This window comes from Alexandromys fortis, unplaced genomic scaffold (genome assembly GCF_014885135.2).
Source record: "Alexandromys fortis isolate MF-2015 unplaced genomic scaffold, M_Fortis_MF-2015_v1.1 scaffold_28, whole genome shotgun sequence".
In the NCBI taxonomy this organism is placed as follows: Eukaryota; Metazoa; Chordata; class Mammalia; order Rodentia; family Cricetidae; genus Alexandromys; species Alexandromys fortis.
The window spans coordinates 4,124,690-4,268,868 of NW_026067901.1; the positions used below are offsets into that span (position 1 = coordinate 4,124,690).

The 144,179-nt window shown below is 40.8% G+C and overlaps 1 protein-coding gene across 1 annotated transcript; it reads left to right on the forward strand.

Moving 5' to 3' along the window:
- The first annotated feature begins 6,776 nt into the window (after positions 1-6,776).
- Adamts20 (ADAM metallopeptidase with thrombospondin type 1 motif 20) lies at positions 6,777-114,478 on the forward strand. Its single transcript, XM_050130883.1, has 39 exons — positions 6,777-6,867; positions 7,339-7,700; positions 16,608-16,770; positions 29,393-29,631; positions 37,572-37,655; positions 38,710-38,834; positions 39,962-40,002; positions 42,490-42,595; positions 44,233-44,379; positions 46,445-46,586; positions 48,736-48,840; positions 50,011-50,156; positions 51,503-51,684; positions 51,782-51,918; positions 54,196-54,313; positions 57,049-57,144; positions 58,682-58,848; positions 58,994-59,123; positions 63,905-64,031; positions 64,731-64,941; positions 65,064-65,228; positions 65,905-66,069; positions 67,045-67,164; positions 67,665-67,772; positions 68,498-68,662; positions 68,763-69,053; positions 69,910-70,071; positions 71,360-71,533; positions 90,837-91,004; positions 96,067-96,240; positions 96,623-96,793; positions 98,210-98,410; positions 99,177-99,306; positions 99,504-99,598; positions 99,684-99,775; positions 100,725-100,858; positions 105,447-105,538; positions 112,479-112,583; positions 114,389-114,478. Exons 1-39 carry the CDS (start codon positions 6,777-6,779, stop codon positions 114,476-114,478), a joined length of 5,721 nt encoding a protein of 1,906 aa, XP_049986840.1.
- The last annotated feature ends 29,701 nt before the right edge of the window (positions 114,479-144,179 follow it).

Sequence of the window (144,179 nt, forward strand, 5' to 3'; positions counted from 1 at the left end):
ATCGTACTTTTATCTGCGCTGCTAGATGGTCCGTGGCCTTGAGAAAAACTTCCCACAGTTTTTCAAAACTCATTTTTTCTATCTATCTTATCACACAAAATCACGTTGAAAGTCTATTTTGGTTGTCTGTCTTTAACTTAGCGGAGATTATTTCCCCCCAATGTAATCTGAATCTAAATCTTTGGTAGATAAATGTGCTACAAATAATTTCTCTTATACACTGTCTTCTCTGAATAGTATATTTTTCTGAAGTTAATTTTACTGTGACCCCCCCACATGTATTAGTCAGAGTTCTCTAAAGGAACAGAAGTGATAGTGTGAAGACATATGTTCATATATGTGGAGGATTTAGGAGATTAGCTCATTGGATGTTCGTTCTAATTCTGAGCATCAGTGTTACATGCTGACTTCTAATGTTGACTTTGATTTTACTATCCCTGGAGCAAACTTGCTATAGTCATTTAAACACATTACCTTTAGCATGCAATTGTGCATATTCTGCTTATTATTCCTGCATTCTGGTTTCCTGCATTTGCACCAAAGTTGAGTTATTCATAGAATTAATTTTCATTGCTTCTTCAAAAGATTGACTGTTTTCATATGTCCATCTTCCCTGGGTCTCTAGCCCATACACATTGTTGTGTGGTTTGCTCCTGATGCTGCTTTTCTTGGCATTTTCCTTTTGTATTATTTATTTTATTCAAGAGTTATTCAAAACTGTCTCTGAAAGAACCTTTTATTTTTGTTATTTTAAGATCTAGTAAATTGTCTTCAGAGTCGGTTATCTGAACTAGCTCTACATTTGGTGATTTATGAACACTCTGTTGAGAAGATGCATTTCCAAGACACAATTACTTTTATTAGTTTTGTTATTTTGGGGACAGATAATTTCACTTACATTTTTTGGTCCCATTTCTCTGTTATCAATGGACAGCTATGAACTAAAAATGCCTATGAGCGATTCATCCTTCTGTGATCCCCTTATACTTCTGAGACCTGCAATAGGGAGGTGGAACTCACACTGTGTAGCTATTTATAACTTCAGTGTATCTTTCCTGATTTTTCATTGAGTTGAATGTTTGTATTCAACTCTGTCATTAAAGATTGGCTTTAACCTTAGCTCTAAGTTAGAAAAACATCTCCAAACCATCCCTCACTTTGCTATTTATCTATTGCTTAGCTGCAGTTTAACCTCTAAAGAAATGTTTTCTGAGTTTTAGTATAATTGAAATTGCTTTTTAATGGACTGTACTTAATGGATAGCATAGATGGATAAAATCCAAGAGTTTTTTGTTGAAGTAAAAGACTAAACACATCATGCTGTACAAACACACTGAGTACAAAGGAACTGAAAAAATAGTGAGCATGAAGACATTTTGAATCATGTTCAGGAACATTAGGATCCTTTTTTGTGGGTTTTCAAGATGGGGTTTTTCTGTGCAACAGCCTTGGCTGTCCTGGGACTCACTCTGTAGACCAGGCTGGCCTTGAACTCACAGAGATCTACCTGCCTCTGTCTCCCAAGTGTTGGGATTGAAGGTGTGCCCACCACCACCTGGCCTTTAAAGTATACTTTTATGTAGCTAGTTAAGAATGTTATTTGTGAGGAAAATAGAAATAAGGTTTATCATATTTATATGTATGTATACATATATAGTACACATGTATTATTTTCATATCTACACTGTGTATAATACATAGTATACACATATATAGTATATATATACACACACAACAGCATTCAATAACAGAAGATATTAAAATAAGAACAGTGTAATATACTTATTCGATGAGAGAAATATGACCCAAAGATTTTATCCAATGTGATTATCCCTCATTTTATCTAAATTTCTTACTGGTGATTTCATAATTTTAAAATATATTACATGTTTTAAATTTTACTTTGTTACAGTACTTACTTCCCTTCTAATCCTCTTATGAATTCTTTAAAATTATGCTTCAGCTCTCTTATTTTCCTTCTTTATCTTCTTTGAATTGTTATATTTCTGCATTGAACATTCTAAAGTTATGAGCTGATATTTGGGTATAATGTTTGTATACATAAACTGCTCCATAGTAACAATTTTCTACTTGAATTCTTCATCCATAGGTTCTATCACAAATGTTAAAGAAATACAAGACAGAAATAACTGTTTAAGTCCAATATTTAAATACAAACACTACAACATGAGATATATAGCATGCAAGGTTACATGTTTGGGAAGGTGTAAATCACATTAGTATACAGTTGAAAGTAGAGAGGTACATGTTAGAGATGTAAGCACAAATCCTAAAGCAACCACTTAAATCACAAAGCAAAGAGTTCAGCTAAGGCAAACTCTGTGGGTAAAGTACTTGCTCCCAAGCCTGGTGTTCTGAGTTTGAGCCCTGGGGTGTACAGAGTGAGAGGAGAGAACCAACTCAGAGGCACACACATATACATGAAATAAATAAATATAGTTAAAACATTTTCAAAGAGTTTGGCTAGCAGGAGAGACGAAATAGATATTCATTTAGTTCAAAAGAAGACAAACAAGAGGAAAAAGAAAGAATAATGGTATAAATAGAAAGCAAACAGTGAAATTATTGACTTGAATGTAACCTTTCAACAATTACACTAAATGTGAATGGCATAAATGTTCCAAATAAAACCAAAATGATGTTAGACTGACTGTTCTGTGTTTGCTTACCCTTAATATAAATGACTGTCAATATTAGAATTTATGTAGTTACTCAACAGTTTAGTTATTGCCTTCTATGGGGAAACACATCTTTACTGCTAAGGAAACTGCCTCAAAAATGTGTGAAGAATAACTTCTCACATGACTGTAATTGTGCTGAACACAGATAAATAAAAGAACAGCTAGAACAGAGTATAATGTAATATATACTAGGGCACAGAAACTTGATTAAAAAATCAAGAGAAATCTCTGTATACTTAAAAACAATGATAATGTCTTAAAATTATTAACAAAATGAAGGGATGGAAAGTAGTTCAACATGACAGTGCTTACTAGCATGTGAGAAACCCGGTGTTAGATTCCTTGTCACTGAAAAGAAAAAAAGAAAGAAGAAAATAAAGATCACAACTTCAACAATTATACTAAATATGACACGGTAATATATTCTAAAAAATTGTAATAAAATTATTTCTTTTGGTATCTTATTTAACTTTACAAAAGTAAAGCTTTCAAAATAAGTACATTTTACAAATAATATATGGTGTAAATATGACTTTCATTTTCTGAGTCACTGCTGGTTTCAATTGTATATAAGATTTAAGCTGGTATAAAGAGTTCAGTTTTCTTCTAACTCCTTATATTTGAAACCAAAGAAACCTGAATCTAATTTTGTGGATAATCCAAAGCGAGTTTCCTAATTTTGGTGTCCCTTATGACATGGCAATGAGTAAATTAAATAAGGTTACTTTTCTAAAGTTTGTTAGGCCTGCCTGGGATGTCAGGGGGATTCCATAAGCGGTACCTATAACCATCAATGTGAGAAAAAAAGCTAGATTAAATTGCGATTGAGAACAGCTCATTTGTGAGATATTTTCCAGTCAGGAAAGGTGACAAACATAAAGAGACAAATATAATAAAAATCACTTGAATTCAAAAAGATATTTATAGTAACTATATACTATATGAAAACAAACACTTATTTTCTTTAAAACGAAGAAAGTAATGCTGTTTATTGCCAATAATTTTGCCAAGTTTTGAACCCTATGAAGGGCAATAATTGATATGGCAAGCTATGCACATGGGTTCCTATGTTATGAAGGAAACAAACCATCTTCTGATGAGATTTGAGAGGAAATGCATGCTTAGTACTGCACATCTGGTCCCAAACACAGGCTCACAGATGCTAGGGGTGAGTCTATTACTATGATTCTGGTCAATGAACACAGTCAACTGTCCTCTAAACTTTTAGCTCTATACTGCTGGACTGGTGCACACCTCCAATTTTACAAAGAGAAGCTTTTCTCTATAGTGGGTAGTGGTTAATGCAGAAACTGGTCCAAGTGTCGTGAATAAATGTTTGTGGTATTCTCAGCTACAAATGGGAAATTATATCGCCTCACTCCTAAGGCTCAGGGCCATTGTGGAAAAGGGTGTGTGGTGGCTTGAATGGGGAATAGGCATGGCCCCCACAGACTCACCTGTTTGAAAGCTTGGCCCATAGGGAGAGGCACTGTTAGAAGATGTGGCCTTGTTGGAGGAAGTATATCACTATGGGGCTGAGCTTTGAGGTCTCATATGCTGAAGCTATACCCTGTGTGTTTCATGGCTCACTTCCTGCTGTCTCTGGGATCAAGATGCACAGCTCTCAGCTCTTTCTCCAGCCCCATGTCTGCCTGCGTGCCACCATGTTGCAACATGATGACACTGGACTAAACCTCTGAAACTGTAGGCCAGCTCCAATTGAATGTTTTCCTTTATGAGTTGCAGGGTGTCTCTTCCCAGCAATAGAAATGCTCACTTAGACAGGGTGGGAAGAAAGATAAGAAGATCCAGGCAGGAGTCCCCAAGGAAAATTGTCTCTTAGACATGGCAGCGTGGACACACTCAGACACACAACAGCTCTGGTGACCTGCACAGCTGCCATGTTTTCCTGCATAAAACCTGTCTTAAGATCAAGCCAGCTGACAGTCTAGCCTGGAGTGGGAAGGGGTTCGTGCGCACACGCCAGCTGTGCACAGATGATGTTTTCTGGGGGAAGAGGAGTCACATTTCTATAAGGGTGAGTTTCACTATAGGTTAGCCACACTCCTTTGGGTGGTCCCATACCCATGAGTAGATAGTCCACGCAATTTGGACTCCTTAGGATGTTATTAAAATAATAGAGAACAAAGTTGTGAGAGCATGGACAAGTTGGGGTGGATCTGAAGTCAGAGGGAGGAGCGGGGTGGTACATTGTATGTCATTCTCAAAGAACTAATTGAAACATGTTTAAACATAGTGACACAGGACACACATCCCCCATACCTTCCCATTAGCGCATTATTTCCAAAATGTTAGATATGTTGAAAACAAAACACTTCATTACAATAGTGCTTTGAACATTCAGGGATTAAAATGAGGTGTCTCTCAGCAGTCAAGTAGCAATTAAAGCTACCTGACTTTCTGGTTCTGGTTTAGGTTCTTTGTAGGCAGAAAGGCCTGGGCTCCAGCTGCCAAGATGCGTTCAGAGCTGCATGCTTATTAAAGTGCCCAAACTGTACGACGGGAAAGGTAAGGGTTAAATTCACAGGTGTGGGTAAAGTCCATTATTATTCTCCTTAAGAACACCACATTCGGACTTTGGGGGAAACCTACCAGGACTCTGTAATTCTCTGGTAGATGAAATGGCACTTGTGAGGAAGGGGAAGAAAAGAAGAAGGCCTGAAGATCAATTACACCATCGTTTAGCTCGAGATTTCACCGACAAACACAAGTTTAAACTCTCCCTCCCTGAAACTGTTCTTCCACATTGGCTGCCGGCAACAGATGGATGACGCCGATGATCTGAAAGGAAGGGGCATGCCGTCGCAAGGCAATTTCCATGGCCAAGAGCCCAGAGTGCAATAGCGGCTCCAAACCAGACTGAAGTGCATTCATCGTATTGTATCCCCGAAGATTTACCTTCTCTGTTTAATGGCCTTGGTTGGATTTCAAGCCGGGCTGTTCACTCCCTCTTTTGTTGTCTTCGTTCTGGTAAAGAGAAGTGATTGCAGAGCCTGCGAATCAAACAGGTGAACCCAGGACAAGGGGTGTAGTGTTGAAAAGAGGTTGTTTTCTCTCCCTGCTAAAGTTGGTGGAGTTCGACAGGACCCGGCCACACAGATGGAGTCCAAGCTACAGCTACTGTTGAAGAGGGTAACAGCGAAGGAGGGCTTTATTCACACTGTGGAGAGACAGACGCCAGGAACAGGCAGATGTTTTGTGGATCTTGACATTTATGTAAGTTTGGGGGGAAGAGTTCGTGCAAATTTTAGCCCCAAACATTTAGACGGGCAACAAGAATCGCTGTGGCTGCTGGAGCTGTGAAGACTCCAATGCCCGCCTTGAACTTTGTCAAGCGATTGATGCAGTCATTCACAAGTCTTCTAGCTCAGTAACCCCAAGTCCCAGAGTCTCCCCTCTCACAGGGACCCTTAGAAATGAGCCTGGCCGGAAGCCCCTTTGGTAGCATCCATCCAGGGTTGGCAATTTTGTGTGAAGAAGCCTAAAAGAACTTATTGGAGTGAGTAGCAGAGGTCCCTTTCTGACACTTGTCATTTCGCTGCAGGAACTAACTCCAGGCCCCTTATCACCTGTCAACTTGCGTGGGGTCTTGGGGGCCCTTGGGACCTCGAGTCGCAGCCGGGGAGGTCGCGGTGCGCGCGCCGGCGGGCGGGGCTGCGCCCGGCTGGGGCTGCGCGGGAGGCCGAGCCGCCGCGCCTCCCGCTGATTGGCCGGCTCGGCAAGGGGGCGGGCACTTCACCGCCCCGCGCGCCCCGCGCGCCCCGCGCGCCCCGCTACTTTGGCTCGGTTCCTGCTGGGCCGGGCGGTGAGCGCTTCCCAGGGTGGCGCGGGCCTGCGAGAGCCAGGCGGGCTGCGAGCGATGAGGCTGCGGCACCAGCAGCGGGAACCGGTGGCGGGGCGAGGCGGGTCGGACTGCCGCCCGGGTGGCTCTGGAGGCTGCTGAGGCGCCGCGGCGAATAGCTAGAGCGCGGAGGAGGGCAGCAGAGCGCGGGGAGCCGGCGGCCCGGGCGGCCTCCCTGTCCGGATCCCCCCCCTTCCCCGAAACGTGCAGCCATGCGGGTGGCCAAGTGGCTGACCGGGCTGCTCTGCCCGATCTCGCTCCTTCTCACTGGGTCTTGGGAAGTTCGTTTCCACCCACGACAGGGTAAGGTCGCCGTGGGCGCTGCCCGCAGCGCTCAGGGCGGGGTGCGAGTGGGTGGTGCGGACTCGCGGAGACCCCCACGCCGGCCAGCTCCGAGCATCTCCGAGGACTTCACTGGGTGTCTGGGTGTTGTGGAATCGCGTGCACTAGGGACAAGCTCCCCTGGCCATGCGGCGGGCACGCGTGGGGACACGGGGCAGTGTGCGCTAGGAGGACATGGGTCGTTGGCGGCAGGGAAGAGAAGAGGGGCTGACAAGGAGGTGGCTGCGCAGGGTGGTGGGTGGCAGGGTCTGTGTGGAGCACATAGGAGCTGTGGGAAAGCAGAACATGGTCACAGTGTCCATGTGCGTGCGTGTGCATCTGTCGTGTCCCTGGGACGGACCAAAATTTGGTACCTTTAGTGGGGATGCTTGGTTCGAGAGTTTGTGGTTTGGACAGCGTCGGGCGTCATAGACATTGCTCTATGTGTTGCAGAAGCCCTGGTGAAGACTCTGGCCTCCTACGAAGTGGTGACCCCCGCGCGGGTCAATGAGTTCGGAGACGTGTTTCCCCAGAACCGGCACTTCAGCAGGAAGAAACGGAGCTCCGGGACTCCCGAGCCCACTCCGCTCAGGACCCACTACCGCATCCGCGCCTACGGGCAGCTCTTCCACCTGAACCTGAGCGCTGACTCGGCCTTCCTGGCTGCAGGCTACACCGAAGTGCACTTGGGGACCCCGGCGCCTGGGACAGGCGGGGGCAGCGCGGAGCCCCCAGACCTGCGCCACTGCTTCTACCGTGGCCAGGTCAACGCGCGAGAGGACCACACTGCGGTCTTCAGTCTCTGTGGGGGACTGGTAAGCCTGATTGTGCCTCCCTTGGCGTTTTCTAGTGCTTTGGTTTTCTGGTTGCTTTGGGGGCGGGGCACGGTGGTTCCTAGTAAGTTTCTCTGAGAAACTCAGAGGGTCCCGGAGAGAAGCCCAGGACAGAGGATGAGAGAGCATTTTTTTTTTATCGACTTGTCACATGCTCCAGTGGCGATCAGGAGTGTCCTCTTGGATTCTGCTTCTACACTCTCAGGGCAATTTCTTCCACTCTGGTGCCTTAGTGCTGGGCAGCTCTAGATGCCGAAAATGAATTAAGAATTAGAGTGCCGGAAAAAGAAAATATTGACTATACGTAATTTAAAGAGTCTATACGTAATTGACTATACGTAATTTCACGAGGCTGAAAAGATTTGGAAAGAAGTTTGTTCAGTTTCTGGTATGGGGACACTAACAGGCACATGGGAGGGAAAAGGAAGATGACGACTGGTCCTGGAAAGATAGAAAATATCCACAACATAATTGCTAGTATGGGAGAACTAGAAATGACAAGAGTAGAAGAGAGGGAGTCTAAAATCCTAATGAAGAGAGAGGAAATGAAATAAAGCACCACACCGGTGTTCCTTTTGATTTTTTTTCCCTTGAAAACAAAGATTCTTATTGCCTTTTCCCATGACCGACTTAAGTCTACATAAACCCAGAATCTCTTGTCAGTATAGTCATTTTAAATATGCAGCGTCACATATATTATTAAAATGAAAACCAATGAACTGAAATAGCAAAATACTACCACGCTAGTTTGCGATGCATTCATACATACTTGTATATGAATGCCTGAATTGTTACACTTTGTGTAATGAGATAAATCGTCGCTGTATGATTGCTAACGTGATAGAAGAGTCAGTCCCATTTTATTATGGACAAAGCTACATTGGCCCTGGTGTTCCAGCCCCAGTTGAAGGAAATAACTCGGCTACAAATTTCTTGTGAGCCCAAGTTTTCTTTAACCAAAACAAACAGACCAAAGCCGGGCAGTGGCGGCACACACCTTTGATCCCAGCACTGAAGAGGCAGAGGCAGGCAGATCTCTGTGAGTTCGAGGCTACACAGAGAAACCACAGAGAAGCCCGGTCTGAAAAAGAAAAAGCAAAATAAATAAATAGACCATACTTTCTGGAAGGTGTTCAGATAGTTCCACAAAATCATCTGTTTATTATTCGAGTCAAACATTGGTAGTAGTTCTCTCCAGACAAAATGTAATAATACTTACTTTCAAGTTGATTTAAGACGTCCAGTGTGTGAGCACTGTTAATTACAGAGCTGGCTAGTGTTTATATCAAGTAAACCTGACACAGGTTTACATCATTTTGGACGACAGAACCCCAGTTGAGAAAAGACTCCTACCTGATTGCCCTCAGGGAGACTGTGGTGTATTTTTATAATTAGTGATTGATGTGGGAGGGCCCAGCCTATTGCTGGTGGTACCATCTCTGGGCTTGTGGTCCCGGATGTTATAAGAAAGCAGGCTGAGGAAGCCACTAGCAAGCAAGGGAGTAGTGTTCCTCTTTGGTTTCTGCATCAGTTCCTGCTTCTAGGTTCTTGCCTTGAGTTCCTGCCCTGACTTCCATGGATGATGTACTTTCATGGTTTACTACAAGCTGTAAGGTGAAATAAACCCTTTCTTCCCCAGGTTGCTTTGGTGATGGTGTTTATCACAGCAGTAAAACCCAAGACAATCTAAGTCACTTTGGAAAGTCTTTTTGCTCTTTTCAAGTTAGTGTCTCAAGTTGTATTTATCTGAAATGTTTCCAGTAATTTCCTTCCTTGTTTACATCATCAACACAGCAGAAGCACCAATAATAAACAAACATTTATACTTCATGGAAAATTACTCTAATTTTTAAAGACTTAAAAATAACGCTTAGTTGATCTGGAAAATCAAATTAATACCATCAAAAATCCTCTCTCGATGACCATTTGCTCAGATCGAGATCCTGGAAGTTTTATTGACTTCATTTAGTTCATTAGTGTTCAACTAACCTAAGGTATGACTTAAAGCATTTTCTTTCAATTTCTGGATCATTAATTTTTAAAACTTTTGCAAGTCTTTGTGTTTACATGTTTTTCCCTTTTGCAATATTACTGAGCCTGGATGATGTTTTTTAAAAAATTTTATTTATTTATTTATTTATTATGTATACACTATTCTATCTGTGTGTATGTCTGCAGGCCAGAAGAGGCACCAGACCTCATTATAGAATGTTGTGAGCCACCATGTGGTTGCTGGGAATTGAACTCAGGACCTTTGGAAGAGCAGGCAATACTCTTAACCACTGAGCCATCTCTCCAGCCCTTTTTAAAAATTTTATTCCTAAATGTTTTGAACCTAAGAACCAGAAGGGAGTAAAACCAGAAGGCAATAAAAATATTGCCAGGAGTTTTTCTGAACATAAGAATATGTATGTATGTATGTATATATATATACATTTATATCTTGCTATTCCAATGTTTTTTATTTTTGTTTCCCATAAATGTTTATCTAAAGATTCAAAGATTTTAGGGCAAAGATTTATGTGTTTCCAAACTATATAGTTAATAGAAAGGTAGAGCATATTATAAAGCATTTATTAATAATGTGATAAGGCTTATAAAGCTTATTAATCCATTGATAGACTGCTCCAGAATTACAGTTATCAGGCTATTAACCCCCATATTTAATCCTAAACTTATTTTGCTTATTGATACTATCTGTGGTCTCATGGGGTTAAATGATCTGGGGTCTGCATTAAGTAAGTTTTAATATTGTTATTAGCATTGCATGACAGGATGTAACACATAGCGTACACAAAGACAACATCCTTTGTGGTGCTGACTGACGCTTTTCTCACATTGCCTAGTGGATTCCATTCTTCCAGAGACTCTGAGGGACAAACCTGCCCACCTGGATGTTAGCTGCATCATTTCTTGTTGGCGCTGGAAGCAGGGAAATCTTGTTGGTTGAAGGAAACAGTTTCCACATTTTATAAAACTGGATGGTGTGCTTGGCTGGTACCGTATTCCGATAGAGTAACTGATGTGGCCATGTGGATTATGTTGGGGTTTCTCCTAGGAACAAAGATCCAGTCTGACAGCTCCCCAGTGGAGACTCATTGTTGAGTTGCTTCTGTTAACTTCTAACAGTTCAGTAGACAAGGATGGAAACTGTCAATAAGTAGCTGCACAGGTTTGAATCTATCCTAAAAATGAATTAGTCTTTATCATTTTCTAAGCTTCCTATTTACAGAGCCTCTATAATCCCATGTGACAATCTATAGTTGTATTTTTATTTATTCACTTATGATGACGACTTATAGGTGTTGATTCTCTCCTTCCATCATGGGAATTGTGGGGGAATCAAACTCATGCCTTCAAGCTTGGTAGCAGGCACCTTTAGCGGCTGTGCCTTCCAGCCAGTTGCTCAGTGTGTGTGTGTGTGTGTGTGTGTGTGTGTGTATGTGTGTGTGTGTATTTACATATCTGTATTTTTAAGGGAAAATTTATTGGTCTTGTAGTTTCTCAAACACTCCCACAATGAGGAAGCATTTCCTGTGACTTTGCTTTAACTATGCTAGTGTGTGTTTGTCCACATTCTTCAAGAAGCAAATGTCAAAAATGTGATTTGTTTAGGAAAAGTGCCTGTAGTAGAAAAAGCAAGGAGGAATTTGGAAAATCTGTGTAAACTTGTAACAAATAAAGAGAAAGCACAAGGATTTGGGGTAGGCTCATTTGGCTTGTTGGATGGTTCAAGATACTTCAGTTGAGACATGCATGGCTGGGAGAAGAATCCTACCCTTTGCCTAAATGTATCTCCCTTTCTACCTCTGTCACATTCAAGTACTGACTCAGTGTAGCACCAAGAAATCATGAGTGGGGCCTTGTGAGTGAGGAAGCTCAGTTGGTAAAATGCTTGTTTTACAAGCGTGAGGATGTAAGTTTGATCCCCAGAACCATAATTATTTGTGTGTTTGCTTTTTAAAATAAGCCCAGGTGTGGTGGCACCTGCTTAGCCTATGCTTAGAACCTCTCTGTTGGGGACTCAGAAACAGGAGCTTGCTGACAGGCCAACACCAACGGCTTGGTGAGCTCCAGGACAGTGGAGAGCCTGTTTCCAAACCAAGGTGAAGGGATGGTGATTGAGATATTACAGCATCTGTGGTTATGCTTTGACCTCCATACACATGAATACACACACACACACACACACACACACACACACACACACCCCAGGACGCAACACTAAAAGGTCTCAATGTACTCTTGGCTAGTGGTGTTCAGCATCGACAAAGCCAGCAGCATATAGAAACACTATGTGCGTAAATGCTTAATATATGGTTTCAAGTGTCCTCAAGCAAGGGATACAAACATATTTGTGAACTTTCAGGGATGGATGAGTAAAGATGAAGTAATATACGGGTATTCAGATTAATTCTTCCCTTTGATGGGGACTTAAGTATTGGTATCGTGTATGTTAATTAAAATATATTCATGAGCTAGATAAATCCTTTGGTTCGATAGTAAGCATGGAGCAGGCCAACTGGTTCTTGGTTGTCTCAGCCCAAAGGAGACATGGCAACTCCCATGTATTGAGAAGATGTTTCTTGGCTCTTCCAAGATGCAAAATGACGAGGATGTTTGGCAGAGAGTTTTCTCGAAGGCAGCAAGGAATGGCTATCAGTGATGAGCACTCTCCCACAGGCTGTCCCCCTTCTGTCCTTCAAATGCTGCCTTGCTCTCTTCATTCACTGTCGCAGTCATCTTTTCAACAGATGCTCACAGGGCACTGTCTCTCGACTCAAAGTACAAAGTCACAGCGTGCTCTACTGTCTCTTCCTTAAGGTCCTTTGGGCTGGGCAGCATGAATTAACTGCGTGTTCTCAAGCGCAGTACACACAAGTGAACAATGTGGTTGTTACCCCAGCCTTAACTTCCCCACCCCCAAGAAGAGAGGATGCCTGGTAGTTGCTGATCTGCAGTTGCTGATCTTCCCTTCTGTGGAAGAACTGTAGGAGCGCTATGCTGGCAGCGAGAGGGCTTCCTTTTTCTAGGAACACCGTCAGTTATGAAGGTACCAGTCTGCCCTTTGAAAGGGATGTCATTTCTGCTCCATGGTCACATCTAAAATGGATTGTAGAGAGGTACTCTGTGTGTGTGTGTGCGCATGCACACATGCATGCATGTGTGTACATACACAAGCATGTGCATGTGTGCGTGTATATAATTGTTTTAGGACAGCTGACTTAAATTTAAGGGCCTTGTAGGTTATTTGACAATGAAAACAGCCGGGAACATTTTTACTTCAGGTTCATGGTTCCTTTGATAATAACCACCCCCACCCCCTGCTGCAAATTAGTTTGACTTCTGACGATTCAAATTTTTATAATTGCTTTACTTGTTTCCTATGTCCATTTACAAAGCTTAAAAACACTTATGTTAAACTCATGAATGCCAAGAATCTATAACATGTTGGATCCTTACCTTAGTGATAAACCTTCAGCTCTATTAAATAGTTGGGAGAGAATGGCAATGTGTAATATAGTCTTTAGGTAAAGAACAATGAGGGGATACAACAGGTGAGAACATCAGGTAGATTTGCCTTAGTAGTTGAAGAGGATCACATGTCAAAGTAAATAAGCAAAATATAATCCAGGAAACATGTTGTAGATATCTGTGTTTTTTATTTTAAAATAATACTGTTTTATAATATTTTGACAATATATCAGAAATATATTTTGTCATATCTTTATAAAACAGCTCTTAATACTTTCATATTTAATTTCTCATTTTTATGACGATTTTAGGTTTTATATTTTCACCAGCATTTTAGGGAGATATTGAAAAAGGTTGTTATGACAGACCTACAAGAATGTGACCTTTATCTTGATGGTTTTTTAGAACCCTTATTGCCTTAAAAAGAGACAAGTTATAGAATCTCTCTTTTCTACATTTTCTAGGACAAACAGATTGAGCCATTTGCATCTTGGATAGATTGGTAGGATCTGATGGACTAGGACTTGATGTAGAGTTACCAGCTATGAATTTACTGTTCATCAACTCCAATCCCTTTTACATTGGAAATCTGGATCTGGAACACAGAACAGGGACGCTAACGAATGCTGGCGGAGGAGAGGGGGCTCACCTTTAAGGAACCGTACATCCCTGAAGTTCTGCTCTATACTTCTGGAGTCAGTTCTTACGTCTTCCTCATCAGTGATTCATCCACTTATGCAATGTATTTCTATATGCAGGTTTCCAGCATTTAATCCAGCAGATTACGAAGAATCTCTGAGGTTATATTGTGGTCTTTGAGTTTACAGCATTTACACTTTGCTCATGGTAGAAGAGTGTCTAGAGCATTGGTGTTGTAGTAAAATATTTTTGTTCTGCCTTAAGCATTTTCTATTTCATAGTAGCCACTGAGCTTCTATGTATGAATATCATTTGAACACACACTGATTTTCTTATGAAATTGGGTGAGTAAAACTTTTTATGACTTTATTACAGATAACAGAACTGAGTGAGAGATATGAGATAACTTGGCTAAGTTTCCATAAGCGCCAAACCAGGACTCATGCCTGTGAGTTTATAAAAAAGTCACTATAGACTGTGATTAGAGATTGAAAAACTTTTTATTCAGCAACTCCATATTTTCCAGCGTTGTTCTCCAGTGGCCAGGCTTTGCGTGGTGAACTGGGCATATTTTGGGAAAAGAATTCAGTGGGTTTATCTTCGGTGTTTGTTTTTTTTTTTCTCTTTATGAAATCCAAAGGCTCACTATTGGTTGTAGTAACAGTATGATGTGTGTTGGCCTTGTATATTGAATCCTGTGTGAATGAATGCCACAGTACTGAGATAGCATTCTGCACATAAAAATTATGTTCAGTGGAACAAACTGAAACCAGTTTTATGGACGCTAAATAACTTGGCAAATAGTTGGTCACTATTCTAAGTAACCAGGAAGCTCCCGCCCAAGTGAAATCTGGGTTTGAAGTGTTTGCTACTCGGTGAAAGAAAGTGCGATCATTTGCTTCCTTCTGAATCAGTCCGAAGCATTCATCTGCAGATAGGCAGGGTGCTAAAAATATGGATGAGCTAAATGTGATTCTATGAACCACCTGTTTTGTCAAGTCCTCAAATTCCTCACCAGATTCCTTTCCAAGTTTTTTTTTTTTAATTTGAATTAATAGTTTTCCTGGGAGCATCTTCGCATAACCCTAATAATTTTTATAATTTGAGCAGGAGGTCCCTTCCATAGGGATGAGATAAAGAAAAATAAGTGGAAGTGACAATCGCTCGTTGATACATATAAAGGGGAATCAGTTTCGAAAATAAATTATCCACATAGCTTTAGGAGCTTGGTATTTTAAATACATAGATTCTGAGGAAACCCTATCCACGGCAGGGGTGCTGTTCCTGATGAGCTAGTCTAGTCCAGCTAAAGCTGAGGGGACTGTGACAGAACTGGTTTTTCTCTTGTGGGAGCCCAGGCCAGACCCTGTGAACATTATTGAAATAGAAGTTCCTTGTTTCAGTTTTGATAAAGAGAAAAGCAAGAATTTCTTGGAAACAGTGTGGCGTCCACAGCGGTGTCATAGGTGTGTTTTAGCTAAGCAGAGGATAGCGCATGTCTATTTACATCTTTCCCCAAGATACTATCATATTTCTCCTCCTCAGCAGACTTTTTTTAAAAGGCAGAAAAGGATTTTCCGTGGACCCATGTGCTCAGATTTCAAAAACAATTTCTTTGTTGCCTCTTATAATACGGACAGAATTAGTTTTCTGGGAAGGTTGGAGATGCTGGAGTCTGGATGTATAATGAAAACGAAGTGATTTATGGGTAGACTCAAAATTCCTATTGGTAGAGGTCGTTAATAAAATTGCAAGAGGCCATTAGAAAAGTGTCCAATAAATGAAAAAAAATTTAAAACTGTCTTTTCTTGAAATGTCATAATCTCAGCGTTTTATAGTAAGCAAAATCAATGGAGTTTCACGTATTTTTACTTTACCTATGTTGGGTATTGAACTCCTGTTCTTATGTATGCTAAGCATGTATTCCATTATTGAGCTGTATTTGTAGCCCCTAGTTTTTAAGCCATTAAAAGTGTTGTTTGTTCTACTAACACACTACCTAAGAGAACCTAAACATTGGACTTATTCCATAAAAGAAAACGATGTGAAGATAAGTCAGAGATGTCTCCACACTTGCTATTATTCATGAGTGTTCAGTAAAGACGTGAGCAAATCATTACAGGGCGGCCTGCTTTACCAGGACAGTCACAAGTTCATCCCTATGGCCACACAGTGCCTGCTGTTCCTGGCAGTGTCTTAGATGATGGAAAGATGGGAGTGGAGAGGCTGATGGAGTCACAGTGACCTGATCATAATTACAGTCAAGAGGGCTTCATGCTTACAATTGCTGTGATCATTTCGGTGGCATCGAAGATTACAGCATTAGAACGCTGGCTCAAAATATGCAATTATCATTTACAACGGAATTTAGAACAGTTTTTCAAGTTGCTCCTGAATAATTTTTAGGATAGCTAAAATAAAGAAGTTGAGATGAAGTGTCACCAAAACTATAACTTGAACACCCACTGTCTAAGGTAAATTGGGATAGTAGTCTTGTGACTTAGTTCAGAAGAAGGAAAGAAGCATGAGCCACAGAGCGGAAACTTGTGTCCAGTTGAAAGCATTTAGTAACCAGGCTCTGCTGTTTTATCCCTGTGAACTCATTACACTTTACTGTCATGGTGGGGATGGAGCATAGGGACACATGTACCAGACAAGCACTGTATCTCTCTGCGCTAGGGCCCCAGCCCTGTGTACTGTTCGATCTGGTAGTACAATGGGAATTCACTACATAGTCACTCTTGGGAAAAGTTAATGTTACTTTCTCCATTCCAGATGGGAACATTCAAGGCACACGATGGCGAATATTTCCTAGAACCAGTCATGAAGGCAGATGGGGGTGAACATGAAGAGGACCACAACAAGCCCCACCTGATATACAGACAGGAACTAAAGAGGAGCTCCTCCACACAGTCCCCTGGGCCTTGGGACGTTTCAGGTAAACTTTCGCTGGAGTTTCAGCTAAGCTGTAATGCTACTTTAAATTTTTACTGGTTCTCACCCACGTTTTTAGTTGATAAAATGGTATGCACCACCTATTACATGTGAAGAGTATATGCATTGTGGGATGGTTTCTGTGATAAAACAAATCTACTCTCATGAATTTTAAGGCTATGGTCCACTTTCATGAAAGTTGTCTCTCTGGCACAGTAGCGCCTCTGAGTTTAATGTTGATACAGATGAAGTACCTTGACTAACATCTCTCCACGCCACCCTTCCTGCTTTTCATGGCTACTACACTACTTTTTAGTTGTGTAAGTTCAACTCTTAAATTGCACACACACATGAGATATGACATTTCTTAAATGATATTTTCAAAAACATTTTACTGTAAGAATCCATTAGAAATTACCCATTTTATATATTTTTGTAGTAAATTAAAATCCCAAATATATGCATTCAATTTATAGAATTTATAGTGAACAACCATAGGCAGTTTTTATTTCAATAAACTATTCACAGAATGGTGATTAAGTTTTTTTCTCGCGGAATCTTAATGCCAGTGCAAACCTTGTCCTACCTTATGTGTCTCCAACACTCTTTAGTGGAAGCATGCCATTTGCAGACTTCTATAGCACCATTTGGTTTGACCTGTTTATCATAGGCATCTTTTTTGGTGTATATAACAGCAGTTCTTCCATTCTGATGCTGTGAAATGTTTAATTGTTTGAGTGTGCCATGACACCATATCCATTTTCCCAGTAACATTTTGGGCCATTTTCAGGTTTTTGATACGAGAAACAATCCCCATCCTTTTTGTCTGAGAGTTTCTCCAGGAGGTACACATGGATGCTAGGTTGTAGTTTGGAGGAACGGGCTGCGTCTAGTAGACTGGCTTACCCCCTGTCCAGCGGGCTGCTTGTCATCCCAGCCACCCGGCTAGCTTACACTCGCAATAACCACACAGAAATTGTATTAATTAAATTACTGCCTGGCCCATTATCTCTAGGCTCTTATTGGCTAACTCTCACATATTAGTTTAACCCATCTCGATTAATGTGTATCGTTTCTTGACTGTGGCTTACTGGCATGAGTCTAACCAGTGTCCATCTAGGGCAGGAGAACCATGGCGTATGCCTGTCTCTGCTTTCTTCCTCCCAGAATTCTGTTCTCTCTTCCCCGCCTACCTGACTTCTGCTCTATCAACTAGGTCAAAGTAGTTTCTTTAATAACCAATGAAAGCAACACATAGACAGAAGAACCTCCTACTTCACTAGGTAATCCCATATTCTTTTACAAATCTGGTTGCAGATCCAGTGATATGTTGATTTTCATCCTCCTTTTCTTATAAAACTCTGACTACTAAATATTTATAATCTATTAGGATAGAGGAGTCATGAATTTCTATGCACGATAAGTCTATTGTTGGGAATTTTTTTTTTTTGATTTTTGAGACAGGGTTTATCCATAGCTTTTGGTTCCTATCCTGGAACTAACTCTTATAGACCAAGCTGGCCTCGAACTCACAGAGATCCACCTGCCTCTGCCTCCCGAGTGCTGGGATTAAAGGCATGTGCCACCACCGCCCGGCCTGTTGGGAAAATATTTTGCTTGCTCTTTGTGCAGGTTTGGATCTATATATATGTGCGAATCCTTATTATTCACGTAATGACATACCTGTAGTTACCATCAAGGGACAATGCCAAGACCAAAGAGTGCGATTAGGAAGGATTTCTTTGACACTGTAGGTGTCCATACACTCTCGTCCTAAATGCTGTGATGCTGTCCATGGTGGGACGAGGATATGCAGGCCTTTGAAGGTTTTCTCTGGGAGTTCATTCTTACTTAACCTTTGCTGTTAAGAGCCTGCCATTTGGAGAGGCTCTCACTGTGACCAAGACTATACCTTAAATCTACTGACCTAAGAAACTTTTTCTTTGCTTTCAATGTGAGCATAACAGTTTTAATTTTATGGCTTCAAAGAGAACACAAATGTGTGTGCAACTTCACAATGGGATGCTCCCGAGGGCAGCTCTCGCCAGATCAGATCAGATCGGCTATTCATGAGTAGCTTGTTTAATGATTGTATGACTTTGTAAGATGGAAACTCCCAAGTGGCATCTGAATGCATGATGGGTCCCATGGTGATATGAAGGTCTTCACATTCATGCCCAGCACTCATCATTAGCAGGAAAATGCTCCAAAAAAGCTAGGTCCTTTGGTTTAAAAGATTTTCATACTAAAGACATATGACAAAAATTACAAATGAAAAGCAACCAGAAAACTGGAATTTAGTTTCTTTTAAAATTAATTACAATATGTTTCTACACAATATTTATCAAACATAAATGTAGTATCTCTTCTCAAGAAAAATCCCTCCAATTTTAGTTTCGATTAACATGTACATTTTTAGCTATTAACAAAGACAATCAGCTACTGACCTAAAATATTAGCTACTAATTATCACTTTATTAGTAAAAGTGAAGAGTTGTGAATATAATTAGTGAAATGTTATACAGGGTGTTTTTCCCCCTCATCATTGTTCAGAACCCTTCAGTAACCTTTTCCTACTCCAACAACTGAATCTTTGGAAAAACTCCCTAAGGAGGTGAAAACTACAGGTTTAGTACATAATTCATCATTGTTAAACAAAAAATTCCCTTCTTTTTAAAAAAAAAATGATTTTAATTCAAATCTGGTCTTGATGAATTAGATTAAATTGTTTCCAGGGTCAGAGGTCACTGTGCACACTGAGGCTGTCTAAATGAAAAGTTTTGGCCATCCCCAGCCGTGGTGGTTACCAGGATCTATCTCCTGGATAGATAAGGTGTAGGTGTAATTCTGTTGATGCAGGGAGGCTATCTGAAAAGAAACAAGTATGAGCAGTCATCAAACAAATCAAAGCACATCAAACCACAAATGCCACCAGCAAAATGAAGCAAATAAAAGAAAGCTGGGAGCATTCACCGGATTGAAACAAAGCTCTGGAGCTGTATTGGACCTCTGTTACTGTTCCTCCTCTATGGGCAGATGGGATCCTGTGAGTCTTACTCAAGCTCCTGGCCGCCCAGTCTTTTCTGTGTCATGGAATACACCCACATAGTGTTTGCTGAGAGCAAGGAGGACAAGAACACTTGAGAGTCACGTGGCTTTAAATTGAGATTTTCTAAATTTGTATTCTTCATTGAGTCCTTAACGTTACACCAGAGAAAAGAATTGGTTAGAGCTGCACTGCGGATGGGAAGGAAGATTTGTTTCCTGGAAATCCTGATGTGTGTGAGGAGAAGCAAAATCAGAAATGTTGTAGATTTTTCCAAGAGTAATTTTATTATCATTGTTGAGGGCAGAATGACTGAGGGAATGGTAATTAGCGGGAATGTTCTCTTCATTTATTGTGGTCAGGGTATCTGTGGGCACTAGAAATTTAGCAGTTGGTATAAGGAATGTGATTTTTGAGTTTGAAGTACAATATAAACATTCAGTGGGAAAGCTATCAAACAAGCGAATAGAAGAAATGAGTACAAGTTCAGTGGATGGGTCTGGGATAATGAAAATAAACTGAGAACCAAAATATTGGTGATAATTAAAGCTAGAAACTTGAATGAGTTTACATAGAGGATTGACTAAGATGAGAGAGAGAGAGAGAGAGAGAGAGAGAGAGAGAGAGAAAGAGAGAGATCTCCAAGGGCTGAGCATTAGGTCATGTTGATATTTAGGGACCAAGGAGAACTTAGTCTTAGTTCGATGATTAAATAGTAGAAGCCAGGAAGATGGCAAGAGAATTGTTCAGTGTGTGTCCAGTAGACAAGTGAAGAAAAATTTTCACAAAAGCAGAGCTTATCATAGGCTAAATGATATCAGGGATTCAGAGAACATGAAGGTGGGAGCTTATATTATGAAGGGATGACTTTTGGCAATGGTACTGTTCTCATAGTCATGGCATAATGGCAGACAGAAGCATCCTGAGGGAATAAGGGTTGGTGCATTCCTTCATGATGGGAAAGGCATGGCGGAGTTCTTGCTGAGAGCAGGAGAAAGAGTCTTGCCTAGGGATGAGCACACCAGTTGATTATCCAATACAAGATGCTCATCCCCGAAAGCATGCTTGTAAGTAACACACAGACTCATCTGGTTGTTTTTATTGATTTAGAAATATATATGTTTACATACATATATGTATGTAACAGCAATTAATAAAAAGGCTATAAAGTTGAGAGTAAGGAGGGGTATATGGGAGAGTTTCCAAGGAGGAACTTTGTCTGAAAGGGGAATAATGTAGCTAGATTATATTCTCAAAAATAAATAAGATTATAAAAAATTCTTTATTTTAAAATCAGTATGTTAAACTTCAGGACAAAGCATTAAATTTAAAATAATAATTTAATTTTACAGTAATTTCAAACTTTGACTTATTCTTTCCATTGAAATTCCTAAATAGTCGGATTTAATAGTGTTATAAAAAGCAATATTAGTAAAAATTATTTTTGGTAAGAGTTAATTGAGATTCTTTTTTGGAAATTAAATTAATGAACTTATGTGAACTTACTAAATTGAATTTCATACATATTTATTCAGAGCAGTGTTCTTGTATATGTCTGTTTTGGAATGGTGTTCCCCTCCACTGGTCTCTTCTGTGTGCTTCCGTCAGTTTCTGCACACTGCCTCAAACTCTCATCCTCCGTGTGTGGGAGGAGGCTGCCCATGACCTTCCAGGTTTTAAAAGGCCATTCTTAATCCTTGAAATATACACAGAAATCTTACAGTCAGCTTGCCTATCTAGTTTCTGCCCTATCAAAAGGCCAAGGCAGTTTCTTTATTCGACCAATGAAAGCAACACAAATACAGAAGGACCTCCTAGACCAACAGAATTTGTCCTAGGCCAGTCTTGGTTAGCTACAGAGTGTGTTCTAGGCCAATCTTGGGTTAGCTACAGGTGTGTTCTAGGCCAGTCTTGGTTAGCTACAGAGTGTGTTCAAGACCAGCCTGGGTTAGGACATAGTATGTTCAAGACCAGCCTGTATAAGGACATAGTGTATTCAAGGCCAGCCTGGGTAAGGACATAGTGTGTTCAAGGGCAGCCTGTATAAGGAGATAGTTTGTTCAAGACCAACTTGGGTAAGGACATAGTTTGTTCAAGGCCAACTTGGGTAAGGACATAGTATTTTCAAGGCCAGCCTAGGTGAGGGCGTAGTGTGCTCAAGACCAGCCTGGGTGTTCAAGGTCATCCTGGGACCTTGCTAAGACTCTACCTCAAGATGAGACAGGAGGGTTGAGATGTGGATCAATATTAGAGTTCGTGTTTACTGTGTGCAGGGAACTGAATGCAATTCAGTACTACACAAAATATATTCTCTTAAACAATATATAAATATTACTTCACTAATCAGCCATGCAGCTTATGTTATAGCTTTATTTCTGGATCCCAAAACATAGCTTAGATTGTAATGCTTAGTGAAGTAAACCTAAATCTTTGGCTCTCTGCTGCTTAAACTCATGAAAAGTAAGCAAGGATTCTAATTATAATCAACTCAAATCTAATAGAAATATTAATGAGATATTTTGAAGATATTATGATCTGAAAATAAGAATACTCTGACTCCTTCCTTTCCTATTGCTGTTCCTTTTGTTTTCTTCTCTTATTGCTATAGCTAGGACATTTAGCACAATATTAAATAAGAGTGGAAACAGTTCATCTTGTTCTTGATTTTGGTACGAATGATTTTCTGCAATCTCGATTTAGCATGATGTTTACTAAAAGTTTGTAATATGTAATCTTTATTATATTGGATGTGTTCTCTCCAGCCCCGTTCTCTTGAGAATTTCTTTAGAAAGTCTTATTGGATATGTCAAAGGTGATGTTTGCATCTTCATGTGATTTATGCTCTTCACTCCACTAATGTGATATATTAAAATAATTTATTTTTCCTATATCGAACATTCCTGGATTTGTGGAATGAAATAATATTTAAAACAATTTATTCATTTTATTTATGTACAAGAGGTTTTTTTTTTTTGATTTTTCAATACAGGGTTTCTCCGTAGCTTTTGGTTCCTGTCTTGTAGACCAGGCTGGCCTCGAACTCACAGAGATCCGCCTGCCTCTGCCTCCCAAGAGCTGAGATTAAAAGTGTGCGCCACCACTGCCCGGCTTGTACAAGAGTTTTTAACCTAAATCTCAGTATGTGTAGCATGTTTTTGGTACCAGAGGAGTCCAGAAGTGGGCATCAGATTTTCTGGAACTGAAGTTACAAATGGTTGTGAGCTGTGGGATTGGTGCTGGGACCAGAACCTGGGTCCTCTGCAATAGAAGGAAGTGCTCCCAACTGCTGAGTCTTTCCTCTAACTTTAGGTTTATAGTTTGTGATGAAATTCAGCAACTATTCATAATGAAAATTCTTAGTAAAGTAAGTATCACTTAGTAAGTTAACTGCGTTTAAGAGACTTCTTTAGTCAGAGAAAGAATGCTTAAGGATGCTCTTTTAGGGTCACTGTATGAAATGATAGTAGTCGAGTGGTCTCAAATCTCTGTCCTCAGTAGACCTACCAACCTTGATATCTGTATGTTAGCTCAACTCCACGTTTCTGTAATGCAAGGAAGACGAGACCTCATATTTTCAGGAGCATGACCAGCTAGTTTTTCTTAGTCTCAAAGGAGCAACGTTTGCCATGGTGACTTTGGTGCTAAATTCTCCTCACTCTGTGTAGTCACATATTGTTTTTAGCAGAGTCGTGTGAAGTGGTATTGAGTTGCAAAGCCTATCTTGAGAAAACCTGAGTTCATTTCACTGTTATGCCATTCAGTTGCCGGCTATGAAAATTTCACTCAGTCTGTGTCACATGTCTGTGTATTTTAAAAATTGTCCGGTAATAGTAACTGACCCAAGGCTGCACAGAGCCTGGTGATGTACTCGTTCTTCCGTCTAATACAGGCAAATCCACAGTCTTCCTACACTTACTACCAGTAGATGGGGCCCCATGTCTTAATTTGTGAAAGTCTTCACAACTAAGCATTAAAAGCACACAAACTGTAGCCCATAGTTCTTTAAGTATGTTCTTGAGATTTTTAACAACGAGAAATCTTAGCTACATATATATTTTTGTGTTTCAATGCTATAGAATACCTTTGGTTTAAAAATAATGCCCTTGGTTTTTAATTTATTAGCTATGTTACCATAGATAGCACACTTAACCTTTCTCTTTCTAATTTTCCTCACTAATAAATTGATTTGAATAATAGTGCCTATTTCATAGAGAGCTTTTGTTAATACTAAGGAGGTAAACATATATAGCTTGAACTAACAATAAATAATCAACAGTAAATAGGGGTATAATTGTTATTGATAGAATTAATTCAATAGCATGGAAATCTGGAGCATATAATAGATCCAGAACAGCTTCAACCATGAGGAAATATGGTCACTAGTATCTGAAATGGTCATATCTCATTTCAAAGAGTTTGCAATTCTTTGACCTTTGGTGCATTCAGCAGTGATTTCAAATGTCGATACACTAGATTAAACATGCTCTGATTTTATGCCAATAGTTCTGTGCTTTGGAGAATTGTGAAATAGCTTTCTTCTGGTCAAACACAAATTAGCCTGTGCACAGACAGCAGCACTAGGCTTGATTTGGGAATGTATCCGGCAGCGGGTCTGTCCTTGATCTGATGCCATTGGACATCTTATTAGTGTTTTCCTTTTGCTGAAGTCATACCCACTAGGCACTTCTGTCCGATTTCTCAGGCTATTCCTTTCTCCCATGACCATCATGACCATCTGTCTTTTGTCTTCCTCCTCTCTTATCTTTTCTTCATCTTAGTCTTTTTTCTACTCTCTGTGAGCATTTACTGCACTCAGAAGAGCTCGTTGCCCAACAGTGTTCTCACTCACCAGGGAATTCACAGCTTGATGAGGTGGTGGTGCTTAGTGGTGATCTGTTGAGAAGGACGTAGAATCTACACTGTGGGGAATCTTCTAGTCTGGAAACACTGGGTCTCATCTTGAGTGAATGAGAGAACACTCTTTAGATGTGGACTTAAAGATGAAGGGAGGTACAGATAACAGAAGATGGCTAGAGCATTGGGAGGCTTTTGTAAATCTAATTTTGTATTCATCATTCTAAGAATTCTAGAGTGAGAAATACCTCAATGAATTTAAGAGCATGATTGTTTTACAGAAGAGCAATTGTACTTTAACTTAAAAATAAGAAATAAAATGGTGCACAGTTAAAAGCAGGCATAGTTGAAGGAGAAATGTCAAGACAAAATGGCTAGAAGCTAGAATGAGGGCAAGGCAGGCATCCCAATGATGGCATACAGTGGTGACTGAGTTGTGGGTACTAGGAAGCTGTTGCTGACATGTGTAGACAACAGAAGCTGAAAACTGGGGAGGGAAATTATGAGTGTGGGGTAGCAGTCAGACATTCAAGTAGAAATGTGGGCTTCTAATCATATTGTTGTATACTCATAATTTTGAGCAACATACATTCTTGCAACTATTAATTTAAGTATTTTCTATGAGTTATAACACTATGCTATGAGGTATTATTGCTGGCATAAATTTTAAAGATGTTTTTATTCTCCTATAATACTCATGATCTTGTAGTTAGGGTTGATCTAAATTTGTTTCATGTTGTAATATGCTTATTATTAATAAAGGACAAGAATCAGCTTTAGCCTTTGACTTGATGGAACAGAAATAGAAAGAGAAGCATTGCACAGAAGTGATGTCGTTGATTGGCAAATGTGTTTCAGTGTTTGGAGACTGAGTCTCATGTCGTCCAGGCTGGGCTCAGATTTGTTACACAACTGAGGATGACCCTGAACTCCTGTGCTTCTGCTCTGTCACCCAAGTGCTGGCATTGCAGATATGTGTCACTATGCTGGGTGGCAAATGTGTTGGAGTAATGATCGTTTATATACGGTATTTACAGAGGTCAGTTTACCACCATTAGTCATAGTTTTGGGGCATAAATACTTAGAAAAGTCAATGGAATGGAGTGCTTTAGCTTGTGAATTGTTGATATATATTAGATGATACTACTTTATTTCTTAAAATTATAATAGCAACATAAACTTGTAATCATTTAAAGAACACTGAGATATTAAGGTAATAATTTTTCTATCAGTCTCTTAAGCCATACTGTTAAAGTTGGGCTGTGTATTCTATATATATTTGGCCCACTATATACATTTTATAAATATGCATTTGTATATTTTGGCAAAAAATATAAATAATGGGATCAATGTTTAAATGCCTCCAAGGTTCCTACTTTTGAATGTCTGAGGGCCATCTTTCTGCGCAAACACTCAGTTCATCCCTTCTAACTGTTTCCCTTCTATGGTTTACTTATTTTTGTGTTCACGATGGGTAATTTATAGAGCTTTAAATTGAGCCTTTTGGGATTTTAGTCACAGGCTTACTTTTTGTATGTGTTAAATCAAATTTGAAAAAGTTGGAAAACTATGTCCTTAATATTCATACTGTGCATTTAATTATATTATCCCACTGCTTTAGACACCATTGTCAGAACAGCAGAACATGGCAGTCATGCCAGCGGGCAGATTGGTGTAGTGGTGATCAGTGTGATGTATCTACTAAGGACTTGTTAGTGGTGTTCTGTATATTCGTGTGGATGAACAGCGCAGCCTAAAGGTTTGGAGCCTAACCACACTTCCTCCCCGTCATTCTGTCCTCATCCTTGCAGCATCTGAAGCAAATGTTACTCTAATTCCCAATTTCTGATCTCCTCGACTCTTTCTAAGGTGGCATTATTGTACACACGTATCTTTTAAAAATATATGCTTAATTTTAATTTTTACCTACATAATAGTATGCTATGTTCAATTTTTCTCATTTCTATCATTATAGTTAGCAAGATTTATTACTACTATGTGCCAATCAAATAGGAATTTGTAGATTTGAATAAGTCATTCGGTTATTTGTCCATAGTTGTACATTTTCTTAGGATTATTTCAAATGGTGTATAAGCAAACTGAGCTGTGCATGGATAATATAGTGTCGGTTGATAAGTTATGGTGTTCTGCTTTTCCTTTACACTTCATTAGCACACAGCATCCCGTAGTGGCTGCACACGCTCACTCGCTCACTCTGGAGACAGGTTTCTAGACTTGAAACCCACTGCCACATATCAGCATTTGTATTGATGATTAACAAAAAATTACCACACCTTTTAGCTTACATGTGATTGTTGAACTTTCTTTATTATTATTTTTTATCGTTTTACATACCAACCCCAGTTCCCCCTCCCTCCCCTATTCTTACTCCTCCACTTCCCCCCACTCCACCCCCCCCCATTCCTCAGAAGGGGTAAAGCCTCCCTGGGGGAGTTAACAAAGTCTGACACGCCAAGTTAGGGTAGGACCAAGACCTCTCCCTTGTATCAAGGCTGGGCAAAGTATCCTACCATAGAAAATAGGCTCCAAAAAGCCAGTCCATGCACCTGGGATAAATCCTGGTCCCACTGCCGGCCCCACCCTTCAGCATATCAAGCCACATAACTGTCACCCACATTCAGAGGACGTAGTTTGGTTCCATGCAAGTTCCCCAGGTGTCAGTCCAGAATCTGCGATTTCCTACTAACTCTCTGTGGTTTTCCCCATCATGATCTTGACCCCCTCTTGTTTATATGATCCCTCCTCACTCTCTTCAACTGAACCCCAGGAACTTGGCTGGCTTGGCTATTGGTCAATGCAACGTTGCTGGATGGAGGTTCTATGATGATAGTTAAGGTAGTCATTAATCTGATTACAGGAAAAGCCAGTTCAGGCACCTCTCCACTATTGCTAGGAGTCTTGGGGTCAACCTTGTGGGTTCCTGGGAGTTTCCCCAATACCAGGTTAAGATAACGAGTGTGCTTCATTGCTCCCTTTTCAAGGTTTCTGGGTGACATGGCCCCAATTCTCCAGCTTTATCCTTCTTCCTTTGGCTTCTGGTATTACATTCAAGGACTCATTGCAAGTCAGATGTCATGAAAAACTTCCCCACATTTTCTTCTAAGAATTCTACAGTTTCTGCATTTCCTTTAGGTCTTTAATGGATTTTTAGTTCATTTTGTATGTTGTGTGATTTTGGCTACCTTGCTGAGGATCGCTTGTTAGCATAAGAAAGGGTGCATTTTAGGGGGTCCCTACTCTACTCCCTCATTCTATGCACCTGCTGTGAGGACCCCCTGTGACTCAGTGGATGTTGCCAAGTTCCTGGGATATAGTCTTGCCTGGCGGCTCTTCAAGGAAGTTAGGTCGGTGCTTGGCATTGCCAACTCCCGTATGTTAGCCAGCCTGTTTGATGGAATAAACTAATTTGTTACTTGGTTATTTTATTATTGAAGCATTAAAAAAAAAAAACCCAAGATGTTATCCTCAACTTTGTGTTTCTTCCCCCTTCTTTGGTATGGAAGCTTTATGAGGTGCTGTGTATGCCTCACTTCCTAAACATTCTCGATGTGTATAAATGCTCATAAAAGTTTGTTTCCAATAATCTGGAAGCAAGTGAGCAAATATATTGAAACATAAACCTTCAGCCTCCCCTGTTAGCCAGAGATTTATATGCAGCAGTTTATCTGGGGTCTTCCTGGGCCAGCAATTGTTCACTGATAATCAGTGGGTGAGGAGCCCCAGGGAAAAAAACAGAAGATGAAGGGAGCAGTTTTCCTGCCTAAGGACACAGCAATACAAAAGACAGCTGTTGAAGATAATGGAACCAGTGCTTAATGGCTTCTTTCATTGTCTGCTATCACCATAGGACTCTGTTCATATTTAAATGAAGTGAATCATTTCAAGTGTGTGTGTGTGTGTGTGTGTGTGTGTGTGTGTGTGTGTGGTTATAGTACAGCAAAATCTTGTTGAATATTTTTTACTTAAATTCTTCGGTCCAGTTTTCTGTTGAAAATACAACCATTGCCCATCTATTTGAAGAAAGTTGACAGAAGATGAGTGTAGAAAAGAGAAGAGAAGGAGGATGTGAAGGGAAAAAGCAATAGCGCACAGCCATGCAATTCATGAGCCTTTTGCATTAGCACATATAATCAAATATTTAAATGCTGATTTTTTTGCATAGTACTTAAAATTAGTTCCTTTAATTACAGTGATTAATAATTTTCTATGGAAGCAAGCAATGAAAATCACCAAGTACGTTATGTTGTCACTGTTACAAGTATCTTATCGGTAGTTGCTTTTCTGGTTTGAGTTGCTGCTGTTGGAACATTTTTAGGGAGGTCGGTATTGCTTTCACATACTGTATAATGCTGTTTTCCCCTGTATTCTATAAAATATCACCAGGCAAGATGTGGCTGCTATGGAATGAGACTAAATTTTATCAGTGACTTAGGAGCCCGTTTGCCTGTTGAGGAAAGCAGGAATTTCTTCATCATTATTTCCCACTCATTACTAAATAAATATTTTTTAATAATCAGACCTGCTATAATAAAGCTTGGAGTCAGCATTGCTCGTGTAGCTCTGGTATGAGCATCATAAACCACCTATGAAAAGCAGTGCTCATGGCGATGCGACTCAGTGTAAGAATTGTGTTGTGGCTGCTCTGTTTTGTGCAATCTATTAACCCCATAATAATGACTTTGTATTATCTTCTCCTTCTTTCCAGAAGATGAAATGAAGAAACCTGCTTTGCCCTCTCCTGACTTCAGCAATGCGACTGGGGATACTCATGGAAAGAAGAAAGTGGCGTTCAGATTGGAGGGGGAAAGGAGTCAGCTACATTCCAGGAGTAAGCGATTTCTGTCATACCCAAGATACGTGGAGGTTATGGTTACAGCCGACGCTAAGATGGTCCATCATCACGGGCAGAATCTGCAGCACTATGTGCTGACCCTCATGTCAATTGTAAGTACCGCAATAGGGTTCTTTTTAAAGATTTCTCTTATGTTTATTATTTTGTGAGTCTGCTGTACATGTGTGGGTACCCTTAGAGGCCAGAAGAGGGAGATCCCTGCAGTGCTCCTGGGTTCCCTGACCTGGCTATTGACCTCGTGTTCTCTACAAGAGCAGCAAGTATTCTTAAATTCTGGGCTATCCCTCCAGTTCCAACGTAATGGGATTCTTACATTATCTAAAATAGTCCATTTGATGCTTTTCATATATAATTTTAAAATGTCTTTCCAAACTCTGGATGTGAGCAAGCTGTGTTTTCATTAGAGCTGGAATTTCAGCTGTTACTCTGGCAGCTTTTATATTTGACAATCTCGCCACCACTTACAGTTGAAGTGTTCTCTATGTGAATGGCTTCTGCCCTCTAGTGACAGAGAATAGCCTTGTGCAATTGATCTTTGAATCTGAATATTAAAACCTCCATCTGTTGTCATGGAGAGAAGAGGATATGCCTTTGACTACTATTACATCCCTTTAATCAGAAGGTTGGTACACCCTCTTTGGAGGCAAAGACTCATTGCGAGTAGAGCTGTCATAGGAGATGTGGGATTCCAGTCTTTGCTTTGGTGTTAGACTCTCTGCTGATAGTGGGGGGTTCTGGTATCCGCAGGTCTAGTACCGTGAAGGTCATGTCAGCTCTCTGCAAGCACATGTACCCATGCATGCACATGCATCAGCTCACTCTTGTCACCCTTCCCTGAGTGTCCCTGGGTTTAGTCATGTTGTTCAGGGGAATTCACAAAAATCACCCCATCTTATGCTCCGGTTGTCCAGGTTTCATTGACAAAATACAATCAGTCACCTGTCTGTGCAGGCTCAGCATCGTTAGGGACACACTTTATGGCTGGAAGTGCATCTGCATGTATGGAACTGAGGCCTGTGCTGTTGCAGAGACCTGTCCAAGACACCTCTGTGTGACCTTGCCTGTTTCCTTAGACAGAATTCTCCAGTTAAAGTTACTATGATTTAAGATCCTAAGATCATCTCATTTTTCTAACCTGTGGCACTTTGTCTAAGGTCCTTGCAAATATATCAGGTTAGATACTGCCCAAATATAGTACTAGGTGCAAAGTGGATGCTTAGTAAAGTTACTGAAATGATGAAAAGTAGTTAAAGGCGAATAATAATTTTGTAATTTCTGAAATTGTACTACATACTCATTCATGTATTTGAACTGATTAAAAAAGATAGAGATTATGAATTTAAGTATATACTGATGGTATTTTTTTTAACTTCTGAATCCAGAATAATTATTTAGCCCTTTCTTTCTTTCTTTCTTTCTTTCTTTCTTTCTTTCTTTCTTTCTTTCCTTCCTTCCTTCCTTCCTTCCTTCCTTCCTTCNTCTCTCTCTCTCTCTCTCTCTCTGTACGTGTGTACCATGGGTTTTCTAATGAGAATTATGGTATGAAGGACGCCGTTTGCCATGTAGAACATTAAATCAATTCTATGGAACACTGGATAAATTTAGTGATAAGAAGATGACATTTGTCAAAAAGATTGTCTAGAGGGAGACACTGAATGAAAACACTAGATTTCATGACAGCAGTGTTTGAAGTGTTTGGTTATAGACCTCTGGTGCAGAGCTTTAGAAATACTGACTAGAGGAAGCAAAGGAGTGTACCAGGAAATGTGGAAGAGCCATATTTGGTGATATTTCTATACTCAATTGAAGTTCTGATGTCCTTATAGAAAAATCAGTTAATGTTATGGTTTTGGAGGAACCTGGACATTTTGAAGCTTCCTGAGAATAAGGCAGACCTTTTTTATGTTATGGAAAGACTCTTGTGTCTGATGTTTCTTGAAATCACAAGCCAGGGCCTCGACACAGCACTCTGAAGGTTTTCACTAGGAAGAGCACAGATTTCAGCTGGGGCTGGGGCATGCATGATGCTCTTGGCCGTTCTCAGTTAAAAGTTTGATTATAGAGTGACAGATGAGACAGAGCTGAGAAGAGGCACCACTCAAGTTATGAGTGGTGTAGAAGACACATGTAGGGGAGTGTAAGGCATGCGTGTGGATGTGTGTGTGCGTGTGTGTGTGTGTGCTTCCCCTGCTCAAGACCGAATTTCAAAAGACTTCTACAGGCCTGGGTAAACCATTGAATCCTCAGCACAGTAGGACAGGTGGTCACACCAGGGCTTGTTAGATTCGGTCAATGTGTTCTATGTCTTTAAAGTCCATTTTCAAAATAGCTCTAAAGCTGTGGAGAAGAACTGGCTCCACTGAGTACCCGCAGGTGTCTCTAGGTTAAGAAGGGTCCAGTGAGTCTTACCTAGTTTCCCCTAATTTCTTTATAAATGTTTAATATTTCTAACTGAAATAAAGTTACATCACTCCCCTGCCCTGCTTGTTCTTCCACCTTCTCCAAGCTAACTCCCAACCTTCCTATGTTCCCCACTCTCAAGTGTATAGCTTCTATTCCTTGATTATATCTGTGTGTGCATATGTGTTTGTGGGTCTGTGTTTGTGTCTGTCTGTATTTGTGTGTGTGTGTCTGTCTATGTGTGTCTGTCTGTCTCTGTGTATGAATATGTATGTGTGTTTCTGTGTCTGTGCCTCTGTGTGTGAGTGCATCTGTGTGTGAGTGTGTGTTTGTACACCTGCTGAGGTCCAATCTTTTTGCTTGTGTATATGGTTTCAAGGCTGACCAGTCTACCCTGAACAACCAATAAGGGTCTCATGCCTGGGAGAAACTAGTTTTTGTGCTCTCAGTAATCAACAGTTGTGTTCTTGTAGTTCTTAGTCTAAGGGTGGGACCCCAGACATTTTTCTCTCTTCCACATTAACATGTCCAGTGATACTGCTGTTGTTCTGGTCTTGTTTATACAGCCATTTTTAGGAGAGACCATTTTACAGCAGAGTTTTTAGTATTCTGGCTCTTAAAATTTTTCTGTCTTACTTCTGTGTTCTCTGAGTCACAGGTAGAGGAGTTGTGATGTAGATGTATGTACTGGGCTGGGCTACTCATGATCTGTTGATCTCTGCATTGGGTCCAGTTATGGTTTTCTGTGATGGCTTCCATTGACTGTAAAGAGAGGATTCTTTGATGAGATCTCCAAGTTGTGATTTCAATTTCTTCAATTCATAAGGATGATGAATACTTTTTGAGATATTTAGTAGCCATTTTTCTTTCTTCTATTGAGAACTCTTTGTTTAGATCCCTAGACCGCTTTTTAATTGGATCAATTGTTTCCTTGATGCTTTGCTTTTGGGTTCTTTGCATATTCTGGCACGTGTATAGCTGGCAAAGATTCTTTCCCATTCTGTGAGCTTCTTTGGCATGATTGATTGTTTCCTTAGCTGTACAGAAGACTTTTAGTTGATTAGATCCCACCTGTAGATTGTTGACCTAAATTCCCGGTAAATGGAATTCTGTTCAGATAGCCCCTTCCTACACCTGTATCTTGCTCAGTACTTCCTGTGCATTCATCCAGCAGTTTTAGTGTTTCCAGTTTCAAATTGAGGTCTTAATCCACTTGGATATAACTTTGTGCAGAATGATAGATATCTCTAATTTTCTTATGTGGATCCAGTTTTTCCTGCACCATTGTTAAAGATGCTATAGTTTCTTCAGTGTGTGTGTTTTTTTCTTTTTCTTTCCCATTTGTCAAATAACAAGATGGCTGTAGTTATGGGTATTCATTTTGGACCTAATGTTTTATTCTATTGTTCTGAATGCTTTGCTTCTGTACCATATTGCTTGTATTACTATTGCTCTATAGTATATCCGGAAGTCGAGAATAGCAATCCTTCTAGTATTTTTCCTTTAAGATTGGTTTACTTATCTGAGGTCTTCTCTGGTTCCCTATAGATCTTCTGGTTTTCCTGGTTTCTGTGAAGGATGTTCTGTGTATTTTTATTGGAATTGCACTGAATCTTTACGTTGATTTTGGTAGGGTGACCATTTTCCCAATATAAACTTTACTGATTCATGAAGTTGGGATGTCTTTCTATTTTCTAAAGTGTTTTTCAATCTTTTTCTTCAGAGACTTGAAGTTTTCATTGTAGAGGTTTTTTATCGCCTTGGTTGGGTTTATTACAAGGAATCTTATTGCCTTTGATGCTATTGTAAATGGGAATGTGTCTATGATCTCAAAAGCTGATACTCTATGAAGTTGGAAAATATAAAAGGAATAGATTAATTTATTGATTAATCCAAATTTCCAGAGTCAAAACATCCTAAACAGACCCACAACCAAGGAGGATACAAATACAAGGCCTTCTAACTAAAAGAAGTCTAAGCCCAGATGGATTCACAGCAGAATTCTGCCAGATTTTCAAGGGTCTACAGTTGATCCTTCTTAAACTCTTAAAAATAATAGAAGCAAAAAGAGCGCTCTAAACTTGTTCCATTAAACCAGTGGTACTCTAGCAGGCAAACTTGGTAAAGACACACACACACACCTCTACCTACTGATGTGGGAGTGATTTCTTATTAATAAAGAAAGTGCCTACGCCCCTTGATAGGCCAACCCTTAGCTGGATGGAGTAAACAGAACAGAATGCTGGGAGAAAGAAGCTGAGTCAGTGAGTCACCATGATTCTCCCACTCCAGACAGACGCAGGTTAAGATCTTTCCTGGTAAGCCAGCTCGTGGAGCTACACAGATTATTAGAAATGGGTTAGATTAATATGTAAGAGCTAGCCAGTAAGAGGCTACAGATAACGGGCCAGGCAGTGTTTAAAAGAATACAGTTTCCATGTAATTATTTTGGGTAAAGCTAGCCGGGTGGCGGGACGCAGCCTGCCACTCTCCTCAACAACCTACAAACTGATATCCTTGATGAACATAGATACAAAGAATCATCAACAAACACATAGTACACTGAATACAAGCACAACTCAAGACAATTATCTGCCACGATCAAGTTGGCTTTATCCTGGAAATGCAAGTCCATTCTTTGCTGTCCTATCTCTTTTATCCTTGAAGTGACAGCATCAGGCTTAGATGGCAGTTGCATATGCATTATTAAATAACCCAAAGTGATGGCAATCAGAGCATTTTCTAGGCATTTGCTATTAAATGTACAGTCTTTAATGAGTCTTAAATGCCCACTAGATGCCAAAGAACTGCATGCTTCCTCGTGTTTCAGTTATTCCCTCATGTGGCTTGTACACATAGCTCCCACACACCTAGTAATAGCTATGGAGGACCTCGTTAGATGGTCAGATGGGAACCTTATTTACTGAAGCATAGTTAATATTATTAGAGGTACTCATTAAGTTAATGTTCTCTTAAATTAACTTTATACTGTTTATTTTAATTTTTGTGTTTTTTTTTACTGTTGTTATTCATGACAGAGAAAATATCAACCACACTGCAATAAATGCGAGTGATCTCCTTGCATGCTTCACGTATGGCACTCTTCCCTTGTCGTGACTCGGTGTTTTGTGTAGCCTTAATTCTTTGCACATGTTCTTTTTATATATGGGGGATGGCATCATTTTCAATTTTAAACAAAAAGATCTTTTTAAACGAATAAAGAAAAGTGTCTTTTTCAAATAAATTGCTTTGTTGGGATCAGAATTTCATAAATAACTTTGTAGTTAAGTTGGCCTCTCTTTAAACAATATATGAAAATTTGCTTTCATATGCTATAGGGGCTGTTTTCCAAATGTTTCTAAATGACTAGGAGATAGTAATATGCCTCACATTTTGTGTCAAATATCTTTTGCCTCAAATTTTCCAAAAGATACAAACAAAAATAGAGCTTATAATATTTTTCTTGACTCATTTATTACTAGCAATTTATGAAATAATATTTATTACATCCTGAAACCTGTGAAGTAAGAAGTGTTGATGTCAGGGAGCAAACATTATTTAAAAAATAAAAGTACATCTTAGTTAGTTCAAGGGAACACTAATATGTGTCATGTTAGAATATAGTGTTATAGAGATGTGTAATGCTTTCCCATGGCTCTGTAGAGCAGGGTGATATGCCAGACTTACCTGGCATTTGTTGTGGCTGCCCACCTAGAACCCCAGGAAAAGTACTAGAATGTGCATGTTCACGTTGGCCTAACTCTGCAGCCCCAGCAATGCTTTTGGCTTTAGTTTTTGTTGTTGTTGTTGTTTACATATTTTTTTTATTGAAAGAAAAGAAAAAAAAAGAAATTCGCACCTCCTCCCAGCCTCCCATTTCCCTCCCCCTCCTCCCACTCTTCTCCTCCTCCCCCCACTCCTCTCCCCCTCCTTTTCCAGTCCAAAGAGAAGTCAGGGTTCCCTGCCCTGTGGAAAGTCCAAGGTCCTCGCCCCTCCATCCAGGTCTAGGAAGGTGAACATCCAAACTGGCTAGGCTCCCACAAAGCCAGAACATGAAGTAGGATCAAACCCCAGTGCCATTGTCTTTGGCTTCTCATCAGCCCTCATTGTCCGCCATGTTCAAAGAGTCCGGTTTTATCCCATGCTTTTTCAGTCACAGTCCAGCTGACCTTGGTGAGCTCCCACTAGGTCAGCCCCACTGTCTCAGTGGGTGGGTGCACCCCTCGTGGTCCCAACTTCCTTGCTCATGTTCTCCCTTCTTCTGCTCCCCATTGGGACCTTGAGAGCTCAGTCCGATGCTCCAGTGTGGGTCTCTGTCTCTATCTCCATCCATCTCCAGATGAAGGTTCTATGGTGATATGCAAGATATTCATCAGTATGGCTATAGGATAGGGTCATTTCAGGTTCCCTATCCTCAGCTGCCCAAGGAGCTAACTGGGGACATCGCCCTGGGTACCTGGGAGACCCTCTAGGTTCAAGTCTCTTGCCAACCCTAAGATGACTCCCTTAATTAAGTTATGTGATTCCCTGCTCCTCTATCCAACCTTTCTTTCTTGGCTTTAGTTTTGAAGAGGTCCTTTGACCTGGGAAGCATTTGTCAGAGGCCTATTATACATTGTGTTATAGTAGCTTTGGCCAATGAGGAGCCTGGTACTGATGAAACTAGCAAACCCTGCTTTAAAAAGTTAGGGACCATATCCTCTTCATCTCTATCGATATAAATGTAGCAATGAATAGATACGGGACATTTTAAATTCAGGGAAGAAGTGCTGTAGTATACTCTGGATCAGTGAACTGCCATGCTTGGACAGTCATTAATGGGAATTTACTGGGAAAGGAGCAGAGGCATTGGCTGTGCGAGGTATTTCTGCAGTGCTGGCCTCTGTGCCTATAAGAAGAGGCTGTGAGGCTGGGGATGAACACCTTAGCCATCAGTCACAGACTGAGCTCAGGCAAAGCCTCACAGAGTTGAGTTCTCCAGCCTGGGAAAACCAAGGCTTAGCTTGTGATGGGACCTCTTCTGTGGTTGATCATGTGACTGGATGAATCTCTTCCACCCTGGATTGCGCAGTACTGAGTGAACCGTAACTGTGTTCACAATTGGAAATAGCTGACACATTGGGAGAGAAACATTAATAAAACTACAAAAATAGGGTAGGTCATATATTGCAGTAGAATATTATGGTCATATAAATGAATATATTTTGATCTTGGAAGAAGTGAAGGTTTTGCTCAGTCATCCCTAGCAATAATTCCCACACTCATATACATTTAAACACTCTGATTTTGGTGGAAGTGCAAATTCTCTAGATACTGAGTTCTGTTGAGCTATAGACTGGTATAGGTAGCAAGACAGAGGGCTGGTTCTTAAGTTTAGCTTCCTATGAGGATTATTTAATCTTTGTGAATTGTCAAACATGCTTACGCATGTTTCAGCCCTAGAGATTCTGTTGTAAATGGTCACATCAGATGGGATGTAAGGGATGGGAAGGAGCCAGGCTTTGATAACGGTTCTCTGAGACTCTCATGTGTCGCTGCCGCACAAGAGGATGGATACTCTAGGTTGGTTCTACTCTGCTGCAGAAAAGAAGGTTTTATCCAAAGCATCTAATCTTTTGGTGTCCACTTACAGGTTGCAGCAATCTACAAGGACTCAAGCATTGGGAACCTTATAAATATAGTGATTGTGAAGTTAGTTGTAATTCACAGCGAGCAGGTAAGAAGCAGGTTGCAGCGAGGGCTGTTGGTTGTAGCTGGCTTTTGGTGGGATTAGCTGCAGATCACTGAAGTCTTACTAGAAATGAGATCTTTGAAAACTTACTTGAAACATGCAGTTTGAACTGGATTTTATGATGCCTATTTTTAATCCCAGCACTTGGAATGCAGAGGCAGGCAGGTCTTTTTGAGTTCAAGGCCAGCCTGGTCTACACAGGGAATTTGACAACCACCCCCATCCCAGACCCCTGCAGCAGTGTGTAGTTAGACCTTGTCTCATAAAGACTCTGTGGTGGAAATAAAGTGGAATGACATCAGTGTTTAATAGAATGAGGAAAATAACACACATGAATCAACAACTTAAATAATTCAGAATGAAAACGTTTAAGCATGCCTTTAATCCCAGCACTCAGGAGGCAGAGACAGGCGGATCTCTGTGAGTTTGAGACGAGCCTGGTCTACAAGAGCTAGTTCCAGGACAGGCTCCAAAACCACAGAGAAACTCTGTCTCGAAAAACCAAAAAGAAAAAAAACTTTTATAATCATAATGGTGAAGGATTTAAAATACATTAAATTTGTTTGTTGTTTGTTTTTTGAGACAAGGTTTCTCAGTGCAGCTTTGGAGCCTGCCCTGGAACTTGCTCTTGAAACATTATTTTTTTTTTTTCAGTTAGATTTCTAGTCCTGAATATTTGATCATTATGCTAGATCAGTATTTATTTATTTATTTATTTTGGTTTCTTGAGACAGGGTTTCTCTGCGTAACAGCCCTAGCTGTCCTGGAACTAGCTCTTGTAGACCAGGCTGGCCTTGCACTCACCAAAATCCACCTGCCTCTGCCTCCCTAGTGCTGGGATTAAAGGCACGCACTACCACCACCTGGCTAGATCACTTTTCAATGCTAAAATATATTTAATTAAAACTAAGAGCAAGGCTGATGTTTCTCTGTATGAGCCTGTAAACATGCACTCTGATAAACTGTGGATTCTCGTAAACATGGGCGGCAAACAGGACTGAAACGTTTTTCTTTCTCTGAGTTGTTCGTTGCTTTCCAGGAAGGACCAGTCATCAGTTTTAACGCAGCTACCACACTGCGCAACTTTTGCCTGTGGCAGCAGACCCAGAATGTGCTGGACGATGCTCACCCTTCCCACCACGACACCGCTGTTCTCATCACTAGGTATGTCTTTTGAAAGCCTCTTGTGCAGAGGGATGCTCTACTCTTTCTGGCATGAGAACTGATACATTTTGGCTACACTGTTTTTTTTTTTTTTCCCCATGAACACATGAAAGTATTCGTGGGAACTCTATTAGATTGAGAACAGTTGACTCTTCTTTGATTGAGATTGTGGGAAGTCAGTAGAATGAGCCATGCTATGATCTAAATAAAATACTTTCCTTATCATGTTATCTCTAACATGAATGAGAGCATTAGAGAGAATACATGGAAATTGGCATGTATGTCGATCTGAGGGCCCGTTTTACCCATTCCCTCTTCCCTGTGTTTCCGCCTGTCATCTTTTATCAACTGTGAGTCATTCCCTGGTTTTGGGGTTACCATAATTATCAGGCTTCCCTTGCTGAGAACAACTCCCACTGTTACAAACCATTTCCTTCTTCCAAATAGCATAATTCAGGGCTAAATCACACCTTGTTTCAATACCATGGTACAGGGATGTATAGTATTTGATGTTTGTTTAGATAGTTTACTAATGAAATCCTTCACATTGGGGCCAATCTCAAGGAAAGGTGAGCTTTCCTGAACCTTGAAATAAAAGTTTATTTTATCACTTTTTAAACAAAGGCAGGATTTCCTTAACTTCTCCATGCCCTCTTAGCCTATGGTTCTGGCCAGCATTGTGACTAAAATCAAGAGCAGAAAGTTCACAGTGAAGGATTTACGATCAGAGAGAGAACGAGCATTGAGAAGAGACATATGAAAGAGATGGGGTTGGGCTGGGCATGGCCACTGTCCGGCCACAAGGCCAGAAACTCAGGAATTAGGGGCAAAAAGTAGCATCTGACTTCCAAAAGCATACACATTTTGCACAACCGCGGTTAGCAGCAGGGGCAAATGTGTGGCGGTGGAAGCAGCTTCATCTTCACAGTGTAGGCTTACAGAGCATCTGCTCCCCACTGGGGCACACAAGTGAGGCGCCAAGCTAACTCCAAAGCCTTTGCGTGAGCACTGATGGGGTTGGGGGCCGAGTAGAGATAGTTTGGGCAGGGTGAAAACTATAATTTTGTGTTGACTCACTGCAACCGTATTGTCTGAAAAGGTTTCCAAATATTATCTTTTATTTCAAGGGAAGACATTTGTGGAGCTAAAGAGAAATGTGACACATTAGGTAAGTTCTTTCATCAGTTAAACTTAGCTTATTGATTATTTAGTGAAATATTTAAAATTACATTTAAAGTTTTCCTGTTTCATTTGAATGATTTTTGATGTGTGGTGTTGGTAAGTAACTGTCTCTTACTTCTTTGATTCTGCCTCTGAATTTTGTAGGATAGCAAGAACTAATATTTAGTTGTTACTAAATACCAAGTGCTATGCATGGTGTGGTACTTAATGTGTTTTTGTGTGTAGGAGATAATACACATTAACCCACAAGCCATCTTGAAGACTGTAGTGTAGAGCCCTGAACCTGCCACCAGGTCCGAATATGCCAGCTAGAACTTGGTTTCTCTTATAGCCAACCTGTGTCCAGCCCTCACTGTATGTTTCCGCCTTTCCTGATGAGGTGACCAATGCAAAGAATTTTAGCCTTGTCAATTTCTTCAAACCTTTGAAATGCAACATTATGTATATAATGCTTCTCTAAACATGGCAGTGTTTACTTTCTTTATTTTTAACTTTGTAGCTGTGGTTATGTCTTTCCATGTCTGCATAACATTTCAGGCACACTCCTAGACTAAAGTCCTGTTAGGAAAGTGGAACTGATCACTTTTCTGTTGACTTCCTGGGTTGTTCATTGTGCTGCTGAGGGTGAGCATCCCTCATCTAAAATGCTAACATTTGAGGGCCCATGTAACATTTCAGAAGTTTCAGATCCTCAAGAGTTTTGAAGATTGGCCTTTCGATGCATTCTATGTAAATATCCCCAACTTTGAAAACCTTTGAAACTGAAGTACTGTGGTCCTACTAGTACAAATCATTTTTAAAGTGATCTCATCAACACGCGTCTCATACTCTTTGCCACTTTCAAACAGTCGTTATTACTTCTGCCCATCAGACCCTTTGCGGGTTTTAAGACTTGCTAACCATTTGCTTCAGATGTTGTTGGTATGCATTTGTGGCCTGACAGGGCAATTTTATGGCCAGTTTTCTGATCACATAAAACATAAAGGCTTGCAAGTAAAGCATTCGTTTTAGAATGTGCACTTTTGAAGATGACACATAAAGTCAGGAGGTAAGGGAGTCAGTATTGCGTTCTAAATCTCAGCTCAGCTCTGTGGGAATTCAGCTGTTGGTAGCTGGATAGTGCTGATCGGGGCTGGGATGAGGAAGAGCATTCATAAGACTTGTCTTCACCGTTCACCTGTTTTGACAAAGGAGAAATGCATTATAGAGTATATCATATATACATATACATATAAATGCATTATAAAACACATTATGAATTAATTAAAAGCTTGCATGTGGAAGCTTGGATTTTAAGCTTTAGGGTTTCTCTGTCATATTGATTCTAAAGAAAGGTCTTTTGGGGAAGACGTTGCCCAAGCAAGGCCTCTTGGCAAGATAGTCATGAAGAGGGTAAGTCTTTCCTCGGCTAATGAGCATCTCAGACTCAGATTTCTGGTTTAACATTCATTTCTTTAAATGCACAACACAACATTATGATGGTTTGCAATCTACCTCCATGCCAGCATGGCATTCAGGTTGTTACCTTTTGTGAGTAATTACTACACGGTGACCGATGGAGTCCTGCTTCTTCAGTACTAATTCTTAAATATGTCATTAGAAGTTAGGTTGCATCCATAAGTTCTTGTGAAAAGAATCCTCACAGGCACGTAAATTTTAGGGGGTGGAATTAGAAGCTATAGTATTGAGTTTTATTTAAAAGCCCCAAATTGAACTTCAGCGACGGTGATGGAGTTGGGATTGTTATAATGAATTATCATGAAATTTCTCACTCTCTCAGCTCGCAGGACTCGTGATAAGCTCGAATTGTCACTATTGTTGATGTCCCACTAGGTCCCACCACTTCCGCCTCTCCACAGCATGTTTCTTTGCCTGTCACTCTTTGTATGGGAGAGAGAAGATTTTGCTCTTCCCATTGCCCAAACAGTCAGGGATTACTGAGTGCTTGCAATGACCCGTCTATCCAAGCCACGCCTTGTTGTAGCTGGCATATATTAAATGGCAAACACCATGTCAGACACTTACACTTTACTTGTGTGACTGTGTGGTACCTGTCTATTCCAAGCTTTACCGTAGCTCTTGATTTCTTCTTGATTGTTCTAGTGGGTGGAACTCTGCCTGCTGTATTCCCCACACTAGACATTCTGCTCTCCCTTTCCCTATGTTTGCAGAAGAATATTGGCTCATCCAAGTCTTTAAATTATTTTTTGAATGAGACAATCCAAAAGTTTACAAAACAACAAAAAACAGAAATGCCAAAACAAAACAAAACAAAATTTCAATGCAAACTATTCAGTCTGTTTTTTCATCTTTTGGCTTTAAATATTTAATATTTAAATATTTATTGTTATTAGGCAGTTCTGCATTCATTTTCAAGTCACAATGCCACCACTAGTGTTTTATATTTAGTTTCACATTGTGGTTTTGGTGGCGTTTCCCCTTTGATGAGATACGTGTGTGTCGTCTTTTTTAGGTTTAGCGGAGCTAGGCACCCTGTGTGATCCCCTGAGGAGCTGCTCCATTAGTGAGGAGAACGGCCTGAGCGCTGCCTTCACCATCGCCCATGAGCTCGGGCACGTGTGAGTACCTTTCCTTACCTGAAGAATGTGCCTTCCGCTTGCCGTCATTCCGCCACGAGCACCTGTATTACTTCATCAAACAGTGCAGTGTGGTTTTCATCCCCTATCCTTGAAAGGCTAGCTTTGTGGGTTTTATTTGTGATCTGTGTTAGGTCAGATGGCTGCACAGACCAGCAGATTAATGAAAGATCTAGAGCATGGGGATTCTTTTATTCGCTTACTGCACTGGCTTACATAACAAGCACCCCTGACCTCTATTCCTTGTTATCCTATACATAACCAAGTACCACCCTCTGCCATCTGGGAGAGCCTGCAAGGGCTCCTAGTTCACAACTCCCCAACAATACTTGAAAGACCAACTTGAATCTTGCTCTTATTGCTCAGAGCCCTAGCATAGGACACGGGTCCATGGGGTTTCTTATTCATGAAATGATACTCTTCAGAGCATTTCTGCAACTATTTAGAGTTCTCTTATTCTTGTCTTATAAAAACCCTGTCAGGGTTCTGTGCTCTAAGTACAGAGGCCATAATTTCCCATGACATGCTCAGTGCCCCCATGAAAAGCTTGGAAGTCCTACCAATCATCTTCTGAGAAATAATTCGCAAAGTAGCCGCAGGGTAGGCCGTTACGTTCCTTGTTTATCGCTAGTAAGGAATCGAGACTAGAGGTGCCCTGAGTTTGACCACTTTTCTTTCCTGACCATCGCATTAGAATATCTGTAGACAGTAATTTGTAATGGGATAACTTAATTAGCAGGTTCTGCTTCAGTTCCCTTTTATTGCCTAGCTCCTGGTCACCAACATTTGTATATAAAGGGGGACAGGGGCGTGCGGGCATGAGGTAAGCTCTACAGATTGCTGAGAAATTGCAGTGGTACCTCAGAAACACTTTTTCTGGGTTTCAAACCCGCGAATTAGTACACTGTGAGGAAGAACTGAAAGCTGCCAACCAGTACACGGTGCAGGGAGTATTGGAAGCTGCTAGCAAGTATATTATGCAGAGAATGTTGTTTGTTCGACAGTGGCTTTCTCTCTGAGGAACGTAGGTGTTTCTCAGAGGTGGGTGAATAGTAAGGGTGATTTTCTTCCATGTTTGCGTCCATGAAGGCCAGTGTGCCGTCTCTCTCTGACCTGCTAGTTCCTTACCGTGTTCTCACTGTCGATAATTGGGTGCTCTTGGGGCGCGGTTTTAGTGGTTGTCACTGACAGATCGGAAGCCCCAGGCTTCTGCTGATATCTGGTTAATATACAGAATAGCACTGAGCTGGAGATTAAATTCTTTGCATACGGGTCTAGACTGTAGTGTGTGGACATCTTGCCTAACGTGTGCACAACATCTCTTAGATGTCCAGGTTGAAACATGCAGGCATTTTGATGCGAATCTTTTGTCCATATGTAGATGAGACAAATTCCAAATATTTTGATTGTTTAGACTTTGATGACAATAAGCAAGATCAAAAATAATCAAAAATAGAATATAGTATTTCACAGAGAGTATGGCTCCGAATGTGAAATTTCACCTTATGTAAAGACTCAGAGTACAGAACCCAAAATAACTAGAATTATCTATACTTTTTTTTTACACTGTACAGTTGTATCCATTTTTGATAGCCTTAAGTGCTTGTTTTCATTTTCAGGTTTAATGTTCCGCATGATGACAGTTACAAATGTAAAGAAGCGGGGATTAAGCATCAGTATCATGTGATGGCCCCGACCCTTAATTACCACACGAGCCCTTGGACCTGGTCAGCTTGTAGTCAGAAGCACATTACGGAGTTCCTGGAGTAAGGCTGCATCCCTCTTCCTGTAGTTGATAAGTAACCACTTTCTCATCTTCAGATGGCAAGTTGCTTGTTCTTTTAGAGTGATTCAAGAAAAGGGTTAGCTTTTCACTATTAATATTCAAATAAATGTTTAAAAACACGAGAAAGATTGCTCAGTGGGTAAGGTCACTTGCCTGATGACCACAGTTCAGTTCTTGGAAATCCATGGTGGAGAGAGCACACAATTGAGCGAATTATCCTCTTGACCCCCAACATGTGTGCTAAGGCATGGGCACCCCCCCACACAGTAAATGAATGCATGAAGAATTTACAAAACAAGGATATATATGTATGGAATTTTACATATGCATATATAAATTTTACTTGAGAAATTTTTATTATAGTTCAGTCATATAGGCATGTGTCTTTCTTTTATTTATTATTTTTTAAAAAAAGGCTTCTTTATTGAGAGCAGTGAGTGTAAAAAAAAAACATAAAACAAATAATAACAACAACAACAATAAAAGTATGAGGCAGGGGTGGTCCACCCTCCCCAATTCCTCTAGGGTTCACTGAGACCTCCCCATGCCCCCCCACCCAGTGCTGCAGTTACATAAAAAAGCCACCCACGGTGCATACAAAAAGGGCAGGCAAGATAAGTGTCAAAAGCCCCTGAGCACTTCATCTGCCAGGCACTTGGGATGAGGAAAGGAGATGGGGCACAGGTCTGGTTAGTGTGCACAAGTCCACAGTGGGGAGGACTCAACTGCTATGTCCTCCACAACCTGCTAGACCCCCAGGTGGGACGTGTCTTGCTTTTTTTATTTGGATTTTGTTTTGTCTTGAAAACCATTTATGAGGTGATTTAATGGTCATCAGAACATCTTCATGCGTCCTTTGTTTTTAGAGATGTCACTAAGTAAAGTAATATTTTGAGAGGTGTTTCAGTGACAGAAGCTTAAGGAGTCCCTTCAAGATGGGAGAAGCTGAAATCAAAAGAAATTTGCTTCTGCAGCCCCAGAGATGGAGCCTGTAACCCAATGTATTCTTTCGAGGCTCTTTTTAGCTTTGAAAAGAGGCTGGGTTTCCCAGCCTTACACCTTTACCTTCTGCCAGTTTTCTTTGCTTTTCAGTTTCTTTTATCCAAATTGTGTCTCCAATGTGGTCACTAAGATTGACCAAGCTCCTTCCATAAACTATTTGTGCACAAATCCTTCTCAATGTCTTTAATAGTTTATATTCTCATCTTAGCATCATTAGTATTTCAGTTACCTCTCTTGATGGAAATGGTGGAAAGAAACAGAACCATGCTTTAGAGTAGGTACTCCATGAATCGCCATCCTACCTTTGGCCCGTCACTGGCCAAAGCATCATGGAGCAGCATGTGACTGTATTCCAATAGCAAACTATGAGATATATATCAGCATTCTCAATGTATGGAAGATGAGACCTGGCTTGGGTAGGTTGAAGAATTTGTTCACAACCACAATTCCTAGGTCATGAAGGAACTTAAATATAGCAAGCACCTAGAGCCAGGGAGCGAACTCCTTTCTTATTCCCTGAAAAGCCCCTTAAAGTAGGGAAAGCATGAATGTTTTGAAATGCCTTTTATTTATTTATTTTTTTTTTGCTGTTTAGATCAAGGACCATAATGCACTATTTTTACATTTTGACAGTTTGGATAATGCATTTGAGGCTAATGGGCACTAAAAGTGTGACATCAATTATATTGTGATAACTTGTCATTAAACAGTTCTTGTTTGCCATGCTGGGGATAGTGTCCAGGTTCTTATACACGCGGGGGCCGATGCTCTACCATTGAGCTCCATTCCCAGCCCACCCCTCATACCACTATAACTTTTGTGATTGTGGGTGGGGATCCAGTGCAAAACAGGCACAGTTAAAATTCCTCTGCAATCTGATGATGTCATTACGTGTAAGAATTGTGCTTTGCTGGTGTGACTATGGTTGGTTTTTAAATAACAGTAAGATGTGGACATTGTCCTTGAAAGTAACTACAGAAACCTGGTAGAGACACCAATGTATGCAAATGTGTTCACGTTGCTGTGTTCTCTGTCTGGTTCAGCACTGGCCATGGAGAATGCCTTCTTGACAAACCAAATGGAAGAATCTATGACCTGTCTCCACAGCTTCCTGGCGCAGTGTATGACGTGAACAAGCAGTGCGAGCTTATGTTTGGTCCCGGATCACAAGTGTGTCCCTACTTGGTAAGAAAATCTCTACCTTTTTGTTAGAAAACTGCCTGAAAGTTATGGTAAGGATGTCTTGCAAAATGCACATTTATTCTTGAATGAAAGAGGAATTAAATGATGTTTCATAGAAAGGGCCTAAAGTAACGAGAAACCAGAGCCAACAGAGGAGTTGCTATGTGTTGATGCTATGCTATGTACTTCTGAATTGTCCTTGTTAACTCTTACAGATTCTGTGAAGATATAGCCACAGCATAGCTATATTATATAAAATTTAAAAATATTGAAATACCTATTTGGGGGAAGAAGTTACAATGTTGGTTGGTGCTTTAATATTGACTTGTTTTAAGGATGTCACAAATAGAATATGTGTCTTTGTAAACATTTTATTTTTAATTGTGTGTTGGTGTGGGTGTCTATGGGACTCTGCGTATGTGAGTAAAGTACCCATAGAGATCAGAGAGGATGTTGGATGTCCTGGAGCTGGAGTTACAGGAGGTTACAAACTGCCTGGTGTGGTTGCTGGGAACTGAACTCAAGTCTACTGAAAGAACAGTAATTGCTCTTAACTACTGAGCCATCTCCCCAGCCTTACATCTGTGTTATACAGACACAAATGCCAAAGAATTATGTTTGTGGCATAAGTTCAATTGTAATCAAAGTATTCTTCACAATTTATTTTGGCAGTTGTTCATAGGTCACACACTTTAACTTTCCATGGAAATAAAATCATGAAAACACTTATATCGGTTCTATCATAATGATTTTGTTGTTTTTTGTTGGAGACAGGATTTCTCTGTGTAACAGCCGCGGCTGTCCTGGAACTCGCTCTGTAGACCAGGCTGGCCTCTAAAGATCCATCTGACTCTGTCTCCTGAGTGCTGGGATTAAAGGCCTGTGCCACCACTGCCAGGCATTTTTTTTTAACGTAGGCATAAAGTTAGGATTTGGTTCACAGATCACAGTGTGTGCTGCCTGCCTGCCCCACTGTCTAAGCAGAATGCTCGTTACATTTTCTTCACTTCGTTTCTTGAATTTGTCAAGCTGTTTCTGCCTTCACAGAGTTTGATGACCTCTGGGACCAGGAATACAGACTTAATTTACTTAAATAAACATACACACGTTGAGAGCCCCCACTCTGAAAATCCAAAGTCAGAAATGCTCCAAATCCAACTCCTTGAATGCCAGTTTGATAACATAGATGAAAACATCCCATGTTGACAGGTCACTATGAAAAATCCTGGGAAAATTGCTCCCAGTTCTGTATGTGTATGATGTATAGAAAACACAAGTCAGTTTTGTGCTTAAACTTGGACTTCAATCCCAGAGTAGCTCACTGGTCATATTTAAAAACACCCAAAGTATAGATGAACTAAAATCTGAAAACTTGTGAGTTCAGCCATCTCAGATAATGGACTGGTCCACCTGGCTCCCCAGACAGCGGATCCTCATGTAGATACTGCCACGCAATGAATGCTCATTGAACTGATCAGGGAGGCCGCTGGATAGCGAGCAAGCAGGCAGAACTGTGGAGTGTATCCCGCAGTGACTAATACACTCCCCACCTTGAGTTCATAGCCACAAATCTTAATAAGCTTTAAACACCCGTGGTGAAAAGGGTACCGTTTGCCTTAGTAGTTTACCTTAGAATTTCACTGTGATGGCAGCCATTCTTCTGGGCTGATTTGGACACCACGTAAACTTTTCATTTGACTTCAAAAAAAAAGAGGGATTATCGTGGGCACAGCTCCTATGACTCCGGAGTTTTCTTTCTTGTGAAAACTTTAGAACCATTTGTCCAGAAACTGTGAGTATACACTATACTTCACAGACTAGTAAACGTTGGTCCTTTTCACGGTTATCCCATGCACATCACTGAAATGGTTCTGCCTTTGCATCAGGCAGGGAACCTGTGAGTAAAGTTCAACAACAAAAAGCCTCTAGAAAAATGTCTTACAAAGAAAGGAAGCCCTTTCACGTAACTGAATATTTCCACTTTGGCTCATTGCTCTTACTATTTAATACATTAGTAAAATTTCCGATTGTTTTCAAAGTACGTCTAGCTTCATCCGCAAGCCAGGAAGCAGCTCAGATGGGTTTGGGCCATACAGACCTGGTCTGGATGTTGACACCTGCTCTGGCTCCCCTGCCTGTTGTTACTCTGCAGAAACAATGCCGGCGCCTGTGGTGCACGAGTGCGGAAGGTGTCCACAAGGGCTGTCGCACACAGCACATGCCGCTGGCAGACGGGACGAGCTGTGGTCCTGGGATGGTAGGTTTTCTCAAAGGGTGAGTCCTGTACCCAGAGTGTCTGGAATGGGCAGCTGCTCCGCAGTGCACCGTTTCTAGTGATTTGCTGCTACCCATTGTACAGATAGTCAAGTTGATTTTATTGCTGTGTGTGTTGGATAGAGTATACTATCAACAGAATTAAATGGATAAATTTAATTTTGTTCCTAAAGCTAGTAGATGGGTTTTAAGTTATAGATAGTTATATGAGTAATTAAATGCACATACATATTTTATTCTTATTATTAAAATAGATTAAAATGTCAGAATGCTAATATGTCAACAGGCACCTCAATTACATAATGTTTTCACTGCATACATTTTCTTCCTTGAACTTTAATTGAATATAATTGAATGTGTTAATTGGTTTTCTCAAATCTTTAGTGATTCTAAATGCATTAAAATATCTTTTGCCCATGAATTAAGCATGCTGTAGTATAATTTGGAGTGAGGCTGTATGATAGTTCTAACTTTGTTCCTTCTCAGGATTGCTTTTGTTGTTTGTGGTCTTTAGTAACTTCATATGAAGTCTTGAATTGTTTTCTCTAGTTCTATAAAGAATAATATATGAAGTTCGATGGGAATTGCACTAAATATGTAGATTATTTTTTGGTAACATAACCATTTTTAACATATTAATTCTGCCAGTCTGGCGGCATGGAAAGTCTTTCCATTGTCTAGTGCCTTCTCTGACTTCCTTTTTCAAAATTCTGACATTTTTCATTGTAGAGATTTTTTTATTTCCTCATTTAGATTTATTCGTATGTTTGAGGTGTGTGTGTGTGTGTGTGTGTGTGTGTGTGTGTGTGTGAGTCTATGCAACAATTGTAATGACATTATGAAAAACACTGCTTTGGGAGCTAATATAAATGGGATAGTTTCTATTTTAATCTTAAATATCCCTTCCTCTCCAGTGAGAGTTTGAACTTCAAAAGCAAGAGAAATATTACATTCCTTTTGCATTCCTCCAGCCTTGGGTACCGGGTAGACAGGGAATGCTTTTTCCAAGCCGGTGTTAGATGTAGCCTCACTTCTGAACTGACATTGGCTGTACCTAAGTGACAGCTCTTCTCTTGCTGCTGTTAGGATGACGCTGATGCTTTAACTAGATGCACACAAGCCATTGCTCTATGTGTGCTTCCTCTGTTCATAGCATTGCCACCGTGGGCTGTGTGTGACCAGAGACATGGAGACCCGTCCTGTGGATGGCGAATGGGGACCCTGGGGACCCTACAGCTCTTGCTCAAGGACGTGCGGAGGTGGAATTAAAAGCACAACCAGGCTCTGTGATCGCCCCGAGTATGTCTTTCTATTCACTGTAGATTAAGATTATCTCAAGGACCCGAAAGTAAAAGTCAGTTCCGTTCACTTCTAACACTGGAGGTCAGTCTGCAAGTTTCAGAGATTCGGAATCACTGTGGAATACTTTGAAGCATACTGCTTTGTACCTTTGTAGATTCAGACTTAAAAAAAACAAAACCAAACAAAAAAACCTAAATGAACTTTTTTTTTTTTTGGTTTTTCGAGACAGGGTTTCTCTGTGGTTTTGGAGCCTATCCTGGAACTAGCTTTTGTAGACCAGGCTGGTCTCGAACTCACAGAAATCCGCCTGCCTCTGCCTTCCAAGTGCTGGGATTAAAGGCGTGCGCCACCACCGCCTGGCCTGAACTTTTATAATTTGCATGGAGACAGCTGTTTTTTCTTTTTTTTCCGTACTCTTTGTTTTCTGCTTCGGTGTGATTTAAGGAGATGTGAATGGCAGTTCTGTCTTCATTTTACTGTGTTTTGAATGAAAGGCCCTAGGCCCCTCCTCCTGTGTTTTGACTCTGCTGCCCAGATGGGCCACTCAGTCACTAGTTCTTTATTGTTCTGTAATCTGACATGCCTCCATTCCCTCCCCTGCTCCTGTTCTGGACGCCTCACTGTGTCAGCCGAGGAAGTGCCCAGTCATCTCTCTTCATCCTACTCGAAAGCATACCGAGCTCCCAGAGAGATTTTAAGTATTTCTATTTTATATGTAACAAGTCATGGGCCAGGTGACACGCATATCAGTGAGCATTTTTAATGCACAGGAATACAACACACTCTGAATCAATCTTGCAGGTCATTGAAATTTTGGGCGAGGTAAATTATATATCATTTTTACCCTGAAAACTTCTGGGGTTTATTTCCAATAATAAATTGAATAAATTATTGCAGTGACAAGCATATACATACATACATACATATATACATGTATATATGTGTATATATATAGATATAGATATACACACACACCCTACTCATGTATGACAACAATGGGTATGTCTCCCTTGTCACCTAAGTTTCTTTGTTGACTGTACCTCACCAGACAACATTTTTTAGTTTGAAAACAAAGACCCACCATTAGTCCTTGCTAATCCTGTCAGAACTGAGACTTATTTCTGGTGTCCAGGTCTCAGGTCTACTTGAGAAGGGGTTGCTATTTTTCTGACTCGTTTGCCAGAAAACCGTTTAAAACCCTTTTGTGTATTTCTCCTTCAACCTATAATGTTAAAAGAGCGTCAGTGGCCTTTCTGGTCCTGGAGGCAAATGGGCGGTTGTAGAAATAGATGACCGCGGTGATGTTTTACTGATGCGCTTTAAAATGTAATGAATTTGACTAGGCCAAGAAACGGAGGAAGGTACTGTGTGGGCCGCAGGATGAAATTTCGATCATGTAACACTGATTCATGTCCAAAAGGCAAGCAAGACTTCCGCGAAAAGCAGTGCTCCGACTTTGATGGTAAACATGTCAACATCCACGGCCTCCCCGCTAATGTGAGGTGGCTGCCCAAGTACAGCGGGGGTAAGTAGCGCCATTGCTTCCATAGGAAACCGGTTTGCTGTGTAGAAACGCGGAGCCTCATTGTTCTGCATCCGAAATGGGATTCTTCTTCCTGCAGTTGCCATAAAAGATCGCTGTAAACTCTATTGCCGGGTCGCTGGGACTACCAGCTTCTACCAGCTGAAGGACCGAGTGGCTGATGGTACACCCTGTGGGACCGAGACTAGTGACATCTGTGTCCAAGGCCTTTGTAGGGTAAGTAAACTTCATGTTTCTATTGGCGAACAATGCGTTTCTTCTACTTCTGTAACCAACATTGTCTCCGTTCCTTCAGAGTTGTTTTTATGGATGCCATTAAAGTAGTCTTTGAGATCATGCTATCTCTAGGACTGTGGTTAACTTTGTGTTGTCGTGGTATACACCTGTATCCTGGTAGAGAAGGCCGAGGCGGGCCAGCCTGGTCTAGATAGCTGGATCCTGCCTCAAAAATAAAACCAAAGCAGCCCAAAACGCATAAGGTGGCTGATTTTGTTTTGCCAGTTGTATTTAGAGTCGGCATGAAGATGGGGTCACCTTCTTTAAAAGGTAGGAGAAAATGGACCCCAGGGTAGAAATGTGCCTTTACTACTTCAGATGTGACCTCCATGGTGACGGGTAACCAGCATCTCCTCCCTTTCTCTAGTCCTTGACTCTTGTTTCTTCTGTTCAAACAGCAGTGTCGAGCGCTTGATATGAACAGATATTAGAGATATGATTTTAGAGATGTAACGGCAGTGTTGAGTACTTGATATGAACGATATTAGACATGTAAGGAAGTAAGTGCTCAGGTTGGAACTGGGAACAGGAAGATATTTGATGTGTAATTTTCATCGGAACTCCTTAGAGATTCAGATATTATTTTGAAGTGAAAGAAGCGATGAGATTTGCTTTGCACTTTATGGTCTTTTTTAGAATGACCTTGGTTAGAAGATGGGAGGCAGGACCACTAGCAGGCTTCTCAATAAACAAAAGAGGCATGAGTGGAAACACATATGCTTCAGATGGTTGGCAATCTGGGGAAGGCAGGTGGAGTCTGAGCATTAAAACAGAGAATGTTGTCCAGACAGCAAGTGCGCTGCTGTGAGGCCATTTCTTTGATTGAAGGGGAGCTTAAGATGTCTAATTACATCTCCTTGTAGCCACGCATTTGTTGCCTAAGTGATAATAGTCTGCACCCAAAGGCCTTAGGAGATGTTCAAAGACACTTAGATTACATTTTAGAAATACATTAAATAGTACAAAAAGATTACTCTATGGCCCCAAAACCATATGTCATATTTAAACAAGCAACACAGCCAAGTGAAATGAAGCAAAATATAACAAAGATGATCTGAATGTCTAGATGCATTTGCCATTCATAAAATACATGGGTAAATCTTCATCATGGAAGTATTTGCCTCTTATATGAAAAACATACATATGGCAGGGGGATGGGATGGCTCCATGGGTAGGATATTTGCTGCTGAGCCTAATAACTGGAGTTCTGCTCCTGGAGTCCACGTGATGGAAGTAGAGAACCAGACCCCCAACCCTCGGCCATACTCTGGTACACACTCCCTGCCCCACCATCCCACTATGTAAATAAGCTAGTGGAGAACCCAGTCCAGGTGGAGAACCCAGTCCAGGTGGCATGTGAATTTTTCTCTTTGGGTTACTCAGCTTAGAGATCCAGTCCATAAAGGTAATGGCCGTGTCATGTGCGGAGAGCACCTGGGGCAAGGGACTGCACTTTTCTCTGAAATGTCTAGGACAATCCTTTAGTAGACACTTTGCTGATGATTAAACTGGGGGAAATTCGTTCAAATGTTTATTTGGAACATGCTTTATTTCCAGTGTTCTAAGGCCACAATATTTTTTAGAAAACATACAAACAACACCTTTTTTTGACTATTCTAATGTGGTTCTTATCCCAATGAGTTTTTTTTAGTTATCTCTCTTTAAAGGTTTTCTTTTTAAAAAACGTTATTTTGTGTATCGATGGTTTACCTGCTTGTATGTATGTATGTATGTATGTATGTATGTATGTATGTATACTACATGTATTTGTTCCCTGTGGAAGCCAGAAGAGGGTGTCAGATCCCCTGGAACTAGAGTTATAAATGGTTGTGGGTGCTGGTAATCGAACCCAAGTCCTCTGGAAGAGCAGCCGGTGCTCTTGCCTGATGAATCATCTCTATAGCCCTAATTTATGGTTTGCAAATGATTTTGGAATATAGGAATATTTGTCTGTCCCAATGTAGAATTCAAGTTATTACCCGAAGATACTAATTTAAAAAATTCTGTAAACCCTTTAAACACACTGCTTCTTAGACCCTGTGAACACAGTTCACATGTTACTGCCCACCTGGCTTGTTAGATGCTCAGAGAGACTCCTGTTGCAGCAAACCTCTGCTAACTGAAATCATCTTTTGAAGAGAACCTTGTATACTTTAAAGCGCTGTGCACATAAGTAGTCACTTTGACGCTATGAATCATGACGATTGTGTTTTGAAGCAAGCTGGCTGTGATCATGTGTTAAACTCCAAGGCCAAGAGAGACAAATGTGGAGTGTGTGGTGGAGATAATTCTTCATGCCAGACTGTGGCGGGCGTCTTCAACAGTGCCCATTATGGTAAGCGGTGTGTACTTGCCTCCAGTTTACCCTTTTCTCTGAATTAGTGCTCTAGTGTACAGTCTCTGTTGTACAGCAGAAATGTGTAGTCTGAGTCCTCAGTCCAGAACGATTGTCAGTGAAAATCTCCAAATGTAAAGAATAAGTCTTGAGTCGGGTATGTTATATGAATTAAGAATTCACTTCCCCAAACAAACCTGATTCTGTATTTTGTTGTCTCTGATTTTGAAATGAGGTCCAGTGTATCCAGACAGGTCTAGAACTTACGACCTCTCGCCCTTGACTTCTCAGGTGCTGAGACTGCAGGCATGCACCATGTCCGGCTCGTGCTGGACTGGGGCCAAACTTAGGACTTCGTGCATGCTCAGCCAGTTCAGAACTGAGACCATCCCTAACCCTGAATCTAATTTTTAATAAAACAATTGGATCCATTAATGAAAATCAAACAGTAAATCCAGTGGTATTTGACCATATTGTGTGAATTTTCTCCAATTTTGGAAACCTTTTTGTGATGCTCCTGTAAGTTAGAATGTGTATATTTATGACTTTTCTGGGAAATTTGATTCTAATGATTTTTAACACTTGAAACCCTTTCTTCCTTCCTCCCTCTTTCCCTCCCTCCCTCTTTCCCTCCCTCCCTCTTTCCCTCCCTCCCTCCCTCCCCCCCCCCCCCCCTCCCTCTGTCCCTCTCTCCTTCCCTCTCTCTGCAAGGAGATACCTGGTCTATGTGTTGTGTTTGTTTTTACTGCTGTATTGAAAATGTTGACTGAAAGTAAAGGGTGAAACTTCTAGCCTCAATGTTGGCTCATAATTGCCACCTCACTGATTTCCCAAGCAGCATGTGTGATAGAGTTCCAATGGGAACTTGGCGATGATTTCAATTTTATTTGAAACTGTTTTAAGGCCACCTCTGACATTTTCGACTCTAAACTTTCCTAGGGAAATACTCCCTCTTTTGATGTTGTTACAAGCAGACTTTAAAACTTCCCTTGTGCAGTAAAAACTTAATTCCTACGGTGTTATTTTTCAGCATTAAATTATGTTCATCTGGTTGATCTTAAGATGCTGCTGGTAACTATTCCGATGAGAGGGTATAACTCAATACTCCATTTTAAAATTTTTATTTAGGTGAGAAGCACAGAGCATTTCATATTTTAATGTACTGGAGATGGTCTTGTGTGTTCCCAACATGCTCTTTTTCTCTTTATTACTGATGATTTCATGTGAGCTCCATTCTTGGATTCCCTTGGATAACCATAACACAGGCTTGTGATTGACCACAGTGACTAAAAAATGTTTCACAATACGAAACCACATATATCAAGTTAGAACTGAAAACCTAACCTGGAGAAAACTGTGTTCCTCGTTCCCATACCCATGGGAAACCTTGAGCAAACCATTTGCAGGGTAGGGAAAAAAAAAAATTACCACATCTGCCCCCTGGTGGCTACCTCCATTCTGGCATCTTTTTGGTACAATGGGCTTGCTTGCATCAAGGTACTGGAGACTCAAAGAAGTTGATGAGGCTGTTTTATGGTGAGAGTTGTCCGGATTAAAATTAATCTTGGAGATTATAAGATAGAGTATACAAAAAGTAGTCAAACTGTCACCTTTATGCTTAAATCGAGATACTTTAAAAAATTAAGTTAGGTTGCTCCAAAAGCCTAGAGGCATTCTGGCACCATGATCTTTATGTAATCATGGGACAGTATTTTCAAATTTAATGCATAAAAAAATTACTGCTCTTATTCATGTACTAAACTGAGGGAATTAATGTTTTAAAAAAGGGTCAAGGAAAATCCTGGGATAACATCTCTAGAGCATGCTAAGTGCTGTGCTTACCCCGAGGGATCTAGCTAGCTAGCTATGAGAGTATTTTTCGGAATAATGTCAGGAAAAGTTTTTTCTCTTTATTTAATGTGTATTTTATACTGCAGTTCCTCTTCAAACAGTGCCAATATCGTGGAATTTGATTCAATAAACTACAGTTATTACTTTCATCCTGCTTCAGTAAACTTTACTTTTCTTGTAACAGATATTGGTAGACTTTAAAAACTAATGTAAAGTTTGGGTGTAAATACGGAGAGTCTAGTTTGAGGTACAAACTAAAAGCTTAATAAAAAAATAAATTTTCTATTACTGTTTCTCAATATAAAATCTGTTGCCACTCAGTCTTCCTAAACATCATGTCAGTGGCCAATTATATTGATAGCCCTAGATTTGTGGGCTCAAGGTAAACATTTTCTATACTCAGAACTTCAGAAGTAGTAAAACGAATTAGGAACTGTTGGACTTTAAGAATCTCGAGGTTAGAGCTGAAGAGATGGCTCAGAAATCCTTGCTACTCTTGCAGAAGATCCGAGTTCAGTTCTCAGGACCCACATCAGGTGGCTCCCAACTGCCTTAACCCCAGCTCCAGATATTTGAAACCCTCTTCTGGTCTCTGCAGACACCCCCATCCCACTCACACAGATACAAACATATACAATAATAAATATAAGATCCTAAGATTCTGAATCTCAAGGTCAGTGTGTTTGGGTGGTTGCCTTTATTCACTCTTGCATAGTGCTAAGTGTCGGTGCAGATGGAAAATCACAAACCACGTCATCACATTTTAAAAGCTAGGAAGAAATGAAAAGTGTGGCTGTGCCATTCCAGTCTTGCAGGCACTTGGTGGTAAGAGTTGGTGACATGTCTGTGTTTATAAAATTTGCATGTCCGAAATTCTATTGCAGGATACAATGTTGTCGTCAAGATTCCTGCAGGGGCAACAAACATTGAGATCCTTCAGCACAGCTATTCGGGAAGACCCGAAGATGACAACTACCTTGGTAAACATGTAGTAAGCAGCAGCTGGTGTGTGGATTGTGTGTAATTTCTCAGAGGTCTGCGGTTGATGGAGCTCTTTCTACACCTTTAGACATATGTTCTTCTTAAGCTACACAAAATAAACCCTATTCGAAGGAAAAAGGAAATAATGGAAAAATTAGTTTTTGTTTTCCATTATAGTATTTTAGGTAACTAAAGTTGGTATTCAGTTACAGTTGTATGCGTATTCAGAGTAAAATTCTAGTCTTTCTGACGCTCACTGTAGCACTCCGACTTTCCGTAAGAGTTTTTTTTTTTACCACGTGGCGAAAGTACTTGAATGCAGTTTTATTTCAAGTTCTGTAAATAACTAGCCTCATATTTTGAGATGTCACTGAATGTGGTTATTGTGTGTTTCTTGAGTATAGATACATTTTTGTTCCATTTTTGTTATCTTTTAAAAAATACCTTTTAGATTTGGAGAATTCTGCTTAGATAGAAATATGTGAAATATGGAGAAAGTATTTACAAAGATTTTCTCCCCACAATGAACCAATTCCTGAATTTTTCTAATTCCTCAAACTGGTGATGTGCAGCTGATAAGGCAAATTTTCTACTTCAAATTAATTCGATTTAAATATTGTCCCAGATTGTGAGTCCAGGGACTGGCACTGCTCAGTGTCAGAGAATTCTAACCTCAGTAAAGCTAATCAAGATGACTCACAGGCATGGCTAGTGGCTTACCTAATCCAGATGATCCCTCTCGGGAAGCTGGCCTTCTAGGTGATTCTAGATATGATCAAGTTGACAGTATTAACCACCACTGGGCTTGCATCAATTCCGATAGGAAAAAACCGGAAAGGGGTGTGAACCTAAAGGAAGGTAGGGATGTTATCTTGAAAACAGTCACATGTATCAGCGGCGATCAAGAGCCTCTTTGTGAACGACTGTGGGCATTTCTGTGAGGTATGGCGAATACCACTAGTGTTTTAAGATACTGTTCTGATCTCAACTCAGTGGTCACACAGATGGCTCTGGCTGAATAGACCACAAAACCAACCCAAAAGTCATGAACCAGGCCAAAGGACCAGTAGAGAGGAGTGAGAGGGGGTAGGGTTGGGAGGGCAGAGGTAGGGCGAGTAGACAGCTTGCATCGTGTCCACTTATTACTTAATTTGGCCTTGAACATTTAAGACTTTACACGTTTGTTCCCAATCAAGCATAAATGCTGTCCTATGTTCTCTAATGACTGATTGGTGGGTGCTCTGGTTCCTCCCGCTTCTCCTGGCCTGTGTCCTTCCTGTTTCGTGCCTCTGAGGAGGTTCTAGAATACAACAGCATAGGGAGAATCTGTCTTAATATAGTTGGCTGCTTTGTTGAAGTTTTCTTATTCACAGGTTAGAGACCATGGTGCAATAAAGTAGTTTATTTCCTTAGCATCGTTTTGTATTTACTTTCTTTAGATTCGGGTAAAGAAGTTGAGTTTAAAAGTGAGGAACGTTAACTCCATCCTTTTTGCCGGGTCTACCATTTCATGGGCTGCATTACATTGTTTTACAGCGTTATCTGACACGCACGGGAACTTTCTTCTGAATGGAAATTTTGTTGTAAGTATGGCAAAGAAAGAAATCAACATCCAGGGAGCTATCTTCGAATACAGTGGATCAAACAACTCGATTGAAAGGATTAATAGCACTGACCGGCTGGAAGCGGAGCTCGTTCTGCAGGTAACGGCCTGTAGGCAGCAGCGAGACTTGGTCGTGGTCTTATTAGAATACTAGTTAAGTGCTTAACATAGTTAGCTGTAAAAGCAATGTCTTAAGAGTATGTCTTTTATAAATTAATTGTGTGTTCCTCTGTATTTTTATTGAGGTGCTATGTGTAGGTAACTTATACAACCCTGATGTACGCTATTCCTTCAACATCCCCATTGAGGAGAGGAGTGACCTGTTCTCCTGGGATCCATATGGGCCATGGCAAGACTGTCCCAGAATGTGCCAAGGTACCCTGGCCTTAAATAAGAGACCCAAGTTGATGCATGATGGTATTATTTGGTTCCTCTTAAGTCTGGCTGGCTAATGAGTCTTTCCATAAATGGAGCGTACAGACCTGCATAGTGCCCTCTCTGCCCCCTCCATCTTGCTCTCTCTTGACTCTCCCATCAACGCTGCTGTCTTCATGGTTCTTCACTGTCTGTCTTCTCCTCTGCCTCTAGCTTTCCAGGGTAGTACCAAACCCCCGCCCCAGTCGCTCCCCACCACAGAGTTTGTTTTTAAGACTCCATCTGTCTCTTACTGTTGTAATGTCAAACATTCATTTTATTTCCCCTGCTTGGTCATGAGAAGAAACATTTGTACCATGGCGTGCAAAACTGAAAGGATCAGAGGGGAAAAGAGCAAAGCAAGAAGAGAGAGAGCAAAGGAGAGGATGGAAACAGTAGAGTCATATGTAGTCTGTATTCGTGGGTGGTTTGTGATATAACACTATGTTCAGTACAGGCAATATTTATTGAGGGACTGTTTTGGCTCAGGTTGTTACTTTATTTATTTATTTATTGAGACGGTTTCTCAGTAGCTTTGGAGCTTGTCCTGGAAACTAGCTCTTGTAGACCAGGCTGGCCTCGAACTCACAGAGATCAGCCTGCCTCTGCTTCCCGAGTGCTGGGATTAAAGGCGTGCACCACCATTGCCCGGCCGGCTCCGGTTATTATTAAGAGCTAAATTTTGTACTCTCATATAGCCCACGCGTAAGTATCTTCATGTAAATGCAGTGGCATGGCTATTCAAGGAGATTCCTCAGATAAGGCAGTAGGAGTTTTAGTGTGGACACCGAGGCGTAGAGTTTATATAGAATGGAATATGAAGGGTTGCAGTGGATTAGAGGGAGGAGGCTCAGAACAGTATGTGGATGAGAAAAGGTGGGTGGCCAGAGGCAAGGGCCTAGCTGATGAAAATCATCCTGTCATCTCACCTGACGAATGTCAAGGGAGCAGCGGTGCTCACCGGTTAAAGGGGTTGCCTCCCTCTCTTGACAGTGGACCAAAAGCAACTTGGGGAGGAAAGGGACCACCCACCATGGGCTGGGGCCTCCCATTCAATCAGTGATCAAGTGCCTGTTCCACAGATTGCTATAAGCCAGTCTTAGGAGGCATTTTCCCAGTTGAGGTTCCCTCTCTCAGATGACTCAAGCTTGTGTCGAGTTGACAGAAATCTGACCAGGGCACTGGGGAAGTTCAAGGAGTCATTTGGACAAAAGGCCTTGGATGAACTTAGCAGAAGACAAGTGGAGTTTGAAAATGTGGGGCCAGCTGCCCTGCACTGAGTAAACAGGTGTGTAGCTGCGGACGTGGGTCCAAACCAAGCAGTAGTGAATGGAAAGATTTTAGAATGCAGTAGATTCCCCATGAAAAGAAGAGCTCTGAGAGGTTATATAAGCAGAAAGATGGGAACTTCTTTTTTTTTTTTTATTTACATACTATGATTTGATTCTTTCTGTAACCCTGTGGCTTGTGGCTTGTTTTTCTGCATTCCGAAAGTAATTATTACTCAAGATTTTAGAACAGCTGTGCACTTTATTTTAGAATTTTCATATTTTTTCTTTATTTTTGCATTATTACTCTTTGATCTTATGCTCATGAATTTATGTTCTTTTACGCTCATTTTGTGAATGCCCCCTTTAAGTACCACTTCAATCTTATTTTGAGAATTCTCTTGAGTTTTTCTTAATTTTTTGAGTCGCCCCCCCTGCCCTTTTTGTTTTTTTTCGAGACAAGGTTTCTCTGTAGCTTTGGTGCCTGTCCTGGAACTCGCTCTTGTATACCAGGCTGGCCTCAAACTCACAGAGATTCGCCTACCTCTGCCTCCTGAGTGCTGGGATTAAAGGCGTGTGCCACCATTGACCAGCATGTGTCCTCGTTTATACTTACCTCCACCATTATGGGAAACAGACCTTAGTATGGTATGGAGAAGGAAGGTCATTTGTGAGGACTTACTATCTTTGAAATATTGCCATTCAGTTCTTACACTCACCCAGTTCTTTGACTGGTGGGAATTCTAGATAGATGACTTCTCTTTAGATACATGAAGGCCTTGCCCTTTGGTCTTCTCTTCCGCTTGCCTTGTGCTTCCCTGTGCTTGCATGGGACATTTTCCACTCTTGAAGCTTTATGACTTGTTTTTTGGTTCTAAAGACATGAGAGAACAGGATGCACTGTTGTGTGGCTTCCTTCTCGAAACCCAACTGGGGAACAGGGAGATGAAGGCAGGACAGCCATAGACACACATACTGAGAAGCTGGGGTTGGGTGGAGCCTTGCTGTGCCTGGTGAGGCAGCAGCAACTAGGAAGCTCAGCATGTTTAACTATGCGCATGACGAGAGGGGGTCACCAGTCTCCAGGGGTACCTCTGTAGAGGAGCAGTCTCTCACTGTAACTATATAGCGAAGGGAGCTTCAGTCTGTGTTTTGTCTATGTTCTGTCAACATCTGCGCAAGGACCAGAGGAAGGCATTGCCAGTTTCCAGGGCCCTCAGGCATTGGTCCTTGACAACAGTGCACATCCACTGGGGCTTCCTAGGCTGCCTGCGTGGGTTCCTTGGTGTGGTGTTCTTTCTTGTCGTTTTCCTGGGAATTATGTTAATCTTTTTGGAAATAGATTCTTGAAATTTTTTGATGATTTTCCCACCAGTTTTTTTTCCTAACGTTTGTATTGCTTGAAGGCAAAACCTCTTAAATTAGAACCTTATAGTATCTTGTCTTTTGGCCTCCTTGTTTGGTAGCTCTAGTCATGTTTGTTTCCTTGATATTCTTGTGTTTTGAGCCTTCCTGAACTCTCTGTTAATGCTTTTTAATATTTAAGAACTAAAATCACTTCCCCACAAATCAGTGGGAGAAGACCATTCTTTCTTGGAGAACAGCGCACCAAGAAAGAAAAATCTCCTGTCTTCCATGGTCATGGTCACATGAGGGGAAGATGGAATTGCACTGGATCCAGGGGTCACGGAGAGTGCAGTGAGCTGGGAGGTCACCCCGTATGAGAGTGTCTTCCTTCATCAACCCATTTCTGTCAAGGGTGACCTAGCTTTTCTGTGCTGTGTCTTCGGGTTCCTCTTCTATAGCCCCGTGCGGTCCAGTATGGCAGCCACCAGCCTCGTGTGGCCAGTTCGTATCAATGTGCTCTATGTGTGAACTACCCACTGGATCTTAAAGATTAAAAGGGAAGAAGACATTAAAATATATTTTAATAATTTGTACATTAGTATTTTCAAATAATCAGACTTTATATGCTTAGGTTTAAATATGAGCATCATTAAAATTAATTTTGCTAGTATCACTTTGTTTTATTATAGGTAGAGGAAGTACAAAATGACATTCGTGACTCACGTGCTCCACTGGTGGCTGTCGTTCCAATATGACTTTTAATCTATTCTTTGTTTTCCACCCCTCATACATTCACAAGGTTGACTTCTTCCTCCTTGGCTCCGATAATGGCTTTTATCCTTTGCTTTTCGTCTTCACAATTTCCTCTTCTCTTCTGTTTCCTTTCTTTTCTTTTGCTCCATTACATATATGCTTCTACAAAACCATTTGTATTTATTTTAAAAAGGGCCTAGAAGAGATTTGAGATAAACACGTGTTCGTGTTTAGTTAACTGGGAGTTCAAAGTTGAGCATTCACAAGGCAGAAATTTGATCATGTCACGGACTGCTCAGACTCTGAAGATGATGCGGATTCACGGTGCCCTGACTCTGGGCACCAGTTGCTTTGGCTGTGGCTGTGCTGTAGAGAAACAGCTGCCCTATCTGCATGGGGTGAGCTGAGGACATTGTTGACCAGTCTAAACTTTGGGCTTCATTGCCGTGTCCTGCTCTGTGTAGCTAAGATCATCCACACCACGGAAACAACAGCAGACCTTACTTTTGGAGTAGCTTTAGTCCCAGCAAACAGTGGATGTACAGAAAGAACCGGATATCCCTATTTCCTCACCCCGCCCCCTCCCTCTTCCCTGCTGCTCTGCTATGAGTGTTTGCATCTTTCGACACGTGTGTATAGCTGGCAGGCTAGTTCTGATCCTTAATGACCAGCTGATGCCTGCAGTGCGCACGAGAGCTCGTTCTTCTTGCTGTGAATTCCGTGAATGTTGGCGAATAAATGGTGACACGTTTCCACATTCCACTGTCATACAGAGGGAATCATAGCCCTTACCCATGCCCAGGCCTCGCCTCTCCTGTCTTGCAAAGCCTATGGAACTACTAATCTTTGGGTTTCTTGTAATTAGCTTTCTCATTCCTGAGTTCAGTCTGAAAGGTCGGCCCCACATGGGCAGTGCTGTTCTGGAGGAGAGAGAAAGAACGAGCGCTGGTTGGAACTGTCACAGGCCGTCTCTCCTCCAGTCAGTTCACATAAGTGTCATGTTACCTGACATGCAGGTTGTCATAACACTGTAGGAGTACCCATGGGGAAGTAATCCATGGGGACAATGATCTAGTAATAACACACCATCCATGCTGGCCCCAGCCCTGCCTTCCAATCCCGGCTGTTACACTTACCCCCTTATCCGGCCCATCTTCCTTTTGGCCTCCCTACTGAGCAAAGTCCTCCCCAGCCATTGAGGATTCAGCTTAGAAAAAGAAACTCCTGACAACACTGATGTCCTAGTGACCTGGGAATAATACCTAACATTTCTGCTTTCCTACCTGAATCATGTAGGCTTGTTTTTATGATTATGGAACACCTATTTGTATAGACTTCTCTTTAATTTTTAATTTTCATTTCACTCTGGCTAAGGTCTTCATAGGAGGAAAATTGTCTGCATTCGTAAGAGTGACCGTGCAGTTGTGTCCGATCAAAGTTGTGGCCACTTACCGCTGCCCTTGCTTGTGACGGAAAAGTGCAACGCAGACTGTGAACTCAGGTAAAGAGAACTGGTGTGTAATGGAGATGGAAAAATGTAACGGCGTAAATTAATGCAGACAGATTGTAAATAATATATACACAGCTTTAATGGGGAAATTAGACTCACAGAACCACTGTTCCCGAGGAGGACAGGAAGCAGGAAGGGGCATTTATAAGTAAACCTTCGCCCGAGGCAAGCCTGCCCCCTAAGGGGAGCTGGCTTAACCCTACATGGACTCATCATCAGATAAGGTGTGCTGCACAGTGCCTACCACAGAGCCAGCGGTCAGTAACATCTGTCCTCTGCCTTGTCGTTTAGAATACATCTGGCTCGCTAATTTGTGTTCATGCTCAGTATTTCATGTGACTTTTGAATTAATAGTTTTAGTAAAATACCCATGTGTAGGCCTCCAATTTTGTGTCCAATAGGGATAATTTAGTCTGTAAAGTAAATTCAGAAAAATTCTAATCTGGAAGTCCGTAGTTTCAAGATTTGAAATATTAGGTCCATGTAGCGTAACTTTGTAATACCCACTGGAATTAGGACCCAATAAGTAATATTTGAGAGTGAAAAAATATAGGTTGAGTTCCCTGGTACATTGGAATTGAACTAAAAGCTCTTAATAATTCTAAAAACTGAATTATAACCAAGACCCTGAATCTGTTTTAAATCAATATCCATAAGCCCTGCTCCTAAATGTAGCAACATCTTCTCTAGGTGGCATATCACCGGCAAAAGCGAATGCTCATCCCAGTGTGGCCAAGGCTACAGGACCCTCGACGTTCACTGCATGAAGTATTCCATTCATCAAGGGCAGACTGTCCCGGTAGAAGACCACTACTGTGGCGACCAGCTCAAGCCCCCGACCCGAGAGCCGTGCCATGGCAGCTGTGTTTTAGCGAGGTGGCATTATTCAGAATGGTCCCAGGTAAAATAAAAATGCCTCTCTTTTTACCAGTTAAATGTTTCTATTTCTCTAAAAGGGTATCTTGGTTAAATTTTTTTTTCCTGTTTCTAAACGCCACTGATTTTGTTTTGTTTTTTAATTAGTGTTCTCGGAGTTGCGGAGGCGGGGAGAAGACTCGGGAGACCTCCTGTGTAAATGGCTTTGGCCACCGCCTTGATGACCAACAGTGCCAAGTGCTTCCGCGGGTGATGCTTGGGAACTGCAATGAGTTTCCTTGTCCCAGCTGGGTTACTAGTGAGTGGAGTGAGGTAACACTAAACACGTGCCTTAGAAAAACTGCTGTCATGTCTTGCTAGGGAAACTCACAGTCCAAGACTGTAAGATTCAAATGTGTTTATCATAAAAGCAGTTTTTAAAACAGTAAAACTACCTAGTTCTTCTACTATTTGTAATTATCAGGCCAGCGGTGACGTTTACTGAGATTTAGTCTCTAGCCAACTTCATAAAAAGCAGCAGTGCAAGCATTTCTTCCTCAAAGGTTAGCTTTGGAGTTCTGTGGCTAGAACAAATGGATATTTTAGTGGGACTTTGATACATTTATTTATTATTTTTTATCAGTAAAAACTGGGGAGTCATGTATTCGGGTAAGAACCTGAATGATCAGAGAATCGGTGGAAAAGCAACCAGTGACCTCTGTCCAAAAGGGCTGAGGCCCTCTCTATGGCCTCTCTATGGCCTTACTACTCCCAATCTGTCCTCAGTCCTCCAAAACCTCTATGGTTAACTTTGATCAGCTAGTGGCTAGCTCTGCCCTCTGAGTCAAAGCAAGCTTCGCGGTTGTAATACTGTCAAAACATCACACAGCAGGGCCTAAGTGGCAGATGTCAGGCCACTGGTTTATCCAGTGAATGGCTCTTGAGGACTAGGGGGGAGACATTCCAGATCTTTGTGTCACTTTTTGATGCAGCTGTTTTGACTTCCCAGTGTCCTGCCACGTGTGGAAAGGGAATACAGCAGCGGCAGGTTTGGTGTCAGCTGAGTGACGACCCCCTGAGCGATGGCTTCTGTAATGCCAGTACCAAGCCTGAGACCCTGAGACCCTGTGAGCTCCGGGCATGCACTTCTTGGCATGTAGGCCCCTGGGGTCCTGTGAGTATATGACGGGGCCGTCTCTGCTTTTGCCCATCTGTATAGGGAATGACAGAAAGGTTGTGTAATAGTCCACCCTCTCCTCAGGAGATTCTTTAAAATGTGGGTTCACATCTGAGGAGCTGGGATGATGGCTCAATGGGTAAAGTCCCTTGCTACCAAAGATTGATATTTTGAGTTTGATCCCTGGAACTCTTAAAAAGGTGGAAACGGAAAATGGACTGTCTGATGTCCATACATGTGTGATGGCATGTGTTTGTGTACACACATACACACAAACATGTAAAGTAATAATTGAAAAGTGCTTTCTGAAATGCGGTCCTGTATCAGTAGAATTTTGACATTGCTGATAGTTTTGCCTTGCTTAATATTTCAGCTTTGTTTTTTTAATTTAATTTAACCCAAAATGCTGAAAACACTTGCTTTTATCAACTTCAAGAGTGTATAAATATGTCCAGTATCTGTGCTAACATTGCTATTCCTGGGTTTGGTAGTCTTGCTGGGAGGCCCTGAGGTGAACAATGGTCAGGGCAAGTGAATGTGGGGAGTTCAGTCCCAAGGAGGCTGCCAAGGCTGATGGGAGGCTCCCCTCATTTCCACATACTTCCTTATAGATAAGGAACTTCACTTAACATATTATATGACATCGGGCAGGTTTTTATAACCAAAGTTGTGTTGTCTCCACAAACAGCACAGCAGGTCTCTTTTAACATTTTTATGGTGGCAGCTTTGAAAATACATTGATTATAGTGCATTTTGTTAACTGCAGTGTTTAGGTGATACCTGTACAATGGATTTGAATAAATAGGCATGTCAATTCGATTTACTAATTTTTCGTCTCAAATCTGATACCAAGTGCTAGTCTGAACAGCTACTGAGAGTACATGTTATATATATAGCTTTTCTGTTCACTAAGAAAGTGGGCGTTTCTGTAACCCTTGGAAACTGTCTTTGGCACCTGTCGTTTCCTTTCAGTGCACAGCCTCCTGTGGACACGGGTACCAAATGCGCGCTGTCAAGTGTGTCAGCGAGCTTGTCGGCTCCATGCTAGATGACAGAGAATGCCAGGAAGCCAGCCGGCCCAGCGACAGGCAGGTAAAGGCGGTCTCTTCATGGATCAGGAGCAGAAACAGGAAATGGAAGGGTGTCTTTTACACCCTGAAACACTTTCTGCATACAGAACGCATCCTTCTCGGTTTGGGCATGCTGTGCTCCACTCTATCTGCTTTAACTTGTACATTCCCCCTCTACCATGATGTCTGTGAGAATCCCATGAACTTGCAAAAGTGTACTTTTCTTTGTACAGCCATACCATCCATCAGAACGGTCCACATTAGGACTGTTTTGAAGGACTCTGTTCCTTCAATGGTCAGATAGGATGGCGACAGAAGGATTGGGATGGAGCCTTCCTACCCGGTTCCCCTCTTGCGAGCAGTATGTGTCTCAGCCAGGGAGAACCTAGGGTCATCCATTTACCTTTCAGCATGCAGAATTGTTGCGTTCTGAATTTGAAAAAGGAAACCCTGTACAGAATTTCATATACGCCAGATTAAAGAGATAGATGGAATTCAATAAGGTTTGTTTTTCCCTGACAGGAATGTATGGTTGCACCTTGCTTGGTTGTTCCAAACATTGGGGCATCCTCCTTACCCGCCATTCCCCTGGGAAAGGCAGCCCAATGGCGCCATGGATCTTGGACCCCAGTAAGTGACCCCGCATGTCTGCTGTGGAGGCTTCACCCATGTAAAAGCAGCAGTTGCTCAGTTTTGTCAGCTTTAATGTGAGCATTCATTCTTGGGTATTTGATAGGATGGAAGAATTACAGGATTTAGATTTGGGTCGTGGAATGATAAAATCGTGGCTGTCCTTTTAGGGAGCCTGTGTCTCTGTGCAGGGGAGTGACCCTTCAGGTTGCGTTTTCTAGTTTGTAAAATGAAGATAAGGCCTATGGTCCAGACAGCTATCAGCAGTGGCTATGTAATAGGCAGTTATCCGCTTGTCTCAACTGCAGACATCTTCATGCTGGTTTGTTTTTTAACTGAAAGCTGTTATGGATCAGCCATTTCATCTTGCTCTAATCCCAGGTTTTAAATTATGGGATCAGATGCCTTCTATTACAGAGCCTTTCAATGTTATTTTTTGATAATATCTAATGATGATTTTACACAAAATGTTTCCAGAACCTTTAATTTTCACATGTGATTAAACATTGCTTTAAATAATATGGTCATTCAAGTGATTAGATCTGACTTGTAAAACTCCTTATCTAAAGTGGAGAATATTACTGCCTCATGTGTGTCTGATGCAGGAGAGATTACTCCTTTTCTATGCTGTCCCTGAAAGCTTGGTACTGTGGGACAGAGCGGCTCCAGGTAACAAGAGTGGGGGTGTGACTAAGCCCATCCCACTATCACTTGGCTTTTTAAAGTGCTCTGTGTCCTGCGGAAGGGGCAGTCAGGCCCGCTACGTGAGCTGCCGCGATGCCCAGGATGGGATGGCCGATGAGTCGCATTGTGCCCACTTGCCCCGGCCTGCTGAAGTGACCCTCTGCTTCAGCCCTTGCGGAGAATGGCAGGCAGGGAACTGGTCACCGGTAAGCACACGTGTGAGAAAGCAGGTGCTGAATATTTAAATATAATGTTGGATATTAATGCGGGTTATTACATTGTAATGCTGGCTGCCTTTCTAATCAGTGCTCAGCTTCCTGCGGACATGGGAAAACCACTCGACGCATTTTCTGCATGAGCTACCACCAGCCAGTTGATGAGAGTTTCTGTGACCCTGAAGTTCGTCCTGTGATTGAACAAGAATGTAGCCTGGCAGCCTGCCCGCCCCCATACAGCCACTTCCCCAGCTCCTCCGAGCAGCCAAGCCAGTTTCCAGGCAGAAATAACCCATTAATTCATAAACCAGAAGAGAATCAAAACCAGGGGGTCCACCTGTCAATCAGAGGAAACCAGTGGAGAACAGGCCCGTGGGGAGCAGTAAGCTGTCTTTATTGAGTTATACTAATTTTGTAACTGAATCCTATTGCAGTCCTTTCCCAGATATGTGTGTAATGACATCAAATGTTTTTAACGTGTTATCTGAAGATCAATAGCTCAGTTCTTCAAAGGCCGAAAGCATTTTGATGCATAGTACAAGCCCCCGGGGTAATCACTAACCACACTGATTACCGAGGAACCCACTTGAAAGCCTCTTGATTAGAGTCCATATCATACAAAAGAGGGCAAAGCTTGTGATAGGTAAGACTGGATGCTGGGGAGAAACAGAGCCTTGCTGAGGCAGCAGTCAGGAGGCTAGTGCCGGTCCTGAGAGTGTGGGGGTCCTGAGTGTTCCTTTCAGAAGAGACTGAGGGGTAGACAGGAATGAAGAGCCAGTGACAACTCGGTGTCTATTCTAAAATGTCTTCCCAGTGAGACCATAAACCGTCAATTTCTTTTCACTTAGCATCTATTTTGAGAGTGAAGGATCATTTTTTTAATGCAAATTTGAAAGATCTCCTTTTCATCAACAATTTTTATTTATCTTTTTCTTAAGACAGGGTCTCACTCTGTAGACCAGGATGGCCTGGACCTCACAGAGATCGGCATGCCTCTGCCTTTACCTCTGCCTGAGTGCTGGGATTAAACTCATGCACTACCATGCCAAGCTTTCATCAAAAGAAAAAAAAAATTCTAATGAAGCCCTTTGTAAAAAGTCGAGTGTTTTTGACAGATTTCTTGATTGAAATTGTGGCCCCACGTGGGCGATTTGACCTCTGACCTTGCTTTGTGTCAAGCACCTTCCTCACTGGGTGGAGTGAGTGTGCCCTGTGTATTTCTGTTCTGTCCTCGTCAGTGCTCCCGAAGCTGTGCAGGAGGCCTTCAGCGCCGGGCTGTGGTCTGCCAGGATGAAGATGGGCACAGTGCTTCTTACTGTGATGTGGCCTCTAAGCCCCCAGAGTCAAATCACTGTGGCTCCGGACCCTGTCCACAATGGAATTTTGGGGACTGGGGAGAAGTAAGTCGTGCTGTCCCCCCCATGTCATCTTTGAATGACAAAAGTACCATGCTTCCTGCTGTGGGATCATTTAATCTCACTATCTTGTGTGGATTTTTAAAAGTCCTTTTGCAAGAAGCACTCTGGTGTTTCCAGAGAACATTCCCGAGAGAGTGTGCAGGGTGTTATTCAACAAAATCGGATGTGCTGGCCAATATGTGTGTATGCTACCACTGTCTTTCAAAAAATGAATATACAGTCATTTAAACTTCTCAAGAAGTTAGATTGATATAGGAACAGAAAACCAAGTTGATGTTTGTACCATGCTCTATTCTATTGCATGCCACTCATTTGGCTCATTCCTTTAAACCAAGTAGTTGTGAATTATTAAGCATTTTTTAAGGCCCAAGCACTCTTAGGCACCATCAGTGTAAAGGTAATCGAAATGTTAACTCTGACTATTAACAGCTCCCTCACCCCCATGTTTTAGATGGGAAGAAAAAGAAAAGGCTTGTTTAATGCTTTTCTGTAGGCATAATTTTCTGTCCTGCCAGCCAGCTCCCAAATAACCACAAAGAGACTTCTTATAAATTTTGAAATCTTGACTGATAGCTTAGGCTTGTTTCAAACTAGCTCTTATAAGTTAACCCGTTTCTATTAATGAGCTTTCTGACTCTTGGCTTTATTAGCTTTACTCTGTTCTGCCCATGCTGCTTTCCTGCTTCCTCTGTACATGGCTGGTGACTCCAGCTTCTTCCTCCCAGCATACTCTCTGCCCCCCAAATCTTACCCATTTAGCCTTTTATTAAACAAATCACAATGACATATCCTCACATAGTGTAAAAGAGTATAAGAATATCCCACAACACTTTTGGAATTAGTTTTTTTTCCTTTTTTAGAATGACTAGTACACAATTTCTCTTCAAAAGGAATTTGAAAAATCATTCTCCAAAGGGATACTTTAGCTGGCAACTAAAATGTTTCACGTTCCTTTAAAAAATACTTTAAGCTCTAGCATTGCAGATAATATTTAAATGTTGGATAAATAAATATAAACTTTAGTTGCCAGAATGCTCACCCAGTGTGCATGAAACTGTGAATGTGACCCCCAGGACCACAAAAACTGAGTGTGTTGTACACCTGTAAGTGGGGGAAGGAGGGTCAGGAGTTCAAGGTCACCCTACATAGTCACAGAGGGAATCCCAGATCAGCCTGAATTATAAGAGACCTTGTCTCAGAAGATGATGGAAGAAATATAATATTCTCTTTGATGTTTATTGGGTCTAAACTTTCCTGTTCTTATTTCCAGTGCACACAAACATGTGGAGGAGGAATAAAATCAAGATTCGTCATATGCCAGTTTCCCAATGGCCAAATGGCACAGGAACAGAACTGTGAACTTCCCAAGCCACCAAGCATGATGCATTGTCATGTACACGCCTGCCCTGGTGATGTGTCCTGGTATCGGGGACCATGGAAATCGGTACGATAGCAATCGTAGTCTTATTGCCGTGTCCCTTTTATGTGAGTTTCCTCTTTGTAAGTAGGAAAATTCACATGCTATCTCATAGCTGATTACTGCTTCTAACAGTGGACCATCGACTGTCCTGGCATGTATATTAAAGTCAACAATTTCAGTAGGAATTCATTCAAGTACTGTAATTACATACGTGTATGTAATGGTTTTATATGTATTTACTTTCTATGTGAATTTTGAACTAATTGAAATGCTTTCCTTCATTGCATCTCTGATTAATTGGACATGTGCATAATGTTAACCCTTTACTTGTAATAATGGCAGATTAAGGCTGTGTCTTGTTTGACTTGTTATGACTGTATGTGGCTTTTGTCTGTCACTATCCAATAACTGATTCCAAGTCAAATAACATTGTTTTAAAATGTGTTTCCTTGCTGTTAAGTCGATTGGTTTAGAATTGTGAAGATAGTAAAGACAAAGGCATTTGCTTACATAAATTGTTCATGGCTTGTTAGAAACATCATAGAGAAGTATGACTCATGTAGTAATTTATTATGAATATTCATTTTTCCACTGTGTGGACTAATTATGGTTTAGGAATATTTTAATTTTCCATTTTTTTGAGTCATAGACAGAACTCAAAGATAGTGCTAATTAATGGTTTCTTTTCTCTAATATTTTTCAAATATCTGATTGAAGTATAATTAATGCACAAATATACAAAAATTAGCATTTTATCACCTTTGTTTTTTAGATCATGAGTAAATGAATATTTCCTTTCAGATAAAAAGGTAATTTGAGACAGTAATCTATTTATAACTAAACTCACAAACTGAGCCATTTTTGTTCAAATTAAGGGGAAATCTAGCCCCTGATGGCCTTGTAGTGGCTTTGTTTTTGAGCCCAGTGGTGCTGTTTTCCCACGAAGCATGACTTTGGTGCACAAGTTTTAAACTTCTTCCTGTGTCTCTGCCTTGTGATGGACTCTGAAATAACTAACTGTAATAATTTTGAGGTCGAATTTCCATCAGGGGTCAGTGCACTGCCTGTTTGGGTATATTTTCTTGGTGCTCAGTTACATGATTTTTTTCCTTGCTGTCACAGTGGCAGAGTGGACTGTATGGATCACAGTGCCTGAAGTATTTACTATCAGGCCATTTCTCAGAAAACTTTGCTAGTGCCTGCTCTGTTTAATGAACACAGAGCAGCGTGTCTAAAGGGTAGGGCAGAAATAGAATATTAGAACTACAGTGTTCAGTGTGAGGTCCGCATAACCTTCCATTTGATACCTCCTGAAAGTGTCCACCATGGAAGCCACCTACGTCTGTGTATTGTATTGGAATACATCTGACCCTGTATTCCAGGGACATGCTTGTACATCACTCATATCCTAAGGGAGAAACCTGGATGTCCATTAAGTCCTCTGTACAGGCAGCTTTTCAACCTCATAAAAATAATCGGTCCAGACAGCACCTGAGACTACAGAACGTAAGGGGGGGTGGCGGAAATCCTCGTTGTTTACTACACGCCTATTCCAAAAGCAGCTAATCGAGAAATTTTAGTCTTTGCACTAGTGGAGAACTGTAATAACTATATATTTTGATAATTTGAAAATGAAGTTTTAAAAAAGTCTCAATAAATGTTTATGCCAGAATCTTTACAAACCTATTTATTTGCATGTGTAAAATATATATCATGAGAGTGCCTGGATTTCTGTTATTATATGAAGAATATTTATTTTTTCAATTAGTCTTTTATATTAAAAGGACTCAGGGGATCTGAAGTTTTGTTATCAAAACCAGGTATATATATATAATTTTTTTGCCTCTTTCAGTATTGCTACATATTAGCCAAATTTCAGAATACCTCTTATAACAGATTAGATTAGTATTCTTTCATGAGTAACATTAATTCCTATAGACCCTGCTCATTCAGTTAGGAAATTAAGGGACTGTATATGCATACGCATGGATGAGTGCCATTAAATCTTTTTATTTTAAAGGAAAATAAAAGGAGTATATAAAATCATTATTAAAATATTTTAGAAAAAAGTATGAATATATCCCTAGCTTTTATTCATGTTCTGGGAAATCTTGTGTTGTAATAACAAAAGGAATAAATGAATTATAACCTGTGCTTGTTAACTGAATCACTACGTTTTTGTAATAAGCCAATGTGAATGGATTGTACCTTAACCGTTCTTCGTTCATGTGTGGTCTTTGTGCTTGGCATAATGTATATGTATGCTGTATTTTCATCCCTTGCATTGGTACCTAAATGTCTTAAGCGACTGACAAACCTTACAATGTAATGAACGGTCCCTGTCTTTGGTGCTGTTTTTCTTAAGTAACAGGCTGTTAATGTCTCTTATTAAAAAGCTAACTGTTGAAAGTGAATGTTTTCATATTTTTTTCTGAGTATTTGTATAAGTTACTACAATTTTCTAGAGAACTCTTACAAACTAATATAGCCATGTAAATATGTAAGATTTACCACCCGCTTGTTCATTTAAAACTACTAGAAATGCTTACATTTTTCTTTTTATGTATTATCAGCAATGAATAAAATGTAGTGGGGGGTTATTACTACAGTTAAAATCAGACTGTTAGTTTGTGACCAGCACAATCTTTAATAGGATCATCACACTTCACACAATTGAACTGCTGGAGAAAATGCTTTTAAAATATTGATTTCCTTGTATTTCCCCATGGGCTTAAGTAGTTTTCCTAGAATGATTTTGTTCACCATGTGAAATGAACTCATGCCTGATAAGTAAATACTGTGTTCTGGGGCTGAGAACAACACAGTCTGAGCAAGGTAAATGCCATTCCTTGAAGACCCTTTCTCTTAGAACACTTTAGGAAGTTCTTTTTGGAATTGAAAGTTTGCTCTTAAAAACCCACTCACTCTGGTGCTTTCCTTCAAAGTATTTTTGGGGGAGAAAAGTCAAAAGAGTATAGAGAGACAAAAAAAAATGCTACCCAAACCCTCTCAGAAGTGAGCTGGTGGTCCGTGCAAACACACCTGACTCCACAGCTTGCTGTGCTCATGGTTTTGTGTAACACGGCCTCTGCAGCTCTCACTTATGGGTGAGCCTAGGAGCAGCTTGGGACAGACTGGCACCCCCAAAGCCGGCAGCTGCGCATGAGCAAGGTCATGTGTGGAGAAACAGTCCAGAAAGCAGTCATTTAAAGAGCAGTCGAGGTACCTACAATAATGATTTCCTTAAATCTGGAAAAAGAACGTACAAACATAATAAGTAGTTTTAAAATTTTTGTTATTTATTGTGTGGTTTGTATATACATGGTACACGTGTGAATGTCAGAGGACAACTTGCAGGAATCTGTTCTCACTAATACCATGTAGATATCAGAGATGAAATTCAGGTCATTAGGCCCCGGGGAGAAGTACTTTAACCCACTGAGCCCTCTTGCTGCCCCTGGAGAACAATTTTTAAAATAAAGTTTAAAATATATTAAATTGCATTTATTATTATATATTTAATATAATATATTATTATATATTTAATATAATATACTATAATATACAATTATTATATATTATTATATATTTAAAATGTATTCAAAATTTGCTTAACATATTTATCGCCACATCTTTCTATAGTACATATATTGTTCTCAAATATAATATATATACAACATAGTGGGCACTCTGGTGGTCACTATAACTCAACCAGATGTAGTCCTATGTACAATGATTTGACAATTTAATAGTGAGAGTGTAAAATAAAGGCAGTCACAGGCATGGGGTATTACAGTTGCAGCAACAGCCAAGTGATTTATAATATTGAAGACTCATAAATATTTGGAGCTTGATATGTTAGAATAAACCAAGGATTACTGATGAAGATTACACTTGGAAGCAGAGGAATTCTGCCAGTAAATCCTTCTAGAAAACTTAAACCAATAAGATGTATTTCTTCATAACATGGGTTACATTGAGGAGGGTCTCGTTCTACTGTCAAACAGTGGGTGTTTATGCACAACGCCACAGCCTCCTCCTCTGTGCATGTGGATTCCATGCCTCACAAAAAGAGAACAGAGGTGAGCTTACAGATTTCCCTATGTGTCTACTTATGGTGCTCTGAAAATAGTAAAAGAAACCAAATGGATCCTGGACATTTTAGACAAATGACCTCAGAAAAACGCGAGGAGCTAGCCTAAAGGAAGAGTGGTTGTAGCCTTTGATGTCACTGGGGCTGTAACTTAGAACCAAAAAGCAACTAAGTCGTGCCCCTGAGTAAGTGGGAAGTGCCATCTTTCTGATATTTACATGCTGGAGAATGCAAAAGCATCCATGTGTCTGTGGCATTTCTACTGTTTCCCCAGTGAATGCTTTAGATGTACAAGCTTCTCTGGAAATACTAGATTTTTTCAGAAGACATTGCTCAGAGCCCTCTAATGCCTCAGCTGAGCCTGCTTATGGAAGTTAGAGGAGTATTATTGGTGAACATATGTGTCAGTTTTGGATAGTTAGACAAAACCATATTCTAGCTTCTATGTAATCCTAAGAGTCAGACACTATAATCTGTTTAAATGGTTTCCAAATCTTTCAAGGTCAAAGGCCTTGCCGTTTCAAAGGTAGGTATATTTCTCTTAACATGTTTTCATTGTGTGTTCTCTTTCTTTGTACATTGTCTCTAGAAATTAAAATGTGATTATTTGATTTAGAAAAGGAACACAAATGTGAATTTTTAAAGTACCATGTGAATAATACTAAATATAACTTATTTTATGAAGTTAAGGAAATTTTCTATCATTGAATTATTTGTTAACCACTTAATTGTTAAGAAGTGTTCAAGTATTTTGATGAGTTTTGAAAATGTAGCTCAACTCCCTAGTGCAGGTCAGAGCATGTGATGTATTTAAAATGTGATTTTAATAATTTCTAGCATTGAAATATTTATTTGGAGAAATCTCTCAAGGAGCAACGCTCATCTGTGGGCACTCTTGTCAAATAAGAAATTGGTTTAAAATCAAGTGTGGCAATCATTTTACAAATTTGTCTTAAATGACACCATTAAGTTCTTTAATTTTTTAGGAGTTAAATTTTTGGATTTTTAACAAATACCTACCTTTGAAACTGCAAGGTATTTGACTTTGAAAGATTTGGAAACCATTTAAACAGATTAGAAAATTTGACTTTGAAGTTTTAAGGATATATGCTTGGCAAAAAATAACAAATATTTTCAAACATTTAAAAATGTTTGGGGGAGGTTTCCAAAGCAATTGCTTTCTGCCAAGCACTGGTTGGTCTCTTCTTTACCTCAAATGACAGACATTAGTAGCTCATTGGCTTTCCTGAAAACATTAGCAAATGTAGAACAAGCTTGTTTCTAAGATGAAAATTAGAGCTTCATCTTTGTGAACCCATTACTCTCCATGTGTGTAGACACAACTGCCCAAACCCTCCTTGTGCTAAAAACTAAGGCAAAAACAAGTGCCCCTAGGAGGAAGTCAGGGCATCTTCTTCTCAACACAGAGAGAAAACCATGCATTTACATGTGTGTTAACCCAGGGATCATCAGTGAACAGATAAGAGCTTCAGGGACTCAGTGGATACACTGGGTGTGGGTCAGTGACTGCCCCTTTTACTGGGAAGGCAGGCGTAAAATAGGTGTGGTGTGTCAGACTTGTGCCCAAATTACAAAGGTTACATTTATGTTTTGGGTCAAAATAAATGAGTAGAACTTCTTAAAATAGTATTTTAGGGTGGAGGAGCTGGGAAGATGGTTTAGTGGGTAGATTATGGGCCTTAAGTTTGGATCATCAGAACCCTTGTAAATCAAGCTAGACAAAGTAGTAAGTGTCTGCAGTCCCAGTTCTCTGATGAAATTGGTGGAGGAGACAGAAAAATCCCTGGAAACTTGCAAGCCAGCTATCCCAGCACACCCTGTGAACAAGAGAGACTCATAGTGGGAGATGAGGACAGACACCAAAGACTGTTTTCTGACCTCTACCCATGAACGTTCATGGGCTCACAGTCACATGAAAACACATATATGTTGTATATACAAAAGATAGTATTTAGTACTTAGAAAGGCTTTGAATTTCTGAGTTATGCTTTACAAAGGCTATGACTTAGACATTCAAATACTTTGCGTGGCCAAAATGTTTAGTAACATTTCTAAATCCTCACCAGCTAGAGTCAAGATAGAAGCTATTATTATTATTTTAGGTGTTTTTGAGACAGACTGGCTTCTGACTCTCTGAGTAGTGAAGGATAGTCTCAGTGTCTTGAGAATTTTGCCTCTACCTCTCAAGGTCTGGGATTACAGGTAGTTGGCTCTATGGCTGCTCAAAAAAGAAATGGTCTGACAGGAATCATTATGTATGCTTGTAGATCCCAACACTCAGGAGACTGACAAGGGAGTTGAAGGCCAATATAAAGATGCCATCTTCACAGAGCAACAACAAACATTTGAAGGGCATGAGAAGATGACTTAGCACTTAGGAGTGCGGGTTGTTGTAACATGAGGGCCTGCTTGTTGGGGTTTCTGTCCTGAATGGTTTCTTTCTTCCCACCAGGTCCCACAGCCAGTAAGCCCCAAAGAAATTACACAGAGGTCGATATTAATGATAAACTGTTTGGCCCATTAGCTCAGGCTTCTTATTAACTCTTATAACTTATATTAGCCTATTATTCTAGTATATGTTAGCCACATGGCTCACTACCCTTTTCAGTGGGGTAGGTCACATCCTGCTTCTTTGATGTCTAGACAGGACTGCGGAGGAAGCTTCCCTCTTCCCAGAATTCTCCTGTTCTCTTCGCCCCACCTATACTTCCTGTCTGATTGTCCCACCTATAATTCCTGCCTGGCTACTGGCCAACCAGCATTTATTTAAAATATAATTGACAGAATATAGACAGATTTCCTGCACCAGGTTGCTCTTTCAGAGAACCCATGTTCAATTCCAAACATCCACACGGTGACTTATAATCATCTGTAAATCCTGTTCCAAAGAATTCAGTGTCCTCCTCTGGCCTCCATGGGCACTGCATGAGTGTGATGCACAAACACAAATGCAGATAAGCACTCATAAACATAAACTAATAAATAAAATCTAAAAAAAAAGAAAAAAAAACTTAAAACACCAGAAAAACAGCATTTGTTTGTCAGGGCTCTGCAGGTACAAGGGGTCCTTTTCTCGCTGGTGCCTATTGTGTTTAACTCTTGACATCTTTCTATACAGTTTATCTGGACATCGGAGTTGTAAAAGGTTAAAAAAAGAGAAGAAATGGCACTTCTGGTGAGGCTGGATGTGATACCTCACACCTGTAATGCAGGCACAGGAAAGACTAAACAGAGGAATAGTCATGAGTTTGATGCCAGTCTGGGCTATTGAGCAAGACCCTGAATTAAAAATTAACACACTATCATCAGAAGTCAAGCGTTTTTAACTAGTTACCTCTCTCTCTCTCTCTCTCTCTCTCTCTCTCTCTCTCTCTCTCTCTCTCTTTTAAGTAGACATTTGCAAAAATCTATTCCTCTTTGTCATTCTCATTGGAAAATAATTCAGTATATACCTGATGCATTTTTTTCAGTGTTTGGCAATAGTGTTCCTCAGGGGAAAGATGACAGGTGTCAAGAATCCCCTGGGATTCTTGCCTCCAGCTCTGACTGTTGAGGTCTGCTCTGACTGTTGAGGTCTGCTCTGAGAATCCAGAAATTCTGTGCTCCAGGCATGCAGGTGCATAAATCAACGGGAGAGCCTTTATTGTTCTCAGGATTTGGAAAAGAAGGGAGAGAAAAGATGGGAGCAGTTGATTTAATTTACATTTGCATAGTGCGTCAAGCACTGTAAAAGATTCCTTCACATGTCATACCACTACTGTGAGCTCTGCCATTATTGTCATCATTTTATCTGAGAAAGTAGAGGACTGGTGAAGTTGAAGCACTGTTAGCTACTGTACACGTTGCTGCAACACGACACCTGGTGGAACTTCTTAAGAAAGGATGTGGTTTGGCTTTTGGTTCTAGGAGGGTACAGTCTATTGTGGCAGAAAGGCAGAGTGGTCACTTGCATGGGCAACCAGGGAGCATAGTGTGGACAGGAAGTGAGGCTGAACTACAAAACCTCAGTGCTCGTCTTGAGCTTTCACATCCCAAACAGTGCCACCAGCGGGGGCCAAGTGTTCAAATATATGAGTTTATGGGGAACATTGCATAGGGAAAAATGCCCCACGTTGAGTGCCATTTGTGAACAGAGACTCTACTTTCGCTTCCCGGCCTCCCAGACTTGAATATTCACACAGAAACTATATTAATTGCAACACTGTTTGGCCAATGATTCAGACATTCCTAGCTAGCTCTTATATATTAAATTAACCCATTTCTATTAATCTATGTATTGCCACATGACTGTGGCTTACAAGGTCATGTTTTGACATCTTTCTCCTTAGGCAGCTACATTGCATCTCCTTGACTCTGCCTACTTTCTCTTTATATCTCTATTCAGATTTCCCACCTGGCTTTACTCTGCTAAGCCATTAGCCAAAATAGCATTATTCATTAACCAATAAAAGCAACACATATATAGAAGGACATCCCACATCAGCAAACCACACTAAGCATCTAGCCCTAGGTTGCCCAAGTACTGACAGCTTTTTCAAAATGTAAGTGTCTTATTCTCTACCCTACATATTTTTATTATCTAACCCATCACTCCCCACTATTAAAATTCATAAAAACCCATCTTACATTTTAATAAAAAATAATTCATTGTATGTGCTTTTGGTAATTATTTAAAATGGACTCAATTTCACTGAATTATAAGTTTAATTGCTAAAGCCATTCCATTGCCACTTCTGTTGCATGTGACAAGCAGACATTAATTTGTGCAATGTATGGCTTTCCTTTAATTCCCACTCTGACTCGTCCCTGCCCAGGACACTTATATAGCTCATTCATGTCTCATCTGAGAGCTCTCAATGCATATTCCTTTTGGAATCTTTACAACCCTGATTACAAACAAACTTCCTGGCCTTACTTTTGTCAATTCCCAAAGCAGCTCACAAAGCATTTGTGGAAATGGGGATGGTCATTCCTGGTATTTTTTTTGGGGGGGGGGATTTAGTTTTCAGAATGTTTTCAGTGTTATCATAGTAATGCTTTAAATGTTTGTATCCAAAAATAAAAGTACACTGGAGTTTTATGGTCTGTCCACACTGAAGAATTTCAGTTTTTCCACAATGGAAGGAAGGTGCTCATGGTTCTTCCTGTTGGCTCCAAGGTAGGGTACATGTGGGATACTTATTATAGAGAGCATCATACATTCTTGAAAAGCAATATCCTGGCTTCCTATGGTTTGTAAAAGCATCAAGACAAAAAGGCTCAGAATAACACCAGTGAAACAGTTATTAAAATTTGGGGGTGTGTGGAGTAGGGCTGGAGAGATGGCTCAGTGTTTAAGAGCACTGACTGCTCTTCCAGAGGACCCAGGTTCAGTTCCCAGCACCCACATGGCAGCTCAAAAACAAAGCAGGCTTTTTCTTTTAGGCCACCAACCAAGTCGCAAATCATGACACAGAGACTTATTAGTTGTGAATAGTCAACTTAACTTAGAATCATTTCTGGCTAGCTCTTTTAACTTAAATTATCCTGTTTCTCTATCTCTACTTTCTGCCTTAGGGCTTTTTACTTGCTTTTCTTCTGTATATCTTTCACTGCTTCACATGTCAGTTTGTCTGGTGTCTCCCTTGTTCTCTCCTCTCTTCTCTGGTTCTTTTTTTTTTTTTTTTAGTTGTTGTTGCTGTTGTTGTTTTTGTTTGTTTCTTTTTTGTTTTGTTTTGTTTTCCTAGACAGGGTTTCTCTGTAGCTTTGGAGCCTGTCCTGGAACTAGCTCTTGTAGACCAGGTTGGCCTTGAACTCACAGAGATCCGCTTGCTTCTGCCTCCCGAGTGCTAAGATTAATGGTGTGTGCCATCACCACCTGGCCTCTTCTCTGGTTCTTTCTTCTCAATTTTCTCTCTCCTATTTATTCTCTCTGCTTTACAGCCCTGCTTATCCTTTTTCCTGACTAGCTATTGGCTATTCAGCACTGTATTAGTCCAAACAGATGCCATAGGCAGGAAAGGTGAAACAAATGCAGTATGTCTTTACATAATTCAGAGCACATGGATACAGCATGACACAAATGCAGCATAAACAAAAGTAACACACTTTACACAGTTAAAGTAATATTCTGCAGCATAAACAAATGAAGCCCATTTTTGTCTGATGAAAATAATATTCTACAGAACACAAATGTCTGCAATTCCAGTTCCAGGGGATCCTGCACCCACTGCAAAACACCAATGCAAATAAAATAAAAATAAATAAACTTTTAAAAATTGGGGCAGTATTTTCATGATTCTCATGTTAGCCACAGCTTTTGCTTCTCAAAATAAGTAAAGATTTCTGTCCCTAGATGAGTGTCACTCCAGACAGGGACTCTAAACCAGTCTTGCTTGCAAACAGACAGTGTGGAGAAGTCTGAAATACTCCTTATTCCTTGAGTTAAAAACAAATTACAAGCCTTATAGTAATGGCAGGATTCCCTGAGTAGTTCCTGCTGCAAATGATGCTTTCAGCCAAGTGAGATGGCTCAACCCTTTAGTTCCAGAACTCAGGAGGCAGAGGCAGAGGCAGAGGCAGAGGCAGAGGCAGAGGCAGAGGCAGAGGCAGAGGCAGAGGCAGAGGCAGAGGCAGAGGCAGAGGCAGAGGCAGAGGCAGAGGCAGAGGCAGAGGCAGAGGCAGAGGCAGAGGCAGAGGCAGAGGCAGAGGCAGAGAGACTATGTGAGTTTGATCTGTGTAGCAAGTTCCCGACCAGCCAGGGCTACACAGTAAGACCCTATCTTAAATAGTCATGCTGCTGCTGCTTGGATTTTGAATTGGAATTACATGTAGTACTGCTTCTAGCAAAATAAAGCTGAGTTTAGTAGCATCTGTACTGGTGAACATATTTTTTAATCAATTTGACACAAACTAGAGTCATCTGAGAGGACAAAAGCTCAGTTGTGTGTTGGTCTGTGAGGAAATCTTCTTGTCTGACTGAGCCCAGGGTGGGTGGTACCTGCTTCGCAGGTGATCCTTATATAACAAGGCAAGCCAAGTAGCGTTCCCCCAGGGTCTCTGCTTCAGTTCCTGTCTCCAGGTTCCTGTTATCAAATTATCCAGATTTCTTGGGTCCACCTCTGTCACAGCATCAGAGAAGCAAACTAGAACAGCATCTTTGCCAGTCTGAAATCACCTCCTCACTTCTGACTGAAGAGTCAGTTCGGTCCCTGAGACCTTTAGTCCCTAGTCACAAGAGATTTTTTTTTTACTTTAATTTTCTGATACATATTAGCATGTGGTAAGCGTTTCTATATAAGATACTTATATGGGTCAATATGTAACTTTGCATCAAGTTTGGTATTTGGAACTGAATAGTAATCTTTGCAGTTGCGTAGACAATATTGCCAAGTAGATGACAGTTAAGTTTTTCATTAAGTATTCAAATTGATGCTGGGCAGTGGTGGTACATGCTTTTAAACCCAGCACTTGGGAGGCAGAAACAGGTGGATCTCTTTGAGTTCAGGGCCTCTTCCCACAAGATGCTCTTCATGTGGGAATTGGTCTGTTCTTTTGGAAAGAACTCTATTATTGTACTGCCTTAATGATTTTAATCTTGGACTTATAACGAAGAAATCCAACTGTAGAAAGTTTTGTCCATTGTAGTGGATGCTCTTCAGGGTGAAGCAGCTCCAGGAGGTTTATGTCTGAGAGACAAACTGTGGCAAACTTTCGCGGAGATATTTCTGGATTTCTGGAAGTCTCAAAAACAATAGTGCTGCTGGGGGTTAGGTACAGTTTTTATTTAGTTACTGTTGTATTAGGACTCTTTTACAAAGAGAGAGAAGAGAAAGGCTTCGTGTTGTCCTACTTGGAAAATTCTGTTTCCAGGGTGTTCTGACCTGACCCACTATCATTCCTCTGCTGAGATCTTACTTCATGCTTTGGTCTTTCATTTCACAATGATATTCCAAAGGTAGTAAACACAACCACTAGAATGTCATTTTAAAATTCTCAGGTTAAAATTATCAAGTTATCAAAATTTAAATCTACTTCAAAATCAGCACATATCAAGCTTCAGTTTTGAGTGAAGAGCCAAACAAGGCTGATACATGTATGTAATAATAATTCAATCAATACAGAAAATGAATTGACAATTTGCAATTGTCAGTTAACCAGAGGAGACGGTCCAGTCCAGCCGAGCGTCTGGAATTTAATTCGAGCCGTTCTGTCTGTTGCACTCCGGTGCTCCGCAGACAGTCTTGCTTCTCTTAGTAGAAATGAGGTCTAGCTTGTGGTAAGTGGAGATTCCAGGCCTTAGGGGTAAGACACACTTTCTGTGACCTCAGCTCTCCTTAAACAGATCAAGTGAATCCTCCTACCATTCAGTGAGCAGCTCTTTGTTAGCCGTGTGGACAACCTAGTTATTACGTTATAAAGAGTAAATAAGCCATTGGAGCTGTGTGTGAGCCACGTGTCCGTGAGCATTTACATCTTCAACAGATGGACCTTTCTATTATAAAAACAGCAGGAGTTGATTTGGTCTTTAGAAGTGAAATAATCATTTCATCTGATCATTTGATGCCTTCTAAAAACATTTTTAAAAGAAAGAGTCAGGGGACTGGAGATGTAGTGCAGTGGTAGAGCACTTGCCTGGAACACCCAAAGCTAATATATAAAAGAACCAGAAGTGATGGCACATACCTGTAATCCTAGTGCTTGGGACTCAGGGTGGGGGAGTCAGAAGCTCAAGGTCACCCTCTGCTATGTAGAAAGTTCAAGACCAGCATGGCTGAATATAAGAGATTTTCTTAAAATTAGGAAATAAGTAAAATTTAAAATTCAAGAAAATTTGTAGGCCAAGCTAAACAGAACAGTAGTACCTTGCTTGGTTTTGCTCAAGGTTGTTCAGTGTATTCTATTACTATAACTGCTGTATATCTTATTGTCATTATCAACATACTCCAAGTTAATTAATACATTAGGACACCAAAATTACCAAATGTCTGAGAAAAAAAAACTCAGGTTATGTCAACTTGGGTTTTATTTCCTAGTAGCTGAAAAACTAAATGGCCCAATTTTTAGCCATTTATGAAGAGGTTTTGAAAATGCATCTTTTGACATAAAGGCTTTACAATTATATTGCAAAATCGTGAGGTTTCTGATGTGGGAGTGTCATATATCAATCTTTTGATTTCATTGGTTAAGCAATAAATAAACTGCCTTGGACCTACCTGATAGGTTAAAACATAGGTGGGAGGAGTAAACAGAACAGAATGCTGGGAGAAAGAAGAAGTGAGGTAAGACTCCTCAGACAGACTCCATGGCTCCTCTCAGAGACACACACGATGAAGCTCTGACCCAGGATGGACTTAGGCTAGAATCTTCTTGGTAAGCGCACCTTGGGGTGCTTACACACATGATTAGAAATGGGCTAAATTAATATGTGAGAATTAGCCTAGAAGAGGCTAGATATAAATGGGCCAAGCAGTGTTTAAATGAATACAGTTTGTGTGTTGTTATTTCAGGCATAAGCTAGCAGGCGGCCGGGGTGCTGGGGACGCAGCCCCGCCGCTCCTATTACAACAGGTTTCCTTCTTGGTGTGTTTTTCTTATCTTTCAATGAGACAGATGTGAAAGAAGCCGTGGTTCAGCTGTTAACATTTAGTTCTAATTCTTATTTACTGACCCAGAATAAATAAATGGCCTTATTAGAAGCCAATTTTCAGAACTGGTTATTGGCAAATTTACTTATCAAAAGTCATTTCAGAGAACTGGTGATGATATAACCACCTCCTCACCCACCCACTTTCTGCAGATCCTTCCTCTTTTTCATCTTTATCAGTCCCTCTTCTATTTTCAGGCAATCTTGTCAGAGTTTGTTGTTTTTCCCAGAGGGAGGGAGCATGCGCTGCTTGTCTTTCTGTGTCTGTCTAACTTCACCCACAAGACCAACTCCAGTTCCACCAGTATTTCTGAAAACACCATGTCTTGTTCATCTTAATGGTTGGAAACAAAGGCACTCTGCAAGTAGCAAGCTCTCTTTAGCCACTCGTTGACTGATGGACACCTACTTCATTCTGCGACGTGGCTACACAGGTCTCTCGGGGGTGTTGACTTCATTTCCTTCAGGGTTACAGCCAGGAATGAAATATATGAACCATAAAGTAGATGTGGATTTGGTTTTCTGAGGGACTTCCTACAGGTTTTTCATAGTGATTTTATTAACTTATATGCCAACAGTTGAATATTAGTTTCAATATTTGTTCTTAGAGAAGTATAAATAAAATTTACATGACAACATAGAACAATCCCCCAACTAAAGAGTAAACTATGTATACATTTGCATATGTATATATTTATATATTGCATATTTATATTCATAGAGAATACTATACTAAGGCAAATGAAATGCACATTCGCAATTTTTATAGTTTTAATTTTGACTTCTTTTCTACAGACCAGACTTCAGATTTTTTTCCAGATAACTAGTTACAGGACCTTCAAGGACTAAAATGGAAATGATTATTGGTGTGTTGTTGCCTGTTTTTTTCCTGGGGAGGCAGGAACAACTCCCTATTGACCCCAGATACAGCACTAGCTGCAGGGCAAAGGGAAGATTCCACCAAAGTCTAGCTCGACCAGCCAGTGAGGTTTTAGCCATAGCGATACATAGGTAGCTCTATCACTGTCAGGGACAACTCACTAAAGCTGAATCCAGAAGCTCCTTGCACAAGCTTCTGGCTGCTCTGCCGGTCTTCTGTCCCTAGGAGATGCGCATTGTTTATGTAATCTTGGAGACAGGCTTCCCTGGTCTTGAGGCTTCACTTTTTGTGAGCTTCCTGGACTCAGTGTCTTCTTCTGTCAAGAAGGGAGTTTCACTTCAGAGCAACTGACCACACGGCGTATGTAGGAAACAAGGGAATTTTGAATGTTCCATTTCACACCTGTTATGTGTCTCCAGTGGACTCTGAGTGAAGTCAGAGAAGCACAAGGGAGTGAATGAACTCGCACTCCTCTGGTCTATTGTGTACTGCAATTATCTCTTCCTCATAGAAGAGGAGAGTGAACAACTTGTAATGCGTTAAATTGGGAAAAAGTGATTCTGAGGCCTTCCTATTTTCCATGCTTCTCTTTGGTGTGTCTGTTCTTGGTTTGTTTATTATCCAAGAGAAAAAAGATGCAGAGAAAAGATGATTAGAGGCATATTGGATGAGAAGCAGGATGTGTAAGAAGGGAACTGTGAAAACCAACCTAAGCATGCATATTCTGAATTAAAGACTCTTAAAGATTAGGAGAAGACAGATTGTCTACTATTTTAAAACAAGACACTCGGAAAAGAGCAAAAGCCATTTTTAGAGAGGAAATGAAGGTTACGCTCAGTATTGAGCAGGGTAAATGTGCATGGTGTTGGTGAGGAAGGATAGGGCATGTGTTGGCATCCTAGGTGGGGTAGGCGGAGTACTTCCCAGAGAAAGACATTATAACTGTCTCATCCACTGACCTCCGTCTTTGCCATTTACTGACCCCCATAGGCAGCACGGAAAATGTCCTTAAACCTGCCCCCACTTAAAATCAGTGTGCTGTTTTGTATTCTTCTGGTTCTTTACTGATTCATATGGTTTTACAACTTTCATAGTGTTATAAGCGCTCTTAGAAGTTTGTTTAGTCATTTCTTCACATAAAGAAAAAGTATCTTCCTTTTGCCTTCACAAATGTTATCTTACTAATGTCACATAAAAATGGACGTCTGTACAGGGCCGGTTCTGCATCACTGGGGTGGACCGCAACAGATGTATTTTAGGGCTGTTGTGTTAGTACTAGCTAGCACGCATACTAATTCTCCCAATGTCAGTATGCTTCGTACAACTGTCAGAAAGGATAACGTTCTGGATTAAACAAGTTTATAAACATCTGGAGAAGCAAAGGCTCTCATGTGTTAGATCAAAGCAGCCTCCATCTCCTCATTTGAATTTGTTCAGCAGTTTATGGTTTTAAAACTAGTCAAAAAGTCTCCATAACTGAGCCGTTGATTTTTCTATCATCTGTACTGAAATAACAAATAACTTTATTCTATAATTCCTTGCAGCAATTTTGTAAAAGGAAGACTATTGCTGTTCTAGAGTTAATTCTTCTCAGTATAGAATATTACTGTTCTAGAGTTAATATTTCTCACTATAGAATATTCCTGTTATAGAGTTAATTCCTATCAGTATAGGCTGCATTCTCCCAGAATAGGAAGCTTCGGGTCCCCTGAAGGCCTGGAGTGGCTCCATTTTATCACATGCAAGCTGTGCGTTTCCTTCAAATGGCCTGTTTTGTTTTTAATAGAAATTTTTTATTCGACTCATTTGTAAACAACATTGGTTTGGAATACTTGATGCTTATTTGCTATTGCTGGGTAGGAAGCAGCTTGTGTTCTTGTGATTGTGGACCATCTTCATCCATTAGAAGAGAGGAAGGGAACTGAGATGGAGAAGATGACAATAGAGGCGAGTGGTGGGTGTGATCAAAGTATGCTGTAGACATGGATGGGGAATGACCATGGCAACCATGGTCCTGAATGAGCAATACTCGAGTTTTGAAAGACTTAGGAAATACAGGTGACTTTTAAGAAGATATCATCGACAAGAATGCAAGAGAGAAACTTTATGGTATTAATACAATTCCAAGGGAATAATCAGATATCAATTGTCTTAAAAGTTGAGAGACAAGAGATCTTTCTGTGGCACCAGAGGAAAGAATCGCTGTGTTTTGTGGGTTTCCGTGAGATGGATGACTTCGTGCAGTTTTCCCAGTTCAGAATGCAGTGTGGTTTGGGTGAAGAAGGGGGTAACGTTTCACTATTGTTTATGGTGTCGCTGCCTCTTTCCAATGAAAACATAATTCTTCGCATAGCATCTTCTCTTTTACTTTAGAGAAATTCCCACATGGCATTCATCAGACGTGATAAAATGCTGCAGTTACTCTTCCTCAGAACTGGGGGGGAAACAGATCTGTATTTGTTCAGAACTCAAAAGAAAGAGTTTTATTTTAAGTCCATCCAAAGCATAAATTACTTTGCAAATCTTTGGTTCTGTAGTTTTTGTAGCTTAGAGGAGTGTGTGTGTGTGTGTGTGTGTGTGTGTGTGTGTGTGTGTGTACGAGCTCACACACACACGCGCGCATATCTGTGTGTATAGACAAATTTGGAGCCTTTAGAGAAGTAAAAGAACTTGGGATAGTTAATCTAAGAAAGAAAATAATAATCAGTCTTTAAGATTAAAGAGTGAGGACCAACTTTATGTGACAGACTTTGTTGATTTCCCATGGGAGCCCTTACCTCTTGGGAGGAGTGGGTGGGAATGGTCTTGAGGGGGGGGAGGTGGGAGTCAAGGATGGGAGGACAGGGAGAGAACTGTGGATGGAATGTAAAATGAAATTTAAAAAAATAAAACATCAACAAAAGGGTGAGAAATATTATTGTACCTTGAATTTTCATGATCATGAAGTTGGAGAGATGGCTCAGCAATTAAGTGCACTGGCTGCTCCTTAATTCCTAAGGCAGCTCACAACCATCTGTAGCTCTAGTCTCAGAGCATCCAGTGCCCGTTTCTGGCCTCGGCAGGCACTGCACACATGTGGTACACAAGCATATATGAATTCAAAACACCCTTACACATAAAGTGAAGTGAAAAAAACCTGCAAAACCATGATGACAAGTTGTGTAATACAATATTTGAAAAAAAGAGCATTGATTAAAACTGGGTGCTTCATAATGGAAGAAGAGAATGAATTAAAGGCAAAAGAGTGGCACTGCCATTTCTTGAACAAATAAGAAATATACTTTAAATTATATTTATTAATTTTACTTTTATAAAAATAAAAATTTTCTTATAAAATTGGTTTACATTTAGGGAATGTATAGTGATGGTTTGAATTAACTAATCATAGTTTAGATAACTCCAGTAAATTAAAATAAGGTGGAATAAAAAGAGTAGGAAATGAATAGAAAACTGTTCTGTTTTCTGAAGAGTGGCTTTTTGGTTCATACCATGTGAGTCTGCATTCCAGGCCAAACTGAAGTCTCACGTTCAGTCTCTTTTCTCCTGTTGCAATTGTTTTGTAAAGGAGCTGATTATTCTCAAAAATACTTGTAATATTCTGCATGATTGAACAGTCTTAATTGCTGAGCCATCTCTCCAACCTCTTTAATTATATGTGTGTGTATGTGCATGCATGTATGTGTACACATGTTATAAATATATAGAGAATACAATATCCAACATTATCACAATCTGTTACATATTTCTAGATAAATCAAATGTCCACTCCTCTTTTAAAAGACTGTTTTACTGTATAAGTTGGAGGGCTGATGATAGACACTCCTTCCATACTGGTGCAATAAGAGTTGTCTAGGATCTGTGTCTACGTTGCTTGACTTTTCCCTGGTCCATCTATCATGCTGAAGTTATCAATCAGGAGCATCTCAGGGAACTCATAAAGAAGAACGGCAAAAGAGGAATCTAATATATCTAATATTTCATAAGGATCCACATGGGTAATAGAACTATGTTAGACAATCCCTATTCCTCTTATGTGGATCTTATGGGGAGTTTATAGGTATGGTGTTTTAGCCTCTCTTCCCAAGGAGAAGAAACTGACATTAAGGCAGTGTTCTGTGACAAAGTCCAAGCTGTCTACCACAGTGCACTGGACTCATGCCTGGAATTATATTTTCAAAGCTTTTGTTGTCTCTATTGGGTGACTGCTAGTACAGAGATGTGCAAAATACAGAAATAATGTATGAAGAAAACAAAGCTGCTTTCTCAGTTGGCTCACAATGCTGAGTGATCGTGGGGACATTTTGTTTTTATGGAGAAAGATCAGATCTTAGTGTGAAAGTATGATAATACATATATACAAGATGGTGACCCTATGTCCCTATGTACAAACCAGATTACAGGTTTGAACATAACTTTCAGCTAGTTAAAAACAGTCTTTAACTTTAGTAAATCTAAATCTTTATGTGCCAGAGTTTATGGCTAGTACAGTTTAGATAGTCGGTACTTTGTGGAAGGAATGGCTGCTTTATAATGTCAGTATTAATTAATTTACATTGGTAAATTTTGAATTCTCGATAACTGAAAATACCAGTAAGTTGGGTAACAAAAATGTTGAAGCAATAGTGCTTTTCTTACTTCATTTTGTACTTTTGGAGATAAGATAATAAAAATACGTTATACATTGAGTGTATCTGTGTATCTTCTGTAGTGCTCAGCTTCTTGTGGTAAAGGTGTAAAGTACCGGGAGGTCTTCTGCATTGATCAACTCCAAAGAAAATTAGAAGAAAAACATTGCAGTCATCTGCATAAACCTCGAACTCACAAAGCTTGTAGATCGGGACGGTGCCCTTCATGGAAAGCCAATAGATGGAATGAGGTATGTGGCATTTTCAACTATCACATGATCTATCTATCTATCTATCTATCTATCTATCTATCTATCTATCTATCTATCTATTATCTATCTATCTATCTATCTATCTATCTATCTATCTATCATCTATCTCCTATCTTCCTTCCCATCATCTCTAGATATCTATATTTACATTTTAAAGTCTGATTTCAGCATTTGTAATGACCTTGAAAGTTTGACTTCTTTACAGCATCTTTTATTACAGAATGTTCTGCACTGTGCTCAATACTATATAGCACTGTTGCATTTGCCTAAGTTTACTGGTAAAATAATTTAGTTTCTCAATTTTATTTTGAGGTTACATTTTTACAGGAAAGTTTGCTAGTGAACATAGGGCTCATGGCTACCGGCATCATCTTGGTTATCTAACAACAAAGTATATCCGGTGATGTATTAATAATGACCTTGTTTCCATCTCGGAATCTTGGAATTGAGTTAAGATGGCATCCTGGAGAGACAGAGAATAAATTACAGGCATAGTTGCAACTAGAGGTGAACAAGTGAGGCTTGAGATCTTTGGAAGGACTAAGAAAACTCAGCACAAAAGAAGTGGATAAACACATGCGGTCCAGGCTGGCAACTCAATTTTGAAAGAAAAGTGAATGTATGCTTCAGCATACTCTAGTACAAGAACCCCATACCTACATAGTTTTTTGATGGACAGTTGGTGTTTGAGGGGTACCGTATCACCTCATTGATACCGAATAAAAAATTCTCTAGTTTCATTGTAAAACAGGCAGCTTCTGCAAAAGGTTGTTCTGCTGGGAACTTGGTGATATTTAACTGATCTCTGAAGAGAAAAGAGTAGAATAAGATTATTCTATTGTCTTCCTAAATTGTCTACTAGATTGGCCCTGACCAAGGGAGATAAACATTCAAAAATTTTCCCCTAGGCACAGACACTGTCCACGTGGATGACACTCAGTATCATACTTGGGACTTGACACATTGAGGAGTCTGCTCAGGGTGGGGTCACAAGCAAAGCTGGGATTCCCTAAACACAAATGACAAAATGTCTTTTTTTTCTAGGAGGTCATATGTGTGCTGGGGTGGTGAGTTCATTTGTTAGTTTTAATGAGTCGAGTATTTAAATTGCCTCTAAAGCCACACATCTGGACATCAGACACAAATTGTCTTGTATTACACTGTTTGTCACTGTTAAGCAGCAGTAATTAGCAAACACCACTAAATACACTAGGAACATTATCAGATAACCAATGAAAGGCACTCCTTTCTAAGTCATTTGAACTAATCTGGCCAGCAGTTTTCCAAATGCATCTTTGGAGCTGAGGTCTCATTCAGGGTGGCAATAAAAATGATTATTATTATTTTAGAATTATATTCTTTTATAATAATTATATTAAAGCAATGCTACAGTTTATGCAATTGGAACAGAGAAGCAACCAGTGATTATCTTGTGCATCTCTCTGAAAGTATAGATGTGTAGAACACATTACTATTTGTAGTGTAAGTATAGCCTGAAACTATTGACTTCATAAGAGGATTTTTTGTAGAATAAATTGAACAGTAAGAACCACACAAGTGGCCATTTGTTTCTGACAGAGACTTGGGGACGGTGTAAGTGAATGAAGCGAATTTTAATTACGAAGGAAAACAATGTAAAAAGAAGACAGATTCTGTACAGAGCATCTGTGTCTTTATTGGTCTTAACATCCATCCTTGCGGCTGAAGCCTATTCCTTTAGGAGAGCTTGCATCGTTTCATTTTTAGCATAAGTCAAGCCAATGTGGAAAGATGATGTATTTGCTTTTGTGAGGCAGATGGTCAAAGGCCAAAAAAGACTCCCCGTGATGCAATCATGAACAGATGTAGCAGAGAAAGGTGTTTGGGACCCACAGGAGTCTTGGTGACCCAGAAAAGTAAAGCATTCTCCTACTTCACAGACACACCCCTTGGTCCTACCTGAGCTCAACTGGAGAGTTGTGCACTGTGTATGGGAAACATCTGTGGATTTGGTTGTCCAAATGTGGTTGTGCCTTTTTAGTGTTTCGCCCTCTTTAGGAGAGCTAGTCTGCTCTTTTTCTGCACAGAGACATACTAGTCCTCCACATGTAACAAACCCACAATGTGACAAGTGTAATCAATGAAGATTACACTTTGATAACTAAATTTGATAGCAAATCCTATGATAACTAAGTCACCACGTTCAAAATAAAAGAAATTTGGCCAAGTGTGAAGTAAGGTGCTTGGTAAACAGTATATCCATTGTCTTTGAGAGAGACAAGCTAGTAGCCCGAGATAGTGCTGCAGAAGTAAGCATGGGGCATTGTTCAGACTTACATGTTAAAGACAATAGGAAGTCATACAAGATATTAAGAGACACTCATATCTTAGCTCACACTATAGGACGTAAATGATGGCCACCGTATACCTAGGAAAGCCATTGTAGGTCTGAAAAAAGATGGTGATGGAATCCTGAGTTTAATTACTCATCTCCTCTTGATCAGGGCCAACATGCTGGGCAATTTAGAGAGCTATTAAAAGGGTCTCATTCTATTCCATTCAAGCCCCAGAACAAGGTGGTCATGATAAAGATTCAGTAGCTACTTGTTAGACAGAAGAATTGAGAGAGCCTACTGAGTGACAGAAACACTGTGGGAGGAAAGTAAAAGAGACAAGCAAATTCAATATTTCTATTCTGAGTCACTCTGTACATAATAATAATCTTCACCAAATATATAAAACTAAGGTAGGACATTTAAAAAGTATAATTTATTCAATTAGACAAAATTTAATTAGAAAACAATACTGGGGAGTAAATTCTTTTTATGCCATCTCTGGGCATATTCATTTTAGGGAAGATGTCCATGTTAAGGATATAGTATTCTGTATTCTAATATAGCTATTTAAAGCCTCCATAAATTATTTCTAAGCTGCACCATGATCAAAAGACAAAACCAAACAAACTCTGTGTTTTCTTGACTTAAGAAAATATTATTTGTTTGGTAGAACTTCTTGCTTAGAAGTGTTTTGTAAACTAAGGTTTTCCAAGGATTCTCTTCCAAGGTTACAGTAAGGATCTTATCCAAATACAATTTACATTTCTAAGATTGTCAGTAGGTTTTTATAACTACAAAACATGACTACTTTATAGGCTAGTCATTTTTTGTAAGTTGTTCAGATGAGCCAGACTGCATCTTGCTATGTCTGTCTACCTAGTATTACACATGCTACAATGCATACGTTCTTACCTCCATACCAAGAGCCAGATGACTTTCTGGTGAACACATTTAGTGAGTTGGTAGAATTCAATAGCCTATGCATGGCCTGTAGGTCAATGTAAATGGAAGGAATATGCATGGTATTCAGAAGTGAGAAGAAAGAATGTGTCTTTGGAGTTTGACTCGGCAGCCACTCAGGTGAAAAGCCGCTGTGGTCTGTGAGAGTGATCTGAGCCACTGGTTAAGTTCAGATCTTAGCGTTGGTGGGATTTAAATATTTTTCTTATTACAAAACGTATCTTGAAGTAGAACATATGGGGTTAGATGTCATGGGGTGCTTGAAATTTCAAAATAGGGAGCTTGAAAAACACTAGATATTTCTTTCTTATATTATCTCTGTTGAGAATACCAATGAGTCTTCAAACATTACTCTATGTGACCACCAATCCTTTCTGGAATAACAGGGGACAAAGACAACCAAAAGCACGATTAATAAACATCCTTCAACCTTCTTCGTGTTTTGCTAATATTGACTTAAAGTTTTCTGTTATTGTCAGTATCTGCTTTTAGATATAGCTGGATCTGGGAACACCTGACATCCCAGAGCTGAAAACTGGCCGAGTCTCCGTTTCTAGGAGACAAGTCAGTGAGGGCTCGAGAGAGAGAGAGAGAGAGAGAGAGAGAGAGAGAGAGAGAGAGAGCAAAGCTTCAACTGTCCTTCATCAAGCTAAGAGTTTCTGTTCTCCCCAAATTCATATGTTAAAATCCTGCCCCTACAAGTAATGTTGTTGGACGTAAGGATTTTGGGAAGTGAGTCGTGAGGGTAGAACCCCTGTACTTAATATTATCTTACTATTAAGTACAGGGGCCTTAGAAAGCTCCATTTTACAGACATCAAATATTCCGGTGCTTTCATTACGAGCTTTCCACCTGTGAGATACAAATGTCTGTTATTTGGGAGCCTCCTAAAGGTCATATGAATCTCAGCTCAGATGAGGAAGGAAAGTGGCAGGTGATGATGATGTTACCGTAACAAGTACCAAAGTGAGGGTGTGGATTTGGTACTGGGTACCAGTGCAGGGCAGGGGGAGCCTGGAGGCATGCGTAATAAAGGTTGCGCTGCTGTGTCTGAGGTAGGGCAATCCCGGCGAGCACTGGGGAAGAAGAGCAGAGAGATGACGTGAGAACTCCAGGCTTAGAGAATCTCTGAGCGACTGAATGAATGAAGTGTTTGTAGAAATATGGACAGTAACAAATGCTCATTAATCGTGCTAAGGAAAACGAGGACTGAAGGACCAAGACAAGGTTGTCTAAATTTATCATTTATTCAAGCCTTTTCAGAATGCTGCTCATAAAAATACAATCAAGATTCAACAGCTTAGCAAATATTTAGACCTCCAACAGGTTCAAATTATAGTGGGTGTTGCACATAAAAATATCAATATAACAAGTCTTAGAAATTATTGTTTATGGAGAACAATTGGCATAGTAATAGAATTTTAGTCTCATTTAGAACAATATGGTAGCCTTGTGTAGACATTAAGCATGTTGAACTCAGCCAAGGGTTGTCACACTGGTATGTCACCTAGCATACCCCAATGCAGTTACAGTTTCCAGAAAACTTGTGAATAACAGCTTTAAAAAAAAAACTATGTATTTATATAGACTCTCTAGATAAGACAATAGTAAACACACTCATCTTAGGGATTTTCTCTCTAATGTATGATACAATAGCGGGACCGGTTCACCACAAATAAGAAAATGTGCAATGTTCTCTTTTGTTGTTGATATGCGATTCGGTGTTTGCTAGCTACATTGTTCAGATCCTCTGGGCTCCTTTGTAGTGCTCTGTGACCTGTGGCTCGGGGCTGCAGCAGAGGGAGGTGTACTGCAGATTGAGAGGCACTGGTCCAGTGGCTGAAGACATGTGCGATCCAGCTACCCGGCCTCAGCAGCATCAGCGGTGCTGGCACCAGGACTGCAGGAAGTACCAGTGGACAACTGGAGCCTGGCTAGATGTGAGTGGCAACAGGAGCTTGTCTTTTCCGTTGCTTCTTAATTTTTAAAACCTTTATTATTATCATCGTGTGTGTGTGTGTGTGTGTGTGTGTGTGTGTATGATGTGAGGATGTGTACTCTCATCTCCCCTCCCCTCCCTTCTCCTCTTCTCTCCTTCTCCCTCCTCTTCCATTTCATTTTCTGTCCTGTCTTCCCTTACCCACTTATTTTGAGGCAGAGGCTCCAGTAACCTTGGTTGCCCTGGAACTCCTGCTCCTCCCACCGCCCCTCCGGAGTTCTGACTTTGCAATTATGCACCACTATACCCATGCCTCAACAAGCAAACTTGCAAAGACCCTTCACCTCAGAAACGGTTACTGGTTTTTCTCATCGCACTTCCAGTGTTCAACATCCTGTAAGAAAAAGGAGACCTACCGTCTAGTGAAATGCACAGATGAACAAAACATCCAAGTGAATGAAAGTTTCTGCGATCCTTTAAGGAAACCTCTTTCGATCAAAAAGTGCAGGAACCCTCTCTGCAAGTATATGGTGGTGACGGGAGACTCATCTCAGGTAAGGTGTCGTTAACTTCTTTCCCTTTTGCTGTCCTGAAACACCCTGGCAAAAAAAGAAGTCTCGTTGATGAGGGATTAGAGCTACTCCTCTCTGTGGATGCAAAATAGGGATTTAGAATAATACTGTTGGGAATAAAGCTGGTTCAGGAAAGTGGGTTATCCCCTGGATTTATGACTTTACCAGCTGTAGGTAGTTCACTACTTTACTAGTCGTGACTAGTTTACTCGTGGATACTTGTTACCTAGTATCAGGACATGAATTCTTACTTAGTAAGTGGGTCTTAAGTCCAATTAGACAACTGCTGGTTACTTCCAAGATGTGTGGCACTGTCTCACCCTTGAGCATATCTTGCTGGTTGTTGTTATGGTTCATAGACTTTCCTGCAGGATAGGACTTAATTACTCTCTAACACTATGAGATCTTGTCCGCAGGAAAGAAGCTTCTAAGTCAGTTCTAGCTCGATCCCCCCAAGTTGTGTGGTATCTTCAGCAATAGGGTCTCACCTTCATGGTTAACCAAGAACATTGGCAGCAGCCTGTATTGTTTGGGAAGAGGTTTCTGGGTTTCCCTGATTGATTAGGTTTCCCATACTTGTCAACTTCTTTATACACATTTTAAATTTTGATGTCAATTATCCTTTTGCTATCATGGTTCTTTGGGTTTTGGGTTTTACATCTATGAAAATCACTGCCTAGTTTTGGCCAGAAGGATGTACACTTATATTTTCTTCAAAGTTTTATTATTTTAATTCATCTACTTAGGTCTGATACATTTTGACTATTTTCATTTAAGATATGAAGTCATCACCTACATCTATAATTGCACATGGTTGCCCCTACAAACCCAACATAAACCAAAGAAGAGATTATTATTCCCCCATTGAGTTCACTAGGCATCTGTTGAAACTCAGCAAGCCACAACATTGTGATTGATCTTGTCACAAAATTCTACCCAGCTTTCACACCAATGTGGCAAGGTGCTCCTAAGAGTCACAGCAAAGTGTAAGGAACTCAGCCTATACAAATGCTCCTGTGAAAGAAAGAACACATGAATTTCTGAGTTCTTTGAAGTCTTCAGATTTTATTGTGTGAAAACCCAAGACTGTCAGAATGGCATAAGGACAGGACACTATGTCTAATAGGCAGAATAGAGTGCTCAAGGATGGAAAGAAAGATTCCTCACAGGCTCCTCAGAGGCAAAATCTAGGCTGAATCTTGCTGTTTTGTATTTTGTGGCGTGACTCTGTATAAGCTGCCCAAGTGTCTCTGCACCTTGGCTTCCCCACCATGAATGAAGCTGGTCAATTGAGTTGATGTAGAACCGATATGCATGATACATATGTAGCAGCTAACAGACATTAGGCCTTGGGCGAGTTCCAGGACTCCCAATTTCCTTACAGTGTGCATTTTTCAGTGTGCAGGTAACTGCGGGTTCACTAACCCACAGAAGATTACATACTGCACCAGGATCCGGTCCTCTAAGAAGCATGCATTCCATCAGCTTCAGCCTGTAGCCTATGGAGAATGTCCTGTGAAACCTTCTCCTCACGTGTACAGATGCGACATTCGAAGCTGTTTGCATGTAGCCACTTGGAAAGTGGGGAAATGGAGCAAGGTCAGTCCAGAATTCTGAATGTAAGGCCCTTTGCATAAGGCTTTTCAGAGGTGGAATGCCTGGTAATGTGTATTTTAAGTAAATCTTCCAAGTTATTTTCTACACCATTGTCTAAAAAATCACTTTATTTGATTTTTATATAAGTATCTTATCATTTCTGTCTGTATTCTAACTTTCTTATAAGAAGATAGCAAAATTTCTCATTTTAGTCCTTGGAGAACATGTATAGTGGCTTTGACTTTATGTAGATACTTCAGAAATATCAGCTAAGTGAAGTAGCTTTCTCTAATATGTCTATAATACATATTATTTACACTACATTCTATTCATCAACTTAATGGAAATACAATAATATTACTTTGTAAATTCATCATAAGGAAAACCTCTAAGTAGCTGTAATGATGGTAATAAATGAGATTAATGTTTATTAAGTATTTACAGTGTGCTATGTATACATAGGCAGCTTTAATAAGACTCATAAAGGAATGTTTACTGAATGTTTGTCGTGTGCTGATGATACAACTGTATGAGATAAATAGCAAGAAACCAGCACCTAAGAAACAACGGCTGCAGGCTCACACTAAAGGATTCTTTTCCTCCACTCCAGTGACTACCCTTCCCCGGCATATTTTTGTATCTTCCATAGTTGTAACCACGACTGTCCCTCACTTTGATCTTAAAGAGTCTAGTCTTGGAGAGGGCAGTATGGGTTTCCTGGCCTTATTACTTGTTATCTATTTTACCTCCGACTTTACTGTGTTGACAGTGCTCAGTCACTTGTGGAAATGGGATAATGGAGAGAAGAGTAGAATGCAGGACTGAAAACGGTTGGCCCAGTGACTTATGTTTAAAGCCTTTAAAGCCAGATGCTCAAAAGAAATGTTATGCCAATGACTGTAAGTAATAGATTCCAAAATCTACCCAGCATCAAGTGTTCCTAAGTTTCAGCTAAAATGTGAAACTAGATCTAGCAGCTGTTACGTTCTGCCACACATTGCCAGACCTTCAGAGCACAGCAATGATTCTGAGGGTCAAGTCCATGCTGCTTGGGATTTGCTCAGGGTTGATGTGTCACGTGACTTTATCCTTGAAGGTAAATTATTCGCCACCTGCAAAGAAATCCAAGTTACAAAGAACATTACCAAAGATGGTGACTACGACCTTAACATCAGGGGAAGAACAGTGAAGGTATTATGAAAACTATTTCTAATTGATTTTAACTTTGATCCTGTCTTTGGAAAGTGTTTTCTAGAGTTTTGTGTGTTCCCTTTAGATCCATTGTTCGGGCATGCAACTGGAGAACCCTAAAGAATATTTACCACTGGTCAAAGGAGAAGACAACTTTTCTGAAGTGTATGGCCTGAGGTATGAGATGCTTTGTTCTGTCTGTGCACTGTTAGGGTGCTCAGGTATTGAGTCTTTGGCACAGCATTGGGATTACACCTGTAGGACAGACAATTGAGAAGGAGGTGGACACAGTAGGACCTTAGCCATGTGTGAGCCTGTCATCACAAAGAGGGGGAGTGTGGGACAATACAGAAGGGATAAGTTTAAGACCTTGTCTATTTTTATAGAAATCCAACTTATTTTAGCAACAAAAACTGGGAGAGTTACATCTTAATTTTTTGTAGTAATATTCCTTGAATTTCTCCCTAAGGATTCTGCATGTTAGTTGTCTTAGTTAGGGTTTCATCACTGAGAAGAAATACCATGAGCACACTAACTCCTGTAAGGAAAAGGGGCTTGCTTATAGTCCATTATCATCATGGCAGAGAACATGGTAGGATGCAGGCAGACATGGAGCTGGAGAGATAGTTGAGAGTCCTACATCTTGCAGGCAACAGGAAGTTGACTGAGACACTGGGTGTCCTGAGCATAGCAAACCTTAAAGCCCCCCCCCCCCAATAAGGCCATACCCACTCCAACAAAACCACACCTCCTAGTATTACCATTTCTTGTGATATTAAGTTGGCTAATTACATTTAAGTTATCACTTTAGTCATGGTGATTCTGCTTCTTTCTCAGTTAGCGTGTTGGCACTATGGTGTTGAAGAATAGAAATACTTCTGTTTTACCTTTGTGTGTGTGTGTGTGTGTGTATGTGTTTGTATGTAGCAGTGGATGTCCTAAAACTTGTTCTGTAGACCAGGCTGGCCTCATACTTAGAGATCCACCTCTCCTGCCTCCCGAGTGCTGGGATTAAAAGTGTATACCACCACTGCCGGGCTATGTTTCGTATTTTCTAAGTTCTTCATTTTCCACATGGGGGTCTAACAAATGCATCAAGTAATACAATGTCCCAATGTTGTTACAGACTTCAAAATCCCTATGAATGCCCCTTCAATGGAAGCAGGAGGCAAGACTGTGCATGTAAAAATGACTACCCACCTGCTGGATACACTGCTTTCAGCAAAGTGAGAGTTGATCTCACTTCCATGCAAATCAAAAGTAAGTGCTGGGTCTCCATAGAAACCAAAATGCCTCCATTTGCTAAGGAAAAGTAATCCATGTACTGATATATATGACACGATATAGTGAAGAACCCAGCATTTTACAGAATGGTTTTCTTTACAATTATGAGATACATACATTCTTTATGATGACATGAAATATGGGGCCCTTTGATACAGGTGTTATTATATAATGCCAGTAATAAAATAGTTCCCTCAAATAAAGCAATGTTACATAAAAGATAGCTTAAGTACTCCAACCATATTAAGTTGAAAAATTAATAGCCCCAACGTAAGTGTAAGGTTTTTTGTAAGATTTAAAGTAATAACATTAGTTCAAGATTATAAACTATTGAGCATCACATTTTCCTATACACCACATCATTTAATCTTTTAAGCAACCTTGCATTAGACAAAATAGATATTACATCAAAATGTCACAGATGATAACATTAACTCTCTCTTATGAGAGCGACTTGTCCCAGTTCGTAGTTAAGCACCACTGAGGGGGAATGAGGACCTGCTCGGAGAACTCAGGCCAGAAAACATGCCATATTCCTAGAAATTAACTGGTAATTCACCTAGGTCACAGACCCTGCAGTACGCTGGCCATGATGCACCCTCATGCCGAGCGCTCCATCTCTGCATGAAGAAGGAACGAGTACCCATTTTCAGAGGCTCTGTCTCCATCTTCCTTGAACCCAGCACTTTATACAGCGCATCGAGACAGAGTCTGCATGAATGTTCTGTATCTAAATTATGGCTCTGTGGTGATTTGATGCTGTTCTCATAATGAAAGTTATCAATTACTAAAAACTGACCTTTACTGCAGTGGTTGATTTCAGTTTAATAACTCCCAATAAACCCGAGGCAAGTTGCTTTATAAAGTAAGGAAAGATCAATTAGCATAGTCCAGGGCTTGGTGTGGGTCTCAACTGACTGCACACGATGGGACTGTATGTGTATAAATGATAATATGATTTCTTTCTTTGGGTACTCACCAGGGTCTATCATTTGGGCTCCACCCTGGTGACCAAATCCAATATAATCCTTTCCCAAAGGTCCCACCTTGAAACATATAGACTCTTTTGTATGAGAGAACAAAATTAGTACTTACATATATCATTATGGTTTACAATATAGGTTTGTGTTGGGGTTGGAGAAATGGCTCAGTGGTTAAGAGCACAGACTGCTCTTCCAGAGGACCCAGGTTCAAATCCCAGCACCCACATGGCAGCTCACAACTGTCTGAAAATCCAGTTCCAGGGGATCTGACACTTTCACACCAATGCACATAAAATAAAGATAAATAAATCATAAAAAATTTAAAAATATTTGTGTTATTATTATTTTGGGGGGCATTATATGTGCATGAGTGTGGGTGCCTGAGGAGGTCAGGAGAGGGTGTGACCTCCTCTGCAGCTGGAGTGACAGACAGCTGTGAGCCACCAGGCATGGGGCTGGGGACCAAACTCCATTCTGCAAGGACAGCAGATATCTTACGTGCTGAACCATCTCTCCAGCCCCCTTATATTTTGCTTTGTTTTGCTCTGTTTTGTGTTTTGAAACACTGTAGTTGAACTGTGTTTCTATCCATTTAATTGACATGAGATACTCTGTGTGAATTAAACTTCTCCATGAGTTAAGAATACGGAGTGTGGTGATGGTGACAAAGCAGTTGTGTGTTGATGCAGGTATGAGCACAGATTCTGGGGGCCTCCTGTGTGTGAATTCTTTGTTTCTGTTACCACACTGGGTATCTTCCTAAACCCAGTTCTCTTCATTTTTAAGAGTAGAAACCGCTTCTAAGGGCTTCTGATTTCTCTTTTTAATTTCCTTTCAATCCCTTTTGCCTTTTCTATTAAGGTTCAAAGATGATACTTTTACTATATCAACTTAATATCTTGCTATGACAAACGTTCCTCTCTAAATGTTGACCATTCTTTTAAAATACAAGCATGCCAGTTAGTTAGTGCCAGTATCTATGTTACCTACACTCAGTGGCTTATTTATTGGTCACTGGATGCTATTTTCACTAATTCATCAACCCAGACTCTCATATTGCCAGTCACTGGCTTGAGCCCTAAGCATATAATATCAATAGTATCAAATGGATACATTTTAAATTCCTTTCTTTTCCTTCTTCAAACTCCTGTGATACACACACACACACACACACACACACACACTATATCTATAGTATGAAGCTGAATGTGACAAGTGATTCATAGTCCTGATTGGTCTCATTTTAAATGTGTGACTACTAAGCTCGCATGCACGCCTGTCACTCCCAAGCAAACCTACTGGGTGTGTCTCATGCACCCCCTCTTTTTCTATTGTACCCAATCACAAACCTCCTGGATGTGTCTAGTGCACCCCCTCTCCTTCTCTTGTACCCAATCACACCTTCGTTTCCAGTTTTCAGTTTCTAACAGGCTAGCTTTTGCAGTCTCCCGCTTCACTGATGGTGAACTTGCCATCTCATTTACCAGGAAAAATAAAGAGCACAACCCAAAGGGAGATTCCGGAGCCCACTGTTGCACTACCAGTTCCCAGAAACTTTACCCATGCTTCACCCCTTCGCTTGTTTATTGTCGTTGAACCGTTCTGTTCCTGCTCCTAGTGAAAGCAAATCTCCCTGGTTGTCTCATAGATATGACCCAAGGACATTATTTCAGCAACTGTATCAGCAATTCCTCTTTGCTCGACCATTTACAAGATCAATGCAATATGCTCTTAGTGCTTCCCTTATAATTAAGAACATATTGTACCCTCTTGTACCCTCTGACCACTTTCTTTCAAATCTCTCTCCCTCTCCCTCTCTCTCTCCCTCTCTTTCAAGGCAGGGTCTCTATATATAACTCTGGCTATCCTGGGCCTTTGTAGACCAGGCTGGCCTCAAACTCAGAGATCTGCCTACTTTCTGTCTGAGTGCTAGGATTGAAGGCATATGCCACCACACCCCATTTCTCTGTGTTTCTTAAATGAGACACTGTCCTCCTCTCTGTCATTTTTTTTCTTTTCTATCCTATCTTGAACTTACTCCAAGTAGCTTGTTATTGCCTTCTTAACTGACATTGTCCTTATCAAAGTTATCAATAGCCTCCACTCCTCTAAACCTGGTAATGATTTCTTTGTGCTCAGCTGACATGATTTAACTTCCAGCTCTTCAGTAAGGATCAGTATTATCCACAGCAGGACAGTTGGGGGAGTACTGGGGTCATGGCCTTTGGATAAGAGGTGAGGACTATTCTACAAGGTTGAATTTATATTATAATCCATAGGAACCACAGGAGTGATATCACTAGCAAGAAGAAAAGACCTGGGTGCTGGAGAACAGATTGTAGCCATAGAAACAACTAGGAATTGAATGAAATAATTCAAAGAAAATGATGAGTCAAAACTAACATAATGAGTGAAGAGCAACAGATAAGTGCATTTTAGTCTGTGCACATAAAGTTAGACATAATTACAGAGCATCCAAGGAAGGATGCCCAGTAACAGTCTGGGTTGGTGTGCTGGAACTCAGCAGCTGCAAGTGGACTAGGTACACACCATCAGTTATCATTATGAAATGGGTGTTATTGACTGCTCATGCTGTTGGAGGAGATATCAAATCACACACTTTGAAACCTGTGTCTGTGTTCTGCCCCTATCCAGTCTATAGTGCCAGAAAGATGCAGTGGAATGGGCATAGATGTTTAATAGCTACCTATCCTGGAACAGCTCCGATTGGTACTGTTTGTCTTTTCCCTGCCGTGTATGCTCCACCCATGATGCATGTAAGCTCACCACCATGACCACATTGACTGAGGCCTGGGAGGTGTGCCCAATTCTTTGGGTGGATTATGAAAGGCCTGACCCGCTTTTAACTATCTCAGAGATGTTTGTATAAATGCTACTTTGGGGAACGGCCCCCACAGGACCCGTGTCATCGCGTGTTATGCACTTAGCTGTCAGTGACATGACTCAATCAGTGGAGTTGATAGCCATTGTTGGCATGTTGTTTAAGTGACAAATGAGTGGTTGCAACAGCTGAGTCAGGATTCTGCCCAAGCTGCCTTTGATCCAGTGAGTCTAGTTTTGGTGTTTTGTATAGACTATCCAGTGATCCTGCCAATCAGAACATTTTGCTAACAATGTCAGCAAATGGAAGAGGGAAAGAATTGCTGCAATGAAATGGTATAGATCCAGGGCATGTACACATACTCTGCTTTGTCAGCATGGGTCTACCTTTCATGAGCTTTTATGTTTTTCTGTGTTTTTTTTTTTTCTTGAGCCCACTCCATCTGTCTCAGAGATTTGGTGTGGTGTAACATGTGAATGAACATTTATTTAATTTTTCCATATTTTTCTTTAATTCCAGATGTACCTATAATTTTTAGGACAATGTAGGCCACGTACATTTGTGTTTTATAAAATACATCCATTTGAGGCAGTTTTATATAATATGCTCTATTAATGATATTTTGTTAAAATTTTAACTAATCATATTAGTATATTTAAGATACGATTGCAAACTGCATACTTGAAAGTAAAGATGACCTTGCTGTTTCCAGGGTAATGAGCTGTATTTATTTTTACAGCTACAGATCTTCTCTTTTCCAAGACCCTCTTTGGAAAGGCAGTTCCATTTGCCACAGCTGGAGACTGCTACAGCGCTGCCAGATGCCCACAGGTACCTCACATGTGCTTCATTAGTTTTCGTCTCCATAATGAAAAAGTAAATACCTCTCTTCACTCATTTTCATGACCAGAATATTGCATGAAACATCAAGCTAGATGACCGAAGCTTTCTGAATGCTTTTGTTTTAAAAATTAGAAATCAGCAGAGATAAAGCACTTTTGCCGATATTAAGTTCATTTTAAAGATTCAAGAGGAAGACTGATCCCTTGTTCAGATTATTATTTTCCCCCTCTATGGTGCCGCATCATTTTAATTTTTCAAACTGGTCCTTTGGAACGAACAGATGTACATGGAAAGGTACATGAATGGATCATAAGTACGTGTTGTTTATTTGCGGGAGGTGGTGTTAGTTCTTTTGGTGTGTGTTTCCCAAAGGTCCGTGTAAGATGGATTGGTTCCCAGGGTGGCGGTGGTGGGAGGTGCCGTAGACTTTCAGAAGGTGAAGAGGTATCCTAGAGGGCACTGGCAAACCGTATGGGTCCATTCTCTACTGGCTTCCTGGATTTGTGAAATGAGGCTTGATCTACACAGAGGTCTGTGGCCATCTGTCACCCTCGCCATAGGTCTGGGCAAACAGGACCACCCAGTCTTATATTTGAGCCTCTATGTATATGGGTTTAGGGATTGCTACTTGAGGTTAACCTATGTAGGGACTTTTCCCTGGATGGGACAGTTGTTATATTCTGTAGCTCTTCATCTGGGTGGAGGCCTTGTGAGATCTGCCCCTATCCGCGATGAGGCTATCACTGCACTTTGGAGACTTTATGGGTACGTCTATAGAAGACACTGTCTCACAGAGGAAGTCCTCTGTCTTTTTACAGTCTTTCCGAGCCACTCTTCCAAGATGTTCCTTAGATAAGTGAGGGTTGTGTTGTAGATGTATCAGCTGAGGATGGACACCCCACCGTTAGCTGTTCTCTACACTTTGACCAGTTGTGGATTTCCTAATGGCCTCTGTCTGCTGTAAAAAGAAGGCTCTTGGTTGATGGGGGAGAGCCACACTTAGCTGTGGGCATTGTACTGCTTTTGCCGGCATCATGAGGTGGAAGGTTATTGATGTGGGATTTTTCCTCTTTTTATCCTTTTATAGCTATAAATTCTAAGTATTTGTTTTACTGTGTCTAAGAATTTTTGCATGCTGTATATTTATTTTATTTATATTAAAATATTTTCCATTATCATCAAATCATTAACTATTTGAGAATAATCTTAACTTCCAGATATTTGTGAATTTCCTAAAGTTTCTTTTATGTTTTCTGATTCTACTTTCATTACACTGTGCCTAGAAACCACGCCCCATATTACCTGGTCCTTTGAAACTTATTGAGGGCAGTTTTTATCATGCAACGTGTGGCTCGTTCTGAAGAGCGGTCAGGGCATGCTTGAAAAGGCTGTACCTTCTGTTGAATGATTTATTCATAGAATTCAGGCTGCTATCCGCAGTGTGGTCTCTCTTCTGTTTCCTTCTTGATCTGCTTCAGGCCGACCGTCGAAACCCTAAGGCTACTCAAGTTGAAGTGTGCTTTTAGTTCAGTCTTGTGTTCCTTTGCTTCCTTTATAAAGTTAAGCTTCTGCTGTACGTGATTGTGCATTTGAAACTCTCACAAATTCCCAATGAGTTTTCTTTTTATAATCGTAAGAGATGCCCCTTCCTCTGCGGTACCTTCCTTTTGCTTTAATGTTTACAGATCTGATGCTAATGTGGTCATTCTAGAGCACTTAGAGTTACTACTACTTGCCTGGTTTATACATCTCCATGGATTTCCCTTCAGTGTATATTCTTGGAGATGAAGAGTGTTTCCTAACGATTGGAAGGAGGGGGTGTCCTTTCCCTTCTGACTGGTCTTTTCATGTCTACTTGGTTTCCATTTTGTATATTTTGCTTTCTGAGCTACCTGCTGTATTCACTTATCTCTGCCTTATTGCTTTTATTCTCATCCAAGGAATGTTCTCTATCGAAAAGTTTAATTTCCCCACTGTTTTAAAAGTTGCTACCTGCCTGCCTCCCCATCTAGACACTGAATTAGAATCTACCTGAGTTCTCATGCTACCTTAGGCTTCCCTTTGTCTCTGTCTCTCGGTGTCTTCACTGAGTAGCATTTGGTGTGAGTCTCTTCATGTCTCCCCAGCTTCTGGGATGTATAAATTACTATATCTCACCAAGTTCGGAAAATTTTTATGGAGAGCAGCCTTGTTCTGCACGGTCTTCATGGCCTCCTCTTTCCCAGCTCTCCCTCCTGACTCTCCACCAGCTCTGGTCAGTGGGCCTCTGCTGACACTGCTCTCAGCTCTTGCTCTCTTCCAGTTGCTGGATGCTACAATCTCTGGCCTTTCTGCTCCATCATGGCAACACCAATCACTCCACAATCAGATCCAAATAGACTATGTTCCTTGGACCAGGCATTCTTATAAGTTAGGAAAGACTCCCAGGGGGGGTCTTGCTCAGCCATCCCTTTCCCTGGGTTAAACTTCAACCTTCTCTTCCATGTACTCGCTGTTCTCATTCTGGTTGTTTATACTCATTCTCCACATCCCTAAAAATCCCACCTGCAATGTCACCTTAACCTGAACCCTGCCTTATTATATTCCAGATACTCTTCATCCCCTTAAGAAAAGCCATGTAGTTTTCTATTTTTCTAGACTCAGTATGCTCTGAGGACAGCTTCTGTAGCTGTACTGTGCGTCTGCATGCAGTAGCCTCTTCCTCAGGTTAACTGTTGTGCGTTGTAGAATATTATTTTAAGGCATGTGTCCTTTGTTCATGCTGCATCTGTTTAACTCTGTAAAGCTGTGTTACTGTGCCTGTCTAAAACACCTGATGGGGGCTGGAGAGATGGCTCAGTGGTTAAGAGCATTGCCTGCTCTTCCAAGTGTTCTGAGTTCAATTCCCAGCAACCACATGGTAGCTCACAACCATCTGTAATGAAGTCTGGTGCCCTCTTCTGACCTGCAGACATACACACAAACAGAATATTGTATACATAATAAATAAATATTTAAAAAAACACCCGATGGTCTAATAAAGCGCTGAACAGCAATAATGAGACAGGAGAGAGGATAGGCAGAAAGGACAAATACAGGAGAAAGGCGGAGCAATAAAGAACCAGGAAAGGAGGCCAGGAGGGGTCAGTCAGCCACAGAGTAGGAGTGAAAGGAAGGTTTACAGAAGTAAGAGAAAGGCAAAAGCCCAGGGGGAAAAAGTAGTTGGGATAAAGAGCAGAACTAGCCACATCAGTTGTGGGTCTGGAGTCATTCAGAGATTTATCAGTCTGACACAAATCTTGGTTTTAGGAAATTAGAGGCTCATTATTAAAAAGAGACATATGTTTAAATGGTGCTCATACTTCATAATTTTCAGCAGTGATTTCAAGAGAGAGTATCCACGGGTTCTTCAACCTGCAATTCTAAATTCTATAAGTACTTTTTGTCTTGATCTCTCTCTCTCTCTCTCTCTCTCTCTCTCTCTCTCTCTCTCTCTCACACACACACACACACACACACACACACACACGAGTGCCCGTGCTTGTGCATCAAGTAGAGTAGTATGTGCGTGAATGAAATGTGCTTGTGGTATATATTCACACGTGTGTATATGTGCACATGTGTAGGGCAGAGAGGCATGACAAACATTCTGCTCTGTCAGTCTCTGCCTTCTCCCTTGAGGCAGGAGGCCTGGAGTGAGGCGGACAGCCAGCAAGCCTCAAGCCTTAGTCACCCTATTGTCTCTGTCTCCTGCTCTGCTGCAGGTACAGGTGTGCTTGACCCACGCTTGGCTTTTTACATGGGTGCTGGGATCCGAACTCGGTCCCCCATGCTTGCGTACCAGACACATGTAACAGCTGAGCCGTGTCTCCATGTCATTGTCTGTGTTGTTGAAAGCAGACAACTCTGCAGAGGACTCCTGGGTTCTCATTCAGTCAGTGGGGCTGCTTAGGCCGACCGACGTCCATATTTCTTTCTTCCCTGTTTTCTCCTCAATTAATGCTGTGATCAATGGCTGCCTCCCAGAATGGACTCCCTTCAAACCTCTCCCCAGAACTTTCTTTCCCCTTTGAGATCCCCTGCCTCTCAAACACCTTGTCTATTCCGACACATCCTCTGAAAGGATGCATAACTGAAAACATTTTAACACTCTAAGTGATGTTCACCGTGTTGCAGGGCTTCCTTTTATTGACAACATTTTCCTATTGAGCCTCTCACATGAAGACCAATTCTCTAGTGGCCAATCTATGCCAGGATGGCTGAATTTTCTCCAACAACACTTCTCCTTTTCACTCTGCCCTCTGGTCATCTATTTGATACCGTAAGATGTGCAAACAGTTGGGCGATAATAGGCCTTCCAACTTCTGCTGTTCAGAAAGACTGTCAAAAGCTGGCAATCTGCTCCTAAATATTTCCATGTTGATTTAAGTCTGCTCAGTGAGAGATACCAGCAAAATTCAAAGGAGATTGGTTTTCAAGTAAATCACCTAATTATCAAGTAGAACCAAAATCCATTTTATCTCCTGGGTGAGCGCCCCCTGTTGGAAGTGTCTTAACAGAGAGATAATTATCATAAACAAGACATTCCTTGGTGAGCGTGGAATGTGCGTGAGAGCTTGTTGCACAGATTTTCAAATGACAAGAAAATTATTTATTTCTTTCCTTCTAATACCTTTCTTTCCCTCACAAATATCTTAAGGAAATTATGTAGCTAAGCTGTAAAGCATGTAATCTTGGTTTATAGCTGGACAGACAGATATCCCATGTCAGCCTCCCTCTCAGAGCCTTAAAATAGTCAATGAAGAAGCAGCAGTAAGAGGTTTTTCTGCCATTAGGATGTGGTGGCCCCTCATGTGGTTCTGAACATTTCTGGGATGCGGAGCTTCGTGCCAAAATGAGATGGTTCTTGGGCACAGACGGACGCTCTGCAAGGAGCTATGCCATCCATATTCAGTCTGTATTTGTCTGTCCCGGGCTACTGTTACCAAAAATACAAGCTGCCAGTATTTTCGGAGATCTTCTGTCAAATGTATAAACCAGATCTTGTGTTAGGTTACATGACATTTGCATGAATACCTTCCAGATGCTCGATGTCACAGAGAGAACGTCTTCTGTTGTTTGGGATTCATCAAAGCCGCATTCTCTGTGTTTGCGTGTGACTGGGTACCCCAGGATATGAATGCTAAAAAGAGCACAAACACATATGGCGGTCTTTAGAGCAAATAAACTTTACCACATTGAACATGAGATGGAGCCGGAGAGTGTTATGTGACTTGGGAATACATGTGTCAAATTCGAGGTAGACGTTCCCAAAGAGTCCTGGTGTGGACCTTGTTTTCTGTCTTACAATTAACGTTTGATTACCAGAGAGCTGGATAAACAATCACATTCCAGCAAAGCCAGTAGATCGTGCCAGCACCCATCCATACTGGTTATCTCCAGGTACTGAAAATTGTGATTTACACACTCTCACAGGTGTTCAAGTACGTTTTCATCCCTAGGATTGAGCTGCAGATTCTATGGTGAGCATTGTAAAGAGAAGCTGCGCCTTTTGTTTTTCTACCAGCAAAGACAAAGGATTGCTTTGCATCCTTGCCAGCATTTGGTATTGCCAAGTTTATTTTCATTTGCTTGTTTGCTTTCTCATTAGCGGTGTCCTTTTAATTTTTTAATTTGTATTTGTTTATCTTTAGTGTGTGTGCGTGTACACATGCATGTGCCACAGCGTAAGTGTGGGGGGTCAGATCTCCAGGGGATCAAGCTCAGGTCCCTAGGCTTGGCAGACTCAGCTTTTCCCACTGAACCTGTGATCACAAAGGCTGAGAACGTGGTCGAGCATACAGAGTACAAAGTGGCAGAACTATGTTTGGAGCCATTTCAAAGCAGAAACATGGCATCACACACACACACACACACACACACACACACACACACACCACTATAGCACCTAAATACATAAAACAAATATTAATAGACAGGATAAAAGAAATAAAGACCAAAAGACGTAATAGTAAGGGACTTCAATACTCTTCCAAAGGTAGACAGATCAACTGGAAGAAAATAAGACCATCCTGGATTTAAATATCACCTTGACCAAATAACCCAACCAACATCTACAGAATTTTCCATTCCGACACAATAGAACATGTGTATTTTTCTCACGCACACAGAACATTCTTCAGGATACACTACGTGATGAGTTACAGACATCTTAATAAACTGATATGGTAAAGGCTGCTCTGAGCAGCTTCACACTAGCCTCCTTCACCGTGTCCTGTTCCAGCATCTTCCTCTAACTTGAGGGACCCATCAGATTCAGGCAGTAACACAGTTCTAATGTCTGAGAAAGCTGGAAGTTACAAGATGCAGACGGTCCCTTCGTTGTATAGGATGGAGTGTCCATGTAATATACCCCAGAGTTAACTCTTGGGCTCACATGTGGACCAGTATTGAAGTGCTACTACGCCTAGTGTTGCCATCATGGAGTCTGGAGGGTGTTAGGTGTGCGTTCATGTGTTCACATTTATGTCTTCATTATTTAATATTTATAATGTGCTTCATTATTCATCCACCCAAAAGCACTTTCTAATGCTGAGGCCCTGTTCTTGAAAAATATTAGTGCCATAGACAGTCAGTAGTCTGTGTTTTATGATCAAGTGACTTATATAATAAATATCTGGAGTTTACCTAAACTTTCTGTAATAAGAATTCTCTATTTCATAACTACATTATATATGTATTAGAATGAATATTTATTTTAAATAGTAACTTCACAATGACTTCTTTGCACTCAGATTTTAAACTCCTTACCTGATTCGTTTTCTTTCAGTAGGGTTGGACCAGCTTACTTCACCTGTTTCAAGACCCTTGGAAAATAATTTGAGCAATTTGATGTTTCTAGGCAAGAATATTTTTAAATATTTTATGTATTTTTTTTCTCACAATGCAGGGGCAATTCAGCATTAACTTAGCAGGAACTGGGATGAAGATATCCAACACAGCGAAGTGGCTTGCTCAGGGGAGGTATGCCTCTGTCATCATCCACAGATCCCAAGTAAGTGCCACAGGACCAAAGAAAGAATCTGGGTACAGTAGGATCAAAAACCCATTGCCATTGTTCTTGAGGTCTCAGTAGTCCTCATTGTCCACTATGTTCAGCAAGACCGGTTTTAACCCAGGCTTTTTCAGACCCAGGCCAGCTGGCCTTGGTGAGTTCCCGATAGAACATCCCCATTGTCTCAGTGTATGGGTGCACCCCTCGCGGTCCTGAGTTCCTTGCTTGTGCTCTATCTCCTTCTGCTCCTGATTTGGACCTTGAGATTTCAGTCCGGTGCTCCATTGTGAGTCTCTGTCTCTGTCTCCTTTCATCGCCTGGTGAAGGTTAATATTCAGGAGGATGCCTATATGATTTTCTATTGGTTTTGTGGGAGACTAGGCAGTTTCATGGATGCTCACCTTACTAGACCTGGATGGAGGTGGGTGGTCCTTGGACTTCCCACAGGGCAGGGAACCCTGATTGCTCTTTGGGCTGACGAAGGAGGGGGACTTGATTGGGGGAAGGGGAGGGAAAGGGGAGGCGGCGGTGGGGAAGAGACAGAAATCTTTAATAAATAAATAAATAAATAAATAAATAAAAAAGAAAGAGTCTGGGAATCCCTTCTGTGCTGAGCTAGCACTAAAGGCCCCTAAACTCAGATAGAAGCCCCCCATGAGACCAATGGCTGGAAACTTGGTGTGTCATGAATATGCCACATATAGTGGGATACAAGTCAAGTTTATTGATGTACATACAGATACACAAATTAAAATATGGGCTCCACACACATGAACATGGAACTCTGATTTTAAACTTATGACTGGACATGTGTGTATTTTTTTTAAAGGTAGTGATTTAACTGTACTGGGTCTAGTAGCATGGATTTATAATCCCAGCGACTTGGTAAACCAAGGCAGAAGACATGCGAGTTCAAGGCCAGGCTATGGAGTGAATTCAAGGTCTGCATGGGTAATTTAGTGAGAGTTTCTCCCAGAAGCAAGTGAAAAGAAGGTTGAAGCTGCCTATGACTGGTCGAGCATCACCTAGCAAGGACCACCAGTCCCAAGGTTCAACTCCAAGTGTGGCAAAGCAACTCCCAACAGAGACTTAGGGCCCAATATTTCAAAGTGATAGTTCAATACCGTATTTACTTATCTCCTTGCTCTGGTGTAATGAAGAAAGCCACTTAACAAATATCCTTAAAGAGTTTACAGAGATTAGGACTATCTATTTATGTGGTACTCATATTTCCTTGCCTGTCTTTGTCTAGCTAACACTTCTATTTTATCTATGTAAATATCTATATGGGGAAAGGTAAGTGAAGCCCACCGCACAAGCATCTATAACGCTGGTGCTACAGGGGAGGAGTAGAGAAAGGCGGATTCCTGGAAGTCGTTAGCCAGATCAATGAGCCCCACTTTCAATGAGAGTCTCTACCTCAATAAATAAAGTAGAAAACTGTGGGAAAAGACACCCGATGTCAGTCTCTGGCCTCCATATGTGCTCACACACACCCACACATGCACACTCCCCTACATACACAGAGCCAGATACTCACCAATCCAAGTCAATATTCTGATGAAAACTGTGCACGCTCAGACAAAGTGTGTAAACCTACTGTGGTTTACTTGGCATGAGCAGCAGCGGGTATGAATCATAGGCTGTCCATTTCCTTCAGACCAGCACATGACCTGCCTTGGACATCAACTCTTGGTGAGGACTCCAGCCATGTGATTCAAAGCCGGTGTTATTTTTTATGTCTTCTGCCCAATTATCAGCTTGTATAAAAGTCTCCTTTGTTTTCTACCTCTTTACATTTTCAGGATGGAACCAAAGTCTACGGTAGATGTGGAGGGTTCTGTGGGAAATGCATTCCCCACACGGCTACGGGTCTCCCCATTCAAGTACTCTGAACATTCAGACTCTGGACACACTACCAAAGGCTGGGTGTGGGGGCTGCTCTGTGAAACACACGTATCTGGTGCTCCTTTCTCACTTCTGGCTTCCGGAGACTTCCATATTAAACCTTTTTGGTCTGGGTGCTCATCAGGGTTTCAGTCTACTTAATGTTTATGGATTTTCAAGAGAAACATAAGAGTTATATCACTGTAATCTGGATCATTTTTAAATGTCATAACATACTATGGGGAATACAAGCATGTTTGAATGAATTATACCAAGAGTTGTTGACAGCTTGGACTGGACCATAATTATGTTCTACTGTTAAACACACATAAACCTCTGATCAGCTTCCTACAGTACAATGAAGTGTCATTGCAATGTTAAAAGAGAGCAAACGAGAGTTAGGAGAAACTATTTTAAATTACTATTAGTATTATTAAATTTCTCAGTGAATATCAAAACTTAGTAATTATGTCAAATAAGCATGTAGACATTATACTTCCAGCTGATATGATTTTGATCTACTGTTTTATTTTTTCCTTTAATTTTATTTATGGACTTTTGGTGCTTCAATAAAAATGATTGCAAATGTAATACAATTTTTATTAGAAAAGTGCTTGTATTGAGTATTAAATACAAAATGTTGTGGCAAAATAGAGAAAGTATGATATATTGGGATTTGACTTTTAAAGCCTACCTCTGATTTGATTACAGTTATGAGTGATCTGCTGTTTTTGTAATGTTTATGTATCATTATGCCTTTATAATTCATGTGTAACTACCCTTAAAATCTCTTTTCTCAAGGTTATGTACTTTATTTTGTTAACCAAATAGAATGATCCTAAGTTTGGCTAAGCATACAATTCTGTTTTCCTGAACAACAACAACAAAAAAAATAGAGATTTTTATGGTCAGGATTGCCTAGAAGAACAAGATAGATAGAACACATTTTAAAGAGAGTTATTAGATTGGTTTACATGATATAGTCTGTCTATTCCACCAACGGTTGTCTTCACACTGGAGAGTTGGATGCCCCAGCTGTCTCCACCTGGTGCTAATAGCCTGGACAGTAGAAGTGAGGCCGGAATGACCCTGGAGCAAGGGTGCTGGTCTTTGGGACATATGGGAAGCTGCTGTCACAGGAAAATGACGGCCCAGTCAGTGAGTGTTCCAGACACGAAGAGCAGCAGGGAAAAGCAAACGCTTTCTCTTCTAAAGTTAAGATAGGTCTTTCAAACAGTAAACATAACGGGATAGTCTTTCAGAGGTATGTACAGGCAGTCTGCCTCCTGGTCAAGTTCAGATCCCGTCACGCTGAAGGTCACAGGGAAGCTCAGCTACCTTCTACTGGGGTATTCTCAGAGGAGGATTTTCACATTCACTCATGTCCTTCCTCAGGAATTAAGGGATTATATTTCAACTGGATAATTTAATAGTGTGTTATTTGATGATGGGATTTTAGAAAGCAAATTAGCAAATATCTTCCCATGTCGGCCTACCCTTAAACAAAACATGGGCCTTACTGATGCAGCTGCCAGGAAAGACCAGGGTGCTATTTTTTCCTCCTAGATATTTGCTAGGGCTGTATAAGGTACCATATAAAGTACCCGAGTAAGTCAGTTGCCAATGTGGTCAAACGTTTGCAGAACCCTCAAACAGAAAGGAGATTCTGTAAATGGGCCACAGACATTAAGACAAAATAGAATTTTCCAATAAACGTTTTACTTGTTATTAAAGTCCTGTAATTGATAAACATCTAAATAAAAGAACATATATGTGTGGCATTAGTAATCTTGTTTTCACGTTCCCTGCCTATCCAAAAGGTCTGGCCCTGGAATCTCTTCAAGGCCTCCGTGACACTGTTTTGTTCACAGTTCTGGGCAGTGAAACCTCTTCAGGACTCCATGACATGGTTCTGTTCACACTCCTCCACTGCTGTGGACACACACGCTTCTCATGGCCAAGGCAACGTGGCAGGAATGACCAGGGGAGCTTGCTGTGTCTCTGCAGGTTATGTACACGGAATACTGTTGGTACTTGGGTTCAACTGACCAGACCCAATCACAGGACAAAGTCCCTGGCCATGGGCAAGAAATAATGAATTCTTCCTCAGGGCAGAGGGTCAGACACAGAAAAGTAGGTGGAGCGTACAATACTTTCCCAAGGCGGAGAGCAGATTACTTTTATGACAGAGCCATCCTTAACTTCCCTACGAATAACCAAAGCTCTTTCTGGAGTAGTTCAATCAATTATAACTGTCAAGGGCTGGAGTACAGCTCAGTGGTAGAGCCCTTTCCTACCACGTGTGAGGTCAAGGAAGAAAAACATGATAACAGGCAGGGCATTAAAGTGTTATCCTTCTCACATGTGTAGTAACATACAATTCCCCCTATGAGTTTATATTTATCTCATTACTAGAGTATATGGGGACATGTATGTGTATGTGTGTGTGTGTATGTGTGTGTCCTTGTGTGTAGATATGAAGTCTCACTGTGTAGCCCAGGCTGGCCAGAAACTCATAATTTTTACCATTTTAGTTGGCAGCATGAACCTGGGAAAATGGAGCCTAACATGAGGAGCACTAAAGTTTCGGGCAATAGCCAACTTTATTTAGAGCATCAAACATTTTATATTCTGAGGTTTAAGCAAGGTCACACGAGCAAAGGTCACATGAGTTTAGGCTGTATGCAGTCACAAGGAGAGCCTGTACTTGGAAACATCATACGAGTAAATCCCATAGATGATGGGGAATCAGAAATAAACCTGCTTCTCTTTACTGTGTCTGGGAAGGGCACCAAAGCACGTTCTAAGAACATTGTCCCATGTCACAAGAGGTCACATGACTATTACTTCCTTGGGGTTTTCTCACACTCTCAGAACTCTCCTCACACAGCTCCATCCATGGACTGTGTCCCGACAATGCTCATCCTGCTTCAGCTCTGCAGGCACTGGTGCCCCAGTGTGAATCTCCATGCCAAGTCTGAATACCCACACACGTATTCTGCTGTGTCGTTTCAGTGTTTGAAACAGGGTCTGGATGTGTCGCCCAGACCATCCTCACACTGGAGTGCCTCTGCATCTCGAGTACTGGGGTTACATGTGTGGATCACACACCCTGACTGGCATGTTAGGGCTCAGTGGCTCTGAGCAGAATCCAGACAAGGAAATAGAAGTGTGCAGTTCTCAGAGGCCGGTGCTCTCTGTTTCCTGGCTTGTTTTTTGGTTTGTTTTGGTTTTGCCCTTTACTGCATATCTCAAAGCCTTGCTGCCTACTTTGCTCAAGTGTTTTGTTTTCTTTCTATCCCAGATTCTCAGCAGACAGAATTATTCAGTATTATTCTCTATTTTCACAAGGAAAGGCATTCGAAATCAATCTCTTCAACTTCCTGCATCTTTTTTTTTTGCCTTTCCTGTCCCCTATTCCCAGACTAAAAAGGAAAAAAGAGTTCTCAATAAAAATGAACTTCATACCCTCATCCTATGTAATCCTCACAGCAACCTTCCGAACATTGTTTGCTCACAAAAAAAAAAAACAAAAAAACAAAAAAACAAAACAAAACAAAAAAAACAAAAAACAAAAACAAAAACAAAAAAAAACCTTTTTTTTTTTTGACTTAAGGACAACCTTACTTTGTCCTTAAGCACTATCAGAGACTTTATTACACAATTATAGATCCAACTGTGCATTTCTTCTGCCATTTAATATTTTAAAGATAATGTGGATATGTTTGCTGTGTCTGCAATAACTTGCTCTTTTATAGCTTAGATGTGACAAATGCGACCAACAACAGTGACATCTACTGGCCACTCATGACAGCTGCGCTGGAGGACTTGGGATGCTGCCAAGCTCACTCCGTCTCAGCTGGAGAGCTAGTCTCACCTCGCGCAGTGTTTTACACGGTTCACTTCTAGGCATCAACGACCCAGCTCCAGGCTGATCTCTATGCCCAAACAAAATCCTTACCTATGTCACACGCGTGTGCATGTTTGTACAGCTCGAAGGTGAGAATAGACTTAATAATATTAAATATCTCCTGACCAGAAGCAAATAAAAAATTTGTTTTTGGTGTGATTTTTTTATGGTGTCTTTGCTCCATAAACAAAATCAAGTTGGAACAAGGAGAGGAATGTTTTAGGGCAGAAAGCAATTGTAATGAAGAAGCTTACGTTAAACAAGCCCACAACTTGGGGTTTTCCTCAACCGTTGAAACAGAGATTTGAAGTGAGAAACCCTAACGTGCCTCTCAGGTGAAAGTGAGTCCTTCCTGTCCTGTGGTGAGTTTGCTGAACTGGTGAACATGGATACTGTTGCTATGCATAGAAGAGGGGAAAAATGGCTCTGGCAGTAGCACAGCCAATCAGCTCACTCCTTTTACTTTGATATGCGGAAGAACCATTCAATTTACAGATATTAAGGCAAAAGTAAGCTCTTTTTTCAAGTCCTACGCCCATTGTTTCTTTGGTTCTCAAGCAAGAAAGCCTCATTTCTCATATGGTTCCTACCCACCAGCTGTCTGGCCTCAGGGGAAGTGTTTTTCGTTTTTCTGAACCTCCGTGTTCTGAACTGCAAAGTGAACAGAGGGAAGGTCACCCTGCTTACTAGCGCGAACATAAAGGGTACAGGATTAAGGAAGCTATTTTTATGTGCATGGCTTTTGTTATTTAAAGTTGTCATGTTAGCTATGTCTCCTTTTTTAAAAATATAGAAGACAGTTTGGAAAGCATTTGAGCAAGCAGGGGCCCCAGGCTCCAGCTCTCCCTACTTGCAGATCATGTCATTATGCAGACATTAACTTTCTCCTTGTGGGATGTTAATAGCACCTATTTCATTTTGTTGCCTCAAACATTCATCTGTAGAATCTTGGTGCTAGGTCAGAACCTAACAAGTTTTCATAAATGTTACCGACCTGTCATCGCCATCAACATCATGACTAATAGCATAGGTTATGAACTGATCTGAAAGCTTAAAATTACCGAATGTGTGAGGCAGATGGAACCCAGGCCCCAGCGAGCGTGGAGAGGCTTTCTGCTCTGGTGAACACGACAGGTCACCCTGAGCTGTCTGGTGCTCTTATCTCTGCACAGACCGCTGCTGTGCCCCTGACCTGTTCTGCATTAGGAATCGCCCTTCACCTTAGGAAGTATTAGCTTATAAATCAGATCCCAGTATTAGTCTAATTTAGCAGGTGTCAGTTTCTGCCTCTGCTCACTTTATCTTCCAGTCTTCCTCTTGAGTCTCTGCTCTTTCTGCTTTGCTCAGTTTCTCTTGATTTCACACGCCACACAGTAAGCGTCACGGGGTAATCTGTCATCGCCACTTTAGGTGGCATGTTAAACACCCTTTCAGAAGCTCCGTCAGAAGAATAACCCAGATGGTGGAAAAGATGGTCTCAGTGTGACGTGTCAGCTAAGGTTTCAGACAAACCAGAACGCGGCCACCTTTCAAAGTTCCAGCAGCACAAAGGTAGCCTCAAAAGCAGGCATTTTTCAAATTTCATTGTTGAGTATTGTGTTTTGCTCTTCTTTCCTTCGTTTCATAAAATAGGACCTTGAAAGAAACCCGATTTTGCTTTGATGAAATTAAATAAATGCAATAGTGGGTTTTCTATAACTATGCCAAAGATGGCAGTGACAAGGAAATGTGCCAAGATGCTTCTACTTGACTCAGAGGGTAGGCATTAACCATCCGTCCGTCCATCCATCCATCCATCCATCCATCCATCCATCCATCCATCCACCCATCCATCATTTCCTACTTACCTGCAGGTAAGCTTCCTCAAAACTCTTACTATAAGTCCCTGATAACCACTTCTAATCTGTCAAGTATGGTAGACTATAGGGTATTTGTATGCTTCTTCCAAACAAATTCTAGAGAGCTAGAGAGAATTGAATTTCTAAGATTATAAACTTAAGGCTTAACTGAATATAGAAAGAGAAATTCCCAAATTGCACAACATAGAGTTATTAAAAACCAAATGTAGCCAAGAACGATGGGCAAAGTTGACATTATCCAATCATGTGGGCTATACTGCTCACTGTGTAGATTTTCAAAACCCCTCTGCACATTAGGGTTTGAGGAGGGCCATGACAAAAATTTCAACACAAAGGGATTTGCCAAAAATCTGCAGCAAGGAAAGATTAATGTCTTGCTAGATTCATTCCTGAAGGAACATTTTCATTTATCTTGATGCTCAGCTTGGGACTCTTCTTATGTTTCACAAATGCCTCGTTTTATCTGGTGAACCACGTTTCCCAGTAGAAAACCAGAAAGTATCAGATTCTGTATGTCCCTTGTACACGGACGCAGGCAGTCACCTCAGCTCCATCAGTGGAAGTAGTGCCTGACTTTAGTCAGAAGTTGGCAGTCACAGAGGTGGTGCATTCCACAAGAGTGACAGATGGTGCATGGGTGATGGTGCCATCCTGGGCCCAGAGGAAGCAGCAGGAGCTTTTATGACAATGTAACACATCCATTGAACAAGAGGGATCCCACACTACAGCTGATATAGCAGCAAATCCTTTGAATGAAGCATTGGAGCTATTTGGACCCCCCTTTTTCTTGAATCTAAGCAGATCAACTTTATTTTTGTTGTTTTGGGAGACTACTGCAAATGTATTTATTTTCATATTTTAAGTAAATAAAGACAAATTTAGGATCGTACGGCTGATTGATGGCCTCAGAAATACCAAACAGTATGTTTCATATATGTAAATAAATGGTACTTTAACATTTTTGTTGAAAATTTCATACAAGCAGATAATATATTTTGCTCAAAATTATCTCTATTCCCTCTCCTTCAATCTTTCCTATATCTCTCTACCACTACTTTCCCCATCCAATTTCATGTGCTCTTTCTTAAACAAACAAACAACAAACAAATCCCAACTATTTAATCTAACTCATGCTGACTGTGTGTGAGCATGTGAGTTGAGTGTTTAAGCTCTTGAGATTCACCCATAGTCCAGTGGGGGAAAACTACATCCTAACCCTACTACAACATAGTCCTATTGAGCTTTACAAATATTTCAAGTGGAATAATATAGAGGATTAAATAATTAAATAATATAGAGGACTAAACCTCTAACCAAAAGCCCTTCCTAACATACAACTCTTAATGGATAAACATTTGAAAAATGAGGAAAAGTAAGGCAACATGATGCTACCATGACAACAATTACATAGTAGTGCTACCTTCCAGTGAGGTAAAGAATGTGAAATATCCAACACATAATTTAAAAAATAACTCACAATGTTAGAAGAAATGAAAGAAGACATGAATAAACTTCTGAATTAACTCAAAGAAGGTTCAAATAAATAGTGGAATAAGGAAAACAGTATAGGATGTGAAAGGTGACATCCATTAAAATACACAAATACTGGTAAAATAGAAATTTTGAAAATGAAAATCCATTAATCAAGTTTTTTAAAAAATTCAGTGGAAGGTCTCACTAGTAGATCAAGGCAAAGCAATTGAATCACAACATTCAAAAAACAATAGACATAAAGTAAGAAAACAGAGCCTGTGACTCTCTGGAGCACCACTAAAAGATAATAAATCATTGGCGTAGAAGGAGAAGCTACAAGCTAAAAGCTTAGAAAACATTTTTAATAAATCTAGCAAAGGATTTCCCAAATAAGGCAATCAGATGGCCATCAGGCATGGGATGTATTAGAACACCAAATATAGCCTAGAAAAGAACCTCCACATGGCATTTTACAGTTAAAACAACAAGGACACAGAACAAATACAGAATATTGAAAGCTGCAAGACAGAAGCACAAAGTTATACACAAAAGCAACAGGACAAAAAAGCGGGAAATTTCTCAACATAAATTCTAAAAACCAGAAGGGCATGGGTCAATATATTTCTCTAAAAGATAATCATTTGCAACAGTTTGAGAAGTTTAGACCATTATTATCATGGCAGGAAGTATGGCGTGCATGGTGCCAGGACAGTAGCTGAGTGATTTGCGCCCTGATCCACGGGCAGTAGGCAAAGCAAGAAACTGAACCTGGTGTGGGTTTTGAAGCATCAAAGCCTGCTCCACAGTGACACAAAAGACCACATCTACTCCAGCAAGGTCATGTCTCCTAATCCTTTCCAACAGTTCACCAACTAGGAGCCAATCATACAAACATATGAGCTTATAGGGGCCAATCTCCTTTAAACCACCACAGATGCTATAACAGGGTCACAATGATTTTATTGGACACCACAGGCTACCAAATGAAAAGCCCAGTGTTATGAATAGGTGACCATTTTTGGAGTTATTGACTGCTGAGATCCCATAAAATCCTTACTCCAAGCCAGGCTGTGGTAGTCCATGCCTTTAATCCTAGCCCTTGAGAGGCAGAGGCAGATGTATATCTGAGCTTCAGACCAGCCTAGACTACACGGTAAGTTCCAGGACAGGTAAGGTTATACAGAGAAACCCTGCCTCAGAAAGAAAGAAGCAAAGAAACAAAACACTCCAAACATCAAAGACTAGTTGCCAATGATCTTGGTTATTCTACAGAACTTGATAGCAGGTCACTATTGCTGAACGCGTCACATACTAGACTCATAGAACATGGGGGAATCAAACTTGTACTCATCTGGAAGCCGTGACCCTGGCGGCCAACTATTATAGTGCTTGAGGACTGGAGGTACCACGCATGCTGCCAGAGGAGAAGTGTAATCATCAATCTTATCTATCATGAAACTTGCAAACTTACAATAATGACTTTCTTGGCTAGATATGCCCACTGATGCAATAGTGGCTCAGACATCATGGGAGAAGCAACGACTTTCCAAATGGAGTTAAAGCTTGTTCCATGAGATGAAACTCATTACCGGATACCATTATTGGGCCAACAATCATACTATGGTATGGGTAGGGTCATGGGCCCTAGGAGAGAAACTACATTCTGCTAAATTGAACATTGCATTAAATCCATTCCTAATGACTTATCACTATTCGCATGCATCAGTGTACCTCTCAAACCTCATGGGAGAAACTTTGTGCCATGGACCCTGCTGAAACAATGGTGCTGCTAGTGCCCATCTCTGGGCACAGCTGCTGCTCCTGGATCCTCCCCTGGATCTCCTATCAGTAGGTACATGGGTGTTCTGAGAGATAAAATTTAAATGTTAGTCAAATAAACTGTATATGCTAAACAAGACAAAGATGACTCCTGAAATTCTGACCTTTGAATAAGGCTAAGAGTGAGCAAGATGCATCCAGAAAGGAGACAAGGAGGGAATAAAGGAAGCAGAGAAAACAATCACAATTTAAAAAAAAACCCACAAAATAGATAGTAGAATGCTGTGGATAATTCTTCAGCACACTGTGAATATGTATTACTCTCGTTGGCTAATGAAAACCTGATAGGCTGGTAACCAGGCAGGAAGAAAATTTAGGGCAGCATGACACAGAGGACTCTGGGAAAAGGAAGGGCAGAATAGAGGAGAAGCTAGTCAGCCACAGAAGAAGCAGGACATATAAAAAATGAGGTAACAAACCATCAGGCATATGACAAAACATAGATAAGAAATAGGGGTTATTTTAAGTGTAAGAGTTAGCTAGTAACAAGCCTGAGCCAAGCATTTAGAAATAATATTAAGCTTCAGTGTGGTGATTTAGAAGTGAGTCCCAAGATGGAAAATCTCTGCCTAGTAGAAAAGAATCATAACATATCCAAATTTTAGATTTGTTTAAATCCACTTTGTATGCTCATAGAGAGTCTTATATAATGCATACTATGAGCACTATGAAAAGCTTGCCAATCACTTTTTTAGTTAGGTAACTGGAAAAGAGAGTCTTACAAATGACTGAATGAAGTGTTTATGAGGAAGACACTAAACTCCTGAATCCTCATGTTTCAAAATAAAAAGAGTGAGATTCCCGGAACTGCAAGAAAGAATGCAGAGACAGAGCGATGGGGACTTTTAGCTTTCTTCAAGAACTGGAGTCATAGTAGAGAGCTTGATCCACGCATTAGTATACATAACTTAAGGTGTTCTGACACCAATTCCTTTGACACACATAAACACTATTAAACAATAGTGAACCTGTACCCCAAAAAGTCAAAGTTCTGTATTTGCAAGTTATCGTTTCTGAAAATAGTAAATTGAAGTTAATTATTTAAAAAATAAACAAAAACTCCAGATTTGAGTCTTATAAGCAAAGCTTCCAATGTGCTGAGGGTTTGGCGGACTAGAAAGGCATGTGTTTTTGCATGTAAAAGGTCCCAGGCTCTGTCTACGGCATAGGCAGGATAAAAAGAAATGAAGAAAATAGTTTTAAAATCATCTCTGCATGACTTGTAGGCTTTGTAGCTACAGCTCACAAATTATAATAGGCCATATTCTAGTTAATTGTCTAACCCACTGCCCTCTTACACTGTACTCAATGTGCGGTTTTTTTATTTATAAAAAAATCATAGAATACTTAAAATTGAATCAAAATAACACATCTCATCATACTGATGTCTGCCTTACAAGGCAGTGACACAGTAAGGTCAAGAGCCTGTCTGGGAAACCTAGGACCATGACGAATGATGGAACAACAGGTCCTGATGCTCCCACTCCTTCTTGGCTTATAAAAAGGCTCCTACTTCTCTACTGAGAACTGATACCCCACCATTTCAGATGGTGAAGCAGAGGCTTCCCCTCCAGAGGGCTTTAGGTTCCATCTCTGAATCCATCTTCCGACAAGACACTAGGTAGGTGGATAAATAATAGGATTAAGTGCTTGGATAAGGAATTTTCTAAGCCTGCCCACAAAGAAAAAGAACTTAAATGGCAAAGGAGCAGAAATAGTCATTTCCATAATAGCGGAAGGTGGAAATAGCCTCCAAGAGGTCAGGCAGGCATCCTAAGAGATATGGAGATAGCTAACATGTTATCTCAGGTGCAGAATACATGAGGAGTCGAAAAGAAAAACACCCAGTTTGAAGCAGCTGGAGACTTCAAGCTAGGTGTGAGCCAGGGCTGGTTTTAATGTCAACTTGCCACAATGTAGAATCTCCTGAAGAGGAGACCTCACCTGGAGAATTTTTCTGATTGCCTTGACTGATGCAGAAAGACCCACTCTAGTGTGAGCAACATCTGGGAGCAACACAGATAAGAAAGGAGGCATGGAGGAAGGGAGATTACTCCCCCTTTGTTGGTTTGGCCTTTCCTCTTGCTGCTGAATTGATTCTCTATGTTGCTGCAGCCTGATTCCTTCACCCTTAACAGAACCAAGTGCTTCAAGGCTTCCAATTCTGGCTGAGGACCTGCAATACTCCAGCACTCCTTTGGGACTTTGGGTTGTGACTGTTGAGGCACCCAGCCTCCCAGACTAGCTTCTAGGTTCTCTGGAACTCCAGTGTGATAAGTCACTGTGGGACTTCTCTAGACTGCTGAGGACAGTTTCAAAGATGGAACAGCTACTGGGTATTAGGTTCTCGGTCTCTGAGGTATGAGACGACTATTATTACTGTTAAAAATGAAAATGAAATTTATGCCCTGGCAATGCTGAAGCATGCACAGGCAGCCCGTATATGGCAGTTCTGTTGGACTTGTCCATATTGGGTTTCATGGTCTAAGTTGATGAGGGCAACTGACCAGGTCTCTTCCTCAAGGGGGCACCAGGTTTCATTACAGATGGTTGTGAGCCACCATGTTGTTGCTGGGAATTGAACTCAGGACCTTTGGAAGAGCAGACAGTGCTCTTAACTGCTGAGCCAGCTCTCCAGTCCTCTTTCCCAAAGTCTGGCATTTAGACAAAATCCAGCATTCCCTCTGAGACTTAGGAGGGTTGCTGAAAAGAGTCCTTCTACTTATCATCTCTGGGAAAAGGGAAATGCAGCTCCTCCATTAACCTAGGCCTGTGGTGTCGATTAGCATATCAACATCTATGCTAACTTCTAGACTCCCTCAGTCCCTGCTCACAAGTATCCATCAGAGTCATCCTGGCTGACGTATGTGATGCCCTGCCCTAAACTTTTCCAGCCCCTGAACTTCACTTCCCTTTCCGCAGCCTCTCTGATTCCGATATAACTCAGCTGTTTTGGCTGCACATTCTCTAGGTTCTGTTCTTGGTTTCATTCCTGGACTGCTCTAAGTCCATTGCTCTCTTTCCTCTTGGCTCTCTCTTCTCTTCCTCTCACTCTCTTTTCTGTCCTCTCATGGCCAAGTCTCTTCTGATGGCCATGTTCAGTCTGGACTCTTCCAGGTGCCTCTGGCTGTGTTCTCCCTCATATCTACAATAAAAACATTCTCCGAGGAATGGCTATGTCCTTATTTTCAGTCAGTTACTATTTCAATAAAAACTGGTTTAGTAGTAATATTTCTATTGCTTTTCCCAATAGCATAGCATAGAATAGAATATTATGCTTAATACACAAGGCCAAAAAGTTAGCATTTGTCAAGGTTTTGGATGTGAGTTTTTAAACCCAAGGCTCCTGAAGGAGTGGCATGGTTCATCATCAGTGACTTTATGGATTAAGGACTCCCTAGTCACTCCCTTAACAACCTATGCCCATTTATTTACATGCACACTGGTGCCAGAAAGATGACGCTTTGTGTCCTAGCCCTGGATGATCTTCCAGAGAATTGGGGTGATATAGGAGGTGATGTATGCTGTGAATATATTTATTGCCATTGGTTAATAAAGAAGCTGATTTCAGCCAATGGATTAACAAAGCAAAGCCAGGCTGAAAGATATATAGAGAGAGAGAGAGAGAGAGAGAGAGAGAGAGAGAGAGAGAGAGTAGACAGAGTTAGGAGAGAAGCCATATAGCCCCACCAGGGACAGACGCTGGATAGATCTTTACCCAGCAAGCCATAGCCATGTGGCAATACACAGATAAATAGAAATGGAAATTTAAGATATAAGAGTTGTCCAGAAATACACTTAAGCTATTGGCCAAACAATATTCCAAATCATATAGTTTCTGAGTGATTGTTTCAGGTCTGGGCAGCTGGGAATGAATGAGCAATCTCCAACTACATTGATGTGTAGTTGTAGCAGTCATGTTGGGCAGCTCACAATGCCAGTAACTCCAGATTCAGAAATCCTAAGTTCTCTCCTGGCCTCCTCATTTTAATGAGAATAAAATAAATCTTAAAATAAAAAAGAAGTCTCCACACAATACAATGATGACTGGACATAGGGTATAGCCAATAGGAATAACCAGAGAACCCTGACCTGTCACTGTTGCTGTCAGGGAGGGATGGAGAAAATAGTTGAACTTTATTTTAACTAGGTTCTGACTTATGGTGGATCTGCTATGTCCCCAGACCCACAGGCCTACATAGAGATCCTTCCCCAGGTCTGAACTGGGATTGAAGCTCTTTCCAGTATCTTTCACTGTAGGGAAGGTGGTGGCATTCTCAGATGCCTCATCACATTAAGGTGGTGATGTTGTCCGAAGGCAGAGGTGAGCACTGCCTTAAGGCTATCATAGATGTGGGGCTGGGATTCCCAGTCTTCTCTACATTTAGTTTACTAGACTGTCTCCTGAAGAAGCTGGATAGATTGTTGCAAGGAACGAACCACTTGTTGGTTCCAAGCTACCTGGCTAGCTTAGACCTGAAATAATCACACAGAAACTGTATTAATTAAAACATTGGTTGGCCCATTAGCTCTAACTTTTTATTGGCTAACTCTTACATATGAATTTAACCCACTTCTAGTAATCTGTGCATCACCACGAGGTCATGGCCTACCAGCAGTTTCAGCATGTCTATCTTGGGCAGCTCCATGGCATCTCTTGACTCTGCCTTTTTCCTCCCACCCCTCAGTCCAGTTTTCCCCATCTACCTAAGTTCTGCCCTACCAACAGCCAAAGGCCATTCTTTTATTAACCAATGAAAGCAACACATAGACAGAAGGACCTCCCACACCAATGGATGCTGCGGTAAGAGGTAGCGGGCTGCATCCTGCTGCCCAGCATCTGTAGAAGGAGGAGTGGCAGGCTGCATCTTGCCACCCAGCTAGCTTATCCCCCAAAGTAATCACACAGAAATTGCATTAATTAAATTACTGCTCGGCCCATAAGCTCTAGCCTCTTATTGGCTAACTCTCATATCTTAATTTAACCCATTTCTATTAATCTGTGTTCACCATGAGGTCGTGGCTTACCGGGAAAGATTCAGCATATCTGACCTGGATGCTCCATAGCAGTTCTCTCTCTGCCTGCCTTCTTTCTCCCAGCATTCAGTTCTCTTTTCCTCGCCTATCTAAGTGCTACCCTATCAAAAGGCCAAGGCAGTTTCTTTATTCAACCAATGAAAGCAATACAAATACAGAAGGACCTCCTACACCAGATACTGGCAGATGACTATGGGCTGTCAACATCTTGATGGGGCCACAGCTCCCAACACAGCACTGGGACATCCTATGTACTGTACTGTACTGTCTTTGCTAGAGCTGATCAATATGGCCTTAAATAGTTTTAAACCAGACAGTTTGGACAAAAGTACACTTATATTTTGCCCAGATGTTGTATTGACCTTCTTACTTTCTGTGATACACTCTCAAGAAATGCTTAGTCATGTCACACATCACAATAATCTGTATAGATGTGTGTAGAGAGAATACATACATCATGTCTCAGGGAATCCTGTTAAGGTGAATCCAGTGGAGGGGACATCAACCTTGTAATGCTTCAGGGGGATGACCTGGATCTGTGCACGAACAACCCATCCTGATAAAATTCAGAAAAAAATGCATCTTATGCTTCCTTCTACAAGAAGGGAGCTAACTTCCTGTCTGCCTTCCACTTCTTCCAACAAGTGCCTGCACGTGGACCTCAAGCTCTTTTAAACCAGCAGGGACTCAAAGACAGCAAGCTCTCAGCTCTTGTTGGCTAGTACTCACAAACCGTTCCCATTGTCTCACTGAATTTCCACAACAACATTGGGATGTGGATGGGGCAACATCTTTGCCCACATTTTAGAGATAAAGAAGATGTAGGAGTTGAATTACATCAGCATTAAACAGTTTGCCTCATAAGTGACACTAGGATTCCCCCAGCTTTGTCTGAAGCCAACAGCCATCATCTCCTGTAGTCTGCTTGGACATCTAGAAGATTTGCTATGGACATAGGATGCTTGAGCACTCTGATGCTGCACAGCTGCCAACCTGGCACACCGCCTGGGCCAGAGGTTTGCCTTTCAAGCCTATGTGCAGGTGGCCCTTGAACCAGCACCATCTCCTGAGAGCTAATTAAAATATAAGCATCATAGCCCCAGATTCACTGAGCCAGAATTTACATGTAAACTGGGTCCCTGGAAGACTGATTTGTTTGTTGTGATTTACAAAGTGCTTGCAGAATAAGTGCTCCAACAATTCTCTGTAAGTGGCTGGAGAGCAAATACTTTAGGCTTTGAATTCTGTAGTGCTGTCTTTGCATTTTAAATCCTTGGAGGCACATCCTCAACTCATCCTTCTGTTCTTTGCTGTGAAGAGGCAGCATCTGCGATGAACTACAATCTCACTCAGGACTCCTGGTTACGCTTTTTCCTTAAACAAACACCAGGCACTTCAAGAACGGTTCTCAGTTTCTGCTTAACAATAAGATAACTCTAGCAGAATGGCTCCATGGAAGCTGAAATTGCTTCAGATAAAGGAGCAAGAATCACTCTTTTTCCAATGACTGTAAGTTGTGGAAGGCACCACAGTTACCTCCACATGAGAACAGTGTGAGCCTCCACAGACAGCATCAGGCTCCACCCAGGAGGCTTCTGCTCAGGCAGAAGACACAGGAATTGTTCTGACATATGTATCTCTTGGGGAGCTCCAGCCTGTCTCAGAAAGACCAGTTTCTAACCAGTTCGGGGGAAATCAGCCTTGGCACTGGGGTAGGTGATGGAAGACATCTCAAGAACTCTCGGAGGGTGTCCTTTTATGTTGACAACTGAATCGCTTCCATCAGCGTGCAAATTGGCTGGATGTCTCCACTAGAGGTCATGATTGACTCTATTTCCAGAGCAAACAACTGCTATCAGGGCTGGTTCTCAGACATTCGGCTCTGTGAAGACCTCTTCAAACTCTTAAAAATTTGTAGAGACTTAAGTGAGGCTTTTGTTTAGCAGAATTCTATCTATTGATATATAGTAATCAGAAATGAAAACAGCATTTGAAGGATGTTTATCAATTTTAATGTAAGGGTTTATAAATATTTTTTTGGAAAATAACTCTTTTCCACAGCAAAGGCATCACTTCTGAGATGGATAACAAATGTTACCAGCTTTAGAAATCTCTTTAATCTGTCCTAGGAAAAGACACTCAGAGCGTCACATCTGCTCTGCTCTGTATTCAGTTGGTCAGAATGATGCTTATCAGAAAACCCTACCACAAAAGCTCCAAGACAATAAGCACACAGCTGCTTCTTACTGTTATTAAGAGGTGACTGCAACTTCACAGACCCCTTGAAGGGTCACATGGTGGCTCACAGTGCTTTTCGGGCCTTGGGATTTATCCCTTACTGTAAAGATAAAGTCAGATTCACGACTTGGGGAATTCAATTCAAAACTCAATATATTGGCTTTTCCAGACCTTCATACTCTGTCTCCAGACATGACTCTGGATCCCACTTCTCTACTTTCTGAGGTGTGAGATTGTGTCAGGTTTCTGCTAGGCCTCCCCTCAAGATCAGGATATGGAAAAAGGGGGAGGGGGAGGAGAAGCAGGGAAAGAAGGGAAGGGGAGAGCAAGGTTCCAGAGGACCTCTGGAAGCTCACCTTCAGCCAACTAAGATCCCAAGCAAACCTTCTCCTCTTGTTTTCTCAGTAACCCCAGCAAGCCTTCTCCTCTTGTTTTCCACCTCTCAGTAACCCCAATCTAGGAATGGATATTTTGGAGAACAGTTAAGATCCAAACTGCAGCTACGACTTTGTCACTTATTACTAGATGGGTTATTTTCCTGTCCTTAGTCTCCACTCTGTATTTTTGATCTCTTTAAATTTTAGATTCTCTTACCAGATCACCATCTGCCAAATGTTCTAGATCCATATTGAATCAAATATAGGATTTTTTAATTAGAAACTTTCGAATTTGAGTGTTCTGTTACCAGAATAGGTTGTCTTCACAGAAATCTGTTTCGTGGTTTGTTCCCATTTCTCTTGTATGACATCCTTAAGCTCTGATGTCTGCGATGTCATTTTCCTCTCCTAAGAAATGTGCATCTCAATCTCACGACATGAAGGTTTATTTCTTTCTGAATACAGTCACTGAGATGCATTGATTTTTAATCCCGATGCTCTTATCATGTTATCTATTTATTTATCAGCTTTGATACAGGGCTGAGTGGGCACCAAACTCACTGCATAGAGTAGGTAAGGGAGCCCTCATTCCTCTCCCTACAGGGCTTATTGGTCTAGATGTCTCTCCCACTTACAAATATAATGTAAATGGGGCTTCCAAGATGATAGCAATTTCTTTTGAAGTGTCAGAATTTTAAAAATCAGAGAGAGTGAATTCAACATGGATTGCTTGGCTTTACTGACATGAAATCAAAGGGGATGAAGGTTTAAGTGTTTCTTAATTCTCAAGGCCCCCATTCAAACAAGTGCATCTCACAGTGTGTACTGCCTTGCCGAGAGGCTGGCTCTGATTTAGATCTCAGTCTATTGAATGTCAAAGACTTCTGTACTTTAATAGAAAATGAGTGTGGCCTCTTCAGAAGGGTTAGCTGAACCTGAAAGAACTGTTTGATATACCTCCCCGCAGTGCGGTTACCATGGGAAGAACAGACCTTAAATGCTCCAAACGTTTTTAGTAAATATGTTATGGACACAGAAAATTTGAATTTGAAAGTTTGCAGTTTAGAATTTTGTGATTGAAATAAAACCATTATGGAAGATGGCAGACGAGAAATTCATTCCTGATAGCCAACAGTCTCTTGCTATCTACTTTATAAGCATATGATAGTTACTGTTGAATTATCTGATTTAATCCTTATAATATACACATGTGATACTTACTAGGACTTGTCCCTTCGGGAGAGAATGATGCTTTGAAGAAATTCTCTTCTGTTGTTGACACACTTATATCTCCTAGAACGCGCAGGTTGTAAGTGTTCCATTAGATGGGTATTGAAAATGTATATATTTAGCATCGTCCAAGGTGAATGATATACAATGTCCTTGACTTTCATTACAGTGGAGTACCACTGTATGGCAGTTCTTCACTTTACACTGGTGACAGAAACATGCCTTCAGTGGGCACCCTCCTTTAAACTTGGAATTTCAATTCCCAGGTTGGAGATAGCAGTATGATTCTCTCCCGAGAAGCTGGGCTGTAGAGAAAGCGACAACTCCCAGTCACTCCTGAGATAAACATATGCATAATAAAAGGGATTTGAGATCATTTTGCACACATTGATGCAGGTGCTAGCCTGTACATCTGTCTGAGGTAGACTGGGTTAAAAGCTGTGGTACGTGGTAGATATGGGATAGTCAGTGAGTTTTTGACCTTCTCTGGGCTTGGTTTCTGGTGGGTTTAATTAAGACTTGACCTTGTAAGTTAAGAAGCATCTGTTACTAGGTCAAGGTGCAACTAGGCTATCTGGTCTTAGGGTCAACACCCTTGGCCTTGCCCTTCGCAGCTCTTCAATCTCCTGTCATCGAGAGCTAGGGAATGTTTGCCTTGATAGTATGCCAGGGACACTGTGTGTCTTACCTTCTTTGCATGACTTCTATTCAGGAGTTTGCTGGTTTTGAAATTGTGCTATTTACTAAATTAGAATTTCAGGTTTTTTAATGTAGATATAACAAACACAGCTTAGACTAGATTATTATTATTAGACTAGAGAGCCAGGAATCCTACAACACAGACAAAACACCTATATAATAATAATAATAATGATAATGATAATAATAATAATAAATGTCTTTTCCAGCTATGATATTCATTTCCAGCAGGCCAGCATGGGCTAGCTTTCTCCCTCTGTGGTTTATGCAGACAGACGCCAGGCAGCCATGAGCAACATAGAATCACACAACTCAGAGTGTTCTGAAACACAGTGGTTGACATTTTGCAGTCAAGACAGAAAGGAATTTAGCTGATATCCAAATAAATGTTTCTAAGCTTCTCTTATAAAGTTTTTCATGGACAGGATTTTCTTTCAGATGCCGTTTAACAGATCGCTTTACCCAACGATGACACCATTTATTTACTTCTACTTTAAAGCAAAGCATCTTTGCTTTGAACAATTTTATTTAGGGTGGAACCCTTTCTGGGAAGGATTTCTAGAACGGCAAAGTATCCAAGTGCACAACATTGCTATTGCTTCATGAACCGAGAAGCTGAAGATAGCAGTGTAGCCTCCCTGCTTGGTTTTGGTATGCTAAGCTCCTGAGGTGCTAAAAGCACTGGGTGGACACAGTGCAGACCAACCATAAGTTCATAAATTGAGATAACTATGCTATCTTGCACTTCTTCCAACTCATGTCTCTTTACAAAGTGGCTTTGAAGTAGATAAAGCGCAAAACCAGAAGGCCACATAAGGGCTTGGCTTTCATCTGAACATTTATTAGAGGCTCTATGAGTGCCTTACAGACATCCATAATACAGATTACTGGACACAGATTACACTGAGAAAGTGGGAAGGGAGAAAGAGGTCATGGAAATTTCTCACAGCATTTAGATATCTGCTTACTGTCCAGTCGCTTAGGCCATTTCTTTGCTCATTTCCAAATACTCTGTTCTTTGCAAAACAAAGCTTAATAAATAAGTTTATTTCCTTTTTGTTAATTTTTTCTACTTCTCTAACAGTCTCTTCCCTCCCTCCCTCCCTCCCCCTTCCTTCCTTCCTTCCTTCCTTCCTTCCTTCCTTCCTTCCTTCCTTCTTTCTTTCTTTCTTTCTTTCTTTCTTTCTTTCTTTCTTTCCTCTTTCTCCCTTTCTCTCTTTTCCACAAGTTCTTATGATGTAGTCCGACTGGGCTTAAACTCACTATATACCTCAGGCATGCCCTGAATAAATTATCCCCTGCATCTAGCTCCATGGTCTCACCCAGCCACCTCTCATAAATGGCTAAACTTTGATAAATTAGCTATTCTCTCAGATTCCCACCTATGACTAAGTTTTCTCTTTGTGCATCTATTTCAAGAATCTTGACTAAATATTATATTCAACCATTTGAAGATGTTAATAATTACTAATTTTTGATATACAAAATAGTGGTTTTATATGGTTCAATCTAACATCTGTTTTGATCCCACTTACTCTATTAGCATTTTATTTAACTTCATAGATTGGGGATTTTTTGTACATTTAGAAAAATTTCAATGTCTCTGTTCTACATAATTTATTGTTGAATTTGAGTTTATTCTTGGAGCGCTTGCCTCTAGTAGGACATGAACAATGGATCATAAAGGCAAAGAGTTGTGGGGTGGCTCGAAGGACATCACTCGGTTCAAAGTTTTGAAGTTGTAGCTAAACAATTTCTGAGGGGATGTCATGTGACTCCATTTCCTTACCCTCACAAGAAGGGAAAACTATCCTAATACAAGTAGACTTAATATTCCTCAATGATGCCTTGCATATAATCGGGGGTTAGAACTTTAGAAACAGGTACAGGAACAAATTATCTTTCATTCAACTTACATAACACACCTGAAAACATCATTACTGGACCAGGGGAATGACTGGGAGTGGGATCTTGGCAACTCGAATGTCAGGATCTAAGTTCATATCCTCAGAACCCACGGAAAGCAGCTGTATAGATAGAGCAGATGGACAGCTTACACAGAAGAAGCGCTGGAAACTTGCGGGCCAGTCAGCTCATTATGGAATGGCCAACAAGGAGACCGATCTCAAAACAAGGTGAAAGATGAAGACAAACTCCTGAAGATATTCTCTCCTCTCCACACATGCATGCCCACTTACACACACGAACACAGCACACATATTTACATGTGCACATATTGTACACATATGCGCGTATCACACACACAGTGATAAAAACAACCGATATTGAGGATTAACTCTCCTCTTGTCTGAAGTCCATGACGAGGAGTCGAGATTGTGTAAGGATTTAGAAACCCTTTTATGGTGATGGAGTAGGCATGTTGATTCCCTTTGAAGTTGTGGGAAACCTAGAGTATGTCCAAGAAGTAAATTTCATTTGTGACTAATACCTAAAAATTAAGATAAAATGACTTTTCTTGCTGATATGTAGCCAAGAATTCAAGATTATGATTAACTTAAAGGAAATGGAAAATTCAAATAAGAGCCCTGAGAAATTCAATGTTGTTTAAGAATGGAAATGAGAGTTATAAAATTTTAATTAAATAAAGGTCTTGTTTAGCCATTAAGCTGTAGAATGTAGAAAACTCTCTGTGATATTTCCCTGCTGTTTCGTGGCCACTGCTATTTCACTGAGTGGATGCTGGGACAAAATCCTAAGCAAACATTTACACTAGTTTAACAGAACTTCAAGTCAGCTGTTACGAGGAAACCGATAATGTTCATGAAGGACAGAAAGTTAAGCTTTTAATATTTGTCTTTGCCATGAATCTATAGAAATTTGAGGCTGCAAATGGAATTTAAAGACTCCTTAGTGCAGAAATTGCGATAAGAATATTGAGCAACCTAGAATCATGACAGGTGGTCCATTAAAAAAAAATACAGGAAGTAAATGTTCCAGTGGGGGAGGGGCATTCAAACGGGAAGAAGAGGAGTTTAGAAAATAAATATGCAATGAATAACGAATAATAAATAATATTATTATTATAACAAATAATAATATTATTCTCAATAAAAGGAGAAAGAATAAAATGCTTTGAGAAGAAACTCGGAAGAGCCAAGTATTATCTGTTCCGCTGGCTAAGGACAGGGTGTAGGTGGCATGGGAGATAGGCTCTGATGAACAGCCTACGTCACGTTTTAGTAAAAACTCCATGTTTTTTTCCTATTTATCTTTAAAAGTCTTTTTGAAACCAGTGATATGGAGCATGCCATTTTTAACGTCATCATTTGATGTCATGCTTTAATACTCATGCTGATAGAGGAAGAGAGCATGGTGTCAGAGACAAAAAAATTTCCAAGACACTAGACTCTCAAGAATGGGCCTGCTGCAGAGCTGAGAAGCTTGCTTCCTGGTGGACTCAGCAGGGACAAAGGACTTGTCTGTCAGCGGAGAAGGGAAAACTTAGGACAATCCCTTGACTAAAGGACAATGCACAGCCTAGAGGATGGTGTGTCGGGTAGGGTATGAGAGCAGATGTTGCTGTTTAGAAAAGGACTATGAAATCTGGAGGCTACAGAGCATGCGACTGCTTCAAAAACAGCACCAGAGGGCAATCCCGGGTCACTCAGGGGAGGGCACTTGCAGGGTTCCTTTAGCGTGCATAGTTCTGTTCCTATGTATCCCGAGTAAGATAAGTAAATGTTTAAAAAGAAAGTTTAAAAAAAATTATACACAAAACCATCTCTCTGCAAAAGGAAACCAGAGAATGTAAGCAGAACCCTAGCCACCGAAGAGAGGCCAGGAGGGTAAGAAGCAGAAAAATGATTCTCAGATTCTGTCTGTTCATATTTTGAACCTAGAAAAAGGTCAAAAGACTGAAACCTTGTCAAAACTGGAGACAAATTTGAACCTCAGGCCCAGCTTTACAAAAGAAAGGCACAATTTCCAGGGAGGGAAAAAAAGAAGATTACAGAATTCTTATAGTTTAAAACTGTTATCTATTGCCCCAAAAGTGAAAAGAAAGAAATATGTTTTTTTGTTTGTTTTGTTTTGTTTTGATTTGGTTTGGTTTCTCAAGATAGGGTTTCCCTATGTAACAAGCCTAGCTGCCTAGCTGTCCTGGAACTAGCTCTTGTAGACCAGGCTGGCCTTGAACTCATAGGGATGTGCCTACCTCTGCCTCCCTAGTGCTGGGATTAAAGGCATAAACTGCCACCACCTGGCCAGAAAGAAACATGTTCTCACTGAGGACAAGTTTAAAACAAACCACATATCACATCCTAGAAGAAAAACGGATATTCTTGTTCTGCAAGATCCAGTCTGCAGTTCATGACAAGGACAGCACAGAAGCAGCCCATTTTACCCGGGAGCTCAGATATTCACGGAAGAGAATATCTCTGCACATGAAAAAGATGGGAATACAAAGTTCCTGCTGAAATTCATGATGGCAAGATCAGGAGTTGTCTCCCCCATCAGGTCAGAGAACGGGCTTGCTTTCCCCCCTCCCCACATGTATGGGAGTGTGTATTTGACTGAACACCAGCCCCATCGCCAGGAGGCTTTTCAAAGGGGAGATCTCAGAGTGTATCCAGGCCACGAAATAATTCATCTTAATCATCTCTCGGGAGATTGGCTATGCCTGCTTACACGAAGCAAGGCTTGGAGATCTACTGCAGTTCCAAACCTGCTTAACACTGTCTTTCAGCTTATAAGCTAAACTTAAAAAAAAAAAAAAAACAAACAAACAAACAGGGAAATTATTTGAGTGACATGTAAGATTAAGATGGTTTAAAGTCTCAGTTGGTAGCACTGTTTGGGTGGGTTTGGGGGGTATGACCTTGCTAGAGTATGCACTAGGGGTGGGCTTTGAGAGTTTGAAAGACCCACACCATTTCTCCTTTGCTTTATCTGATTTGTGCTTGCGGTTCAAGACGCGAGCCCTTAGCATCTTCTCAAGGCACCTTGCCTGCTGCTTGCCGCCGTGCTTCCCAGCTACAGTGGACTCTTACTCCTCTGGAATCATAAACCAAACAGCCAGCTTCCTTCTGTAAGCTGCCTTCGCCGTGCGTTTTTGTCACAGCAGCCGGAAAGCAACTGGTGCAACTGGGCTCGCGACTTCTTTATTGCGACACTGGGTGGCATACACTAGAATGCCAGTCTTGGCTTCGGTCTGCCACTTGCCAGTTGGATGACTTTTGCAAATTTTCATTCCTTCTCCAAGATCTCATTTCCCCCTACCACAAAACAGCATCCGTGGCAGCAGCAGCAACAACAAGAACGCATCGCAAGGTACCATTAGATCCCCACAATACCTACCTTGCTGTAGTAATTAGGAAAATTGCATGTGCTTATTCAATGCTGTAATTTTTCTGCTCATGGAAACCCACACAGCTTTTGCTGTCGCTGGAATTGTTAGGAATAAGATGGGGACACTGGCGGTGCACCCAGGAGATCAATCTCGTCCTGGGCTCCTCTGTGTCTGACTATCTTTTTCCTGACTTTGCTTCAGTACATCCCTCCCTCCCTGCTGGTCAGCCTCAGCACTGTGCTAAAGCAATGGGGTCAACGGCCAGATCCCCAGATCCCCAAAGCCATGAAGCAAAATGAAGCCTTTCTTCCTCAGGCAGCTTTGCTTGTATACTGTGTCACAGAGAAGGAAATGAAGGCACATCTGTCCATCTATCTGTTCATCCGTCCATCTGTCTCCTTTTTGTGTTTGATTCTTTTTTTTTAGCGCAATGTCACTAATTTAGGAACAAAGTGTGTGAGCTTGTAAATGGATTTCACTTAGCGCTTCCTTCTGTATTTGTAGTTCTAAAATCTACAATTTTCCTTATTACCTGAAAATAAAAAAAATAATAGATTTTTTTTTTCAGAAAGCATCCTGTAAGTTCATTATATCCTTTGAATATTTGGGTATCATTTTAACTATTAAAATTAGTATAATTGACCATAAAAATTCCAAATCTTAACAATGTCCCTGTGTATATTATTAAGCTTTCTCCTTTTCCGCATATATGCTTTTATATATTCTGTAGTTCTATTCAACACTTGGGGAAGATGATTGGACATTTACATTGTATGCATACTTCCTGAAGAGCATAAACCTCATAAAGGATGCACCTTAGCCTCCCAATAAGTCGTTTCCCTGTCAAAGCAGCAATAACTGCAAATCAATATCTCTGAATTTCAACAATGTGATGTTGAGATAAAATTATAGATTCAAACACATATGTGAAGCAAGTGTGCCCTAGCCAGTGTCTATTTACACAGAGAAAGAGTCAGAGGCATGCCTGTAGTTGGACGAGGATGTGTTCTTGTTTTCCGTGTGACCAGAGATTGACAGTGCCTATGAACAGTAAGTAAGCACTGCCATATGGGCAGCACACAGGAGCCTGGTGGCTTTAGAGCAGCGGTTCTCAACCTTCCTGCCACTGCGACCCTTTAATACAGTTCCTCATGGTACGGCGACCCCCTGCCATAGAGCTATTTTCATTACTACTTCATACCTGTAATTTTGTTGCTGTTGTGAATGGTAATGTAAATATTTTAGGAGACAGAGGTTTGCCGAACGGGTCGCGACCCATGGTGTGCAAACTGCTGCTTTAGAGGTTTCAGGTCTTTTTCCTCGTGGGGCTCATGACACTTTCTGACAACGTGGTGCAAAACGGTAGTCAGGAAAGGAAAGCCCCTACAACTGGCGCCATCATACGCTGTCCGAGGGTCCCTAGGAGTCGCTGTAACGTCCTTGTTTGTGAATACGCTAATTTTCTCTGTCTTCTTGACAGATTTCAGAATGAAGTAAATGAGCAGAGCAGGAAAAAGCAGTTCTAAGAAAGCACACAGAAAGCCTCCTCCTGCTTCCCTCTCTAGATCATCCTGCTGCCATTTATCAGGGACAGCAACAGCAAACAATTCATGTTACAGCACAAGTTTCCTTATAAAGTGGTTTTGCGTGCTAATTTCAAAGTTACCTAGTGATGTTAATTTTTTTGTTTTCCTATTAATTTCTCTGCATGCACATTGCACAGATATTCTGAAATCACTAACAAAATGCAATAAAGAGCTTCCATAATTGCTAAGAGCCTATCAAAGCTACTTCTACAAGAGACTAGAGTTCTGGATTTGTGGGCCATTCTGTTTTGCAAGCTTTTATTTCCATCACATGATTTTAATAATGACCCTATTGCCAGGGACAAGGCTGAAGGAGAAGGCTTTGACTTTGGGTCTTCGACATCATTCGTCACCCACAATTCTCGGTATGATTTATTGGGTTGACAACAAAACAAAACAAAACACTTCTTCAAAGTCCCCACTTACGTAAATAAAGTGTAGCATTTCACTCGTAGGGATACCTCCATGCCTTGGATTCGTTTAAACAAAACCATTAAAGAACTTGGTCTAGGGTTCTCATCAAAACAACAGTCCCCTCTACACAAAGTGCCCAGTTGCTTTGAAGAGATGCTCTGAACTTTTAAAGGAATGTTCTCAAAGGAAAAGCCCAGGGGGGAGGAAAGGAGGGGTAGAGATGACGAAAATCTTAGCAGATGAGGTGTGAAAATGAGCACTCATTTTATATTCTACAAATACATATATATGTATATAAATATATATGTATTTGTAGAATGAGTTTGTAAAATGAATTCTGATCAACAAATTATCTTACCCAAGAAATGTAAAATAGATTTTTCTTATTAGCCTGAGCTTAATAGATTAAAAATAAAGAATTTAAGCAAGTCCCCTCTGAGCCTTTTTCCTGAATGCTTATCAGGGCTCTAAGTCTTCATATCCATAAAGTATGTTCTAAGGTCTCCTCTAGATACCTTGGCACCTTGAGTCTCAGATTTGTTATGTTTTACTCTGTGCTTTTATGTCTTGCAGAGAAAAACATCTCGCTGGAAATCATTTTCCATTGGAATATACTAAAAAACTATAAAAGAAATATATCAGGGGATTAGTGGAGTCATTCAGATATAATCTTACACACAGGAAGGGGGCCTATCTGTCTTAGCTGGGAAGAAGGCTGTGCTGTGAAGATGGCAGGAGCGTCTCCACAGAATAGTCTTTTGTAATATTTTGCCTTAAATATAATAGCAATTCTGTCAATGACAAATAGGAAAATCCCATCTCTCTAACTTAATGGAAGACAGCATTGTCCAACTTGAGGGAATATTATACAGTGTCTTAATGAATAAATAAGGTGGTTTCCTTTTAAACAGAGAAGTTTATTTTACAAGGCCATAGTTGATAGGCCCATATTGGTTTTGTTTATCCTGGCTCCGGGGAAGGGACTGGCTCTGTTTTTGATAAAATTCTCCTTGTTTTCAGCTATGACAGATATTCCTTTGAATATAGTCCATGAAAATACTTCAACACCAAACCAACTCTATCTCTCCTTGGTTACATCTGTATTCCATCCTTAAACACAAGCAGCTGTGCACACACATCTGTTTCACGTCTGACCGCACACGGCCGTGCAGAACTTCGTATATCTGTTTCTGCTTTTATGGGAAATCATGACTGATGCAGCAGGAGTTGTGAAACCCACACGCATTCTTCAACTCCTATTTGCACAAACAGAAAGAAAAAAAAGCACAGTTGAACCATGTTTGGGACGGCTGACTCCAAGAGTCAGCAGAGTGACTGAGAACCTCATTGTCAACCAAGAGGAGGACATAGATTGCGTGTGGAAAAATTGCAAGCTGACAAATTTTCAGAGTCAAAGTCATGCCCGGGACGAGAAAAATGACTATTAACGTGTTTAAAGAAGCTTCTATTGTGACTCTGGGACAGCAGCTTAGTGATTGATCACTGGTGAGATTAGATGAGCAAAATATTTTATATTTGATGAATTCTTTGGTTCCATATTTAGCAGTGGTGTGGTGTGGTGTGCGTATGTGTGAGAACATGTATGTGTGCGTGTGTGTGTGTGTGTGTGTGTGTGTGTGTGTGTGTGTGTGTGTGTGGTGTGATGTACAAGCATGCACATTAACACATACCACTTTGTATTTGTGGAGGTCAGAGGACAACCTTGGATGCTAGTCCTCAATTTCCCCACGGCTGATGCGGGGGCTCTGTGGTTTTCTATGGTCATGCATATGGCCAGTTAGCTGCCCTATGAGTGTCTAGGACCTGGTGTGTCTATGCCCTCCATGTCACAGTAGGAGATGCTCAACCCTGATTGCTTTTACTGGGTTCTATGGAGTAGATCTCAGTTCCCCCACACTGGTGCGGCATCTGCTTTACCCACTGAACAATCTCCCCAGCCTGCAAATTAACACTTTAAAAAGTCATAGGTCATGCATAAATTCAAGCTCCTTGTTGTAGGGACAGGATGTGGAAATAATTGTTATTTTTCTTTGATTTAATGTACTTGAATGTGTTCCTAATTAGTTATAATGAATACAAATCACTCGTTTTACTTTATTTAAAAAACAATTTCCACTTAGTTTGTATTAGTTGACCAAGTTTTATATACTAAAAATATAAAGAATATAAGCATGCAGCAAAAGAAGACATGCAATAGAAAATCAAGTAATGGGCATGAAATCAATAATTCAGGAAAACATGAAAATGATAGAAAACATAGGGTCTACCTAGATATCTTCAAACTGAAATTAATTTATATCCCTGATGGTTATTCTGACCAGTGTGTATGGGACGAAACGTTGCCTTGCCTGAGTATCAGAACTTTGCATCCGAGGGACACAGGTAGCATAGCTAAGGTCAAACACTGCTGAATCATTTGCTGTGCTGTGGGAGGAAGCTCTCTATGCTGAGCTGTGGGGCAGCTCATGATAGAGGCCAGAAAAAATACTTCTAGGGATCAACTAGAGTCCACACTAAGTGACTTGGGAAAGCCTTATGGATCTTAGTGTTGAGCTGAATATTGCCTGCCTATGAGCGGAGTCGTTGAATAAGTCAGTATTATCCAGAAGGAGAGCCTGGTGATATCTGAAGCTGTGCTTGGAGATGAACCAGTGCTGATATTTGTCAGGATAGAGATGATTGAGTCATTCCAACAGTGTTCATGGTTTTTCTCTGTCTTACGTATGATCACACAGTACCACGCTGTGTCCCAAACTGTCACAGTCACAGATGGCTATGTGTGATGTTGATGTTGTGTGGAAATGTTTATGTTCAACTCAAAAACACCAAAGGCCTAATAAGACAAAGTTGGAAAGACCTCAAATGCCCATCAGCAAAAACATGGATGTAAAATAACACAGAACTTGAAATAAAATACCTAAAATACTGAAATAAAATACCTACCAGACACACACACATACACACGAGACAAAGCACATATATCTTTAAAATACATACAAATTATATACAGTTTCAAAACAGGAGCTAGGGATGTGGCTCAATGAGTAAGAGTACTTGCTCTTTTTGCAGAGGACCTAGGTTCAGTTCCCAGCACCTACTTGTCAGCCCATGATGGTCTGTAACTCCAGTTCTATGGGGCTGCACATCCTCTTCTGGCCTCCTCAGGTGACAGCACATAAGTGCCACATGTATATATATGCTTTCTAACACTTACACATATGCAATAAAATAAATAAAAATCTAAAAACATATAAAATGCAACATATTCACAGGTGATGAAAAATTCATGTAGGCATTGAATCATCATACTTCTCATTGAGATTGAGATGAAGGCATACAGACATTTACTGATATTGATAAGTAAAAATTTGGGCTAATCAGATGGTCCAGTGGGTGAAGATGCTCACCACCACGCCTGCGTTTGAACCCAGGAACCCCATGATGGAAGGAGAGAACTGACTTCTGCAAGTTATCTTCTGGCTCCCTCGTGCACATCCTGACATGCGCATGCCTTCCCCAACCCCATACACAACACTGAATAAATAATGAATGTAAAAACATGTAAGTGAAATCTTAAGACAGTTGTTGTAACTAAGCTTGGCTTCAACAAAGTGAATACTTCCGGTAAAAGGCTTTGATGTTATCGTAAAGATGCCACCAGATGAAAAGATGGAATTTGAGTGTTTTTCTTGTTCACTATATTTGATGCTTGAGCTTC

What these genes read in the sequence shown, in the direction of transcription:
- Adamts20 (XM_050130883.1), top strand. Translation starts at nt 6,777, where the DNA reads ATGCGGGTGGCCAAGTGGCTGACCGGGCTGCTCTGCCCGATCTCGCTC. An exon ending in TGCTGACCCTCATGTCAATT is followed by an intron (nt 29,632 to 37,571) that starts GTAAGTACCGCA and finishes GTCCACTTACAG; the next exon opens with GTTGCAGCAATCTACAAGGA. An exon ending in TCTGAAGTGTATGGCCTGAG is followed by an intron (nt 99,776 to 100,724) that starts GTATGAGATGCT and finishes ATGTTGTTACAG; the next exon opens with ACTTCAAAATCCCTATGAAT.